The 135,511-nt window shown below is 49.3% G+C and overlaps 1 protein-coding gene and 1 pseudogene across 1 annotated transcript; both read right to left on the reverse strand.

Moving 5' to 3' along the window:
* Positions 1-4,078: 4,078 nt before the first annotated feature.
* On the reverse strand, positions 4,079-10,895 carry LOC116969571 (zinc finger protein 850-like; the record flags this gene model as incomplete). Its single annotated transcript, XM_033016410.1, has 5 exons — positions 4,079-4,531; positions 4,619-5,626; positions 7,455-7,572; positions 9,688-9,886; positions 10,475-10,895. Coding segments are annotated over 5 exons (2,199 nt in total), but the record flags the coding sequence as incomplete, so codon positions are not given.
* A 34,906-nt stretch (positions 10,896-45,801) lies between these two features.
* Positions 45,802-121,102, reverse strand: LOC116969572 (annotated as a pseudogene).
* Positions 121,103-135,511: the final 14,409 nt, after the last annotated feature.

Raw genomic sequence — 135,511 nt, forward strand, 5'->3', positions numbered from 1 at the left:
ATTGTAATCTTCCAATACTGGACCTTTTGGAACAAGAGGAATTAGGAGCTCAAATTACAATCAAAGAAATAGGTGAAACAATAAAATCGCTGAAAAATGGTAAGACACCGGGACCAGATGGTTTTAATAATGAATTTTATAAAAAATTTCAGGAGATAACAACCCCTTATTTATTTAATTTATACTCCCATGCTTTTAAAGAAAACAAACTACCTGAAACACTAACAGAATCAACTATTACACTTATTCCAAAAAAAGATAAAGATTTAGAAGATCCGGGCTCGTACAGAGCTATATCACTTTTAAATACAGATCAGAAAATTTTAGCAAAGATTTTATCAAGAAGATTAAGCAAATATATTAGTAAATTGATAAACCCTGATCAAACGGGGTTTATACCTAAAAGACACTCATTTAATAATCTGAGACGTCTGTTTAATATAATGTACTCGCATAAAGTAGAGGAAGAAGATATATCAATTATTTCTTTGGATGCAGAGAAAGCATTTGATCAGGTAGAGTGGCAATATTTATATAAAGTACTACAAAAATTTAATATGGGAGAGAATTTTATAAGATGGGTAAAATTATTATATGATAAACCGATGGCAAGAATTTTAACTAATAACATGTTATCTCAAAAATTTCAACTATCAAGGGGTAATAGGCAGGGATGTGCACTATCACCCCTGCTATTTGCCCTTATGATAGAACCCCTGGCTGAAAGTATAAGAATTCATCCGAATATTCAGGGCTATAATACCAGAGACTCAAAGAATAAAATCTCATTATATGCAGACGATATACTTTTATATATTACAAAGTCACAAACGAGCATACCAAATTTATTAAACTTAATAGAGGAATTTGGGTCTTTTTCTGGATATAGAATAAACTGGAATAAAAGTGAAATCATGACATTAAAACCTCAAGAACCTACACACTTACTGAAGTTCCCCTTTAAAATCGCAACAGAAAAATTTAAATATTTGGGTATTCAGATTACTAGAAAATATAAAGCATTATTCAATGCTAATTTCATGCCTTTATTAAATAAACTTAATACATTGATTAAATTTTGGAAAACACTTCCCTTATCATTATTAGGTAGAATAAATGCAATAAAAATGATCTTCCTACCACAATTATTATACCTATTTCAATCTATACCGGTATATATACCAAAATACTTTTAAAAAAAATTAGACTCTAATATTACTAATTATATTTGGGACTATAGATCACATAGAATCACAAAAAAACATTTATGTAAACCAAAAGAGGTCGGGGGACTTTCACTTCCGAATTTTATGTATTATTACTGGGCAGTGCATATTAAGAATATGATTTATTGGTTGGATAGTGCTACCCAACAGACAGAATGGATAAAAATGGAGAAGGAGGATTGCCATCCTAGTAATATAGGAACGATCCTCTTCTCCCCAAAAAAACTGAATAACACAATATATAAGAAGAACCCAATTATATATGGTACAATAAGAATTTGGAAACAAATAAAATTATCTTTAAAATTAAGAAATCTATCACTGTTAATGCCAATAGCGAATAACCCTTTATTTAAACCATCTCTTATTGATAAGACATATAACCAATGGGAAAGTCTCGGAATTAGAAGGATCGGGGATATGTATGAAATGGGAAACTTACTATCATTCCAACAATTACAATTAAAATTTAAATTGAAAAACAACCAATATTTTAAATATCTTCAGATTTGCGATTTCGTGAAAAAATATATACAAGGATATCAAAAAGTAACTCCTGACTTATTGGAAGAGGCAATGAATATTGAAGCTGACTCACAAAAATTAATATCATATTTATATAATAGTATTCTAAATATAGACCTACCATCGACAGAGGTACTTAGAGAAGAGTGGGAACGGGAACTAATGATAAAAATTACGAAGGTTAAATGGGAAAAATACCTGATATATATTCACAAATGTTCAATTAATGTAAGACATAATTTAATTCAATTTAAAATTGTACATAGATTATATTACTCAAAAACAAGATTGAACAAATTTTATCCAAATATATCCGCCACTTGTGATAAATGTCTAGCCCAAAAGGCAACTATAACACACTCCTTAGTCTCCTGCATAAAACTTTATAGATTCTGGAATGATATTTTTGAAATATTTACAAAATTATTCAAGACAAGAATGGAACCTAATACTGAAATGATTATATTTGGCGTAATGGAAGATGGGAATAAATTGAACACATCTCAAAATCTATTCCTTAACTATGGTTTAATAATAGCAAAAAAATTAATTCTTAAATTTTGGAAAGGTACATCAATACCAACGCTTAAAATGTGGATTGCAAGTATGTTGGACACCGCTCATCTTGAGGAAATGCGATTCCTCCTAATGGATAAATCAGACCAATTCATAACGAGTTGGTCTCCATTCGTCGTTTTTTTGGAATCATATGGTGCAACACAATTGTAAAAAATAACTGTTTCAGGACTGGACGAGGGTTGGTCAAGACTATAAATAATGATCTCCTCTTTTTTTTTTTTTTTCTTTTCTTCTCTCTATTCTCTCTCTCAACTTTTTTCATTTACTCGTTTTCTTTTTTCACACACTATATATTTCACATCTTTCTATCCTTTACTATCTAACTTCTTTTTCTTATTCTAATCTTTTTTCAGTGTAACAAAAAAAAAAAAAGAAGTTGTACATAAAATGTATTATGAAAATATATATTAGGCACTTTGGTGCCATATGACTGTACTTACTTCTAATAAAATAAAATATTAAAAAAAAAAAAGAGGGAGCCCAGCGTAGGTTCACCAGGTTAATTCCTGAGATGATGGCAGGACTGACATATGTTGAAAGAATGGGACGACTGGGTTTGTATTCACTGGAATTCAGAAGGATGAGCGGGTATCTTATAGAATCGTATACAATTAGTGAGGGATTGGACAGGGTAGATGCAGGAAACATGTTCCCCATGTTGGGGGAGTCCAGAACTGTTAAGGTACATTTCTTAAAATAGACAACTCACAATAAGTTAGATCAACCAACACAAGTTTTACTGATTATTTAGCCTGCGAGAGTGGCAGAGGATACAAATTCAAGTATGCAACACACACTTAACCCTCCTGGGCCATCACTCTAATGAACAAAGGCCCACAGCATCTTTTGTTACTATTTTGGAAACGTGAAGTAAGTGACAGAGGCGAGGGAAAATAAGGAGATAAAAGGATGTGAGATAAGGAGAGAGGAATGTATATGTGTAGCTTTAAGGGACATTGTTCAGGTAGCATTTGGAGTATTGCATAGTTAACCAGAATGGTTTAAAAACGAGGAACTGCAGATGCTGGTTTACAAAAATGGACACAAAACGCTGGAGTAACTCAGCGGGACAGGCAGCATCTCTGGACAGAACGACTGAGTGATATTTCGGGTCGAGACAGGAGGGTCTCGACCAGAAATGTTACCCATTCCTTCCAGTATTTTGTGTTTACCTAAACAGCGCCTATCTATCCACGTGGCGGTGTGCCAGCAGGCTGGAGGAGCGGGCAAAGGCCTTGCCACAGAGCGGGCAGGTGAAGGGGCGCTGGCCAGTGTGGATTTGCCGGTGCTCCAGCAGGTGGTCAAGACGGGTGTAGCCCTTATCACAGGACAGGCCGGGGAAGGGACGCTCACCGCTGTGGGTACGATATTGCTGCCACAGGCTGGACATGCGAGTGAAACCCTTGCCACACTCAGCGCACTCAAAGGGTCACTCTCCGGTGTGTATCCGCTGGTGCTCCCGCCGCCCCCGTGCTCTCTTGTCACAGTGGGAGCAGCTGCTCGCCGACGTGGGCCCGCTGGTGATGCCGTAACCCCCGCGAGCTGTCAAACGACTCACCGCAGTACGGGCAGTCGTAGGGCTGGCCACTGGTGTGTACGTGCTGGTGAGACAGGGCGTGGGAGTCCATGGCAGAGTGCTCTCCACACACCGGGCTGGGGGCGGGACTGTCACCGGCGTGAACCCGCTGGTGGGACAGCAGCCTGGTGGAGCAGATGAAGCCCTTGCCGCACTGGGCACAGGTGAAGGGGCGCTCGCCGGTGTGGGTGAGCTGGTGCCTCTGCAGGTGGCCGTTCTGGGTGAAGCCCTTGCCGCAAAGGGCGCAGGTGTAGGGGCGCTCGCCGGTGTGGGTGCGCTGGTGCACCAACAGCGTGGTGGAGCAGGTGAAGCCCTTGTCACACTCGGCGCAGGTGTAGGGGCGCTCGCCGGTGTGGGTAAGCTGGTGCTTCTGCAGATAGCCATATCGGATGAAGCCCTTGCCGCACTGGGCACAGGTGAAGGGGCGCTCGCCGGTGTGGGTGCTGCGCTGGTGATCCAGCAGGCTGTTCGACTGGGTGAAGCCCTTGCCGCACTGGGCGCAGGTGTATGGGCGCTCACCGGTGTGGGAGCGCTGGTGTATCAGCAGCCTGGTAGAGGTGGTGAAGCCCTTGCCGCACTGGGCGCAGGTGTAGGGGCGCTCGCCGGTGTGGGTGCGCTGGTGCTTCTGCAGGTTGGAGGAGCAGATGAAGCCCTTGCCGCACTGGGCACAGGTGAAGGGGCGCTCGCCGGTGTGGGTGCTGCGCTGGTGAACCAGCAGGCTGTTCGACTGGGTGAAGCCCTTGCCGCACTGGGCGCAGGTGTAGGGACGCTCGCCGGTGTGGATGCGCTGGTGTATCAGCAGCCTGGTAGAGGTGGTGAAGCCATTGCCGCACTGGGCGCAGGTGTAGGGGCGCTCGCCGGTGTGGGTGCTGCGCTGGTGAACCAGCAGGCTGCTGGAGTTGGTGAAGCCCTTGCTGCACTGGGCACAGGTGAAGGGGCGCTCGCCGGTGTGGGTGCTGCGCTGGTGAACCAGCAGGCTGTTGGACTGGGTGAAGCCCTTGCCGCACTGGGCGCAGGTGTATGGGCGTTCACCAGTGTGAATGCGCTGGTGTATCAGCAGCCTGGTGGAGTTGGTGAAGCCCTTGCCGCACTGGGCGCAGGTGTAGGGGCGCTCGCCGGTGTGGGTGCTGCGCTGGTGAACCAGCAGGCTGCTGGACTGGGTGAAGCCCTTGCCGCACTGGGCGCAGATGTAGGGGCGCTCGCCGGTGTGGGAGCGCTGGTGTATCAGCAGCCTGGTGGAGGTGGTGAAGCCCTTGCCGCACTGGGCGCAGGTGTAGGGGCGCTCGCCGGTGTGGGTGCGCTGGTGATTCTGCAGGCCGCTGTACCGGGTGAAGCCCTTGCCGCAGTAGCTACGGGTGTAGGGGCGTTCGCTGGTGTGCACGCGCCTGTGCACCTTCACGTCCGCGGACAACTTGAAGCCTTTGCCGCAGTCGGAGCACGTGAAGGGCCGCTCACTGCTGTGCACCCGCTGGTGCACCCACAGCGCTGACAAGAAGGCAAAGCTCTGGCCGCAGGTGGAGCAGACATGGGGCTTCTCGCCCGTGTGCAACCGCCGGTGCTGCCGTAGCCTAGACAACAAGGCAAAGTTCTCGCCACATGTGGAGCAGCCATAGGGCTTCTCGCCCGTGTGCAACCGCCGGTGGGTCTCCAGGACATCCGCCGTCTTGAAACTCTTGCCGCAGTCCGAGCAGTCGAAGGGCCGTTCTCCCGTGTGCACCCGCTGGTGGGCCTCCAGCTCGCTCGGGCTCCGGCAAGCCTTGCCACACACATCGCACTCATAACGCTTCTCCTTGTTGTGCCCCGTCATCTGGTCCTCCATCGAAGCTCAGACCCTCAAAGCTCAGCCCGCACACCGAGCAGATGGGGGGCTCGCCGTCACCCTGGCCGCCCTCAATGGCCGCTCACGTCCCCGTCTCTCCGTCCACAGCAACGGCTCCTATACCCTGCAGGAGGGGAACACAGAGGGTCAACATGCTGGCAAACAGGACATTACTAGCACATATTGAGTGTGTTTATGGCGGAGGAAACCGTTATATAATTCTGCGCGGCACAATGGAGCAGTGGTACAGTTGCTGCCTCACCGCCAGAGACCCGGGCTCGATCCTGACTACGGGTGCTGTCTGTGCGGAGTTTGTACGTTCTCCCTTTGACCTGCGTGGGTTTTCACTCCGGGTGCTCCTGTTTCCTCCAAAGACGTTCAGGGTTGTAGATGAATCGGCCTCCACAAAATTGCTGAATTGTCCCTAATGTGCGTGGGATAGTGCTAGTGTACGGGGTGATCGCTGGTCGGCACGGACTCCGTGGGCCGAAAGGCCTGTTGTTTCCGCGCTGCATCTCTAAACTAAACTAAACCAAAGAAGGGTGTCGACCCAAAACGCCACCCATTCCTACTCTCCACAGATGCTGCCTGACCCGCTGAGTTACTCCAGCACTTTGTGTCTATCTTCTCCACAGATGCTGCCTGACCCGCTGAGTTACTCCAGCACTTTGTGTCTATCTTCTCCACAGATGCTGCCTGACCCGCTGAGTTACTCCAGCACTTTGTCATAAAGTGATACAGCATTGGAAAGAGGCCCTTCGGCCCAACTCGTACCCGAATGGCCTCTACTCCTGCACCTATTGTCTGTTTCTATTAAAGCCACATTTGCAGATTCTACCTCCAGAACGGCCCATAATCGCTGATAAACAGCCACTGACAGCCAGCAGATCCAGTGAGCGCTAGCCAGTTGCTAACTAGCGTTTAACCCGCCTTAACTAGCGATAAATCCCATTTGTGTGAGTTTTCACCATTTTAGCACCAAACCGGCCCCAAATCGCTGCTAAACGGGTCAGCGACGGCCAACACGTCTAGTGAGCGGTAATCAGCCGCTAACCAGTGGTTAACCCGCCCTAACTAGCGATATTAGGCGATAAAAGCCACATTTGACTACATTTGACCACATTGGGAGTTTCAACCCCAGAACTGCCCCAAATCGCTGCTAAACTGGTCAGCGGCGGCCAACACGTGTGGTGAGCGTTAACCAGCCGTTAACCAAGTACTAACCAGTGGTTAACCCGCCCTAACTAGCGATAAAAGTCACATTTGACCACATTGGGAGATTAAACCCTAGAACGGCCCCAAATCGCCGTTAAACGGGCCAGGGAGGGTTAACACGTTTAGTGATCGTTAACCAGTTGCTAACCAGCGGTTAACCAGCCCTAACTAGCGATATTAGGCGATAAAAGCCACATTTGGCTGCATTTGACCACTTTGGGAGATTCAACCCCCAGAACGGCCCCAAATCGCGGCTAAACTGGTCAGCGACGGCCAACACGTGTGGTCAGCGCTAACCAGCGGTTAACCAGCGGTTAACAAGCCTTAAATAGCGTAAATCCGCCGAAAAAGGAGAAGAAAAGGTGAGACAGACTCAACTCCAGCAGAGAAGCGACAAGATGGCGGCGGCGGGAGGAGGAGGGAGCGGGGCCACGTCGCTGCGTCAGCGCGTCCCTGCACACAACGTCACCGCGTATGGGGCCCGACGTCAACGCGCGGAGGGGTAGAACGTCACCGGGCCCGGCCCCTTCTCATTGCCTTCAATGGAAGAAGTGCCCTGATCAAAGATGGCCGCCGCCTCTCCCTGGGCTTCAATGGAGATGACGGCCAGTATCAAAGATGGCCGCCACACACTGGGATTCATTCACATAGACCTCAATGGAGAAGACTGCCAGTAGCAAGGTGCCAAACCAGTGTTGTATTATGTGCTATAATGCACTATAATACAATGCATACTGCAATATAATGTTGTATTATGTTAGAAACATAGACAATAGGTGCAGGAGTAGAGGCCATTCGGCCCTTCGAGCCTGCACCATTCGCCATTCAATATGATCATGGCTGATCATCCAACTCAGTATCCTGTACCTGCCTTCTCTCCATACCCCCTGATCCCTTTAGCAACAAGGGCCACATCTAACTCCCTCTTAAATATAGCCAATGAACTGTGGCCTCAACTACCTTCTGTGGCAGAGAATTCCACAGATTCACCACTCTCTGTGTGGGAAAAAAAATGTTTTTCTCATCTCGGTCCTAAAAGATTTCCCCCTTATCCTTAAAACTTGATGATGGAGTTCACACTGTGACTGGCTACGCAGTCATGAGTATAGAGTGAGTACAGCAGGGGGCTGAGCACTCATTAGTATAGAGTGAGTACAGCAGGGGGCTGAGCACTCATTAGTATAGAGTGAGTACAGCAGGGGGCTGAGCACTCATTAGTATAGAGCGAGTACAGCAGGGGGCTGAGCCCCCTTGTCCTGGACTTCCCCAACAACGGGAACAATCTTCCTGCATCTAGCCTGTCCAACCCCTTAAGAATTTTGTAAGTTTCTATAAGATCCCCCCTCAATCTTGTAAATTCTAGCGAGTACAAGCCGAGTCTATCCAGTCTTTCTTCATATGAAAGTCCTGACATCCCAGTAATCAGTCTGGTGAACCTTCTCTGTACTCCCTCTATGGCAAGAATGTCTTTCCTCAGATTAGGAGACCAAAACTGTACGCAATACTCCAGGTGTGGTCTCACCGAGACCCTGTACAACTGCAGTAGAACCTCCCTGCTCCTAGACTCAAATCATAAGCTAATGGCATGTTGGCCTTCATAGAGAGGGATTGGGTTTAGGAGCAAGATGGACCTACTGCAGTTGTACAGGGCCCTGGTGACACCACACCTGGAGTATTGTGTGCAGTTTTGGTCTCCAAATTTGAGGAAGGATATTCTTGCTATTGAGGGAGCCCAGCGTAGGTTCACCAGGTTAATTCCTGAGATGATGGCGGGACTGACATATGTTGAAAGAATGGGACGACTGGGTTTGTATTCACTGGAATTCAGAAGGATGAGCGGGTATCTTATAGAATCGTATACAATTAGTGAGGGATTGGACAGGGTAGATGCAGGAAACATGTTCCCCATGTTGGGGGAGTCCAGAACTGTTAAGGTACATTTCTTAAAACAGACAACTCACAATAAGTTAGATCAACCAACACAAGCTTTACTGATTATTTAGCCTGCGAGAGTGGCAGGGGATACAAATTCAAGTATGCAACACACACTTAACCCTCCTGGGCCATCACTCTAATGAACAAAGGCCCACAGCATCTTTTGTTACTATTTTGGAAACGTGAAGTAAGTGACAGAGGCGAGGGAAAATAAGGAGATAAAAGGATGTGAGATAAGGAGAGAGGAATGTATATGTGTAGCTTTAAGGGACATTGTTCAGGTAGCATTTGGAGTATTGCACAGTTAACCAGAATAGTTTATAAACGAGGAACTGCAGATGCTGGTTTACAAAAATGGACACAAAACGCTGGAGTAACTCAGCGGGACAGGCAGCATCTCTGGACAGAAGGACTGAGTGACATTTCGGGTCGAGACTGAGGAGGGTCTCGACCAGAAATGTTACCCATTCCTTCCAGTATTTTGTGTTTACCTAAACAGCGCCTATCTATCCACGTGACGGTGTGCCAGCAGGCTGGAGGAGCGGGCAAAGGCCTTGCCACAGAGCGGGCAGGTGAAGGGGCGCTGGCCGGTGTGGATTTGCCGGTGCTCCAGCAGGTGGTCAAGGCGGGTGTAGCCCTTACCACAGGACAGGCCGGGGAAGGGACGCTCACCGCTGTGGGTACGATATTGCTGCCACAGGCTGGACATGCGGGTGAAACCCTTGCCACACTCACGCACACAAAGGGTCTCTCTCCGGTGTGTATCCGCTGGTGCTCCCGCCGCCCCCGTGCTCTCTTGTCACAGTGGGAGCAGCTGCTCGCCGACGTGGGCCCGCTGGTGATGCCGCAACCCCCGCGAGCTGTCAAACGACTCACCACAGTACGGGCAGTCGTAGGGCTGGCCACTGGTGTGTACGTGCTGGTGACACAGGGAGTGGGAGTCCATGGCAGAGTGCTCTCCACACACCGGGCTGGGGACGGGACTGTCACCGGTGTGAACCCGCTGGTGGGACAGCAGCCTGGTGGAGCAGATGAAGCCCTTGCTGCACTGGGCACAGGTGTAGGGGTGCTCGCCGGTGTGGGTGTGTTGGTGCTTCTGCAGGCTGCTGGAGCAGGTGAAGCCCTTGCCGCACTGGGCGCAGGTGTACGGGCGTTCGCCGGTGTGGGTGCGCTGGTGAACCAGCAGGTGAGTAGACTGGGTGAAGCCCTTGCCGCACTGGGCGCAGGTGAAGGGGCGCTCGCCGGTGTGGGTGCGCTGGTGCTTCAGCAGGTTGGAGGAGCAGGTGAAGCCCTTGCCGCACTGGGCACATGTGTAGGGGCGCTCGCCGGTGTGGGTGCGCTTGTGCTTCTGCAGGCTGCTGGAGCGGGTGAAGCCCTTGCCGCACTGGGCACATGTGTAGGGGCGCTCGCCGGTGTGGGTGCGCTGGTGCACTAGCAGGCTGCTGGACTGGGTGAAGCCCTTGCCGCACTGGGCGCAGGTGTAGGGGCGCTCACCGGTGTGGGTGCGCTGGTGCACCAGCAGGTGAATAGACTGGGTGAAGCCCTTGCCGCACTGGGCGCAGGTGAAGGGGCGCTCGCCGGTGTGGGTGCGCTGGTGCTTCAGCAGGTTGGAGGACTGGGTGAAGCCCTTGCCGCACTGGGCGCAGGTGTAGGGGCGCTCGCCGGTGTGGGTGAGCTGGTGCACCAGCAGCGTGGTGGAGCAGGTGAAGCCCTTGCCACACTGGGCGCAGGTGTAGGGGCGCTCGCCGGTGTGGGTGAGCTGGTGCTTCTGCAGATAGCCATATCGGATGAAGCCCTTGCCGCACTGTGCGCAGGTGAAGGGGCGTTCGCCAGTGTGGGTGAGCTGGTGCCTCTGCAGGGTGCCGTATTGGGTGAAGACTTTGCCGCACTGGGCGCAGGTGTAGGGGTGCTCGCGAGTGTGGGTGAGCTGGTGCCTCTGCAGGGTGCCGTACTGGGTGAAGCCTTTGCCGCACTGGGCGCAGATGTAGGGGCGCTCGCCGGTGTGGGTGCGCTGGTGAACCAGCAGGGCGCCAGAGTTGGTGAAGCCCTTGTCGCACTGGGCGCAGGTGTAGGGGCGCTCACCGGTGTGGGTGAGATGGTGCCTCTGCAGTGCGCCAGAGTTGGTGAAGCCCTTGCCGCACTGGGCGCAGGTGTAGGGGCGCTCGCCGGTGTGGGTGTGCTGGTGAACCAGCAGGCGGCTGGACTGGGCGAAGCCCTTGCCGCACTGGGCGCAGGTGTAGGGGCACTCGCCGGTGTGGGAGCGCTGGTGTATCAGCAGCCTGGTGGAGGTGGTGAAGCCCTTGCCGCACTGGGCGCAGGTGTAGGGGCGCTCGCTGGTGTGCACGTGCCCGTGCACCTTCAGTTCCTTGGACGACTTGAAGCCTTTGCCGCAGTCGGAGCAGGTGAAGGGCCGCTCACTGCTGTGCACCGGCCCGTGAGCCCGCAGCCCCGACAACAAGGCAAAGCTCTTGCCGCAGGTGGAGCAGACATGGGGCTTCTCGCCCGTGTGCACCCGCCGGTGGGTCTCCAGGTCATTCGCCGTCTTGAAACTCTTGCTGCAGTCCGAGCAGGCAAAGGGGCGTTCTCCCGTGTGCACCCGCCGGTGGGCCTCCAGCTCGCTCGGGCTCCGCCAGGCATTGCCACACACGTCGCACTCATAACGCTTCTCCTTGTTGTGCCCCGTCATCTGATCCTCCATCGAAGGTCAGACCCTCGAAGCTCAGCCCGCACACCGAGCAGATGGGGGGCTCGCCGGCACCCTGGCCGTCCTCAATGGCCGCTCACGTCCCCGTCTCTCCGTCCACAGCAACGGCTCCTATACCCTGCAGGAGGAGAACACAGAAGGTCAACATGCTGGCAAACAGGACATTACTAGCACATATTGAGTGTGTTTATGGCGGAGGAAACCGTTATATAATTCTGCGCGGCACAGTGGAGCAGCGGTACAGTTGCTGCCTCACCGCCAGAGACCCGGGCTCGATCCTGACTACGGGTGCTGTCTGTGCGGATTTGTACGTTCGCCCTTTGACCTGCGTGGGTTTTCAATACGGATGGGGGGGGGGAGATCTTATAGAAACTTACAAAATTCTTAAGGGGTTGGACAGGCTAGATGCAGGAAGATTTTCCCCGATGTTGGGGAAGTCCAGAACAATGGGCCACACACACAGTTTAAGGATAAGGGGGAAGTCGAGATGAGAAAAACATTTTTTTTCACACATAGAGAGTGGTGAATTTGTGGAATTCTCTGCCACAGAAGGTAGTTGAGGCCACACAGTTCATTGGCTATATTTAAGAGGGAGTTAGATGTGGCCCTTGTGGCTAAAGGGATCAGGGGGTATGGAGAGAAGGCAGGTACAGGATACTGAGTTGGATGATCAGCCATGATCGTATTGAATGGCGAATGGTGCAGGCTCGAAGGGGCCGAATGGCCTCTACTCCTGCACCTGTTGTCTATGTTTCTATGTAATATGCTCTAACTAGCAGTTAACCCGCTCTAAGTTGCCGCAGACTGCAACCCCTTTGTTTTTCCCCCACTTTAGCCTCCACGCTAACAGTTAGTGCCTGTCAGCCACCACTAGTCAGTGCTAACTAGTCCTTAACTAGCGCCCAGCTGGCAATCCCCCACCTCCGGGCGTTTTCCTAATTTAACCTACAGAACGGTCCCAAATCCCTGGTAAACCGGTCCAGTGACCGCTGGCCGCAGTCAGCGAGCGCTAACCAGGCGCTAACCAGTGGTTAATCCGCCCTAACTAGCGATAAATGTCAATTTAGTGCGTTTTGGTGACTAGACCTCCAGAATGGGCTCAGATCCCTGATAAACGGGTCAGTGACAGTTAACCACATCTAGACACGTGTAACCAGCCACTAACCAGCGGTTAACCAGCCCTAACTAGCGATATTAGGCGATAAAAGCCACATTTGACTACATTGGGAGATTCAACCCCAGAACTGCCCCAAATCGCTGCTAAACTGGTCAGCGGCGGCCAACACGTGTGGTGAGCGTTAACCAGACGTTAACCAACTACTAACCAGTGGTTAACCCGCCTTAACTAGCGATAAAAGTCACATTTGACCACATTGGGAGATTAAACCCTAGAACGGCCCCAAATCGCCGCTAAACGGGCCAGGGAGGGTTAACACGTTCAGTGATCGTTAACCAGTTGCTAACCAGCGGTTAACCAGCCCTAACTAGCGATATTAGGCGATAAAAGCCACATTTGGCTGTATTTTCCCACATTGGGAGATTCAACCCCCAGGACGGCCCCAGATCGCGGCTAAACTGGTCAGCGACGGCCAACACGTGTGGTCAGCGCTAACCAGCCGCTAACCAGCGGTTAACCAGCCCTAACTAGCGACCAATCCGCCGTTTGCCGCGTTTCCCGGGTTATTGGCGGCCGGAAGTGGCGGATCCCGCTCCCGCCGCCCCCTGCGGTCCCGCGCCGGTTCCCGGGGCCGTTTCCGGGCGGATAAAGGGGGGAATAAAGGAGAGAAAGACTCACTCCAGCAAAGAAGCGACATAATGGCGGCGGCAACGACAACAATGGCGGCGGCAACGAGCAGGAGGGGGGCGGGGCCACGTCGCTGCGTCACCGCGTCACCGCGTCCCTGCACAATACGTCACCGCGTATGGGGCAAGACGTCATCGCGTATGGGGCCGGACGTCATCGCGCGGAGGGGTAGCACGTCACCGGGCCCGGACCCTCCCCCCCCCTCAATGGCAGACGTGCCCTGATCAAAGATGGCCGCCGCCTCCTCATCCCTGGGCTTCAAAGGAAGACGTGCCCTGATCAAAGATGGCCACCGTCTCACTGGGCTTCACTGGAAGACGTGCCTTGACCAAAGATGGCCGCCGCCGTCTCCCTGGGCTTCAATGGGGAAGTGCCTTGACCAAAGATGGCCGCCGCCTCCCTGGGCTGCAATGGAAGACGTGCCCTGATCAAAGATGGCCGCCGCCTCCTCCCTGGGCTTCAATGGGGAAGTGCCTTGACCAAAGATGGCCGCCGTCTCACTGGGCTTCCTCGGTCAGGTGAGGTCAGGTGGCGGATCTCGACCTCATCGGGACGTCCGCGACCGATTGGTCGGGCCATGGAATTCTGGCCCGGCCAGAGCCAGCAGATCCGTTCCCATAGCCGACCTCTGAGACCGACTCCACGGGCCGAGGCGGAACGTTCCAGTAACGTTGAAGGCCGTGACCTCTGGAACCCAGGGCGCTGGGAAATCAGTGGTGGACCTGTGCATATCTGTCGTGGTGAACCTATCATCTGCCATTTGACCTTTGGCCACAAAGGATGAATTGTCAACTTCAATAGCCGGGTGATGGAGTGGGTTGGAAATCGCCCAATTTTAATCAACTTTAACTAGGTATGTTGCAAAGCCTACCTGAAGCGTCGTTGAAAATCTGCCGCTGAGGGTGTGCGCGATTTTGGCGCCGTTTAGAGGGGGGCGGGTTTAAAACGCGATTTTCTCTAAGCTGTTCAAATCGAAGATGTTCAGCCTAGTTAATTATTAACGAAAAATCGCTGGAAGACCCCGTCGCAAAAGCTATTATTAGGTTTAAAGGCCTCGTATAATAGTTATAGTAGTTTAAAAATCAATCTCTAAACCCGCGAGCGCCAGCAACCGCAGAGTCTCATAAAGAAAATAGCAGAAGGAAGGTTGTATATTTTTACATTAAAAAGGGCTTCTAAAGATCCCTTTATACAAAGTTTAATATTGCGAGTAGCTCAATTTGGGCCCATTATATCCCGCAGTATTTTTCTGGGCATTTGGGGCACAAATCTACCGCAATGTGAACGGTCTAAACCAGCGCGTTCACAGGATCCCACTGGAAAGCTGATTTAAATGGACATTTATTTACAGCAATTAAACACTAAATTCCTTCCATTTGGCCTATAAATTAATGTAAATGAGATTTAAAAATCTTGTTTTATTGTGAATTATTTGTGAATATTATTTGGGCATTTAGGCTATTTAAAAATGTTAATCATTTATTAAGAAATGGATAGATGTTTAGATCTAGTAATTGAAGTCTGAAATTAGCTACAATTAGGTAACTAACTAATTATATGCTTTAATTTCAGGTCATCCAAGTAAGATTATTTTATATTTGTTTCAGAATGCTTCAATCTATGATAACTGAAAATTTCATTCAGTTCTCTTAATTTTTAAGAAAGTTATGGGCTTTTGACTGTTCACGATCACAGCTTTTTTGTTATGTCCATAGAAAATCAATAGGGAACAAGATGCTCATTTCCCAGTATGAAAATGGCCATAACTTTTTAAATACTTGAGATATGAAAGTGAATTAGATGTCAAATTAAACTTATTTTTATGCTTTATCTGATGGGATAAATTACAGACTTGATTTTTAAAATCTCAAAATTTTGTAACATTGCTACTTTAACATCAACTTGGAGCAATCGCCTCCAGCTCTTCACCTCCCCCCCACTATCAGCCTGAAGAAGGGTTTACACCAAAGGTAGACACAATGTACTGGAGTAATTTGACGGATCTGGCAGCGTCTCAGTCCCAACTTGAAACATCACCCATCCTTTTCCTCCAGAGATGCTGCCTGACCCACTGAGTTACTCCAGCACCTTGTGTCCAACAGAGGGGGGAGAAGCTGTTCTTGAGCCAGGCAAACAGGATCCTGGAGCAAGTGTATCTGGAGGCTGTATATCCGGGTTCCAGCTGCTTTGTGGAAGCACTGTCCCAACATCCTCCCGATGCTCCTTTTCCATTATTTGACGATGATTCCTGATTTTCACAACAAATGTATTTCCATATGCCTCTAAGATATATTACACTTCTACTCCGAGTCCCTCTCCTTGCTTTTCCCCATGGCATCCCGGCAGAGCTACATCAATGTACATACACCACGGTGCTGGTTAATGTCTGCAAGACCTAGCAGAGTACAGCATAGGAACATTCCCCTTGGCCCATGGTGCCTGTGGTCACACACAATGCCAAATCGATGCCAAACTATCATTTATGCCAGCACGTTTTAGTTTAGTTTAGTTTATTGTCACGTGTACCTAGGTACAGTGACCCACTTTTTTTTGCGTGCTAACCAGTCAGCAGAAGAAGACTGTACATGATTACAATCGAGCCATCCACAGGATTTAGGGAATAACATTTAGTGCAAGATAAAGTCCAGTAAAGCCCGCTAAAAGATAGTTCGGGGGGTCTCCAATGAGGTAGATGGTTGCTCAGGACCACTCTCTAGTTGTTGGTCAGATGGTTCAGTTGCCTGATAGCAGCTGGGACCCATATCCCTCCATTCCACCATGTACCTATTTAAAAGCCTCTTCACACCACGATCGTATCTGCCTCCACCACCATCCCCTGCTACCATGTTCCAGAAAGCTGCAGGTCTCTGTGTTAAAAAAAAACTTGCACTGCAAACTCCCTCTCATCTCAGAGCTGTGCCTTACAGTAGTTGACATTCCACCCTGTGAGAAAGGTTCTGACTGTCTGCCCTATCCATGCCTTTCATAATTTAATAAACCTATCAGGCCTCCCCTCAACATCTGTGCTTCAGAGAAAACAATCTTAAATTGGTTCAGACTCTCCTTATAGCTAATACCCTTTAATCCAGGCAGCATCTTAGCAAAGTTAATTTACATCGGTGAGACCAAGCGTAGGTTGGGCGACCGTTTCGCCGAACACCTCCGCTCAGTCCGCCTTAACCTACATGACCTCCCGGTGGCTCAGCACTTCAACTCCCCCTCCCATTCCCAATCCGACCTCTCTGTCCTGGGTCTCCTCCATTGCCAGAGTGAGCAACAGCGGAAATTGGAGGAACAGCACCTCATATTCCGTCTGGGGTCCTTGCGCCCTTATGGCATCAACATTGAATTCCCCCAATTTGGCTAGCCTGTGCTGTCCCCTCCCCTTCCTTCACCCTCTAGCTGTCTCCTCCCACCCTCCCATCCGCCCGCCCTCGGGCTCCTCCTCCTCCCCTTTTTCCTTCTTTCTTTCCCCACCCCCCATCAGTCTGAAGAAGGGTTTCGGCCCGAAACGTCGCCTATTTCCTTCGCTCCATAGATGCTGCTGCACCCGCTGAGTTCCTCCAGCAATTTTGTGTACCTAGCATCTTAGCAAATCTTTTTTGCACCCTCGTCAAAGCCTCCACACCCTTCCTTGAAAGGGGCAACAGGTTTGGGCGGCATGGTGGCGCAGCGGTAAATTTGCTGCCATACAGCGCTAGAGATCCGGGTTGTAATCCCGATTACGGGTGCTGTCTGTACAGAGTTTGTATGTTCTCCCTGTGACCGCGTGGGTTTTCTCTGGGTGCTCCGGTTTCCTCCCACACTCCAAAGACATTCAGGTTTGTAGGTTAATTGGCTTCAGTAAAATTGTAAGTTGTCCCTAGTGTGTGTAGGATAGTGCAAGTGTACGGGGTGAACGCGGGTCGGTACGGACTCGGTGGGCCAATGTGCCTGCATCCGCACTGTGAGGAATGTATATTTATATTGCCTGTGGGGCACTGGGGGTGGAGAAACCACACTCGGATAGGGAGAGCACTGCTTGTCGAGTTAGTTTTATCATTCTGCTTTATATTGATTTAAAGGGCTGTTTTAGCCCCGGTTTCCGAGTTCCTCCTGCTTAAACCGATCTGAACTGGTGCCAACATCGTAAATCATCTTTTGCTGGCAAGAGAACAATGAAAATCAAATTGTGCTAAAACTTTGGTCAGGGTCGCTCTGTGTGGACCCAGGTCAAATTTACACCAACTGCAAGATTTATATTTCCCTTCTGCGGACGTGACAAAGAGTTCAAAGATTTAACGAGAAAAAAGGGATCTTCAATTTTACACCTCATCCCTGCCGTTAAACTCCCGATAAGAAAGATTGTTAACTTTAGCTTTCTACAACTGAACTGATCATGAATGTTTCCTGATGGTAGATTATCATCACTTCTTAAACCTTAGACCAGCTGGCCTGAATTTGGACCAACATTTCTGAACACACATCTCTGTCAATTTCAAGGCATGGTGGACAGTCAGATCCTTTTTCCCAAGATGGAAATATCAAAAACCAGAGGGCATGGCTTTAAGGTGAGAGGGACAAAGTTTAAAGGAGATGTGTGGGAGAATTTTTTTATACGGAGGGAGCCTGAAACACATTGTGGGGATGGTGGTGGAGGCAGATATGATAGTGGTATTTAAGTAACCTTTGGATGGGTACATGAATATGCAGGGAATGAAAGGATATGAATCACATGTAAGCAGAGAAGATTAGCTTGACTTTGCAACATGTTCTGTACAGACATGGTGGGCCGAAAAGCCTGTTTTTGTGATGTGCTATGTTATATATCCAGTATCTGCAATAGTAAATTATAATTTTACAAGCATGCTCACAGAGCATTAAAAATAGTCTCACTTCAGTGAAGATATCCAGGAAGTCCAGCACGTAACTCGAAACATAATGGGAAACTGAAAAAAAATAACAGGAACCACTTAGGCGGCATCTGTGGAAGGAGGGGCAACATTAATGGAGACACGAGACACTGGGATCTTGAGCAAAACGTAAAGATCTGAAGGAACTCAGCAGGTCAGGCAGCACCTGTGGATAGAATGGACAGACGGAGTTTTGGGTGTGGCCAACTTCTTCAAGAGTTAATGTTTCATATTTACGACTCTTTGCCAGAGCTGGGATTGATAAAATAACAAATTATTTTGTAAACCCATCAGCAGCTCGGCATCTCTCAAATGCAGCTGTCCAAGCTGTGATCTGGTCTGGTCTGGTCTGGTCAGCTGAGCCTAAGTCAAATGAAAAGAGAAAGGGTCCTAACCCGAAACGTCACCCACCCTTTTTCTCCAGAGATGCTGCCTGATCCGCTGCGTTACTCCAGCACTTTGTGTCTATCTTTGGTATAAACCAGCAGCTGCAGTTCTTTCCTCCACAAGTGATTGGGAACTCTTTCCTGAGGTGGAGTTTCACTGCTGGGCTCTATAATCATGGAGTTACAGAGCTGCACCACACGGAAACAGGCCCTTCAGCCCACCTTGTCCGTTCCGACCAAGCTGTCAAATCAGGCTTGTCGTATTTGCATGCATTTGGCCCATCTCTCCCTAAAGCCTTCCTGTCAGTTCTATAGTAGGTAGACAAAAATGCTGGAGAAACTCAGAGGGTGAGGCAGTATCTATGGAGCTAAGGAAATAGGCAACGTTTCGGGTCGAAACCCTTCTTCAGACTATATCAGACTGTCAGTTCTATATCTGGCTGTTGAATTGTACCATTATTGCTTTGAAATAGATTAACATTTTTATTGTATTCTAATGGCAGATAAATTCAGAAGTGTGGAAATGAACAATTGAATGTACATATCAAACTGAAAGTTCTTACATTTGCATGTATAAAAGCCATTATTATCTATTAAACTCTTTTCTAAAGCAGGGAAAAGCAGAGGTTAAATATATTTTCATTGTGTTTCACATAGTCAAATAAAATAGTCCTGAACATTAGGTTGTCAGTGTGCAAGGTAAAGACTCGGATCTGTGATCATATGTTCAACAAGGTCGGCAACATGAGTGGACTTTCTAAAAATCTTCTACTCTGACAGATCTAACTCCTATATCATCCATTGATACATTTTATATTGCCATTGCTATTAGTAGCAATGTTACAAAATTTTGAGATTTTAAAAATCAAGTCTGTAATTTATCCCATCAGATAAAGCATAAAAATAAGTTTAATTTGACACCTAATTCACTTTCATATCTCAAGTATTTAAAAAGTTATGGCCATTTTCATACTGGGAAATGAGCATCTTGTTCCCTATTGATTTTCTATGGACATAACAAAAAAGTTGTGATCGTGAACAGTCAAAAGCCCATAACTTTCTTAAAAATTAAGAGAACTGAATGAAATTTTCAGTTATCATAGATTGAAGCATTCTGAAACAAATATAAAATAATCTTACTTGGATGACCTGAAATTAAAGCATATAATTAGTTAGTTACCTAATTGTAGCTAATTTCAGACTTCAATTACTAGATCTAAACATCTATCCATTTCTTAATAAATGATTAACATTTTTAAATAGCCTAAATGTCCAAATAATATTCACAAATAATTCACAATAAAACATGATTTTAAAATCTCATTTACATTAATTTATAGACCAAATGGAAGGAATTTAGTGTTTAATTGCTGTAAATAAATGCCCATTTAAATCAGCTTTCCAGTGGGTCCCTGTGGAACGCGCTGGTTTAGAACGTTCACATTGCGGTAGATTTGTGCCTCAAATGCCCAGAAAAATACTGCGCGATATAATGGGCCCAAATTGAGCTACTCGCAATATTAAATTTTGTATAAAAGGATCTTTAGAAGCCCTTTTGAATGTAAAAATATACAACCTACCTTCTGCTATTTGCTTTATGAGACCCTGCGGTTGCTGACGGTCGCGGGTTTAAAGATTGATTTTTAAACTACTATAACTATTATACGAGGCCTTTAAACCTAATAATAGCTTTTGCGACGGGGTCTATCAGCGATTTTTCGTTAATAATTAACTAGGCTGAACATTTTCGATTGGAACAGCCTAGAGAAAATCGCGTTTTAAACCCGCCCCCCTCTAAACGGCGCCAAAATCGCGCACACCCGCAGCGGCAGATATTCAGCGACGCTTCAGGTAGGCTTTGCAACATACCTACTATTAGGTCTGAAAGTCTATCTGTACCAGTACAGTTTTGTTATAATGCTGGCTTTTCCAGCATTAGTCAAGAGTTATTAATTGTCATATGTACTGAAAACCAAACAATGAAATTCTTACTTACAGTAGCATAGCGGGTCTGTAAACATAGATAATATAATCAACAAAAAAAATAGTTTAATGGATGAATATTTCCTATTTCATCTTCCCCCTTTCACCTTAAACCTACACGCCCTGGTCCTTGATTCCCAGACTCTGTGCATTCACCCTATCTAATCCTCTCGTGATTTTATACACCTCTTTAAGATTACCCCTCAACCTCTTGTGTTCCAGGAAATAAAGTCCTCACCATCCCAACCTCTTCCTACATTTCAGGCCTTCGATTCCTGGAAACATCCTCGTAAACCTTCTCTCGTTGGAGGCCAGAGTTCGATCCTAACCTCGGATGCTGTCAGTGTGGAGTTTGCACGTTCTCCCTGTGACCGCGTGGTTCCTCCCACGTCCAAAACAAGTGTGTGTCGAGAGGTTTATTTGTCCCTGTAAATTGCACTGAGTATGTAGGGAGTTACTTGTAAAGTGGGATAACATAGAATCTACTGTGAACGGGTTCACACCAGTGATCAATGGACTGCGGGGACTCGGTGGGCCGAATGGCCTGTTTCCAAGCTGTATCTTTCAATCAATTAAATCAAAAGGCATGTTGATAATGGGAAAAGAACTAAAGTAACGAGATTAGTTTTAGTTTAGTTTAGAGATACAATAACACTATCGAACACACACTAGGAACAATTTACAATTTTACCAAGCCAATTAACCTACAAACCTGTACGTCTCTGGAGTGTGGGAGGAAACCGGAGCTCCTGGAGAAAACCCATGCAGGTCATGGGGAAACGTACAAACTCCATACAGACAGGACCCATAGTCAGAATCGAACCTGAGTCTCTGGCACTGTTCAGCAGCAACTCGACTGCTACGCCACTGTGCCGCCAAAACTATATAACCATATAACATATAACAATTACAGCACGGAAACAGGCCATCTCGACCCCTCTAGTCCGTGCCGAACACATAATCTCCCCTAGTCCCATATACCTGCGCTCAGACCATAACCCTCCATTCCTTTCCCATACATATAACTATCCAATTTATTTTTAAATGATAAAAACGAACCTGCCTCCACCACCTTCCCTGGAAGCTCATTCCACACAGCTACCACTCTCTGAGTAAAGAAGTTCCCCCTCATGTTACCCCTAAACTTCAGTCCCTTAATTCTCAAGTCATGTCCCCTTGTTTGAATCTTCCCTACTCTCAGTGGGAAAAGCTTATCCACGTCAACTCTGTCTATCCCTCTCATCATTTTAAAAACCTCTATCAAGTCCCCCCTTAACCTTCTGCGCTCCAAAGAATAAAGCCCTAACTTGTTCAACCTTTCTCTGTAACTTAGTTGCTGAAACCCACACAACATTCTAGTAAATCTCCTCTGTACTCTCTCTATTTTGTTGACATCCTTCCTATAATTAGGCGACCAAAATTGTACCCCATACTCCAGAATTGGCCTCACCAATGCCTTGTACAATTTTAACATTACATCCCAACTTCTATACTCAATGCTCTGATTTATAAAGGCCGGCACACCAAAAGCTTTCTTTACCACCCTATCTACATGAGATTCCACTTTCATGGAACTGTGCACAGTTATTCCCAGATCCCTCTGTTCACCTACATTCTTCAATTCCCTACCATTTACCATGTACGTCCTATTTTGATTTGTCCTGCCAAGATGTAGCACCTCACACTTATCAGCATTAAACTCCATCTGCCATCTTTCAGCCCACTCTTCCAACTGGCATAAATCTCTCTGTAGACTTTGAAACTCTTCTTCATTACCCGCAACCCCACCTATCTTAGTATCATCTGCATACTTACTAATCCAATTTACCACCCCATCATCCAGATCATTGATGTACATGACAAACAACAGTGGACCCAACACACAGATCCCTGTGGCACCCCACTCGTCACTGGCCTCCAACCCGACAAACAACCATCCACCATTACTCTCTGGCATCTCCCATTCAGCCACTGTTGAATCCATCTTGCTACTCCACCATTAATACCCAACCATTGAACCTTCTTAACCAACCTTCCATGAGGAACCTAGTTTACTACTTGTGATAAGTTCAGCTGTGTTTAGGATTTGTGTCTATCATTGATGTGACTTGATCAAAAGTGGCCCCGAAAACCTCTCGCACCTCATAAGCTGAAACAGTAGCTATATTGAATGCATGCAAAAACCGTCCCGTCTCTTCTCCTTGGCACGCAAGGCTGAGATCACTGCAGCACTCAGCAGGCATCCAGCCTCTGTGGGTATTCTCATCATCTATTCCTCTGCACATAGAATTCAACACTTTTAATTTACTTCAAAGTCTGATGCAATCCTTGGTTTGTGCAGCAAGTGATGCATCAGATTCCAGGACTGTGAACATATGCCTAAATATTCAGCATCAATACTTCTATGAATTCTATTTGATAAAGAAAATGATTTAAAGCTTTGCAGGTACAGAAAGCCTTCCTCCATTCTCACCCATTGTTTCTTTACATTAATAAATGCATGCACATGGTGTTGTGGAGTACAAAACTTTGAAACAATTGTTTGGTTTAGAGGGGCAAGGTGGTGCAGCGGTAGAGTTGCTGCCGTTTGGTGCCAGAGTTACGGAGTTTGTATGTTCTCCCAGAGACCACGTTGGTTTTCCCCGCGAGCTTGTAGGTTAATTGTAATTGTAAATAACCTGGCCCTGAACACCAGCAAAACCAAGGAACTGATTGTGGACTTTGGAAGGAGTAGGAGGGGGACCCACAGCCCCATTTATATCAACGGGTCGATGGTTGAAAGGGTCAAGAACTTCAAATTCCTGGGCGTGCACATCTCTGAAGATCTTTCCTGGTCCGAGAACACGAACGCAATTATCAAAAAAGCTCATCAGCGCCTCTACTTCCTGAGAAGATTACGGAGAGTCGGATTGTCAAGGAAGACTCTCTCTAACTTCTACAGGTGCACAGTCGAGAGCATGCTGACCGGTTGCATCGTGGCTTGGTTCGGAAATTTGAGCGCCCTGGAGAGGAAAAGACTACAAAAAGTAGTAAACACTGCCCAGTCCATCATCGGCACTGACCTTCCTTCCATCGAGGGGATTTATCGCAGTCGCTGCCTCAAAAAGGCTGGCAGTATCATCAAAGACCCACACCATCCTGGCCACACACTCATCTCCCTGCTACCTTCAGGTAGAAGGTACAGGAGCCTGAAGACTGCAACAACCAGGTTCAGGAATAGCTACTTCCCCTCAGCCATCAGGTTATTAAACCTGGCTCGGACAAAACTCTGATTACTAGCAACCACTTTCTGTTATTTGCACTACCAGTTTATTTATTCATGTGTGTATATAATTATATCATGGTATATGGACACATTTATCTGTTTTGTAGTAAATGCCTACTATTTTCTGTGTGCTTAAGCAAAGCAAGAATTTCATTGTCCTATACAGGGACACATGACAATAAACTCACTTGAACACTTGAACACTTGAAATTGTCCCTAGTGTGTGTAGAATACTGCGAGTGTGCGTGGATCGCTGGTCGGCACGGACATTGTGGGGCCGAACGGCCTGCTTCCGCACCGCATCTCGAATCTAAATTAAGCTAAAGATACAGCGGCGGAAACTGGTCCATCGGCCCACCGTGTCCACGTCAACCATCGATCGATCACCCATTCATACTAGTTCTGTTATCCCACCTAGTTATCCCCTCAAGAGGCAATTTACAGAAGCCAATTAACCTACAAACTCGTGCGTCTTTGGGATGTGGGAGGAGACCCACGCAGTCACAGGGAGAACGTGGAAACTCCATACAGACAGCACCTGAGGTCAGGATCAAACCCAGATCCTTGCCCCTGTGGCAACAGCTCTACTAGCTGGCCCACTGTGCAACCCTTCTATGTTTTAATTAGATCTAAAGATCTCGGCATAATTAAATTGTCCAATGATTTCTGATTATTTTTATATCAAATTGTTCTATTTAAAAAAATCTAAATCCTTGTTTCAGTAAAAGAGTGTTCTAAGTGTGGAACAAGAATCTAGAGCAAGTGGCAAATTATTCACCTGTAAGTGTGGAGACGCAAGAACTGCAGGCGCTGGAATCTTGGGCAAAACAAAGTGCTGGAAGAATTCAGCGGGTCAGGTGGGTCTGTGGAGGGAATGGACAGACAAAGGGGCGAAGGCAGATGAATGGGGAGAAGGAAGGGCAATGGGGCTGAGAGGGAAGATAGATCAGCCATGATTGAATTGCGAAGTAGACTTGATGGGCCGAATGGCCTAATTCTGCTCCTGTGGCTGATGAACTTATGATGTTTACGTCGGAAACAAGCCAGCAATGGCGGCAGTGCTTACCCAGAAGGCCACGCGCTGCAGAAAGTGCCCTGGACATAGCCAGACGCCGCTGAAACAGTTAATCCTCCCAGTGATCAAAAGGGAACTGCAGATGCTGGAATATCGAAGGTACACAAAATTGCTGGAGGAACTCAGCGGGTGCAGCAGCATCTATGGAGCGAAGGAAATAGGCGACGTTTCGGGCCGAAACCCTTCTTCAGACTGATGGGGGGTGGGGAAAGAAAGAAGGAAAAGGGGAGGAGGAGGAGGAGCCCGAGGGCGGGCGGATGGGAGGGTGGGAGGAGACAGCTAGAGGGTGAAGGAAGGGGAGGAGACAGCACAGGCTAGCCAAATTGGGGGAATTCAATGTTGATGCCATAAGGACGCAAGGACCCCAGACGGAATATGAGGTGCTGTTCCTCCAATTTCCGCTGTTGCTCACTCTGGCAATGGAGGAGACCCAGGACAGAGAGGTCGGATTGGGAATGGGAGGGGGAGTTGAAGTGCTGAGCCACCGGGAGGTCAGGTAGGTTATTGCGGACTGAGCGGAGGTGTTCGGCGAAACGGTCGCCCAACCTACGCTTGGTCTCACCGATGTAAATCAGCTGACATCTAGAGCAGCGGATGCAGTAGATGAGGTTGGAGGAGATACAGGTGAACCTTTGTCGCACCTGGAACGACTGCTTGGGACCTTGAATGGAGTCGAGGGGGGAGGTGAAGGGACAGGTGTTGCATTTCTTGCGGTTGCAACGGAAAGTGCCCGGGGAGGGGGTGGTGCGGGAGGGAAGGGAAGAATTGACGAGGGAGTTGCGGAGGGAGCGGTCTTTGCGGAAGGCAGACATGGGGGGAGATGGGAAGATGTGGCGAGTGGTGGGGTCACGTTGGAGGTGGCGGAAATGGCGGAGGATTATGTGTTGTTGTGTGAGGATTATGTGTCCTCCCAGTGAGTTATTTTGGGCAGGGAATGGGGGTGGTGATTCTGACTTGCGTAAAATCTGACTTACGTAGGCGTTTGTGGAAATTTACCCTTACCCAAGTCAGAGAGTGCCTGGATAGAGAATAATATTTCTTGTTGAAGAGTTAAAAATGTGTCCTTTCTTCAAGATTATGCCATTCGGACATCTGAGGGGGAGAATGCTTTCGAGTAAATAACTTAAGTAAACACATTATCTGTCCCTGCCTTTGCAATAATGATCGGTGAAAGCAGTAATTTCCATAATTAATTTTTACACAAGACTGCCGTGTGCATAAGGAGTGAGGCAGGTTTATTACATCTTTCACTTCTCACTCATCAAACTGAATTAAATTTGTGTCTTTATTGACTTGCATCCCCCTGCCTTCCCTGCATTGTTTCACTGATTATGTCTGGTGATAGATAGCAGGCACTACTGCAATGTTTTAACAGGGACTATCGCAACATTTAAGCTCATAAGGAATAGGAGTAGAATTAGGCCATTCGGCCCATCAAGTCTACTCCGCCATTCAATCATGGCTGATTTATCTCACCCTCCTAACCCCATTCTCCTGCCCAATAACCTCTGACACCTGTGCTAATCAAGAAACATTAAAAAAAACATTTAGAAACATTTTACATTTAAGAAACATTTAAACAGGTACATGGATAGAATAGGTTTTGTCAGATATGGGTCAAATGCAGGCAGATAGAACTTGTCTTGATGGGACATGTTGGTCAGTGAGAGCAAATTGGGCCGAAGGGTCTATTTCCATGTTGTATGACTCAATGACAGAGCTAAGTCACAGAAGGACACCCAAAATTTGCATTGCATTTTTTCAACATCCTTGAGTTTTTATTTCCCTGTGTCTAGCTGGTAATCTCTAGCCGTCTCTGAACCCATGTTATGGGAATCTACAGCCCAGCATGTGAGAGGTTTGACCTGCCCAATAGCTCTAACTGGATGTCATGGAGACATGAGGAACTGCAGTTGCTGGAATCTTGAGTAAAATGCAAAGTGCTGGAGTAACTCAGCAGGTCAGGCAGCATCTGTGGAGAGAATGGACAGGTTGTGTCTAATCTTGAGTAAATCCACAATATACAACCGGCAAGGTGTCGCAGCGGTAGAGTTGCTGCCTTACAGCGCTCGCAGCGCCGGAGACTCGGGTTCGATCCTGACTGCGGGTGCTGTCTGAACGGAGTTTGGACGTTCTCCCCGTGACCGCGTGGGTTTTCTCCGGGATCTTCGGTTTCCTCCCACACTCCAAAGTCGTACAGGTTGGTTGGTCAATTGGCTTGGTGTAAGTGTAAATTGTTATTAGTGTGTGTAGGATCGTGTTAATGTGCGGGGATCGCTGGTCGACGCAGACTTGGTGGGCCGAAGGGCCTGTTTCCACGCTGTATCTCTAAACTAAACTGAACTAAACAACCTTGTCCACTGTTTAATGCTCCTAGGAATTAATACTCACGGAATACTCGTTGTATATAGTGTAAAGATGTGTGGAAGCTTGGATATTAAGGGAGTCAAGAGATATGAGTCCACTACGACAAGGGGTTAGGACATAGACGATCAGCATTGATCGCAATGAATGTGGAACGTGTGGGGGAACTCAACATTCTGCCCCACATTCTATTTCTTACGTCTTCATTAAGTCTAACATCAAGAATCAATAGTATCTAATTGTCACATGTACCAACAACAGAACAATGAAAATCTTACTAGCAGTAACATAGCAGGCCAGTAAATGCTATAAACAGATAATATATAATAAACAAAAACTCAATAAATTAATAATCTCAATACTAGTGCAAAAAAGCCCGAAGTCCTTAGTGCAACCAACAACAATCTAGAGTTTACAGTTGCTGAGGTTAGTGTTGTGCAGTGTTCATGAGCCTGATGGTTGCTGGAAAGAAGCTGTGCTTCTAACCTGGAGGTCATTGTTTTTAGGCTCCTGTACCTTCTTCCCTAACCCTAAAGGGGCTGTCCCACTGCGGCGACCTAATCCACGAGTTCAGAAGAGTTTGCTATTGAATCATACTCGCAGCATGGTCGACACGAGGTCCTAGGAGGTCTTTGTTACTCTCCTTCATGTTCGAGAGTAGTCCCCGCGTACTCGAGGCCTCAGCTAGGTCGCGGCGTATTTTTACAACATGCTGAAAAATGCCCGCAAGTAAAAAAAGGTCGCCATCGAAAAAATAGATCTTTTTTTTACTCGTAGGTTTAGTTGAAGTAGGTCGTAGTAGGTTGGCATGTTATTCGTAGGTAGTCGAAGGTAATCAGAGGTAATCAAAGGTAGTCGTAGATAGTCTTCAACATAGTCGAAGGGAGGTGGAAGGAGATTGAAGGAGGTCGTCTTCACTCTCCACTATTCGGTGTCCAATTTTCCCGAAGCTAGTCGAAGCTAGTCTTCTACATAGTCGAAGGAGGTCTTCAACACGACAACTCTCCTAAACTATTCTAGTTAGGTCGCCACAGTGGGACAGGCCCTTTATGCATAATGAGTGATGATATCGGCTGCCTCTTTGAACACAGAACACAGAGGAGGAGGACAGCAGAAGAACAAGCCTGTCGGCCCACTGTGTCTGTGCCAAACATGTTGCCGAGATGCAGAAACAAGGAATTGCAGATGCTGGTTAATACACAACTTCTTTCGTGTGGTGTGCACAGCCTGAAGTTGTTGGACAACTTGTTCTGTTTGATCTTCCGTTTGTGCACGTCGAGTTGATTGCATTAGTCGAAACAGGGTGAAGGTTGCAATCTTCCACCACGTTAATACGCATGAGGACACAAAATGCTGGAGTAACTCATCAGGTCAGGCAGCACCTCTAGAGACTATGGATTGGTGACTTTTGGGTCAACAGCCTAGCTGAGACTATCTCTTCTCTATTTGAACATATCACTGCATTCCCCCCATGCCATGTGGTGTATAAGACTATCCCTTTGATATTATTTAAAATATATCTTTAAATATTATTTGATATGTGAAATACTGCATCTTCTTGCTCTTCGGTATATTTTATATATATATAGATATAAAAGAGCAAACTCTTAATATTTTTCAATGAAGGTGACATTTTGTTCTTGGCAATTTGTTATCTTTCATCTTCCTTACGGTGTTTTAAAATAATTTCATCGTCTTTATAAATTTAGTGAGACCAGATATCATAAAAAGAAAGCCACGTATTGGTATTCATTCAGTGTTAAAGTTCTTTAGCTGTTAGCTCACTGAGATGTTCAAAAGGGAACTGCAGATGCTGGAATATCGAAGGTACACAAAATTGCTGGAGGAACTCAGCGGGTGCAGCAGCATCTATGGAGCGAAGGAAATAGGCGACGTTTCGGGCCGAAACCCTTCTTCAGACTGAGGGGGGGTGGGGAAAGAAAGAAGGAAAAAGGGAGGAGGAGGAGCCCGAGGGCGGGCGGATGGGAGGGTGGGAGGAGACAGCTAGAGGGTGAAGGAAGGGGAGGGGACAGCACAGGCTAGCCAAATTGGGGGAATTCAATGTTGATGCCATAAGGGCGCAAGGACCCCAGACGGAATATGAGGTGCTGTTCCTCCAATTTCCGCTGTTGCTCACTCTGGCAATGGAGGAGACCCAGGACAGAGAGGTCGGATTGGGAATGGGAGGGGGAGTTGAAGTGCTGAGCCACCGGGAGGTCATGTAGGTTAAGGCGGACTGAGCGGAGGTGTTCGGCGAAACGGTCGCCCAACCTACGCTTGGTCTCACCGATGTAAATTAGCTGACATCTAGAGCAGCGGATGCAGTAGATGAGGTTGGAGGAGATACAGGTGAACCTTTGTCGCACCTGGAACGACTGCTTGGGACCTTGAATGGAGTCGAGGGGGGAGGTGAAGGGACAGGTGTTGCATTTCTTGCGGTTGCAACGGAAAGTGCCCGGGGAGGGGGTGGGGCGGGAGGGAAGGGAAGAATTGACGAGGGAGTTGCGGAGGGAGCGGTCTTTGCGGAAGGCAGACATGGGGGGAGATGGGAAGATGTGGCGAGTGGTGGGGTCACGTTGGAGGTGGCGGAAATGGCGGAGGATTATGTGTTGTGAGATATTCTCCATTCAGCATCAATGATGTGCTGCGGGAAACAGCTAATGGGTCTTGTTTAATCTAATGAAAGGAAGGAAATGGTTATTTGCCTGCATTATGAACAGATTACAATGGTCGTGTAATACTAGATCTTGTATCAGAATTAAATGAGCTGGGCAGAATAGTGAGGTCAAGTTTGACCTCTGAAAATAGGACGAGATTAGGACTTGTAACATAAATAATGAAACAGAAGACTCAAGTCTCAAGAAAATGATACAGTGCGTTTGACAGAATCGAAGGCTTGTTCCACCCCGGTCATTCCTTTTAGACTTTGGACTTTAGAGATACAGTGTTTAAACAGGCCCTCCGTCCCACCGAGACTGCGGCAACCAGCGATCACCCCCTACACTCGCACTATCCTACACACTCGGGACAATTTACAATTTTCACTGAAGCCAATTAACCGACAAACCTGCACGTCTTTGGAGTGTGAGAGGAAACCGGAGCACCAGAGAAAACGTACAAACTCCCTATGGACAGCACCCGTAGTCAGGATCGAGCCCGGGTCACTGGCGCTGTGAGGCAGCAACTCTACCACTGCTCCATTGTGCCACCTTTCTTCTCTCTACACACATCCAAGATGTGAGAGGATACAGAAGCTGGAAAGCGCACACTGCCAGACTCAGGAACAGCCTCTTGAATGATCTTTCCACAAGCCAGGCTACTGTCCGATTCACTTCTACCCCATTGAGGACATTGGAGTTTGTCTCTGCAACTTAAGAGCTACATTGCTGAAAACATATTCTGTATTTTCCCCTTTGATCCATCTATTGTACTTGAGTGTGACTTGATTGTATTTATATATAATATCTAATCTGTTTGGATGGCATGATTTTCACTGTACCTCGGTACATGTGGTAATAACAAATCTAATGTCACGTATCCATTTTCGCCATAGATGTTGCCTGACCCGCTGAGGTACTCCAACATTTTGTGTCTATCTATGGTATAAACCAGCATCTGCAGTTCATTTTTATTCCAATAACCTCTGATTAAGGTGAAGACATTGTCAGCATAAATTATCTCAGAAGATAAAAAGAATCGCAAGCAGTAACTGGGTCTCAGATATCGTAAACGATTCCGTGAGATTTTTTAACTTGCAGCTGGTGTAAACTGAGTGCCTGCCATATGACTGGGCTTTCATCAAACTGTCTCTGAGATTCAGAAATGGATTGATTCACAAAGTGGACGTGACTTCCAGTTCTCATTTGACAGTCTATAGAAAAGTACATTCAATTTGGCCTGAGATTTTCAGGATTCAAAAAAACCTCCAGTATGGCATGGATAATAATCTCTAAGTGGTGCAGCGGGTAGAGCTGCTGCCTCACAGCACCAGAGACGTGGCTTTGATCCTGAACTCGGTGCTGCCTGTGTCTGGAGTTTGCACGTTCTCCCTGTGAACGTGTGGGTTTCCTCCCATATCCCAAAGATGTGCGTTTTGTAGGTTAATTGGCCTCTATAAATTGCCCCTAGTGTGTAAGGAACAGTCGTGAATGGAACTCGTGTGAACAGAAGGTCGTTGGTCAGCGTGGATTTGATGGACCGAAGGGCTGTTTCCAATCTACTTCTCTCAACAAAACTAAAAGCAGTCTCCAATTGTAAGATAAAAGCCTAACCTGCAACATACAATGGACTAAAACTCTGGAGTAACTCAGTTGGTCAGGCAGCATCTGTAGATGGAATGGATAGGCAATCTTTCAGGTCAGGTCTTGGTGAGACCACACCTGGAGTATTGCGTACAGTTTTGGTCTCCAAATCTGAGGAAATACATTCTTGCCATAGAGGGAGTACAGAGAAGGTTCACCAGACTGATTCCTGGGATGTCAGGACTTTCATATGAAGAAAGACTGGATAGACTTGGCTTGTACTCACTAGAATTTAGAAGATTGAGGGGGGATCTTATAGAAACACACAAAATTCTTAAGGGGTTGGACAGGCTAGATGCAGGAAGATTGCTCCCGATGTTGGGGATGTCCAGGACAAGGGGGTCACAGTTTAAGGATAAAGGGGAAATCCTTTAGGACTGAGATGAGAAAAACATTTTTCACACTGAGAGTGGTGAATCTCTGGAACTCTGAAGGTAGTTGAGGCCAGTTCATTGGCTATATTTAAGAGGGAGTTAGATGTGGCCCTTGTGGCTAAAGGGATCAGGTGGTATGGAGAGAAGGCAGGTACAGGATACTGAGTTGGATGATCAGCCATGATCATATGAATGGCAGTGCAGGCTCGAAGGGCCGAATGGCCTCTACTCCTGCACCTATTTTCTATGTTTCTATGATGGGGTAAAAGGAGCGAATGAATAATATTACTATATCAAGAGGGGCAGTTAATGTGTGTGTGTGTGTGTGGGCGGTGGGTAGTGTGTGTGTGTGACGCTCCAGGCCACCCCTCCCCCCTCCGTAACCGCGCGTTGAGGGGACTGGACCCAACGGGTCCCATTTGGTCTAGTAACTATTAAAGGTCTGATCTTGGATGTGTGTGTGTTTGTTCGTGTGTGTGTGTGTGTTTGCTAGTGTATAATCACATCTTCTCGAAAAAAATAATGTGCTAAACGAAGCGGTAAAATTTTGACATATTCCGGTAGAGATTTTCCCCCTGTAGTCCAAAATAGCCTTATCTGAAAATTTTAATGAAAATCTTCAAAAATCTGCCAAGCTTTGAAGTCTGCGAGTGTCGACCCCCCCCCCCCCCCAACCCCTCCCTCCTCCTTTGTTTGATGCCCGCTGCCCGCTCCCCACTGCTCCCCCCCTCCCTCCTCCCCCCCCCTCCTACACCCCTCTCCTCCCCCCCCCCCCTCAAGCCTTGCCCTCAAGTTTCGCAGCGTGAGCTGCCCAGACTTGGAGAGTGAGCGTCCCGGCTCAGCAGTAGCGATCGCAGCAACAAGCCGCTCCGGGGGAAGAACAACCTCTGCCCTCTCGGTCATCGAGCGCAACGCCAGAGTCATCCAGTGGCTGTATGGTTGCAAGAGTGCCAAGGAGCCCAAAGGCAAGGCTTCCCCTGTCCTGGTGTAGAATTAAAAAATATTCTGCCCCAATTTTTTTTACTCTGGATTTTTTGGGGGAAAAGGGGGGTGCGACTGCACCCATCGCACCCCCCCCCCCCTTTGGATGGCCATGTACTCACTAGGGACAATTTTACCCACAAACCTGTATGTCTTTAGAGTGTGGGAGGAAACCGGATGACTTGGAGAAAACCCACGTGGTCACAGGGTGAATGTACTGTTCCAGAAGAGGATCTATGGTACTCATGTATGGTATTTGGCTGGATAGCATGCAGAACAAGCGTGTCACTGTATCTCTGTACACATGACAAAAAATAACTAACTAACATTGTTTGTGCTCTTGATAAGTCCATATTCTCACAGTCTTCGTTACTGAAACATCACCATCATGATGAATCTTTTGTTAAACTGCATATTCCCTAAGAATATTACTACCTGGAATAAAACCAAGATATTGCATGTTAGAGTTTTATTTTGTTTTACAAAGATACTGGCAAAAAAAATAAGTCTTACCCACTGCATGTACTTTATTTACTTCATCAGAAAGGAATAGAAAGAAAATGGTTGATTTAAAAAAAATTATATTCTCTGCAAACAAAATCTTCCTCGATTATAGACCAAAATAATAAAAATGTAACAATGGATTCTAAAACAAATAAAGAATAAAATCAAATATTGCAATATGTTGTTCCATCTTAACAGCAGGAGTTTTCTAGAAAGCTTTATACTGTTGTGAAGAATATATTTGGAGAAATTACTAATTGCAGATTAGCGGAGAGTCGGATTGTCAAGGAAGACTCTCTCTAACTTCTACAGGTGCACAGTCGAGAGCATGCTGACCGGTTGCATCGTGGCTTGGTTCGGCAATTTGAGCGCACTGGAAAGGAAAAGACTACAAAAAGTAGTAAACACTGCCCAGTCCATCATCGGCTCTGACCTTCCTTCCATCGAGGGGATCTATCGCAGTCGCTGCCTCAAAAAGGCTGGCAGTATCATCAAAGACCCACACCATCCTGGCCACACACTCATCTCCCTGCTACCTTCAGGTAGAAGGTACAGGAGCCTGAAGACTGCAACAACCAGGTTCAGGAATAGTTACTTCCCCTCAGCCATCAGGCTATTAAACCTGGCTCGGACAAAACTCTGATTATTACCAACCACTTTCTGTTATTTGCACTATCAGTTTATTTATTCATGTGTGTATATATTTATATCATGGTATATGGACACATTTATCTGTTTTGTAGTAAATGCCTACTATTTTCTGTGTGCTTAAGCAAAGCAAGAATTTCATTGTCCTATACAGGGACACATGACAATAAACTAACTTGAACTTGAACTTGAACTTGAACTTAAAGAAGGTATTTGGTGTCAGTAAAACTAAATAAATATAGTAAGTTGAAATGCCAACAGTAATTGCCACACCAGCCCTAGAAGATATTGAGATGAGCTACGTGAGCTGTCTAGAAAGACATCTGAATAATTAGCTCTATCACAACTGATTAAGGACATGGCGATAACAAGATAGATATAGATGAAGAACCCATTCAACCCATTGGAGCTCATCCATCTAGGCAGGCTTTACAGCCCCCACCTCATCCACAGAATTAATCTGACTATTAAACGAATCCAGCATCTTTGCCACTATTACTCTTTTAAGCGAGGAAAGGTTTAGCGAGAACAATCTTAATTTGCTATTCTTTTTCTTTAATTGCCTCTCAGCATGATTGAATGAGTTTGAGTCTACCAGATCATTCCTAATTTCACTCTTAGCCATGTGGCACCGTTTGCGGGAATCCCACTTACCTCTCCTCCTCTTCGCCAATTCATGACAATTTCACATTTTATAAATCCCATTCTCGATCTCCTGCCTCAAATCATGGAAGGTTGGTTAAGAAGGTTCAATGGTTGGGTATTAATGGTGGAGTAGCAAGATGGATTCAACAGTGGCTGAATGGGAGATGCCAGAGAGTAATGGTGAATGGCTGTTTGTCGGGTTGGAGGCCAGTGACGAGTGGGGTGCCACAGGGATCTGTGTTGGGTCCACTGTTGTTTGTCATGTACATCAATGATCTGGACGATGGTGTGGTAAATTGGATTAGTAAGTATGCAGATGATACTAAAATAGGTGGGGTTGCGGGTAATGAAGAAGAGTTTCAAAGTCTACAGAGAGATTTATGCCAGTTGGAAGAGTGGGCTGAAAGATGGCAGATGGAGTTTAATGCTGATAAGTGTGAGGTGCTACATCTTGGCAGGACAAATCAAAATAGGACGTACATGGTAAATGGTAGGGAATTGAAGAATGTAGGTGAACAGAGGGATCTGGGAATAACTGTGCACAGTTCCATGAAAGTGGAATCTCATGTAGATAGGGTGGTAAAGAAAGCTTTTGGTGTGCTGGCCTTTATAAATCAGAGCATTGAGTATAGAAGTTGGGATGTAATGTTAAAATTGTACAAGGCATTGGTGAGGCCAATTCTGGAGTATGGTGTACAATTTTGGTCGCCTAATTATAGGAAGGATGTCAACAAAATAGAGAGAGTACAGAGGAGATTTACTAGAATGTTGCCTGGGTTTCAGCAACTAAGTTACAGAGAAAGGTTGAACAAGTTAGGGCTTTATTCTTTGGAGCGCAGAAGGTTAAGGGGGGACTTGATAGAGGTTTTTAAAATGATGAGAGGGATAGACAGAGTTGACGTGGAAAAGCTTTTCCCACTGAGAGTAGGGAAGATTCAAACAAGGGGACATGACTTGAGAATTAAGGGACTGAAGTTTAGGGGTAACATGAGGGGGAACTTCTTTACTCAGAGAGTGGTGGCTGTGTGGAATGAGCTTCCAGTGGAAGGTGGTGGAGGCAGGTTCGTTTTTATCATTTAAAAATAAATTGGATAGTTATATGGATGGGAAAGGAATGGAGGGTTATGGTCTGAGCGCAGGTATATGGGACTAGGGGAGAATACGTGTTCGGCACGGACTAGAGGGGTCGAGATGGCCTGTTTCCGTGCTGTAATTGTTATATGGTTATATGGTTATGGTTATTATTGCCTGCAAGATAAGATGGGTTTGTTTTTAGATTTCAAATCCAAATTAAAGTAAGTGTAGAAATAGAGAACTGCAGATGCTGGTTTATAACCAACGATAGACACAAAGTTGTGGAGTAACTCAGCGGATCAGGCAGCATTGTTGGAGTAAAGGGATAAGTGGTGTTTCAGGTCGGAACCCTTCCTCAGACTGAAGAAGGGTCCCGACCCGAAACGTCACATCCATGTTCTCCAGAGATGCTGCCTGACCCACTGAGTTACTCCAGCACTCTGTCTCTATCTTTAAAATAAAAGTGTTTTAACAGTTATCTCTGAAACACCCCATGTGGCAACAAAGGATGAAAAAGACCAACAATAGACACAAAATGCTGGAGTAACTCAGCGGGTCAGGCAGCATCTGTGGGGAACATGGATAGGTGACGTTTCACAGAGTGCTGGAGTAACTCAGCGGGTCAGGCATCGTGGGAACATGGATAGGTGACGTTCACAGGCAGCAACTGTGTGGAGAACATGGATAGGTGACGTTTCACAGAGTGCTGGAGTAACTCAGCGGGTCAGGCAGCATCTGTGGAGAACATGGATAGGTGACGTTTCACAGAGTGCTGGAGTAACTCAGCGGATCAGGCAGCATCTGTGGAGAACATGGATAGGTGACGTTTCACAGAGTGCTGGAGTAACTCAGCGGGTCAGGCAGCATCTCTGGAGAACATGGATAGGTGACGTTTCACAGAGTGCTGGAGTAACTCAGCGGGTCAGGCAGCATCCCTGGAGAAAAAGAATAAGTGACGTTTCGGGTCGAGACCATTCTTCAGACTGAGAGTCGGGGAGAGGGAAACTAGAAGTATGAAAGGGTACAAAACAGATCAGAGCCAACTCTAACACGTAATTCTTACTACAACAAATGTAGTGTGAAATTCATAACTCAGCACGCTGTACAGCTTCCTCGGCCCACTTATAAACCAGAAACTCATTAAAGGGATGAGAGTAGTTCAGGCAGGATGTTGCCTTTCTAAAAGCAAACTGACTGCAGCTTATGAGTTTATAATCATACAGATAATCCCTGTATTTACTCTTGCTAATTGATTCCATTACTTTTCATGGGTTGATGTAAGCCTAATATATTTGCAATTGTCATCTGTTTTGAAAAAATGGAAAATACTTTCCTGTTGTTAATCTACTATAATCTCATGGTATTTAACATCTGAAGGAATGTCAACACATCCATGACTATATCCCTTTCTGTTTCTCCATTCTATATATCTGCCCAACATTTAAAAGATATTTGGGCAGATATATAGATAGGAAAGGTTCAGAGGTATATGGACCAAATGCAGGCCTGGGACTTGCTTAGATGTGGCATCTTGGCTGGCATGGATGAATTGGACCGAATGGGGCTGTATGACTATGATAAATATTAGGATTCAGTCATACTACTTCATTTTGAATCCTGTTAGCCGGTCTTTGATTTTTACTCAGACTTTTATCTGCAGGACCCCCACTTAAAAGATATAATTGTTTAGTTTAAGGCTATTTCATGTGTTTTTTCTCTCACAGGAACTATTTGGTATTTTACTATTTTCCAATGTTTTTTAAAAGCCCCCCCCCCTTAGGTTTGTGCTTTGAAAGGAGATTGCATTGGCTGCTGCCCTTCTGACGGCACATGTTCACTATTCATCCACTGCGTATCTATCTGCATCATTCTCACTGCGGGATCAATACTACTTCTCTCGCTCTTCCTCATTTCACTTCTGACTGATTTTAAACCATTTTAGGTCACAATTGGTGAACCTGCATTATTCTACACCCACACCAGGTGAGTATTTATTCTACAACCCAATAATCAATCACCTAAGTTTGGCCTTTACTGAACTCTTAACCCAGTCGGACATCTTAAGCTTTCCCTTCGAAGGAAACAAAGTGCTGGGGTAACTAGTAATAAATGGTGGCCGATTAGGAAAAGGGGAGATGCAGCGAGACCTGGGTGTCATGGTACACCAGTCATTGAAAGTAGGCATGCAGGTGCAGCAGGCAGTGAAGAAAGCCAATGGTATGTTAGCTTTCATAGCAAAAGGATTTGAGTATAGGAGCAGGGAGGTTCTACTGCAGTTGTACAGGGTCTTGGTGAGACCACACCTGGAGTATTGCGTACAGTTTTGGTCTCCAAATCTGAGGAAGGACATTATTGCCATAGAGGGAGTACAGAGAAGGTTCACCAGACTGATTCCTGGGATGTCAGGACTGTCTTATGAAGAAAGACTGGATAGACTTGGTTTATACTTGCTAGAATTTAGGAGATTGAGAGGGGATCTTATAGAAACTTACAAAATTCTTAAGGGGTTGGACAGGCTAGATGCAGGAAGATTGCTCCCGATGTTGGGGAAGTCCAGGACAAGGGGTCACAGCTTAAGGATAAGGGGGAAATCCTTTAAAACCGAGATGAGAAGAACTTTTTTCACACAGAGAGTGGTGAATCTCTGGAACTCCCTGCCACAGAGGGTAGTCGAGGCCAGTTCATTGGCTATATTTAAGAGGGAGTTAGATGTGGCCCTTGTGGCTAAGGGGATCAGAGGGTATGGAGAGAAGGCAGGTACGGGATACTGAGTTGGATGATCAGCCATGATCATATTGAATGGCGGTGCAGGCTCGAAGGGCCGAATGGCCTACTCCTGCACCTAATTTCTGTTTCTATGTTTCTATGTAACTCATTGGGTCAGGCAACATCTCTGAAGAACATGGGTTGGTGCCATTTTGAATCAGGACCCTCTTTCAGACCACCGGGTCACCCAAGCGGAATATAAGGTGTTGTTCCTTCAGTTTCAATGAGCCCTCAATCTGGCAATGGAGGATGCCCAGGAATATATATCTGCCTAGCGACCAATCTCCGTCTACAGATACTCTCCTCTGCCTAGCAACCGATCCCCGTATACAGATACTCTCCTCCGCCTAGCGGAGCTGGTCCTTACCCTTGATAACGTTTCGTTTGACTCCTCCCATTTCCTCCAAATACAAGGCGTAGCTATGGGCACGCGCATGGGGCCTAGCTACGCCTGCCTCGTTGTCGGGTACGTCGAACAATCCTTGTTCGAGGCGTACCAGGGCCCCATCCCCGGTCTCTACCTCCGCCACATCGACGACTGCATTGGTGCTACCTCCTGCACCCACACACAACTCACTGACTTCATCCATTTCACCACTAACTTCCATCCGGCACTCAAATACACCTGGACCATTTCTGACACTTCCCTACCATTTCTAGACCTCACTATCTCCATCGCAGGTGATAGACTTCTGACCGACATCCACTATAAACCCACTGATTCCCATGGCCATCTAGACTACATTTCTTCCCACCCTGCTTCCTGTAAGGACTCCATCCCCTACTCCCAAGGCTACGCCGCATCTGCTCCCAGGATGAGGTGTTCCACACCAGGGCATCAGAGATGTCCTCATTCTTCAGGGAACGGGGGTACCCCTCCCCTACTATAGATGAGGCTCTCACTAGGGTCTCTTCTATACCCTGTAACACTGCTCTCTCTCCCCATCCCCCCCACTCGCAACAAGGGCAGAGTCCCCCTAGTCCTCACCTTCCACCCTACTAGCCGTCACATACAACAAATACTCCTCCGTCATGTTCACCTCCAACGTGACCCCACCACTGGCCACATCTTCCCATCTCCTCCCCTGTCTGCTTGCCGCAAAGACTGCTCCCACCGTAACTCTCTGGTCAATTTGTCCCGTACCACCCCCTTCCCGGGCACTTTCCCTTGCAACCGCAAGAAATGATACACTTGTCGCTTTACCTTCCCCCCCTAGACTCCATTCAAGAACCCTGTTCCAGGTGCGACAGAGGTTCACCTGCACCTCTTCCAACCTCATCTATTGCATCCGCTGCTCTCGATGTCAGCTGATCTACATCGGTGAGACCAAGCCTAGGCTTGGCGATCTCTTCACTCGGTCCGCAATAACCAACCTGATCTCCTGGTGGCTCAGCACTTCAACTCCCCCTCCCATTCCGAATCCGACCTTTCTGTCCTGGGCCTCCTCCATGGCCAGAGTGAGGACCACCGGATTTGGAGGAGCAGCACCTCATATTTCACTTGGGCAGTTTATACCCCAGCGGCATGAACATTGACTTCTCTAATTTCAGGTAGCCCTTACTGTCTCCTCCCCTTCTCAGCCCTCTGGCTCCTCCTCTTCCTTTCTTCTCCCCCCCCCCCCCCCCCACATCAGCCTGAAGAAGGGTTTCGGCCCGAATCGTTGCCTATTTCCTTCGCTCCATAGATGCTGCCGCACCCACTGAGTTTCTCCAGCACTTTTGTCTGCCCAGGAATATATATTGAATTGCTTTGTGAGAATGATTTTTTCTGCCTTACGATTAAGATTTTCACAGCAAGTTTTAGTAGCATGTTGACGGGGAATCAACAGCATACCTGAAGGAAAGGTGTGACTTCTGATCATAATCAGGCGCTGTGAATGGATCTCTGCTGGGTGGTCTCATCCAATAACTAATATCAGCAGAAAGGATTCGTTCGAGGATGGAGTTAACTTCAGCCTGGTAGAGAGGTTCTAGGAGGGACAATCTAAAATAACAAATTACTGCAGGGCTAAAACATTACTTAAGAGTGTCAACGGAAGTGAAGATGATAAATGAGAGACAAGCTTTACCAAGGCCTAAAAGAAAGTGGGGTTAAGATTATTGCTTGCAAATTTGAAAGAAAGTGTATCTGATTGCACCTGCGCTGAACTAATTAGCAACGGACAATAGGAGCTCTTGTCCAACTAATTCATCATTATTGAAAGTCTGTCTTAAATTCATTTCTTAATTACTCGGTATTTGTGTACTTCATTACGGACTTATTTGTGTTACTATGTCATTAATTTAACTCCGAAAAATAATTGTTAAGAACTAGACAACCATACTCTAGCAATGTTACAAAATTTTGAGATTTTAAAAATCAAATCTGTAATTTATCCCATCAGATAAAGCATAAAAATAAGTTTAATTTGACACCTAATTCACTTTCATATCTCAAGTATTTAAAAAGTTATGGCCATTTTCATACTGGGAAATGAGCATCTTGTTCCCTATTGATTTTCTATGGACATAACAAAAAAGCTGTGATCGTGAACAGTCAAAAGCCCATAACTTTCTTAAAAATTAAGAGAACTGAATGAAATTTTCAGTTATCATAGATTGAAGCATTCTGAAACAAATATAAAATAATCTTACTTGGATGACCTGAAATTAAAGCATATAATTAGTTAGTTACCTAATTGTAGCTAATTTCAGACTTCAATTACTAGATCTAAACATCTATCCATTTCTTAATAAATGATTAACATTTTTAAATAGCCTAAATGTCCAAATAATATTCACAAATAATTCACAATAAAACATGATTTTTAAATCTCATTTACATTAATTTATAGGCCAAATGGAAGGAATTCAGTGTTTAATTGCTGTAAATAAATGCCCATTTAAATCAGCTTTCCAGTGGGTCCCTGTGGAACGCGCTGGTTTAGAACGTTCACATTGCGGTAGATTTGTGCCCCAAATGCCCAGAAAAATACGGCGCGATATAATGGGCCCAAAATGAGCTACTCGCAATATTAAACTTTGTATAAAGGGATCTTTAGAAGCCCTTTTTAATGTAAAAATATACAGCCTACCTTCAGCTGACTGCTTTATGAGACCCTGCGGTTGCTGACGGTCGCGGGTTTAGAGATTGATTTTTAAACTACTATAACTATTATTCAAGGCCTTTAAACCTAATAATAGCTTTTGCGACGGGGTCTTCCAGCGATTTTTCTTTAATAATTAACTAGGCTGAACATCTTCGATTTGAACAGCTTAGAGAAAATCGCGTTTTAAACCCGCCCCCCTCTAAACGGCGCCAAAATCGCGCACACCCTCAGCGGCAGATTTTCAAAGACGCTTCAGGCAGGCTTTGCAACATACCTACATACTCCTATATAAATTTTACATTGTGTTCAAAATTCTGCTTTAGCCCCTTTTGGGACAATAGATTTTTTTTGAAGTACCAAACTTAAGAATGAAAACTGAATAAAATATACCTATATTCTCTTAAACTGCAAAATTGTATATACATCTACTTCATCAGGCCACCCACTTACAACTTATTGATAAATCTCCACTGGATGGCAATGTGTACAGATCACAGATATACATATCCGTGGAAGGATTCGACAAATAAAGCTGCCTGTGGAAACACTGGCACGGTGGCGCAGCGGTAGAGTTGCTGCCTTACAGCGCCTAAGACCCGGGTTCGATCCTGACTACGGATGTTGTCTTTACGGAGTTTGTACGTTCTCCCTGTGACCTGCATGGGTTTTAATAATAATGGATGGGATTTATATGGCGCCTTTCTAATACTCAAGGCGCTTTACATCGCATTATTCATTCACTCCTCAGTCACACTCGGTGGTGGTTGAGCTACTTCTGTAGCCACAGCTGCCCTGGGGCAGACTGACGGAAGCGTGGCTGCCAATCTGCGCCTACGGCCCCTCCGACCACCACCAATCACTCACACACATTCACACACATATATATGTATGTGTTATAGTGTATTATATGTACTAGTGTGTTATAGTGTATTATATATTATATTATATATTAAAACGCCCCCAATATTAATAATAATAATAATAATAATAATGGATGGGATTTATATAGCATCTTTCTAATACTCAAGGCGCTTTACATCGCATTATTCATTCACTCCTCAGTCACACTCGGGGGTGGTAAGCTACTTCTGTAGCCACAGCTGCCCTGGGGCAGACTGACGGAAGCGTGGCTGCCAATCTGCGCCTACGGCCCCTCCGACCACCACCAATCACTCACACACATTCACACACACAGGCAAAGGTGGGTGAAGTGTCTTGCCCAAGGACACAACGACAGTATGCACTCCAAGCGGGATTCGAACCGGCTACCTTCCGGTTGCCAGCCGAACACTTAGCCCATTGTGCCATCTGTCGTCCCAGTTTTGTCCGGGTGCTCCGGTTTCCTCCACATTCCAAAGGCATGGGGGTTTGTAGGTTAATTGGTTTTGGTAAAATTGCCAAAATTGTCCCTAGTGTGTGAGTAGGATAGTGCTAGTGTGCGGGGATCGCTGGTCGGCACGGACTCGATGGGCCGATTGGCCTGTTTCTGCGCTGTATCTCAAAAATAAAATAAACTAAATCTGGATATGAACAGCACGATTGGGTAACATTTGCAGAATTACATCTCTAGGCTAGTCTTTAAATCTTTTAGGGTTGATGTACCTCAGATAACAGTTTTAATGGAATTGGGATTACAAGCAGAAGGGCAATTTGACCAGTCACTCCGTTTCTGTAAGGGCCCAACAAATACTTGCATGATTGAATAATCAAACAACTGCCTGATCAGATTTTAGTTTAAGTTTGCAGATTTGCACACAGCTCTGCAATGCTACAAGCTATGAATGTTGAGTGAATTCAGCGAAGTGCTGATTATTTTTACTGTAGTACAATTCATTCGCACTCATCTCCAGTAATTTGAAGAATTCTGTCTAGCAAAATGAATCTTCTTTCATTCAATCTAGGCAGCATGCACACACCATACATGATGTAGAACCAGCTAAGGGTGAAGCTGAACGGAATCTTGGAGACATACATCGTAAGAGACTTTTGATCATGGCAAAGGTATTTTATGGCTCGAAGTTAGACACAAAATGCTGGAGTAACTCAGTAAGTCAGGCAGCTTCTCTGGAGAAAAGTAATAGGTGATGTGTTGGGTTGAGACCCATCTTCCGACTCTGAACTTCAGGTAACCTCAGACGACTCTGAAGAAAGGTCTCGACTTGATACGTCATCTATTACTTTTCTCCTGAGATGCTCGCTAGAATTTAGAAGATTGAGGGGGGATCTTATAGAAACTTACAAAATTCTTAAAGGGTTGGACAGGCTAGATGCAGGAAGATTGTTCCCGATGTTGGGTAAGTCCAGAACAAGGGGTCACAGTTTAAGGATAAGGGGGAAATATACCTCAAGTGATAGGTGTGAGAGATAGTTTGAATTAGAAACATAGACAATAGACAATAGGTGGAGTAGAGGCCATTCAGCCCTTCGAGCCTGCACCTTTCGCCATTCAATATGATCATGGCTGATCATCCAACTCAGTATCCTGTACCTGCCTTCTCTCCATACCCCCTGATCCCTTTAGCCACAAGGGCCACATCTAACTCCCTCTTAAATATAGCCAATGAACTGTGTGGCCTCAACTACCCTCTGTGGCAGAGAATTCCACAGATTCACCACTCTCTGTGTGGGAAAAATGTTTTCCTCATCTCGGTCCTAAAAGATTTCCCCCTTATCCTCAAACTGTGACCCCTTGTTCCGGACTTCCCCAACATCGGGAACAATCTTCCTGCATCTAGCCTGTCCAAACCCCTTAAGAATTTTGTAAGTTTCTATAAGATCCCCCCTCAATCTTCTAAATTCTAGCGAGTACAAGCCGAGTCTATCCAGTCTTTCTTCGTATGAAAGTCCTGCCATCCCAGGAATCAGTCTGGTGAACCTTCTCTGTACTCCCTCTATGGCAAGAATGTCTTTCCTCAGATTAGGAGACCAAAACTGTACGCAATACTCCAGGTGTGGTCTCACCAAGACCCTGTACAACTGCAGTAGAACCTACCTGCTCCTATACTCAAATCATAAGCTAATGGCATGTTGGCCTTCATAGAGAGAGGGCTTGAGTGTAGGTGCAAGGTGGACCTACTGCAGTTGTACAGGGCCCTGGTGACACCACACCTGGAGTATTGTGTGCAGTTTTGGTCTCCAAATTTGAGGAAGGATATTCTTGCTATTGAGGGAGCCCAGCGTAGGTTCACCAGGTTAATTCCTGAGATGATGGCGGGACTGACATATGTTGAAAGAATGGGTCGACTGGGTTTGTATTAACTGGAATTCAGAAGGATGAGCGGGTATCTTATAGAATCGTATACAATTAGTGAGGGATTGGACAGGGTAGATGCAGGAAACATGTTCCCCATGTTGGGGGAGTCCAGAACTGTTAAGGTACATTTCGTAAAACAGACAACTCACAATAAGTTAGATCAACCAACACAAGCTTTACTGATTATTTAGCCGGCGAGAGTGGCAGGGGATACAAATTCAAGTATGCAACACACACTTAACCCTCCTGGGCCATCACTCTAATGAACAAAGGCACACAGCATCTTTTGTTACTATTTTGGAAACGTGAAGTAAGTGACAGAGGCGAGGGAAAATAAGGAGATAAAAGGATGTGAGATAAGGAGAGAGGAATGTATATGTGTAGCTTTAAGGGACATTGTTCAGGTAGCATTTGGAGTATTGCATAGTTAACCAGAATGGTTTAAAAACGAGGAACTGCAGGTGCTGGTTTACAAAAATGGACACAAAACGCTGGAGTAACTCAGCGGGACAGGCAGCATCTCTGGACAGAAGGACTGGGTGACATTTCGGGTCGAGACTGAGGAGGGTCTCGACCAGAAATGTTACCCATTCCTTCCAGTATTTTGTGTTTACCTAAACAGCGCCTATCTATCCACGTGGCGGTGTGCCAGCAGGCTGGAGGAGCGGGCAAAGGCCTTGCCACAGAGCGGGCAGGTGAAGGGGCGCTGGCCGGTGTGGATTCGCCGGTGCTCCAGCAGGTGGTCAAGGCGGGTGTAGCCCTTACCACAGGACAGGCCGGGGAAGGGACGCTCACCGCTGTGGGTACGATATTGCTGCCACAGGCTGGACATGCGAGTGAAACCCTTGCCACACTCAGCGCACACTAAGGGTCTCTCTCCGGTGTGTATCCGCTGGTGCTCCTGCCGCCCCCGTGCTCTCTTGTCACAGTGGAATCAGCTGCTCACCGACGTGGGCCCGCTGGTGATGCCGCAACCCCCGCGAGCTGTCAAACGACTCACCACAGTACGGGCAGTCGTAGGGCTGGCCACTGGTGTGTACGTGCTGGTGAGACAGGGCGTGGGAGTCCATGGCAGAGCGCTCTCCACACACCGGGCTGGGGACGGGACTGTCACCGGTGTGAACCCGCTGGTGGGACAGCAGCCTGGTGGAGCGGATGAAGCCCTTGCCGCACTGGGCACAGGTGAAGGGGCGCTCGCCGGTGTGGGTGCGCTGGTGCCTCTGCAGGTTGGAGGACTGGGTGAAGCCCTTGCCGCACTGGGCGCAGGTGTAGGGGCGTTCGCCGGTGTGGGTGCGCTGGTGCACCAGCAGCGTGGTGGAGCAGGTGAAGCCCTTGCCACACTCGGCGCAGGTGAAGGGGCGCTCGCCGGTGTGGGTAAGCTGGTGCTTCTGCAGATAGCCATATCGGATGAAGCCCTTGCCGCACTGGGCGCAGGTGAAGGGGCGCTCGCCGGTGTGGGTGCTGCGCTGGTGATCCAGCAGGCTGTTCGACTGGGTGAAGCCCTTGCCGCACTGGGCGCAGGTGTATGGGCGCTCACCGGTGTGGGAGCGCTGGTGTATCAGCAGCCTGGTAGAGGTGGTGAAGCCCTTGCCGCACTGGGCGCAGGTGTAGGGGCGCTCACCGGTGTGGGTGCGCTGGTGCTTCTGCAGGTTGGAGGAGTTGGTGAAGCCCTTGCCGCACTGGGCACAGGTGTAAGGGTGCTCGCCAGTGTGGGTGCTCTGGTGATTCTGCAGGATGGAGGACTGGGTGAAGCCCTTGCCGCACTGGGCGCAGGTGTAGGGGCGCTCGCCGGTGTGGATGCGCTGGTGTATCAGCAGCGTGGTGGAGTTGGTGAAGCCCTTGCCGCACTGGGCGCAGGTGTAGGGGCGCTCGCCGGTGTGGGTGCTGCGCTGGTGATTCTGCAGGCTGCTGGAGTTGGTGAAGCCCTTGCCGCACTGGGCACAGGTGTAGGGGCGCTCGCCGGTGTGGGTGCTGCGCTGGTGAACCAGCAGGCTGTTGGACTGGGTGAAGCCCTTGCCGCACTGGGCGCAGGTGTATGGGCGTTCACCGGTGTGAATGCGCTGGTGTATCAGCAGCCTGGTGGAGTTGGTGAAGCCCTTGCCGCACTGGGCGCAGGTGTAGGGGCGCTCGCCGGTGTGGGTGCTGCGCTGGTGAACCAGCAGGCTGCTGGACTGGGTGAAGCCCTTGCCGCACTGGTCGCAGGTGTAGGGGCGCTCGCCGGTGTGGGTGCGCTGGTGATCCAGCAGGCCGCTGTACCGGGTGAAGCCCTTGCCGCAGTCGCTACAGGTGTAGGGGCGCTCGCTGGTGTGCACGCGCCTGTGCACCTTCAGTTCCCTGGACGACTTGAAGCCTTTGCCACAGTCGGGGCAGGTGAAGTGCCGCTCACTGCTGTGCACCCGCCGGTGATTCCACAGCCCCGACAAGAAGGCAAAGCTCTTGCCGCAGGTGGAGCAGACATGGGGCTTCTTGCCCGTGTGCAACCGCCGGTGGGTCTCCAGGTCACTCGCCGTCTTGAAACTCTTGCTGCAGTCCGAGCAGGCAAAAGGGCCGTTCTCCCGTGTGCACCCGCCGGTGGGCCTCCAGCTCGCTCGGGCTCTGCCAGGCCTTGCCACACACGTCGCAATCATAAGGCCTCTCCTTGTTGTGCCCCGTCATCTGGTCCTCCATCGAAGCTCAGACCCTCAAAGCTCAGCCCGCACACCGAGCAGATGGTGGGCTCGCCGGCACCCTGGCCGCCCTCAATGGCCGCTCACGTCCCCGTCTCTCCGTCCACAGCAACGGCTCCTAAACCCTGCAGGAGGGGAACACAGAGGGTCAACAAGCTGGCAAACAGGACATTACTAGCACATATTGAGTGTGTTTATGGCGGAGGAAACCGTTATATAATTCTGCACAGCACAGTGGAGCAGCGGTACAGTTGCTGCCTCAAAACGCCACCCATTCCTACTCTCCACAGATGCTGCCTGACCCGCTGAGTTACTCCAGCACTTTGTGTCTATCTTCTCCACAGATGCTGCCTGACCCGCTGAGTTACTCCAGCACTTTGTGTCTATCTTCTCCACAGATGCTGCCTGACCCGCTGAGTTACTCCAGCACTTTGTCATAAAGTGATACAGCATTGGAAAGAGGCCATTCGGCCCAACTCGTACCCGAATGGCCTCTACTCCTGCACCTATTGTCTATGTTTCTATTAAAGCCACATTTGCAGATTCTACCTCCAGAACGGCCCAAAATCGCTGATAAACAGCCACTGACAGCCAGCACATCCAGTGAGCGCTAACCAGTTGCAAACTAGCGGTTAACCCGCCTCAACTAGCGATAAATCCCATTTGTGTGTGTTTTCACCATTTTAGCACCAAACCGGCCCCAAATCGCTGCTAAACGGGTCAGCGACGGCCAACACGTCTTGTGAGCGGTAACCAGCCGCTAACCAGCGGTTAACCAGCCCTAACTAGCGATATTAGGCGATAAAAGCCACATTTGACTACATTGGGAGATTCAACCCCAGAACTGCCCCAAATCGCTGCTAAACTGGTCAGCGGCGGCCAACACATGTGGTGAGCGTTAACCAGCCGTTAACCAACTACTAACCAGTGGTTAACCCGCCCTAACTAGCGATAAACGTCACATTTGAACACATTGGGAGATTAAACCCTAGAACGGCCCCAAATCGCCGCTAAACGGGCCAGGGAGGGTTAACACGTTCAGTGATCGTTAACCAGTTGCTAACCAGCGGTTAACCAGCCCTAACTAGCGATATTAGGCGATAAAAGCCACATTTGGCTGCATTTGACCACATTGGGAGATTCAACCCCCAGAACGGCCCCAAATCGCGGCTAAACTGGTCAGCGACGGCCAACACGTGTGGTCAGCGCTAACCAGCGGAAAAGGGGATGAAAAAGGAGAGAAAAAGGAGAAGAAAAGGAGAGAAAGACTCAACTCCAGCAGAGAAGCGACAAGATGGCGGCGGCGGGAGGAGCAGGAGGGGGCGGGGCCACGTCGCTGCGTCAGCGCGTCCCTGCACACAACGTCACCGCGTATGGGGCCCGACGTCATCGCGCGGAGGGGTAGAACGTCACCGGGCCCGGCCCCTCCCCCTCCCTTCTCATTGCCTTCAATGGAAGAAGTGCCCTGATCAAAGATGGCCGCCGCCTCTCCCTGGGCTCCAATGGAGATGTCTGCCAGTATCAAAGATGGCCCTTAGGAGCAAGGTGGACCTACTGCAGTTGTCAATAGACACAGAGTGCTGGAGTAACTCAGCGGGTCAGGCAGCATCTGTGGAGAACATGGATAGGTGACGTTTCACAGAGTGCTGGAGTAACTCAGCGGGTCAGGCAGCATCTGTGGAGAACATGGATAGGTGACGTTTCACAGAGTGCTGGAGTAACTCAGCGGGTCAGGCAGCATCTGTGGAGAACATGGATAGGTGACGTTTCACAGAGTGCTGGAGTAACTCAGCGGGTCAGGCAGCATCTGTGGAGAACAACCATATAACCATATAACAATTACAGCACGGAAACAGGCCATCTCGGCCCTACAAGTCCGTGCCGAACACGTATTCTCCCCTAGTCCCACCTGCCTGCACTCATACCATAACCCTCCATTCCCTTCTCATCCATATACCTATCCAATTTATTTTTGAATGATACCAACGAACCTGCCTCCACCACTTCCACTGGAAGCTCATTCCACACAGCTACCACTCTCTGAGTAAAGAAGTTCCCCCTCATGTTACCCCTAAACTTCTGTCCCTTAATTCTCAAGTCATGTCCCCTATTTGAATCTTCCCTACTCTCAGTGGGAAAAGCTTGTCCACGTCAACTCTGTCTATCCCTCTCATCATTTTAAAGACCTCTATCAAGTCCCCCCCTTAACCTTCTGCGCTCCAGAGAATAAAGACCTAACTTGTTCAACCTTTCTCTGTAACTTAGTTGTTGAAACCCAGGCAACATTCTAGTAAATCTCCTCTGTACTCTCTCTATTTTGTTGACATCCTTCCTATAATTGGGCGACCAAAATTGTACACCATACTCCAGATTTGGTCTCACCAATGCCTTGTACAATTTTAACATTACATCCCAGCTTCTATACTCAATGCTCTGATTTATAAAGGCTAGCATACCAAAAGCTTTCTTTACCACCCTATCTATATGAGATTCCACCTTCAAGGAACTATGCACGGTTATTCCCAGATCCCTCTGTTCAACTGTATTCTTCAATTCCCTACCATTTATCATGTACGTCCTATTTTGATTTGTCCTGCCAAGGTGTAACACCTCACTGTGCATCTGTGGAGAACATGGATAGGTGACGATAGGTGACGTTTCACAGGGTGCTGGAGTAACTCAGCGGGTCAGGCAGCATCTGTGGAGAACATGGATAGGTGACGTTTCACAGACTGCTGGAGTAACTCAGCGGGTCAGGTAGCATCTGTGTGGAGAACATGGATAGGTGACGTTTCACAGAGTGCTGGAGTAACTCAGCGGGTCAGGCAGCATCTGTGTGGAGAACATGGATAGGTGACGTTTCACAGAGTGCTGGAGTAACTCAGCGGGTCAGGCAGCATCCCTGGAGTGAAGGAACCTTCTTCAGACTGAGAGGGAGGCACAGAGATAAGGAAGTGTAAGGTGTTACTCCAGCACTGTTTATACGAATAGTGTCAGGTTAGGATAATGTGAAGTACAACGAGATCTGTGTGTCCTGTTACATCAGTCACTGAAAGTAAGGATGCAGGTACAGCAGGCAGTGAAGAAAGCTAATGGCATAGAAACATAGACAATAGGTGCAGGAGTAGAGGCCATTCGGCCCTTCGAGCCTGCACCGCCATTCAATATGATCATGGCTGATCATCCAACTCAGTATCCCGTACCTGCCTTCTCTCCATACCCCCTGATCCCTTTAGCCACAAGGGTCACATCCAACTCCCTCTTAAATATAGCCAACGAACTGTGGCCTCAACTACCTTCTGTGGCAGAGAATTCCAGAGATTCACCACTCTCTGTGAAAAATGTTTTCCTCATCTCGGTCCTAAAAGATTTCCCCCTTATCCTTAAACTGTGTGTGACCCCTTGTTCTGGACTTCCCCAACATCGGAAACAATCTTCCTGCATCTAGCATGTCCAACCCCTTAAGAATTTTGTAAGTTTCTATAAGATTCCCCCTCAATCTTCTAAATTCTAGCGAGTACAAGCCGAGTCTATCCAGTCTTTCTTCATAAGACAGTCCTGACATCCCAGGAATCAGTCTGGTGAACCTTCTCTGTACTCCCTCTACGGCAATAGAATAGAATAGAATAGAATAGAATATGTTTATTGTCATTGCACAAAACTGAGCAACGAAATTCCATTTGCTTCTCCTCCGTTAAAAGAAATACAACACAACAACCAATACACATATGTACAGTTAATAGTAAAATAATAGATACATTTTTAAAAGAGTTTAAAAGAATTTAGCGGTATTCCTCGAAGTTACTTCTTGCTTCCCAGTGTTCACTATTGGAGTTAAGCTCTTTTACCGCACATGGGTAGAAACTATTTTTTAGTCTACCGGTGCGAGCCTGCAGAGGCCTGAGTCGCCTCCCCGAGGGTAGCAGAGTAAAAAGGTGGTTGGCAGGGTGGGATGTGTCCTTCTTGATATTTATGGCCCTGCGCAAGCATCGGGCCTTGTATATGTCATCCAAGGAGGGCAGGTTAGCGTTTGTAATGCTCTGCGCAGTTTTTATAATTCCCTGCAGCGCCCTCCTCTCAGCCACAGTACAGCTAGCAAACCACACCAGGATTCCATAGGAGAGGATACTCTCCACGGCTCATCGGTAGAAGGACAGCAGCAGCGGCTGTGAGACGTTTGCTCTCCGCAGAGCTCAGGAAATACAGCCGCTGATGAGACTTCTTCACGAAAGTGACGGTGTTCATTTGCCATTTGAGGTCCTGGGAGATGTTTATTCCCAGGAACCTAAAGTCGTTGACTCTCTCCACCATGTCTCCTTTGATGTATAAGGGAGCAGGTTCCTCTCTCCTCTTCCTCCTGAAGTCAACGACCAGTTCTTTTGTCTTTGATGGGTTGAGTACCAGGTTGTTTTTGGTACACCAGACGGTCAGTTTTTGGACTTCATCCCTGTAGGCAGACTCGTCGTTGTTGTTTATCAGTCCCACCACAGTCGTGTCGTCCGTAAACTTGATGATCCTGTTTGTACTGTGTGTTGGTATACAGTCGTAAGTGTATATTGTATACAAGATGGGACTCAGCACACATCCTTGTGGAGCTCCTGTGCTGAGCGTCAGGACTGGGGAGTAATTGGACCCCATCCTGACAGTCTGTGGGCGATCTGTTAGAAAGTCCTTAATCCGTCCGCATGTGTTTGCATTAACACCTAGATCAGACAGTTTGTCCACCATTCTGCTGGGGATGATAATATTAAATGCAGAACTAAAATCTACAAATAACATCCTCACATATGAGCCAGGACGCTCCAGATGTGTCAGTGCAGAATGTAGAGCTATGTTGATGGCATCCTCCGTTGACCTATTAGCTCTATACGCAAATTGATGCTGATCCAGGGTGGATGGGAGTGAGGACTTAATGTGGGCCAGGACCAGCCGTTCAAAACACTTCATTACCGTTGAAGTGAGAGCAACAGGTCTATAGTCATTCAAGCTGGTAATGGATGTTTTTTTGGGTACAGGCACGATGGTAGCAGTCTTAAAGCATTTAGGGACAGTGCACGTTGACAGAGAGGTTAAAGATGTCGCTAAAAACCTCCGCCAACTGGTCTGCACAGTCCCGCTATACTCTCCCTGGGATGCCATCTGGTCCAGCAGCCTTCCTGGGGTTGACCCTGCGGAGTGCTCCTCTGACGTCCTCCGTACTCACAGCGAGTGGCGGGTTGTCAGTGCTGGATGCGGCTGCAGGTGCAGGCTCTGCCTCATTCAGCTCAAACCGGGCGAAAAAGTGGTTGAGCTCCTCAGCTAGCGAGTTGTTACTGCTGCAGATGATCGGCCCCCCCCCTTGCCCTTATAGTTTGTGAGTTGCTGAATGCCCTGCCAGACACGCCGAGGGTCCCTCTCGTGGAAATACCCCTCTATCCTTCTTCCATAGGCTGTCTTTGCCTCTTTAATGGCTCTCTTTAGTTTAGATCTGGCAGTGCTGTACAATTCATCACTGCCAGATCTAAAGGCTGAGTTCCACTTCTCTCAGCTGGTTCCTGACATCCCTGGTCATCCATGGTTTATTGTTTGGGTAGCACCTGACCTCCCTGTTGACAGTGACGTTGTCAATACAGTTCTGTATATAGAACACGACTGTGGATGTATATTCATGTATGTCCTGGTTTGCAAACAAGTCCCACTCGGTGCGCTCAAAACAGTCCTGAAGTTGGGCGGCAGCGCCCTCGGGCCAAGTCTTTATGCTTCTCACACTGGGCTTGGTTCTCATAATGAGAGGTCTGTATGCCGGGGTGAGAAAGAGTGATAGATGGTCAGACTGGCCGAGATGAGGGAGAGAGGAGGCTTTGTATCCATCCCTAATGTTGCTGTACACGTGATCCAGTGTATTTTGACCTCTCGTCGGACACGTGATATGCTGGTGGAATTTAGGGAGGACAGTTTTTAGATTAGCCTGGTTGAAGTCTCCAGCCACGATGAAAATCCCATCAGGGTGCGCAGTCTGTAATTTGTTGATTAATGCTAGCAGGGTGTTCAGTGCTAGCTTGATGTTGGCACTTGGTGGAATATAAACAGCCAGAATAACAACAGCTGTGAACAGCAGGTAGAAGGGTCGACATTTATTTTAAAACATTTTTTTTTTATAATTTATTTTTATTAGAAGTACGGTAAATTACAATAACACACAACACATATATCTTAATACATTTTTTGTACCGCTTCATTTTTTTTTTTAAGCTTTAAGAAAAAGATAGAAGTAAGGAAAGTAAAGAAAGTGCGCAAGAGTCGTGAAGTGCAAGAGAGTGTTGGGAAAAGAAAGCCCCTTAGAAAAGAAGTTAGAGAAGGAAGTAAAGTAAGAAAGTAGACCCTAGAAAAGAAAGAAAAAGAAAGTAAGGACAATCGCTCTATTATAACATTAAACTCCGCAGAAAGACTACCAACCAAGTCTGTTTTTGTTGTTTTACCTCCCATTGCCAGGTCCTGATACCATTTATTTATTTATTTATTTTTAAATTACTATTGCACCTCATGCTTGTAATATGTCCATAAACGTAGACCACGTCTTTTGGAATTGGTTTGCTTTACCTGCTAAGAGGAATCTCATCTCTTCCAGATGTAATGTTTCAAACATATTTGATGTCCACATTTTTATTGTTGGTGTTGGCGCATTTTTCCAGAATTTAAGTATGAGCTTTTTTCCCATTATTAGCCCGTAATTGAGTAAATTCTTCTGATACACGTTTAATTCAGGGATACCTTCCGATATCCCAAAAATGATCCATTCTGGTTTTGGTACCAGTTTTATTTTAGTTAATTTTGAAAAAATATCAAATATTCCATGCCAGAATTTTTGGATTTTTGTACAAAAAACAAAAGAATGCGCTATTTCAATGTCGACATTTCAATGTAATAAACTCCATGTCTGGTGAACAATGTCTCTCGACAACGTTTACATTCGTACACCACTTGTCATAGGAGTAAATACATAGCCCCCCCCCCTCTGCTCTTAGCAGTCAGTGCCTTGATCAAAGATGGCCGCTCCACCCCCTCATAGACTTCAATGGAAGATGTGCCAGTAGCAAAGATGGCCGCCGCCTCTCTGTGCATCACCATCCCCTCTCAATGACTTCAATGGGTAAGTGCCTTTAACAAAGATGGCCGCCGCCGCCCTGGGCTTCACCTCCCATTGACTTCAATGAAGTGCCTTGATCAAAGATGGCCACCTCCCCCTGGGCTTCACTCCCATTGACTTCAATGGAGTGCCTTGATCAAAGATGGCCACCTCCCCCTGGGCTTCACTCCCATTGACTTCAATGGAGACCAAAGATTCAATTCAATTCAACTTCAGATTCAACTTTAATTGTCATTGTCAGTGTACGGTACAGAGACAACGAAATGCAGTTAGCAACGGAGAGACCTGTAGCGCCGGTGGCGGGGGGGGGGGGGGGGGGGGGGGGGGGGGGGGGGGGGAGGAGACAGAGAGAAGGGGGAGAGAGAGGGTTTGGATTAGAAACATAGACAACAGGTGCAGGAGTAGAGGCCATTCGGCCCTTCGAGCCTGCACCATTCGCCATTCAATATGATCATGGCTGATCATCCAACTCAGTATCCTGTACCTGCCTTCTCTCCATACCCCCTGATCCCTTTAGCCACAAGGGCCACATCTAACTCCCTCTTAAATATAGCCAATGAACTGTGTGGCCTCAACTACCTTCTGTGGCAGAGAATTCCACAGATTCACCACTCTCTGTGGGAAAACAAATGTTTTCCTCATCTCGGCCCTAAAAGATTTCCCCCTTATCCTTAAACTGTGACCCCTTGTCCTGGACTTCCCCAACATCGGGAACAATCTTCCTGCATCTAGCCTGTCCAACCCCTTAAGAATTTTGTAAGTTTCTATAAGATCCCCCCTCAATCTTCTAAATTCTAGCGAGTACAAGCCGAGTCTATCCAGTCTTTCTTCATATGAAAGTCCTGACATCCCAGGAATCAGTCTGGTGAACCTTCTCTGTACTCCCTCTACGGCAAGAATGTCTTTCCTCGGATTAGGAGACCAAAACTGTACGCAATACTCCAGGTGTGGTCTCACCAAGACCCTGTACAACTGCAGTAGAACCTCCCTGCTCCTAGACTCAAATCATAAGCTAATGGCATGTTGGCCTTCATAGAGAGAGGGATTGAGTGTAGGAGCAAGGTGGACCTACTGCAGTTGTACAGGGCCCTGGTGACACCACACCTGGCGTATTGTGTGCAGTTTTGGTCTCCAAATTTGAGGAAGGATATTCTTGCTATTGAGGGAGCCCAGCGTAGGTTCACCAGGTTAATTCCTGAGATGATGGCAGGACTGACATATGTTGAAAGAATGGGACGACTGGGTTTGTATTCACTGGAATTCAGAAGGATGAGCGGGTATCTTATAGAATCGTATACAATTAGTGAGGGATTGGACAGGGTAGATGCAGGAAACATGTTCCCCATGTTGGGGGAGTCCAGAACTGTTAAGGTACATTTCTTAAAACAGACAACTCACAATAAGTTAGATCAACCAACACAAGCTTTACTGATTATTTAGCCGGCGAGAGTGGCAGGGGATACAAATTCAAGTATGCAACACACACTTAACCCTCCTGGGCCATCACTCTAATGAACAAAGGCACACAGCATCTTTTGTTACTATTTTGGAAACGTGAAGTAAGTGACAGAGGCGAGGGAAAATAAGGAGATAAAAGGATGTGAGATAAGGAGAGAGGAATGTATATGTGTAGCTTTAAGGGACATTGTTCAGGTAGCATTTGGAGTATTGCATAGTTAACCAGAATGGTTTAAAAACGAGGAACTTCAGATGCTGGTTTACAAAAATGGACACAAAACGCTGGAGTAACTCAGCGGGACAGGCAGCATCTCTGGACAGAAGGACTGACTGACATTTCGGGTCGAGACTGAGGAGGGTCTCGACCAGAAATGTTACCCATTCCTTCCAGTATTTTGTGTTTACCTAAACAGCGCCTATCTATCCACGTGGCGGTGTGCCAGCAGGCTGGAGGAGCGGGCAAAGGCCTTGCCACAGAGCGGGCAGGTGAAGGGGCGCTGGCCAGTGTGGATTCGCCGGTGCTCCAGCAGGTGGTCAAGGCGGGTGTAGCCCTTACCACAGGACAGGCCGGGGAAGGGACGCTCACCGCTGTGGGTACAATATTGCTGCCACAGGCTGGACATGCGAGTGAAACCCTTGCCACACTCAGCGCACACTAAGGGTCTCTCTCCGGTGTGTATCCGCTGGTGCTCCCGCAGCCCCCGTGCTCTCTTGTCACAGTGGGATCAGCTGCTCGCCGACGTGGGCCCGCCGGTGATGCCGCAACCCCCGCGAGCTGTCAAACGACTCACCACAGTACGGGCAGTCGTAGGGCTGGCCACTGGTGTGCACGTGCTGGTGAGACAGGGCGTGGGAGTCCATGGCAGAGCGCTCTCCACACACCGGGCTGGGGACGGGACTGTCACCGGTGTGAACCCGCTGGTGGGACAGCAGCCTGGTGGAGCAGATGAAGCCCTTGCCGCACTAGGCACAGGTGTAGGGGCGCTAGCCGGTGTGGGTGCGTTGGTGCTTCTGCAGGCTGCTGGAGCGGGTGAAGCCCTTGCCGCACTGGGCGCAGGTATAGGGGTGCTCACCGGTGTGGGTGCGCTGGTGAACCAGCAGGTGGCTGGAGGAGGTGAAGCCCTTGCCGCACTGGGCGCAGGTGTAGGGGCGCTCGCCGGTGTGGGTGCGCTGGTGCTTCAGCAGGATGGAGGACTGGGTGAAGCCCTTGCCGCACTGGGCGCAGGTGTAGGGGCGTTCGCCGGTGTGGGTGCGCTGGTGCACCAGCAGCGTGGAGCAGCAGGCGAAGCCCTTGTCGCACTGGGCGCAGGTGTAGGGGTGCTCGCCGGTGTGGGTGAGCTGGTGCTTCTGCAGGTGGCTGGAGCGGGTGAAGCCCTTGCCGCACTGGGCGCAGGTGTAGGGGCGCTCGCCGGTGTGCGTGCGTTGGTGAACCAGCAGGTCGCTAGAGTTGGTGAAGCCCTTGTTGCACTGGGTGCAGGTGTAGGGGCGCTCACCGATGTGGGTGCGCTGGTGAACCAGCAGGTCGCTAGAGTTGGTGAAGCCCTTGTTGCACTGGGCGCAGGTGTAGGGGCGCTCGCCGGTGTGCGTGAGCTGGTGCCTCTGCAGGTGGCTGGAGCGGGTGAAGCCCTTGCCGCACTGGGCACAGGTGAAGGGGCGCTCGCCGGTGTGGGTGCGCTGGTGAACCAGCAGGTGACTAGACTGGGTGAAGCCCTTGCCGCACTGGGCGCAGGTGTATGGGCGCTCACCGGTGTGGGTGCGCTGGTGCTTCTGCAGCCTGGTGGAGGTGGTGAAGCCCTTGCCGCACTGGGCGCAGGTGTAGGGGCGCTCGCCGGTGTGGGTGCGCTGGTGATTCTGCAGGCCGCTGTACTGGGTGAAGCCCTTGCCGCAGTCGCTACAGGTGTAGGGGCGCTCGCCGGTGTGCACGCGCCTGTGCACCTTCACGTCCGCGGACAACTTGAAGCTTTTGCCGCAGTCGGGGCAGGTGAAGGGCCGCTCACTGCTGTGCACCCGCCGGTGATTCCACAGCCCCGACAAGAAGGCAAAGCTCTGGCCGCAGGTGGAGCAGACATGGGGCTTCTTGCCCGTGTGCACCCGCCGGTGGGTCTCCAGGTCACTCGCCGTCTTGAAACTCTTGCTGCAGTCCGAGCAGGCAAAGGGGCGTTCTCCCGTGTGCACCCGCCGGTGGGTCTCCAGCTCGCTCGGGCTCCGGCAGGCCTTGCCACACACGTCGCACTCATAACGCTTCTCCTTGTTGTGCCCCGTCACGTGGTCCTCCATCGAAGCTCAGACCCTCGAAGCTCAGCCCGCACACCGAGCAGATGGGGGGCTCGCAGGCACCCTGGCCGCCCTCAATGGCCGCTCACGTCCCCGTCTCTCCGTCCACAGCAACGGCTCCTAAACCCTGCAGGAGGGGAACACAGAGGGTCAACAAGCTGGCAAACAGGACATTACTAGCACATATTGAGTGTGTTTATGGCGGAGGAAACCGTTATATAATTCTGCGCGGCACAGTGGAGCAGCGGTACAGTTGCTGCCTCAAAACGCCACCCATTCCTACTCTCCACAGATGCTGCCTGACCCGCTGAGTTACTCCAGCACTTTGTGTCTATCTTCTCCACAGATGCTGCCTGACCCGCTGAGTTACTCCAGCACTTTGTGTCTATCTTCTCCACAGATGCTGCCTGACCCGCTGAGTTACTCCAGCACTTTGTCATAAAGTGATACAGCATTGGAAAGAGGCCCTTCGGCCCAACTCGTACCCGAATGGCCTCTACTCCTGCACCTATTGTCTATGTTTCTATTAAAGCCACATTTGCAGATTCTACCTCCAGAACGGCCCAAAATCGCTGATAAACAGCCACTGACAGCCAGCACATCCAGTGAGCGCTAACCAGTTGCTAACTAGCGGTTAACCCGCCTCAACTAGCGATAAATCCCATTTGTGTGTGTTTTCACCATTTTAGCACCAAACCGGCCCCAAATCGCTGCTAAACGGGTCAGCGACGGCCAACACGTCTAGTGAGCGGTAACCAGCCGCTAACCAGCGGTTAACCAGCCCTAACTAGCGATATTAGGCGATAAAAGCCACATTTGACCACATTGGAGATTCAACCCCAGAACTGCCCCAAATCGCTGCTAAACTGGTCAGCGGCGGCCAACACATGTGGTGAGCGTTAACCAGCCGTTAACCAACTACTAACCAGTGGTTAACCCGCCCTAACTAGCGATAAAAGTCACATTTGACCACATTGGGAGATTAAACCCTAGAACGGCCCCAAATCGCCGCTAAACGGGCCAGGGAGGGTTAACACGTTCAGTGATCGTTAACCAGTTGCTAACCAGCGGTTAACCAGCCCTAACTAGCGATATTAGGCGATAAAAGCCACATTTGGCTGCATTTTCCCACATTTGGAGATTCAACCCCCAGAACGGCCCCAAATCGCGGCTAAACTGGTCAGCGACGGCCAACACGTGTGGTCAGCGCCAACCAGCCGCTAACTAGCGGTTAACCAGCCTTAACTAGCAATAAATCCGGGAGAGAAAAAGGAGAGAAAGACTCAACTACAGCAGAGAAGCGACAAGATGGCGGCGGCGGGAGGAGGAGGAGGGGGCGGGGCCACGTCCCTGCGTCAGCGCGTATGGGGCTCGACGTCATCGCGCGGAGGGGTAGAACGTCACCGGCCCCGGCCCCTCCCCCCCCCTTCTCATTGACTTCAATGGAAGAAGTGCCCTGATCAAAGATGGCCGCCGCCTCCCCCGGGCTTCAATGGGGTTGAACTGCCAGTATCAAAGATGGCCGCCGCCTCTCCCTGGGCTTCAATGGAGACCAGTATCAGTATATCTTTATTGTCATTTTCCTGAGTCCTCACATACCCAGAGGAAACAAAAAAAACGTTGCTCAACCAGTGTCCATTCAGTGTGCAGTAAAAAATAACAACAAATAACTAGAAATAAAAAACATATATCATGAACAAATTAAATGAAACACTCTACTCTCTACTAGACATCAACAGGCGTTCCGATCGACAGCTGCTGCAGTGTGTCCAGGTTGATGGTTGGTGCGCGATACTTTGGCAGGGGGGCTAAGTCCGTTTATCAGTCTTATAGCCTGCGGGAAGAAGCTGAGGAGCATCCTGCTGGTTTTGCAGCTAATGCTCCTGTACCTCTTCCCAGATGGCAGGATGGAGAATATGTGATGCGATGGGTGGTAGGGGTCTTTGATGATGGAGATGGCTCTGCTGATACATCTCTGTATCAACAGAGTTGTATCAACAGGACTGGCCAAATTTTGTGTTGCAGTTTTATTGTGGTTGTGTGTTCTTTATTATTGTATCGCTGCAGACAACCCAAATTTCCACCAGCCTGGCTGTGTGGCAATAAATTATATCTAATCTAAATCTAATCTTCCTGTATATGTCCAGCAAGAAAGGGAGTGGAGCACCAATAATCCTGCTGGCGGTCTTCACAATCCTGTCTAGTTGGTGCCGTTCGTACGCCTTGCAGCTCCCGAACCAGGAAGTGATGCCGTTGGTTAATGTGCTCTCGATTGTCCCCCTATAAAAAGTTCGTAGGTGTGTAGTGGGGAGACCTGCTTTCCGTAGTCTTCGGAGAGGGTGTAGTCGCTGCTGGGCTCTCTTGACCAGTGCTGTGGTGTTGGTTGTGGACATCAGGTCATCTGACAGGTGGAGTCCTAGGAACTACACGCTGCTGACCCTTTCCACATCAGCTCCATCGATGTGCAGAGGTGTATGGTGTTGTTTTCCCGCCCTCCTGAAGTCAACCACCATCTCCTTAGTTTTTCCCACGTTGAGAATGAGGTTGTGGGATTTGCACCATCCTGTGAGCAGCTCCACCTCCATCCTGTACGCCGACTCATCATTGTCACTGATGAGACCCACCACTGTTGTGTCATCAGCGAACTTGTTGATGAAGTTGTTGTTGAGTCTAGCAGTACAGTCGTGTGTAAGCAGACTAAACAGCAGGGGGCTTAGGACACAGCCTTGGGGGCGAGCCAGTGCTCACGGCTATGGGTTTTGATGTCCTACTGCCCACCCTGACTGTCTGCTGCCGTTGTGATAGAAAGTTCAGGACCCAGTTACATGTGCCAGCATCAACCCCCAATAGCTCCAACTTCTCCACCAGCTGCTGCGGAATGATTGTGTTAAAAGCAGAGCTGAAATCTATGAAGAGGATCCTGGCATAAGTATTTTTCCGATCAAGGTGTGACAGTACGAGGTTCAGCGTTGTTGAGACTGCGTCCTCTGTGGATCGGTTGGCTCTGTAGGCGAACTGCAGTGGGTCTAGGTCGGCAGGTAGACTCTTTTTGATGTGCTGCATAACCAGTCGCTCAAAACACTTCATTGCTATGGGTGTTAGAGCCACTGGTCGAAAGTCATTATGGCAGGCTGGGTTTGGTTTCTTCGGGACAGGGACGATGGTGGCACTCTTAAGACAGTTGGGCGCTACTGCCTGGCTGAGTGAGATGTTAAAAATGTCTGTGAAGACATCTTTCAGTTGCTCGGCGCAGTCTCTTAAAACGCATCCAGGAATGTTGTCCGGCCCTGCAGCTTTGCGTGGATTGATGCTGGCAAAGGCCTTTTTAACTCCGGCTGCGGACAGCCTGAGCGACTGGTCACTGGGAGATGGCAGTAGTGCACGTGTCTGGGTGCTGTTTTTAACCTCAAACCGTGCGTAGAACTCGTTCAGTTCATCTGGTAGAGAGGGGTCGTTTTGGCATATCCGCAGCGGGGGTGGGGGCTTGTAGTCAGTGATGGTATGAAATCCCTGCCACAAGCGACAAAGTGTGTCTTTGTCATTTGCGAAGTGGCTATTAAGTTTTTGCCCATACAGCCTCTTCGCTTCCCTGATCCCCCGGGATAGGTTACTCCTTGCCAGTTTGAGATGACTGCCAGTATCAAAGATGGCCGCCACACACTGGGATTCATTCACATAGACCTCAATGGAGAAGACTGCCTTTACCAAAGATGGCCGCCGCCACCCCCCTGGGATTCATTCCCATTGACTTCAATGGAGCGACTGCCAGTAGCAAACATGGCCGCCGCCCCCGGGCCTCAATCCCCTCTCATTGACTTCAATGGGGGAAGTGCCTTGATCAAAGATGGCCGCTGCACCCCCTCATAGACTTCAATGGAAGATGTGCCAGTAGCAAAGATGGCCGCCGCCTCCCTGTGCATCACCATCCCCTCAATGACTTCAATGGGTAAGTGCCTTTAACAAAGATGGCCGCCGCCTCCCTGGGCTTCACTCCCATTTTCAATGAAGTGCCTTGATCAAAGATGGCCACATCCATGGGATTCATTCCCATTGACTTCAATGGAGTGGTGAAGTGCCTTGATCAAAGATGGCCACGTCCCCCCTGGGCTTCATTCCCATTGACTTCAAGGGGTTTTCGAAGAAGGGTTCGGCCCGAAACGTCGCCTATTTTTCCTTCGCTCCATAGATGCTGCTGCACCCGCTGAGTTTCCCCAGCAATTTTGTGTGACTTCAATGGAGTGCCTTGATCAAAGATGGCCACCTCCCCCTGGGCTTCACTCCCATTGACTTCAATGAAGTGCCTTGATCAAAGATGGCCACCTCCCCCTGGGCTTCACTCCCATTGACTTCAATGAAGTGCCTTGATCAAAGATGGCCACATCCCCCTGGGCTTCACTCCCATTGACTTCAATGGAGACCAAAGATTCAATTCAATTCAACTTCAGATTCAACTTTAATTGTCATTGTCAGTGTACGGCACAGAGACAACGAAATGCAGTTAGCAACGGAGAGACCTGTAGCGCCGGTGGCGGGGAGTGGGGAGGGGGAGGGGGAGAGAGAGAGTTTGGATTAGAAACATAGACAATAGGTGCAGGAGTAGAGGCCATTCGGCCCTTCGAGCCTGCACCATTCGCCATTCAATATGATCATGGCTGATCATCCAACTCAGTATCCTGTACCTGCCTTCTCTCCATACCCCCTGATCCCTTTAGCCACAAGGGCCACATCTAACTCCCTCTTAAATATAGCCAATGAACTGTGTGGCCTCAACTACCTTCTGTGGCAGAGAATTCCACAGATTCACCACTCTCTGTGTGTGTGGGAAAAAAATGTTTTCCTCATCTCGGTCCTAAAAGACTTCCCCCTTATCCTTAAACTGTGGCCCCTTGTTCTGGACTTCCCCAACATCGGAAACAATCTTCCTGCATCTAGCCTGTCCAACCCCTTAAGAATTTTGTAAGTTTCTATAAGATCCCCCCTCAATCTTCTAAATTCTAGCGAGTACAAGCCGAGTCTATCCAGTCTTTCTTCATATGAAAGTCCTGACATCCCAGGAATCAGTCTGGTGAACCTTCTCTGTACTCCCTCTATGGCAAGAATGTCTTTCCTCAGATTAGGAGACCAAAACTGTACGCAATACTCCAGGTGTGGTCTCACCAAGACCCTGTACAACTGCAGTAGAACCTCCCTGCTCCTATACTCAAATCATAAGCTAATGGCATGTTGGCCTTCATAGAGAGAGGGATTGAGTGTAGGTGCAAGGTGGACCTACTGCAGTTGTACAGGGCCCTGGTGACACCACACCTGGAGTATTGTGTGCAGTTTTGGTCTCCAAATTTGAGGAAGGATATTCTTGCTATTGAGGGAGCCCAGCGTAGGTTCACCAGGTTAATTCCTGAGATGATGGCAGGACTGACATATGTTGAAAGAATGGGACGACTGGGTTTGTATTCACTGGAATTCAGAAGGATGAGCGGGTATCTTATAGAATCGTATACAATTAGTGAGGGATTGGACAGGGTAGATGCAGGAAACATGTTCCCCATGTTGGGGGAGTCCAGAACTGTTAAGGTACATTTCTTAAAACAGACAACTCACAATAAGTTAGATCAACCAACACAAGCTTTACTGATTATTTAGCCGGCGAGAGTGGCAGGGGATACAAATTCAAGTATGCAACACACACTTAACCCTCCTGGGCCATCACTCTAATGAACAAAGGCCCACAGCATCTTTTGTTACTATTTTGGAAACGTGAAGTAAGTGACAGAGGCGAGGGAAAATAAGGAGATAAAAGGATGTGAGATAAGGAGAGAGGAATGTATATGTGTAGCTTTAAGGGACATTGTTCAGGTAGCATTTGGAGTATTGCATAGTTAACCAGAATGGTATAAAAACGAGGAACTGCAGATGCTGGTTTACAAAAATGGACACAAAACGCTGGAGTAACTCAGCGGGACAGGCAGCATCTCTGGACAGAAGGACTGAGTGACATTTCGGGTCGAGACTGAGGAGGGTCTCGACCAGAAATGTTACCCATTCCTTCCAGTATTTTGTGTTTACCTAAACAGCGCCTATCTATCCACGTGGCGGTGTGCCAGCAGGCTGGAGGAGCGGGCAAAGGCCTTGCCACAGAGCGGGCAGGTGAAGGGGCGCTGGCCAGTGTGGATTCGCCGGTGCTCCAGCAGGTGGTCAAGGCGGGTGTAGCCCTTACCACAGGACAGGCCGGGGAAGGGACGCTCACCGCTGTGGGTACGATATTGCTGCCACAGGCTGGACATGCGAGTGAAACCCTTGCCACACTCAGCGCACACTAAGGGTCTCTCTCCGGTGTGTATCCGCTGGTGCTCCCGCAGCCCCCGTGCTCTCTTGTCACAGTGGGAGCAGCTGCTCGCCGACGTGGGCCCGCCGGTGATGCCGCAACCCCCGCGAGCTGTCAAACGACTCACCACAGTACGGGCAGTCGTAGGGCTGGCCACTGGTGTGCACGTGCTGGTGAGACAGGGCGTGGGAGTCCATGGCAGAGTGCTCTCCACACACCGGGCTGGGGACGGGACTGTCACCGGTGTGAACCCGCTGGTGGGACAGCAGCCTGGTGGAGCAGATGAAGCCCTTGCCGCACTAGGCACAGGTGTAGGGGCGCTAGCCGGTGTGGGTGCGTTGGTGCCTCTGCAGGCTGCTGGAGCGGGTGAAGCCCTTGCCGCACTGGGCGCAGGTGTAGGGGCGCTCACCGGTGTGGGTGCGCTGGTGAAGCAGCAGGTTGGAGGACTGGGTGAAGCCCTTGCCGCACTGGGCGCAGGTGTAGGGGCGCTCGCCGGTGTGGGTGCGCTGGTGCTTCTGCAGGCTGCTGGACTGGGTGAAGCCCTTGCCGCACTGGGCGCAGGTGTAGGGGCGCTCGCCGGTGTGGGTGCGCTGGTGCTTCTGCAGGTGGCCGGAGTGGGTGAAGCCCTTGCCGCACTGGGCACAGGTGTAGGGACGCTCGCCGGTGTGGGTGCTGCGCTGGTGAACCAGCAGGCTGCTGGAATTGGTGAAGCCCTTGCCGCACTGGGCACAGGTGAAGGGGCGCTCGCCGGTGTGGGTGCTGCGCTGGTGAACCAGCAGGCTGTTGGACTGGGTGAAGCCCTTGCCGCACTGGGCGCAGGTGTATGGGCGTTCACCGGTGTGAATGCGCTGGTGTATCAGCAGCCTGGTGGAGTTGGTGAAGCCCTTGCCGCACTGGGCGCAGGTGTAGGGGCGCTCGCCGGTGTGGGTGCTGCGCTGGTGCTCCAGCAGGGCGCTGGACTGGGTGAAGCCCTTGCCGCACTGGGCACAGGAGAAGGGGCGTTCGCCAGTGTGGGAGCGCTGGTGCCTCTGCAGGCTGCTGGAGAGGGTGAAGCCCTTGCCGCAGTGGGCGCAGGTGTAGGGGCGCTCGCCGGTGTGGGTGCGCTGGTGATTCTGCAGGCTGGTGGAGTGGGTGAAGCCCTTGCCGCACTGGGCGCAGGTGTAGGGGCGCTCGCCGGTGTGGGTGCACTGGTGATTCTGCAGGCCGCTGTACCGGGTGAAGCCCTTGCCGCAGTAGCTACAGGTGTAGGGGCGCTCGCCGGTGTGCACGCGCCTGTGCACCTTCACGTCCGCGGACAACTTGAAGCTTTTGCCGCAGTCGGGGCAGGTGAAGGGCCGCTCACTGCTGTGCACCCGCCGGTGCGCCCACAGCGCCGATAACCGGGCAAAGCTCTTGCCGCAGGTGGAGCAGACATGGGGCTTCTCGCCCGTGTGCAACCGCCGGTGGGTCTCCAGGTCACTCGCCGTCTTGAAACTCTTGCTGCAGTCCGAGCAGTCGAAGGGGCGTTCTCCCGTGTGCACCCGCAGGTGGGTCTCCAGCTCGCTCGGGCTCCGCCAGGCCTTGCCACACACGTCGCACTCATAACGCTTCTCCTTGTTGTGCCCCGTCATCTGGTCCTCCATCGAAGCTCAGACCCTCGAAGCTCAGCCCGCACACCGAGCAGATGGGGGGCTCGCCGGCACCCTGGCCGCCCTCAATGGCCGCTCACGTCCCCGTCTCTCCGTCCACAGCAACGGCTCCTATACCCTGCAGGAGGGGAACACAGAGGGTCAACATGCTGGCAAACAGGACATTACTAGCACATATTGAGTGTGTTTATGGCGGAGGAAACCGTTATATAATTCTGCGCGGCACAGTGGAGCAGCGGTACAGTTGCTGCCTCACCGCCAGAGACCCGGGCTCGATCCTGACTACGGGTGCTGTCTGTGCGGAGTTTGTACGTTCTCCCTTTGACCTGCGTGGGTTTTCACTCCGGGTGCTCCTGTTTCCTCCAAAGACGTTCAGGGTTGTAGATGAATCGGCCTCCACAAAATTGCTGAATTGTCCCTAATGTGCGTGGGATAGTGCTAGTGTACGGGGTGATCGCTGGTCGGCACGGACTCCGTGGGCCAAAAGGCCTGTTGTTTCCGCGCTGCATCTCTAAACTAAACTAAACCAAAGAAGGGTGTCGACCCAAAACGCCACCCATTCCTACTCTCCACAGATGCTGCCTGACCCGCTGAGTTACTCCAGCACTTTGTGTCTATCTTCTCCACAGATGCTGCCTGACCCGCTGAGTTACTCCAGCACTTTGTCATAAAGTGATACAGCATTGGAAAGAGGCCCTTCGGCCCAATTCGTACCCGAATGGCCTCTACTCCTGCACCTATTGTCTATGTTTCTATTAAAGCCACATTTGCAGATTCTACCTCCAGAACGGCCCAAAATCGCTGATAAACAGCCACTGACAGCCAGCAGATCCAGTGAGCGCTAACCAGTTGCTAACTAGCGGTTAACCCGCCTTAACTAGCGATAAATCCCATTTGTATGTGTTTTCACCATTTTAGCACCAAACCGGCCCCAAATCGCTGCTAAACGGGTCAGCGACGGCCAACACGTCTAGTGAGCGGTAATCAGCCGCTAACCAGCGGTTAACCAGCCCTAACTAGCGATATTAGGCGATAAAAGCCACATTTGACTACATTTGACCACATTGGGAGTTTCAACCCCAGAACTGCCCCAAATCGCTGCTAAACTGGTCAGCAGCGGGCAACACGTGTGGTGAGCGTTAACCAGCCGTTAACCAAGTACTAACCAGTGGTTAACCCGCCCTAACTAGCGATAAAAGTCACATTTGACCACATTGGGAGATTAAACCCTAGAACGGCCCCAAATCGCCGTTAAACGGGCCAGGGAGGGTTAACACGTTTAGTGATCGTTAACCAGTTGCTAACCAGCGGTTAACCAGCCCTAACTAGCGATATTAGGCGATAAAAGCCACATTTGGCTGCATTTGACCACATTGGGAGATTCAACCCCCAGAACGGCCCCAAATCGCGGCTAAACTGGTCAGCGACGGCCAACACGTGTGGTCAGCGCTAACCAGCCGCTAACTAGCGGTTAACCCGCCTTAAATAGCGTAAATCCGCCGAAAAAGGAGAAGAAAAGGTGAGACTCAACTCCAGCAGAGAAGCGACAAGATGGCGGCGGCGGGAGGAGGAGGAGGGGGCGGGGCCACGTCACTGCGTCACCGCGTATGTGGCCCGACGTCATCGCGCGGAGGGGTAGAACGTCACCGGGCCCGGCCCCTCCCTTCTCATTGCCTTCAATGGAAGAAGTGCCCTGATCAAAGATGGCCGCCGCCTCTCCCTAGGCTTCAATGGAGATGACGGCCAGTATCAAAGATGGCCGCCACACACTGGGATTCATTCACATAGACCTCAATGGAGAAGACTGCCAGTAGCAAGGTGCCAAACCAGTGTTGTATTATGTGCTATAATGCACTATAATACAATGCATACTGCAATATAATGTTGTATTATGTTAGAAACATAGACAACAGGTGCAGGAGTAGAGGCCATTCGGCCCCTTCGAGCCTGCACCATTCGCCATTCAATATGATCATGGCTGATCATCCAACTCAGTATCCTGTACCTGCCTTCTCTCCATACCCCCTGATCCCTTTAGCCACAAGGGCCACATCTAACTCCCTCTTAAATATAGCCAATGAACTGTGGCCTCAACTACCTTCTGTGGCAGAGAATTCCAGAGATTCACCACTCTCTCTGTGAAAAATGTTTTCCTCATCTCGGTCCTAAAAGATTTCCCCCTTATCCTTAAACTGTGTGTGTGACCCCTTGTCCTGGACTTCCCCAACATCGGGAACAATCTTCCTGCATCCAGCCTGTCCAACCCCTTAAGAATGTTGTAAGTTTCTATAAGATCCCCCCTCAATCTTCTAAATTCTAGCGAGTACAAGCCGAGTCTATCCAGTCTTTCTTCATATGAAAGTCCTGCCATCCCAGGAATCAGTCTGGTGAACCTTCTCTGTACTCCCTCTACGGCAAGAATGTCTTTCCTCAGATTAGGAGACCAAAACTGTACCCAATACTCCAGGTGTGGTCTCACCAAGACCCTGTACAACTGCAGTAGAACCTCCCTGCTCTTATACTCAAATCCTTTTGCTATGAATGCTAACATACCATTGGCTTTCTTCACTGCCTGCTGCACCTGCATGCCTACTTTCAATGACTGGTGTACCATGACACCCAGGTCTCGTTGCATCTCCCCTTTTCCTAATCGGCCACCATTCAGATAATAGTCTACTTTCCTGTTCCAATGCCACCATATAACAATGACAGCACGGAAACAGGCCATCTCGGCCCTTCTAGTCCGTGCCGAACACGTATTCTCCCCTAGTCCCATCTACCTGCGCTCAGACCATAACCCTCCATTCCTTTCCCGTCCATATGCCGATCCAATTTATTTTTAAATGATAAAATCGAACCTGCCAGCCTCCACCACTTCCACTGGAAGCTCATTCCACACCGCTACCACTCTCTGAGTAACGTTCCCCCTCGTGTTACCCCTAAACTTCTGTCCCTTATTCTCAAGTCATGTCCCCTTGTTTGAATCTTCCCTACTCTCAGTGGGAAAAGCTTATCCACATCAACTCTGTCTATCCCTCTCATCATTTTAAAGACCTCTAACAAGTCCCCCCTTAACCTTCTGCGCTCCAAGGAATAAAGACCTAACTTGTTCAATCTTTCTCTGTAACTTAGTTGCTGAAACCCAGGCAACATTCTAGTAAATCTCCTCTGTACTCTCTCTATTTTGTTGACATCCTTCCTATAATTTGGTGACCAAAATTGTACACCATACTCCAGAATTGGCCTCACCAATGCCTTGTACAATTTTAACATTACATCCCAACTTCTATGCTCGACGTTTCACAGAGTGCTGGAGTAACGCAGCGGGTCAGGCAGCATCTGTGGAGAACATGGATAGGTGACGTTTCACAGAATGCTGGAATAACTCAGCGGGTCAGGCAGCATCTGTGGAGAACATGGATAGGTGACGTTTCACAGAGTGCTGGAGTAACTCAGCGGGTCAGGCAGCATCTGTGTGGAGAACATGGATAGGTGACGTTTCACAGAGTGCTGGAGTAACTCAGCGGGTCAGGCAGCATCTGTGTGGAGAACATGGATAGGTGACGTTTCACAGAGTGCTGGAGTAACTCAGCGGGTCAGGCAGCATCTGTGTGGAGAACATGGATAGGTGACGTTTCACAGAGTGCTGGAGTAACTCAGCGGGTCAGGCAGCATCCCTGGAGTGAAGGAACCTTCTTCAGACTGAGAGTCACAGGAGAGGGAGGTACAGAGATAAGGAAGTGTAAGGTGTTACTCCAGCACTCTGTATTATACAAATAGTGTCAGGTTAGGATAATGTGAAGTACAACGAGATCTGTGTGTCCTGGTACATCAGTCACTGAAAGTAAGCATGCAGGTACAGCAGGCAGTGAAGAAAGCTAATGGCATAGAAACATAGAAAATAGGTGCAGGAGTAGGCAGCCCTTCGAGCCTGCACCGCCATTCAATATGATCATGGCTGATCATCCAACTCAGTATCCTGTACCTGCCTTCTCTCCATACCCCCTGATCCCTTTAGCCACAAGGGTCACATCTAACTCCCTCTTAAATATAGCCAACGAACTGTGGCCTCAACTACCTTCTGTGGCAGAGAATTCCAGAGATTCACCACTCTCTGTGAAAAATGTTTTCCTCATCTCGGTCCTAAAAGATTTCCCCCTTATCCTTAAACTGTGTGTGACCCCTTGTTCTGGACTTCCCCAACATCGGAAACAATCTTCCTGCATCTAGCCTGTCCAACCCCTTAAGAATTTTGTAAGTTTCTATAAGATCCCCCCCTCAATCTTCTAAATTCTAGCGAGTACAAGCCGAGTCTATCCAGTCTTTCTTCATATGAAAGTCCTGCCATCCCAGGAATCAGTCTGGTGAACCTTCTCTGTACTCCCTCTACGGCAAGAATGTCTTTCCTCAGATTAGGAGACCAAAACTGTACGCAATACTCCAGGTGTGGTCTCACCAAGACCCTGTACAACTGCAGTAGAACCTCCCTGCTCTTATACTCAAATCATTTTGCTATGAATGCTAACATACCATTGGCTTTCTTCACTGCCTGCTGTACCTGCATGCCTACTTTCCATGACTGGTGTACCATGACACCCAGGTCTCGCTGCATCTCCCCTTTTCCTAATCGGCCACCATTCAGATAATAGTCTACTTTCCTGTTCTTGCCACCATATAACAATGACAGCACGGAAACAGGCCATCTCGGCCCTTCTAGTCCGTGCCGAACACGTATTCTCCCCTAGTCCCATCTACCTGCGCTCAGACCATAACCCTCCATTCCTTTCCCGTCCATATGCCGATCCAATTTATTTTTAAATGATAAAATCGAACCTGCCTCCACCACTTCCACTGGAAGCTCATTCCACACAGCTACCACTCTCTGAGTAACGTTCCCCCTCATGTTACCCCTAAACTTCTGTCCCTTAATTCTCAAGTCATGTCCTCTTGTTTGAATCTTCCCTACTCTCAGTGGGAAAAGCTTATCCACATCAACTCTGTCTATCCCTCTCATCATTTTAAAGACCTCTATCAAGTCCCCCCTTAACCTTCTGCGCTCCAAGGAATAAAGCCCTAACTTGTTCAATCTTTCTCTGTAACTTAGTTGCTGAAACCCAGGCAACATTCTCGTAAATCTCCTCTGTACTCTCTCTATTTTGTTGACATCCTTCCTATAATTTAGTGACCAAAATTGTACACCGTACTCCAGAATTGGCCTCACCAATGCCTTGTACAATTTTAACATTACATCCCAACTTCTATGCTCGACGTTTCACGAAGTGCTGGAGTAACGCAGCGGGTCAGGCAGCATCTGTGGAGAACATGGATAGGTGACGTTTCACAGAGTGCTGGAATAACTCAGCGGGTCAGGCAGCATCTGTGGAGAACATGGATAGGTGACGTTTCACAGAGTGCTGGAGTAACTCAGCGGGTCAGGCAGCATCTGTGTGGAGAACATGGATAGGTGACGTTTCACAGAGTGCTGGAGTAACTCAGCGGGTCAGGCAGCATCTGTGGAGAACATGGATAGGTGACGTTTCACAGAGTGCTGGAGTAACTCAGCGGGTCAGGCAGCATCTGTGTGGAGAACATGGATAGGTGACGTTTCACAGAGTGCTGGAGTAACTCAGCGGGTCAGGCAGCATCTGTGGAGAACATGGATAGGTGACGTTTCACAGAGTGCTGGAGTAACTCAGCGGGTCAGGCAGCATCCCTGGAGTGAAGGAACCTTCTTCAGACTGAGAGTCACCGGAGAGGGAGGCACAGAGATAAGGAAGTGTAAGGTGTTACTCCACCACTCTGTATTAAAGGAATAGTGTCAGGTTAGGAAAATGTGAAGTACAACGAGATCTGTGTGTCCTGTTACATCAGTCACTGAAAGTAAGCATGCAGGTACAGCAGGCAGTGAAGAAAGCTAATGGCATAGAAACATAGACAATAGGTGCAGGAGAAGAGGCCATTCGGTCCTTCGAGCCTGCACCGCCATTAAATATGATCATGGCTGATCATCCAACTCAGTATCCTGTACCTGCCTTCTCTCCATACCCCCTGATCCCTTTAGCCACAAGGGTCACATCTAACTCCCTCTTAAATATAGCCAATGAACTGTGGCCTCAACTACCTTCTGTGGCAGAGAATTCCAGAGATTCACCACACTCTGTGTGAAAAATGTTTTCCTCATCTCGGTCCTAAAAGATTTCCCCCTTATCCTTAAACTGTGTGTGTGACCCCTTGTTCTGGACTTCCCCAACATCGGAAACAATCTTCCTGCATCTAGCCTATCCAACCCCTTAAGAATTTTGTAAGTTGCTATAAGATCCCCCCTCAATCTTCTAAATTCTAGCGAGTATAAGCCGAGTCTATCCAGTCTTTCTTCATATGAAAGTCCTGCCATCCCAGGAATCAGTCTGGTGAACCTTCTCTGTACTCCCTCTACGGCAAGAATGTCCTTCCTCAGATTAGGAGACCAAAACTGTACCCAATACTCCAGGTGTGGTCTCACCAAGACCCTGTACAACTGCAGTAGAACCTCCCTGCTCTTATACTCAAATCCTTTTGCTATGAATGCTAACATACCATTGGCTTTCTTCACTGCCTGCTGCACCTGCATGCCTACTTTCAATGACTGGTGTACCATGACACCCAGGTCTCGTTGCATCTCCCCTTTTCCTAATCGGCCACCATTCAGATAATAGTCTACTTTCCTGTTCTTGCCACCATATAACAATGACAGCACGGAAACAGGCCATCTCGGCCCTTCTAGTCCGTGCCGAACACGTATTCTCCCCTAGTCCCATCTACCTGCGCTCAGACCATAACCCTCCATTCCTTTCCCGTCCATATGCCGATCCAATTTATTTTTAAATGATAAAATCGAACCTGCCTCCACCACTTCCACTGGAAGCTCATTCCACACAGCTACCACTCTCTGAGTAACGTTCCCCCTCATGTTACCCCTAAACTTCTGTCCCTTAATTCTCAAGTCATGTCCCCTTGTTTGAATCTTCCCTACTCTCAGTGGGAAAAGCTTATCCACATCAACTCTGTCTATCCCTCTCATCATTTTAAAGACCTCTATCAAGTCCCCCCTTAACCTTCTGCGCTCCAAGGAATAAAGACCTAACTTGTTCAATCTTTCTCTGTAACTTAGTTGCTGAAACCCAGGCAACATTCTAGTAAATCTCCTCTGTACTCTCTCTATTTTGTTGACATCCTTCCTATAATTTGGTGACCAAAATTGTACCCCATACTCCAGAATTGGTCTCACCAATGCCTTGTACAATTTTAACATTACATCCCAACTTCTATGCTCGACATTTCACAGAGTGCTGGAGTAACGCAGCGGGTCAGGCAGCATCTGTGGAGAACATGGATAGGTGACGTTTCACAGAGTGCTGGAATAACTCAGCGGGTCAGGCAGCATCTGTGGAGAACATGGATAGGTGACGTTTCACTGAGTGCTGGAGTAACTCAGCGGGTCAGGCAGCATCCCTGGAGTGAAGGAACCTTCTTCAGACTGAGAGTCACAGGAGAGGGAGGCACAGAGATAAGGAAGTGTAAGGTGTTACTCCAGCACTCTGTATTATACAAATAGTGTCAGGTTAGGATAATGTGAAGTACAACGAGATCTGTGTGTCCTGTTACATCAGTCACTGAAAGTAAGCATGCAGGTACAGCAGGCAGTGAAGAAAGCTAATGGCATAGAAACATAGACAATAGGTGCAGGAGTAGAGGCCATTCGGCCCTTCGAGCCTGCACCATTCGCCATTCAATATGATCATGGCTGATCATCCAACTCAGTATCCTGTACCTGCCTTCTCTCCATACCCCCTGATCCCTTTAGCCACAAGGGTCACATCCAACTCCCTCTTAAATATAGCCAACGAACTGTGGCCTCAACTACCTTCTGTGGCAGAGAATTCCAGAGATTCACCACTCTCTGTGAAAAATGTTTTCCTCATCTCGGTCCTAAAATATTTCCCCCTTATCCTTAAACTGTGTGTGTGACCCCTTGTTCTGGACTTCCCCAACATCGGGAACAATCTTCCTGCATCTAGCCTATCCAACCCCTTAAGAATTTTGTAAGTTTCTATAAGACCCCCCCCCTCAATCTTCTAAATTCTAGCGAGTACAAGCCCAGTCTATCCAGTCTTTCTTCATATGAAAATCCTGCCATCCCAGGAATCAGTCTGGTGAACCTTCTCTGTACTCCCTCTATGGCAAGAATGTCTTTCCTCAGATTAGGAGACCAAAACTGTACGCAATACTCCAGGTGTGGTCTCACCAAGACCCTGTACAACTGCAGTAGAACCTCCCTGCTCTTATACTCAAATCCTTTTGCTATGAATGCTAACATACCATTGGCTTTCTTCGCTGCCTGCTGCACCTGCATGCCTACTTTCAATGACTGGTGTACCATGACACCCAGGTCTCGTTGCATCTCCCCTTTTCCTAATCGGCCACCATTCAGATAATAGTCTACTTTCCTGTTCTTGCCACCATATAACAATGACAGCACGGAAACAGGCCACCTCGGCCCTTCTAGTCCGTGCCGAACACGTATTCTCCCCTAGTCCCATCTACCTGCGCTCAGACCATAACCCTCCATTCCTTTCCCGTCCATATGCCGATCCAATTTATTTTTAACTGATAAAATCGAACCTGCCTCCACCACTTCCACTGGAAGCTCATTCCACACAGCTACCACTCTCTGAGTAACATTCCCCCTCATGTTACCCCTAAACTTCTGTCCCTTAATTCTCAAGTCATGTCTGAACCTCTTGTTTGAATCTTCCCTACTCTCAGTGGGAAAAGCTTATCCACATCAACTCTGTCTATCCCTCTCATCATTTTAAAGACCTCTATCAAGTCCCCCCTTAACCTTCTGCGCTCCAAGGAATAAAGACCTAACTTGTTCAACCTTTCTCTGTAACTTAGTTGCTGAAACCCAGGCAACATTCTCGTAAATCCCCTCTGTACTCTCTCTATTTTGTTGACATCCTTCCTATAATTTGGTGACCAAAATTGTACACCATACTCCAGAATTGGTCTCACCAATGCCTTGTACAATTTTAACATTACATCCCAACTTCTATGCTCGACATTTCACAGAGTGCTGGAGTAACGCAGCGGGTCAGGCAGCATCTGTGGAGAACATGGATAGGTGACGTTTCACAGAGTGCTGGAGTAACTCAGCGGGTCAGGCAGCATCTGTGTGGGGAACATGGATAGGTGACGTTTCACAGAGTGCTGGAGTAACTCAGCGGGTCAGGCAGCATCTGTGTGGAGAACATGGATAGGTGACGTTTCACAGAGTGCTGGAGTAACTCAGCGGGTCAGGCAGCATCTGTGGAGAACATGGATAGGTGACGTTTCACAGAGTGCTGGAGTAACTCAGCGGGTCAGGCAGCATCTGTGGAGAACATGGATAGGTGACGTTTCACAGAGTGCTGGAGTAACTCAGCGGGTCAGGCAGCATCCCTGGAGTGAAGGAACCTTCTTCAGACTGAGAGTCACAGGAGAGGGAGGCACAGAGATAAGGAAGTGTAAGGTGTTACTCCAGCACTGTTTATACAAATAGTGTCAGGTTAGGATAATGTGAAGTACAACGAGATCTGTGTGTCCTGTTACATCAGTCACTGAAAGTAAGCATGCAGGTACAGCAGGCAGTGAAGAAAGCTAATGGCATAGAAACATAGACAATAGGTGCAGGAGAAGAGGCCATTCGGCCCTTCGAGCCTGCACCGCCATTCAATATGATCATGGCTGATCATCCAACTCAGTATCCTGTACCTGCCTTCTCTCCATACCCCCTGATCCCTTTAGCCACAAGGGCCACATCTAACTCCCTCTTAAATATAGCCAACGAACTGTGGCCTCAACTACCTTCTGTGGCAGAGAATTCCAGAGATTCACCACTCTCTCTGTGAAAAATGTTTTCCTCATCTCGGTCCTAAAAGATTTCCCCCTTATCCTTAAACTGTGACCCCTTGTTCTGGACTTCCCCAACATCGGAAACAATCTTCGTGCATCCAGCCTGTCCAACCCCTTAAGAATGTTGTAAGTTTCTATAAGATCCCCCCCTCAATCTTCTAAATTCTAGCGAGTACAAGCCGAGTCTATCCAGTCTTTCTTCATATGAAAGTCCTGACATCCCAGGAATCAGTCTGGTGAACCTTCTCTGTACTCCCTCTATGGCAAGAATGTCTTTCCTCAGATTAGGAGACCAAAACTGTACGCAATACTCCAGGTGTGGTCTCACCAAGACCCTGTACAACTGCAGTAGAACCTCCCTGCTCCTAGACTCAAATCATAAGCTAATGGCATGTTGGCCTTCATAGAGAGAGGGATTGAGTGTAGGTGCAAGGTGGACCTACTGCAGTTGTACAGGGCCCTGGTGACACCACACCTGGAGTATTGTGTGCAGTTTTGGTCTCCAAATTTGAGGAAGGATATTCTTGCTATTGAGGGAGCCCAGCGTAGGTTCACCAGGTTAATTCCTGAGATGATGGCAGGACTGACATATGTTGAAAGAATGGGACGACTGGGTTTGTATACACTGGAATTCAGAAGGATGAGCGGGTATCTTATAGAATCGTATACAATTAGTGAGGGATTGGACAGGGTAGATGCAGGAAACATGTTCCCATGTTGGGGGAGTCCAGAACTGTTAAGGTACATTTCTTAAAACAGACAACTCACAATAAGTTAGATCAACCAACACAAGCTTTACTGATTATTTAGCCTGCGAGAGTGGCAGGGGATACAAATTCAAGTATGCAACACACACTTAACCCTCCTGGGCCATCACTCTAATGAACAAAGGCCCACAGCATCTTTTGTTACTATTTTGGAAACGTGAAGTAAGTGACAGAGGCGAGGGAAAATAAGGAGATAAAAGGATGTGAGATAAGGAGAGAGGAATGTATATGTGTAGCTTTAAGGGACAATGTTCAGGTAGCATTTGGAGTATTGCATAGTTAACCAGAATGGTTTAAAAACGAGGAACTGCAGATGCTGGTTTACAAAAATGGACACAAAACGCTGGAGTAACTCAGCGGGACAGGCAGCATCTCTGGACAGAAGGACTGAGTGACATTTCGGGTCGAGACTGAGGAGGGTCTCGACCAGAAACGTTACCCATTCCTTCCAGTATTTTGTGTTTACCTAAACAGCGCCTATCTATCCACGTGGCGGTGTGCCAGCAGGCTGGAGGAGCGGGCAAAGGCCTTGCCACAGAGCGGGCAGGTGAAGGGGCGCTGGCCAGTGTGGATTCGCCGGTGCTCCAGCAGGTGGTCAAGGCGGGTGTAGCCCTTACCACAGGACAGGCCGGGGAAGGGACGCTCACCGCTGTGGGTACGATATTGCTGCCACAGGCTGGACATAACCATATAACCATATAACAATGACAGCACGGAAACAGGCCATCTCGACCCTTCTAGTCCGTGCCGAACACATAATCTCCCCCAGTCCCATCTACCTGCGCTCAGACCATAACCCTCCATTCCTTTCTCATCCATATAACTATCCAATTTATTTTTAAATGATAAAAACGAACCTGCCTCCACCACCTTCACTGGAAGCTCATTCCACACAGCTACCACTCTCTGAGTAAAGAAGTCCCCCCTCATGTTACCCCTAAACTTCAGTCCCTTAATTCTCAAGTCATGTCCCCTTGTTTGAATCTTCCCTACTCTCAGTGGGAAAAGCTTTTCCACGTCAACTCTGTCTATCCCTCTCATCATTTAAAAAACCTCTATCAAGTCCCCCCTTAACTTTCTGCGCTCCAAAGAATAAAGCCCTAACTTGTTCAACCTTTCTCTGTAACTTAGTTGCTGAAACCCAGGCAACATTCTAGTAAATCTCCTCTGTACTCTCTCTATTTTGTTGACATCCTTCCTATAATTAGGCGACCAAAATTGTACCCCATACTCCAGAATTGGCCTAACCAATGCCTTGTACAATTTTAACATTACATCCCAACTTCTATACTCAATGCTCTGATTTATAAAGGCCAGCACACCAAAAGCTTTCTTTACCACCCTATCTACATGAGATTCCACTTTCAGGGAACTGTGCACAGTTATTCCCAGATCCCTCTGTTCACCTACATTCTTCAATTCCCTACCATTTACCATGTACGTCCTATTTTGATTTGTCCTGCCAAGATGTAGCACCTCACACTTATCAGCATTAAACTCCATCTGCCATCTTTCAGCCCACTCTTCCAACTGGCATAAATCTCTCTGTACACTTTGAAACTCTACTTCATTACCCGCAACCCCACCTATCTTAGTATCATCTGCATACTTACTAATCCAATTTACCACACCATCGTCCAGATCATTGATGTACATGACAAACAACAGTGGACCCAACACAGATCCCTGTGGCACCCCACTCGTCACTGGCCTCCAACCTGACAAACAACCATCCACCATTACTCTCTGGCATCTCCCATTCAGCCACTGTTGAATCCACCTTGCTACTCCACCATTAATACCCAACCATTGAACCTTCTTAACCAACCTTCCATGAGGAACCTTGTCAAAGGCCTTTCTGAAGTCCATATGCGACATGCGAGTGAAACCCTTGCCAGACTCAGCGCACTCAAAGGGTCTCTCTCCGGTGTGTATCCGCTGGTGCTCCCGCCGCCCCCGTGCTCTCTTGTCACAGTGGGAGCAGCTGCTCGCCGACGTGGGTCCGCTGGTGATGCCGCAACCCCCGCGAGCTGTCAAACGACTCACCGCAGTACGGGCAGTCGTAGGGCGGGACACTGGTGTGCACGTGCTGGTGACACAGGGAGTGGGAGTCCATGGCAGAGTGCTCTCCACACACTGGGCTGGGGACTGGACGGTCACCGGTGTGAACCCGCTGGTGGGACAGCAGCCTGATGGAGCAGGTGAAGCCCTTGCCACACTGGGCGCAGGTGTAGGGGCGTTCGCCGGTGTGGGTGCGCTGGTGCACCAGCAGCGTGGCGGAGATGGTGAAGCCCATTCCACACTGGGCGCAGGTGAAGGGGCGTTCGCCAGTGTGGGTGCGCTGGTGCTCCAGCAGGTTGGAGGACTGGGTGAAGCCCTTGCCGCACTGGGCGCAGGTGTAGGGGCGCTCCCCGGTGTGGGTGCGCTGGTGCCTCTGCAGGGAGCCAGAGTTGGTGAAGCCCTTGCCGCACTGGGCGCAGGTGTAGGGGCGCTCACCGGTGTGGGTGCGCTGGTGACTCTGCAGGGAGCCAGAGTTGGTGAAGCCCTTGCCGCACTGGGCGCAGGTGAAGGGGCGTTCGCCAGTGTGGGAGCGCTGGTGATTCAGCAGCCTGGTGGAGCTGGGGAAGCCCTTGCCGCATTGAGCGCAGGTGTAGGGGTGCTTGCCGGTGTGGGTGCGTTGGTGCCTATACAGGTTGGAGGGCTGGGTGAAGCCCTTGCCACACTGGGCGCAGGTGTAGGGGCGTTCGCCGGTGTGGGTGCGCTGGTGCACCAGCAGCGTGGCGGAGAGGGTGAAGCCCTTTCCACACTGGGCGCAGGTGAAGGGGCGTTCGTCAGTGTGGGTGAGCTGGTGCCTCTGCAGGCTGCCATACTGGGTGAAGCCCTTGCCGCACTGGGCGCAGGTGTAGGGGCGCTCACCGGTGTGGGTGCGCTGGTGACTCTGCAGGGAGCCAGAGTTGGTGAAGCCCTTGCCGCACTGGGCGCAGGTGAAGGGGCGTTCGCCAGTGTGGGAGCGCTGGTGATTCAGCAGCCTGGTGGAGCTGGGGAAGCCCTTGCCGCATTGAGCGCAGGTGTAGGGGTGCTTGCCGGTGTGGGTGCGTTGGTGCCTATACAGGTTGGAGGGCTGGGTGAAGCCCTTGCCACACTGGGCGCAGGTGTAGGGGCGTTCGCCGGTGTGGGTGCGCTGGTGCACCAGCAGCGTGGCGGAGAGGGTGAAGCCCTTTCCACACTGGGCGCAGGTGAAGGGGCGTTCGTCAGTGTGGGTGAGCTGGTGCCTCTGCAGGCTGCCATACTGGGTGAAGCCCTTGCCGCACTGGGCGCAGGTGTAGGGGCGCTCACCGGTGTGGGTGCGCTGGTGACTCTGCAGGGAGCCAGAGTTGGTGAAGCCCTTGCCGCACTGGGCGCAGGTGAAGGGGCGTTCGCCAGTGTGGGAGCGCTGGTGATTCAGCAGCCTGGTGGAGCTGGGGAAGCCCTTGCCGCATTGAGCGCAGGTGTAGGGGTGCTTGCCGGTGTGGGTGCGTTGGTGCCTATACAGGTTGGAGGGCTGGGTGAAGCCCTTGCCACACTGGGCGCAGGTGTAGGGGCGTTCGCCGGTGTGGGTGCGCTGGTGCACCAGCAGCGTGGCGGAGAGGGTGAAGCCCTTTCCACACTGGGCGCAGGTGAAGGGGCGCTCGCCAGTGTGGGTGAGCTGGTGCCTCTGCAGGCTGCCATACTGGGTGAAGCCCTTGCCGCACTGGGCGCAGGTGTAGGGGCGCTCACCGGTGTGGGTGCGCTGGTGCCTCTGCAGGGAGCCAGAGTTGGTGAAGCCCTTGCCGCACTGGGCGCAGGTGTAGGGGCGCTCGCCAGTGTGGGTGCGCTGGTGATTCTGCAGGCTGGAGAACTGGCTGAAGCCCTTGCCGCACTGGGCGCAGGTGAAGGGGCGCTCGCCGGTGTGGGTGAGCTGGTGAACCAGCAGCCTGGTGGAGGTTGGGAAGCCCTTGCCGCATTGGGCGCAGGTGTAGGGGCGCTCGCCGGTGTGGGTGCGCTGGTGATCCAGCAGGCCGCTGTACTGGGTGAAGCCCTTGCCGCAGTCGCTACAGGTGTAAGGGCGCTCGCTGGTGTGCACGTGCCTGTGCACCTTCAGTTCCCTGGACGACTTGAAGCCTTTGCCACAGTCGGAGCAGGTGAAGGGCCACTCACTGCTGTGCACCCGCTGGTGCACCCACAGCGCCGACACCCGGGCAAAGCTCTTGCCGCAGGTGGAGCAGACATGGGGCTTCTCGCCCGTGTGCAACTGCCGGTGCTGCCGTAGCCCAGACAACAAGGCAAAGTTCTTGCCACATGTGGAGCAGCCATAGGGCTTCTCGCCCGTGTGCAACCGCCGGTGGGTCTCCAGGACATCCGCCGTCTTGAAACTCTTGCCGCAGTCCGAGCAGTCGAAGGGCCGTTCTCCCGTGTGCACCCGCCGGTGGGCCTCCAGCTCGCTCGGGCTCCGGCAGGCCTTGCCACACACGTCACACTCATAACGCTTCTCCTTGTTGTGCCCCGTCATCTGGTCCTCCATCGAAGCTCAGACCCTCAAAGCTCAGCCCGCACACCGAGCAGATGGGGGGCTCGCCGGCACCCTGGCCGCCCTCAATGGCCGCTCACGTACCCGTCTCTCCGTCCACAGCAACGGCTCCTAAACCCTGCAGGAGGGGAACACAGAGGGTCAACAAGCTGGCAAACAGGACATTACTAGCACATATTGAGTGTGTTTATGGCGGAGGAAACCGTTATATAATTCTGCGCGGCACAGTGGAGCAGCGGTACAGTTGCTGCCTCACCGCCAGAGACCCGGGCTCGATCCTGACTACGGGTGCTGTCTGTGCGGAGTTTGTACGTTCTCCCTTTGACCTGCGTGGGTTTTCACTCCGAGTGCTCCTGTTTCCTCCAAAGACGTTCAGGGTTGTAGATGAATCGGCCTCCACAAAATTGCTGAATTGTCCCTAATGTGCGTGGGATAGTGCTAGTGTACGGGGTGATCGCTGGTCGGCACGGACTCCGTGGGCCGAAAGGCCTGTTGTTTCCGCGCTGCATCTCTAAACTAAACTAAACCAAAGAAGGGTGTCGACCCAAAACGCCACCCATTCCTACTCTCCACAGATGCTGCCTGACCCGCTGAGTTACTCCAGCACTTTGTGTCTATCTTCTCCACAGATGCTGCCTGACCCGCTGAGTTACTCCAGCACTTTGTGTCTATCTTCTCCACAGATGCTGCCTGACCCGCTGAGTTACTCCAGCACTTTGTCATAAAGTGATACAGCATTGGAAAGAACTCCGGCATTCGGCCCAACTCGTACCCGAATGGCCTCTACTCCTGCACCTATTGTCTATGTTTCTATTAAAGCCACATTTGCAGATTCTACCTCCAGAACGGCCCAAAATCGCTGATGAACAGCCACTGACTGCCAGCACATCCAGTGAGTGCTAACCAGTTGCTAACTAGCGGTTAACCCGCCTTAACTAGCTTTTTAGCACCAAACCGGCCCCAAATCGCTGCTAAACGGGTCAGCGACGGCCAACACGTCTAGTGAGCGGTAACCAGCGGTTAACCAGCCCTAACTAGCGATATTAGGCGATAAAAGCCACATTTGACCACATTGGGAGATTCAACCCCAGAACTGCCCCAAATCGCTGCTAAACTGGTCAGCGGCGGCCAACACATGTGGTGAGCGTTAACCAGCCGTTAACCAACTACTAACCAGTGGTTAACCGCCGTAACTAGCGATAAAAGTCACATTTGACCACATTGGGAGATTAAACCCTAGAACGGCCCCAAATCGCCGCTAAACGGGCCAGGGAGGGTTAACACGTTTAGTGATCGTTAACCAGTTGCTAACCAGCGGTTAACCAGCCCTAACTAGCGATATTAGGCGATAAAAGCCACATTTGGCTGCATTTTTCCACTTTTGGAGATTCAACCCCCAGAACGGCCCCAAATCGCGGCTAAACTGGTCAGCGACGGCCAACACGTGTGGTCAGCGCTAACCAGCCGCTAACCAGCGGTTAACCCGCCCTAACTAGCGATAAATCCGCCGTTTCCCGGGTTATTGGCGGCCGGAAGTTGCGGATTCCGCTCCCGCCGCCCCCTGGGGTTCCGCGCGGGGCCGTTTCCGGGCGGAAAAGGGATGAAAAAGAGAGAAAAGGGAGAAAGACTCAACTCCAGCAGAGAAGCGACAAGATGGCGGCGGCGAGAGGGCGGGGCCACGTCCCTGCCCTGAACGTCACCGCGTAAGGGGCCTCGACGTCATCGCGCGGAGGGGTAGAACGTCACCGGCCCGGCCCCTCAATGGAAGAAGTGCCCTGATCAAAGATGGCCGCCGCCCCCTCGGTTTCACTCCCACTGGCTTCAATGGAGATGACTGCCAGTATCAAAGATGGCCGCCCACACACACGACTCAATGGGGAAGACTGCCTTGATGAAAGATGGCCGCTGCCCCATTTCATACATTGAAGTCTGAAGAAGGGTTTCGGCCCGAAACGTCGCCTATTTCCTTCGCTCTATAGATGCTGCTGCACCCGCTGAGTTCCTCCAGCAAGTTTGTGTACCTCCCATTTCATACACTTCAATGGAAGACGTGACTTTACCAAAGATGGCCGCCCCCCCGGGATTCATTCCCATTGACTCCAATGGAGACGACTGCCAGTAGCAAAAATGGCCGTCACCCCTGGGCCCCATTGACTTCAATGGGGGAAGTGCCTTGATCAAAGATGGCCGCTGCACTCCCTTCATAGACTTCAATGGAAGCTGTGCCAGTAGCAAAGGTGGCCGCCGCCTCCCTGTGCATCACCACCCCCTCTCAATGACTACAATGGGGAAGTGCCTTTAACAAAGATGGCCGCCCCCGCCCCACTGGGCTTCACCTACCATTGACTTCAATGAAGTGCCGTGATCAAAGATGGCCACCTTCCTGGGACTCACTCCCATTGAGTGGATAAGTGCCTTGATCAAAGATGGCCACCTTCCTGGGATTCATCCCCATTGAGTGGAGAAGTGCCTTGATCAAAGATGGCCACCCCAGCTTCATTCCCATTGACTTTAATGGAGATATGACTTGGTCAAAGATGGCCACCCCCACTGACTTCAATGGAGTGGGGAAGTGCCTTGATCAAAGATGGCCACCTCCCTCTGGGCTTCACTCCCTTTGACTTCAATGGAGACCAAAGATTCAATTCAATTCAACTTCAGATTTAACTTTAATTGTCATTGTCAGTGTACGGTACAGAGACAACGAAATGCATTTAGCAACGGAGAGACCTGTAGCGCCTCCTGGATGGTAGGAGCTCCCGGATGGTAGGCCTCATCAGCAACAAGGATGAGTCGGCCTACAGGGAGGAGGTCCAGCTCCTAGCAGCATGGTGCGCTGACAACAACCTGGCCCTTAACGCCAAGAAGACCAAGGAGCTCATTGTAGACTTCAGGAAGTCTAGGGGCGGCACGCACACCCCCATCCCCATTAACGGGACGGAGGTGGAACGTGTTTCTAGCTTCTGGTTCCTGGGGGTCAACATCTCCGATGACTTCTCTTGGACCCACAATACCTCAACTCTGATCAAGAAGGCTCACCAGCGTCTCTTCTTCCTGAGGAGACTGAAGAAGGTCCATCTGTCTCCTCAGATCCTGGTGAACTTCTACCGCTGCACCATCGAGAGCATCCTTACCAACTGCATCACAGTATGGTATGGCAACTGCTCTGTCTCCGACCGGAAGGCATTGCAGAGGGTGGTGAAAATTGCCCAACGCATCACCGGTTCCTCGCTCGCTCCCCTCCATTGAGTCTGTCCAAAGCAAGCGTTGTCTGCGGAGGGCGCTCAGCATCGCCAAGGACTGCTCTCACCCCAACCACGGACTGTTTACCCACCTACCATCCGGGAGGCGCTACAGGTCTCTCCGTTGTTGCCGGACCAGCAGGTCCAGGAACAGCTTCTTCCCTGCGGCTGTCACTCTACTCAACAACGTACCTCGGTGACTGCCAATCACCCCCCCGGACACTCCTCCCACAGGAAAAACACTGTCTGTATATATGCTAATGTAAATATTTATTCAAATCATATGCTATGTCGCTCTTCCAGGGAGATGCTAAATGCATTTCGTTGTCTCTGTACTGTACACGGACAATGACAATTAAAGTTGAATCTGAATGTGAATCTGAGGAGGGTAAACAGTCCATGGTTGGGGTGAGAGCAAGTCCTTGGCGATGCTGAGCGCCCTCCGCAGACAACGCTTGCTTTGGACAGATTCGATGGAGGGGAGCGAGCAAGGAACCGGCGATGCGTTGGGCAATTTTAACCACCTTCCGGTCGGAGACAGAGAAGTTGCCGTAGCATACTGTGATACAGTTGGTAAGGATGCTCTCGATGGTGCAGCGGTAGAAGTTCACCAGGATCTGAGGAGACAGATGGACCTTCTTCAGTCTCCTCAGGAAGAAGAGACGCTGGTGAGCCTTCTTGATCATATTGAATGGCGGTGCAGGCTCGAAGGGCCGAATGGCCTACTCCTGCACCTATTTTCTATGTTTCTATGTTAATGATAACTACCCTAAGCAAAGCATGAAAGACTTTCAGGTGAAAGGAAGCTGTGTGTGATGTGTAGAGTGGTCATTCATTGAACTTTGGACTGGACCGATAGTTGTACATGGATGCTCTTGCTCAATAGACACAGAGTGCTGGAGTAACTCAGCGGGTCAGGCAGCATCTGTGTGGAGAACATGGATAGGTGACGTTTCACAGAGTGCTGGAGTAACTCAGCGGGTCAGGCAGCATCTGTGGAGAACATGGATAGGTGACGTTTCACAGAGTGCTGGAGTAACTCAGCGGGTCAGGCAGCATCTGTGTGGAGAACATGGATAGGTGACGTTTCACAGAGTGCTGGAGTAACTCAGCGGGTCAGGCAGCATCTGTGTGGAGAACATGGATAGGTGACGTTTCACAGAGTGCTGGAGTAACTCAGCGGATCAGGCAGCATCCCTGGAGTGAAGGAACCTTCTTCAGACTGAGAGTCACAGGAGAGGGAGGCACAGAGATAAGGAAGTGTAAGGTGTTACTCCAGCACTCTGTATTAGACGAATAGTGTCAGGTTAGGATAATGTGAAGTACAACGAGATCTGTGTGTCCTGGTACATCAGTCACTGAAAGTAAGCATGCAGGTACAGCAGGCAGTGAAGAAAGCTAATGGCATAGAAACATAGAAAATAGGTGCAGGAGTAGGCCATTCGGTCCTTCGAGCCTGCACCATTCGCCATTAAATATGATCATGGCTGATCATCCAACTCAGTATCCCGTACCTGCCTTCTCTCCATATCCCCTGATCCCTTTAGCCACAAGGGTCACATCCAACTCCCTCTTAAATATAGCCAACGAACTGTGGCCTCAACTACCTTCTGTGGCAGAGAATTCCAGAGATTCACCACTCTCTGTGAAAAATGTTTTCCTCATCTCGGTCCTAAAAGATTTCCCCCTTATCCTTAAACTGTGACCCCTTGTTCTGGACTTCCCCAACATCGGGAACAATCTCCCTGCATCTAGCCTATCCAACCCCTTAAGAATTTTGTAAGTTTCTATAAGATCACCCCTCAATCTTCTAAATTCTAGCGAGTACAAGCCCAGTCTATCCAGTCTTTCTTCATATGAAAGTCCTGACATCCCAGGAATCAGTCTGGTGAACCTTCTCTGTACTCCCTCTATGGCAAGAATGTCTTTCCTCAGATTAGGAGACCAAAACTGTACGCAATACTCCAGGTGTGGTCTCACCAAGACCCTGTACAACTGCAGTAGAACCTCCCTGCTCTTATACTCAAATCCTTTTGCTATGAATGCTAACATACCATTGGCTTTCTTCACTGCCTGCTGCACCTGCATGCCTACTTTCAATGACTGGTGTACCATGACACCCAGGTCTCGTTGCATCTCCCCTTTTCCTAATCGGCCACCATTCAGATAATAGTCTACTTTCCTGTTCTTGCCACCATATAACAATTCCAGCATGGAAACAGGCCATCTCGGCCCTTCTAGTCCGTGCCGAACACGTATTCTCCCCTAGTCCCATCTACCTGCGCTCAGACCATAACCCTCCATTCCTTTCCCGTCCATATGCCGATCCAATTTATTTTTAAATGATAAAATCGAACCTGCCAGCCTCCACCACTTCCACTGGAAGCTCATTCCACACAGCTACCACTCTCTGAGTAACGTTCCCCCTCATGTTACCCCTAAACTTCTGTCCCTTAATTCTCAAGTCATGTCCCCTTGTTTGAGTCTTCCCTACTCTCAGTGGGAAAAGCTTATCCACATCAACTCTGTCTATCCCTCTCATCATTTTAAAGACCTCTAACAAGTCCCCCCTTAACCTTCTGCGCTCCAGGGAATAAAGACCTAACTTGTTCAATCTTTCTCTGTAACTTAGTTGCTGAAACCCAGGCAACATTCTAGTAAATCTCCTCTGTACTCTCTCTATTTTGTTGACATCCTTCCTATAATTTGGTGACCAAAATTGTACACCATACTCCAGAATTGGTCTCACCAATGCCTTGTACAATTTTAACATTACATCCCAACTTCTATGCTCGACGTTTCACAGAGTGCTGGAGTAACTCAGCGAGTCAGGCAGCATCTGTGGAGAACATGGATAGGTGACGTTTCACAGAGTGCTGGAGTAACTCAGCGAGTCAGGCAGCATCTGTGTGGAGAACATGGATAGGTGACATTTCACAGAGTGCTGGAGTAACTCAGCGGGTCAGGCAGCATCTGTGGAGAACATGGATAGGTGACGTTTCACAGAGTGCTGGAGTAGCTCAGCGGATCAGGCAGCATCTGTGGAGAACATGGATAGGTGACGTTTCACAGAGTGCTGGAGTAACTCAGCGGGTCAGGCAGCATCTGTGGAGAACATGGATAGGTGACGTTTCACAGAGTGCTGGAGTAACTCAGCGGGTCAGGCAGCATCCCTGGAGTGAAGGAACCTTCTTCAGACTGAGAGTCACAGGAGAGGGAGGCACAGAGATAAGGAAGTGTAAGGTGTTACTCCAGCACTGTTTATACAAATAGTGTCAGGTTAGGATAATGTGAAGTACAACGAGATCTGTGTGTCCTGGTACATCAGTCACTGAAAGTAAGCATGCAGGTACAGCAGGCAGTGAAGAAAGCTAATGGCATAGAAACATAGAAAATAGGTGCAGGAGTAGGCCATTCGGCCCTTCGAGCCTGCACCGCCATTAAATATGATCATGGCTGATCATCCAACTCAGTATCCTGTACCTGCCTTCTCTCCATACCCCCTGATCCCTTTAGCCACAAGGGTCACATCTAACTCCCTCTTAAATATAGCCAATGAACTGTGGCCTCAACTACCTTCTGTGGCAGAGAATTCCATAGATTCACCACTCTCTGTGTGGGGAAAATGTTTTCCTCATCTCGGTCCTAAAAAATTTCCCCCTTATCCTTAAAACTTGATGATGGAGTTCACACTGTGGCTGGCTACACAGTCATGAGTATAGAGTGAGTACAGCAGGGGGCTGAGCACTCATTAGTATAGAGTGAGTACAGCAGGGGGCTGAGCACTCGTTAGTATAGAGTGAGTACAGCAGGGGGCTGAGCACTCATTGGTATAGAGTGAGTACAGCAGGGGGCTGAGCCCCCTTGTTCTGGACTTCCCCAACATCGGGAACAATCTTCCTGCATCTAGCCTGTCCAACCCCTTAAGAATTTTGTAAGTTTTGTAATATAGCCAATGAACTGTGTGGCCTCGACTACCTTCTGTGGCAGAGAATTCCAGAGATTCACCGCTCTCTGTGTGGGAAAAATGTTTTCCTCATCTCGGTCCTAAAAGATTTCCCCCTTATCCTTAAACTGTGACCCCTTGTTGCGGACTTCCCCAACATTGGGAACAATCTTCCTGCATCTAGCCTGTCCAACCCCTTAAGAATTTTGTAAGTTTCTATAAGATCCCCCCTCAATCTTCTAAATTCTAGCGAGTACAAGCCGAGTCTATCCAGTCTTTCTTCATAAGACAGTCCTGACATCCCAGGAATCAGTCTGGTGAACCTTCTCTGCACTCCCTCTATGGCAATAATGTCCTTCCTCAGATTAGGAGACCAAAACTGTACGCAATACTCCAGGTGTGGTCTCACCAAGACCCTGTACAACTGCAGTAGAACCTCCCTGCTCCTAGACTCAAATCCTTTTGCTATGAAAGCTAACATACCATTCGCTTTCTTCACTGTCTGCTGCACCTGCATGCCCACTTTCAATGACTGGTGTACCATGACACCCAGGTCTCGCTGCATCTCCCCTTTTCCTAGTCGGCCACCATTTAGATAATAGTCTGCTTTCCTGTTTTTGCCACCAAAATGGATAACCTCACATTTATCCACATTATACTGCATCAGCCAAACATTTGCCCACTCATCCAGCCTATCCAAGTCACCTTGCAGTCTCCTAGCATCCTCCTCACAGCTAACCCTGCCCCCCAGCTTAGTGTCATCCGCAAACTTGGAGATATTGCCTTCAATTCCCTCATCCAGATCATTAATATATATTGTAAATAGCTGGGGTCCCAGCACTGAGCCTTGCGGTACCCCACTAGTCACTGCCTGCCATTGTGAAAAGGACCCGTTTACTCCTACTCTTTGCTTCCTGTTTGCCAGCCAGTTCTCTATCCACATCAATACTGAACCCCCAATGCCGTGTGCTTTAAGTTTGTAAACTAATCTCTTATGTGGGACCTTGTCGAAAGCCTTCTGGAAGTCCAGATACACCACATCCACTGGTTCTCCCCTATCCACGCTACTAGTTACATCCTCAAAAAATTCTATAAGATTCGTCAGACATGATTTACCTTTTGTAAATCCATGCTGACTTTGTCCAATGATTTCACCACTTTCCAAATGTGCTGCTATCCCATCTTTAATAACTGACTCTAGCAGTTTCCCCACTACCGACGTTAGACTAACTGGTCTGTAATTCCCCGTTTTCTCTCTCCCTCCCTTCTTAAAAAGTGGGGTTACGTTTGCTACCCGCCAATCCTCAGGAACTACTCCAGAATCTAAAGAGTTTTGAAAGATTATTACTAATGCATCCACTATTTCTGGAGCTACTTCCTTAAGTACTCTGGGATGCAGCCTATCTGGCCCTGGGGATTTATCGGCCTTTAATCCATTCAATTTACCCAACACCACTTCCCGGCTAACCTGGATTTCACTCAATTCCTCCAACTCCTTTGACCCACGGTCCCCTGCTATTTCCGGCAGATTATTTATGTCTTCCTTAGTGAAGACGGAACCAAAGTAGTTATTCAATTGATCCGCCATATCCTTGTTTCCCATGATCAACTCACCTGTTTCTGACTGCAAGGGACCTACATTTGTTTTAACTAATCTCTTTCTTTTCACATATCAGTATGCTGCTTTTTCTGGCTAATTTGTACGCATCATCCTTCGCTTTGATACTATCCCTGATTTCCCTTGTTATCCACGGATGCACTATCTTCCCTGAAGACGTGCCTTTTCCAAAGATGGCCGCCCCCCCCGGGATTCATTCCCATTGACTTCAATGGAGACGACTGCCAGTAGCAAATATGGCCGCCACTGCCCCCCCCCCCCCCCCCCCCCCCCGGGCCTCAATCCCCTCATTGACTTCAATGGGGGAAGTGCCTTGATCAAAGATGGCCGCTGCACCCCCTCATAGACTTCAATGGAAGATGTGCCAGTAGCAAAGATGGCCGCCGCCTCTCTGTGCACCACCATCCCCTCAATGACTTCAATGGGTAAGTGCCTTTAACAAAGATGGCCACCGCCTCCCCTGGGCTTCACTCCCATTGACTGCAATGAAGTGCCTTGATCAAAGATGGCCACCTCCCCCCTGGGCTTCACTCCCATTGACTTCAATGGAGACCAAAGATTCAATTCAATTCAACTTCAGATTCAACTTTAATTGTCATTGTCAGTGTACGGTACAGAGACAACGAAATGCAGTTAGCAATGGAGAGACCTGTAGCGCCGGTGGCGGGGGGAGGGGAGGGGGGTGGGGAGGGGGACAGAGAGAAGGGGGAGAGATAGTTTGGATTAGAAACATAGACAACAGGTGCAGGAGTAGAGGCCATTCGGCCCTTCGAGCCTGCACCATTCGCCATTCAATATGATCATGGCTGATCATCCAACTCAGTATCCTGTACCTGCCTTCTCTCCATACCCCCTGATCCCTTTAACCACAAGGGCCACATCTAACTCCCTCTTAAATATAGCCAATGAACTGTGGCCTCAACTACCTTCTGTGGCAGAGAATTCCACAGATTCACCACTCTCTGTGTGTGGGGAAAAAAATGTTTTCCTCATCTCGGTCCTAAAAGATTTCCCCCTTATCCTTAAACTGTGACCCCTTGTCCTGGACTTCCCCAACATCGGGAACAATCTTCCTGCATCTAGCCTGTCCAACCCCTTAAGAATTTTGTAAGTTTCTATAAGATCCCCCCCTCAATCTTCTAAATTCTAGCGAGTACAAGCCGAGTCTATCCAGTCTTTCTTCATATGAAAGTCCTGACATCCCAGGAATCAGTCTGGTGAACCTTCTCTGTACTCCCTCTATGGCAATAGAATAGAATAGAATAGAATATGTTTATTGTCATTGCACAAAACTGAGCAACGAAATTCCATTTGCTTCTCCTCCGTTAAAAGAAATACAACACAACAACCAATACACATATGTACAGTTAATAGTAAAATAATAGATACATTTTTAAAAAGTTTAAAAGAATTTAGCGGTATTCCTCGAAGTTACTTCTTGCTTCCCAGTGTTCACTATTGGAGTTAAGCTCTTTTACCGCACATGGGTAGAAACTATTTTTTAGTCTACCGGTGCGAGCCTGTAGAGGCCTGAGTCGCCTCCCCGAGGGTAGCAGAGTAAAAAGGTGGTTGGCAGGGTGGGATGTGTCCTTCTTGATATTTATGGCCCTGCGCAAGCATCGGGCCTTGTATATATCATCCAAGGAGGGCAGGTTAGCGTTTGTAATGCTCTGCGCAGTTTTTATAATTCCCTGCAGCGCCCTCCTCTCAGCCACAGTACAGCTGGCAAACCACACCAGGATTCCATAGGAGAGGATACTCTCCACGGCTCATCGATAGAAGGACAGCAGCAGCGGCTGTGAGACGTTTGCTCTCCGCAGAGACCTCAGGAAATACAGCCGCTGATGAGACTTCTTCACGAGAGTGACGGTGTTCATTTGCCATTTGAGGTCCTGGGAGATGTTTATTCCCAGGAACCTAAAGTCGTTGACTCTCTCCACCATGTCTCCTTTGATGTATAAGGGAGCAGGTTCCTCTCTCCTCTTCCTCCTGAAGTCAACGACAAGTTTGGTGGCAAAAACAGGAAAGCAGACTATTATCTAAATGGTGGCCGACTAGGAAAAGGGGAGATGCAGCGAGACCTGGGTGTCATGGTACACCAGTCATTGAAAGTGGGCATGCAGGTGCAGCAGGCAGTGAAGAAAGCCAATGGTATGTTAGCTTTCATAGCAAAAGGATTTGAGTATAGGAGCAGGGAGGTTCTACTGCAGTTGTACAGGGTCTTGGTGAGACCACACCTGGAGTATTGCGTACAGTTTTGGTCTCCAAATCTGAGGAAGAACATTATTGCCATAGAGGGAGTGCAGAGAAGGTTCACCAGACTGATTCCTGGGATGACAGGACTGTCTTATGAAGAAAGATTGGATAGACTTGGTTTATACTCTCTAGAATTGAGGAGATTGAGAGGGGATCTTATAGAAACTTACAAAATTCTTAAGGGGTTGGACAGGCTAGATGCAGGAAGATTGCTCCCGATGTTGTGGAAGTCCAGGACAAGGGGTCACAGCTTAAGGATAAGGGGGAAATCCTTTAAAACCGAGATGAGAAGAACTTTTTTCACACAGAGAGTGGTGAATCTCTGGAACTCCCTGCCACAGAGGGTAGTCGAGGCCAGTTCATTGGCTATATTTAAGAGGGAGTTAGATGTGGCCCTTGTGGCTAAGGGGATCAGGGGGTATGGAGAGAAGGCAGGTACGGGATACTGAGTTGGATGATCAGCCATGATCATATTGAATGGCGGTGCAGGCTCGAAGGGCCGAATGGCCTCTACTCCTGCACCTAATTTCTATGTTTCTATGTTTCTATGTTTTGTCTTTGATGGGTTGAGTACCAGGTTGTTTTTGGTACACCAGACAGTCAGTTTTTGGACTTCATCCCTGTAGGCAGACTCGTCGTTGTTGTTTATCAGTCCCACCACAGTCGTGTCGTCCGCAAACTTGATGATCCTGTTTGTACTGTGTGTTGGTATACAGTCGTAAGTGTATATTGTATACAAGATGGGACTCAGCACACAACCTTGTGGCGCTCCTGTGCTGAGCGTCAGGACTGGGGAGTAATTGGACCCCATCCTGACAGTCTGTGGGCGGTCTGTTAAAAAGTCCTTAATCCATCCGCATGTGTTTGCATTAACACCCAGATCAGACAGTTTGTCCACCATTCTGCTGGGGATGATTGGATTAAATGCAGAACTAAAATCTACAAATAACGTCCTCACATATGAGCCAGGACGCTCCAGATGTGTCAGTGCAGAATGTAGAGCCATGTTGATGGCATCCTCCGTTGACCTATTAGCTCTATATGCAAACTGATGCTGATCCAGGGTGGATGGGAGTGAGGACTTAATGTGGGCCAGGACCAGCCGTTCAAAACACTTCATCACCGTTGAAGTGAGAGCAACAGGTCTATAGTCATTCAAGCTGGTAATGGATGTTTTTTTGGGTACAGGCACGATGGTAGCAGTCTTAAAGCATTTAGGGACAGTGCACGTTGACAGAGAGAGGTTAAAGATTTTGCTAAAAACCTCCGCCAACTGGTCTGCACAGTCCCGCAATACTCTCCCTGGGATGCCATCTGGGCCAGCAGCCTTCCTGGGGTTGACCCTGCGGAGTGTTCTTCTGATGTCCTCCGTACTCACAGTGAGTGGCGGGTTGTCAGTGCTGGGTGCGGCTGCAGGTGCAGGCTCTGCCTCATTCAGCTCAAACCGGGCGAAAAAATGGTTGAGCTCCTCAGCTAGCGAGTTGTTACTGCTGCAGATGATCGGCCCCCCTTGCCCTTGTAGTTTGTGAGTTGCTGAATGCCCTGCCAGACACGCCGAGGGTCCCTCTCGTTGAAACACCCCTCTATCCTTCTTCCATAGGCTGTCTTTGCCTCTTTAATGGCTCTCTTTAGTTTAGATCTGGCAGTGCTGTACAATTCATCACTGCCAGATCTAAAGGCTGAGTTCCGTTCCCTCAGCAGTTTCCTGACATCCCTGGTCATCCATGGTTTGTTGTTTGGGTAGCACCTGACCTCCCTGTTGACAGTGACGTAGTCAATACAGTTCTGTATATAGAACATGACTGTGGATGTATATTCATGCATGTCCTGGTTTGCAAACAAGTCCCACTCGGTGCGCTCAAAACAGTCCTGAAGTTGGGCGGCAGCGCCCTCGGGCCAAGTCTTTATGCTTCTCACACTGGGCTTGGTTCTCATAATGAGAGGTCTGTATGCCGGGGTGAGAAAGAGTGATAGATGGTCAGACTGGCCGAGATGAGGGAGAGAGGAGGCTTTGTATCCATCCCTAATGTTGCTGTACACGTGATCCAGTGTATTTTGACCTCTCGTTGGACACGTGACATACTGGTGGAATTTAGGGAGGACAGTTTTTAGATTAGCCTGGTTGAAATCTCCAGCCACGATGAAAATCCCATCAGGATGCGCAGTCTGTAATTTGTTGATTGATGCTAGCAGGGTGTTCAGTGCTAGCTTGATGGTGGCACTTGGTGGAATATAAACAGCCAGAATAACAACAGCTGTGAACTCCCGCGGCAGGTAGAAGGGTCGACATTTCAGTGTAATAAACTCCATTTCTGGTGAACAATGTCTCTCGACAACGTTTACATTCGTACACCACTTCTCATAGGAGTAAATACATAGCCCCCTCTGCTCTTACCAGTCAGTGCCTTGATCAAAGATGGCCGCTCCACCCCCTCATAGACTTCAATGGAAGATGTGCCAGTAGCAAAGATGGCCGCCGCCTCTCTGTGCATCACCATCCCCTCTCAATGACTTCAATGGTAAGTGCCTTTAACAAAGATGGCCGCCGCCGCCCTGGGCTTCATCTCCCATTGACTTCAATGAAGTGCCTTGATCAAAGATGGCCACCTCCCCCTGGGCTTCACTCCCATTGACTTCAATGGGGACTAAAGATTCAATTCAATTCAACTTCAGATTCAACTTTAATTGTCATTGTCAGTGTACGGTACAGAGACAACGAAATGTAGTTAGCAACGGAGAGACCTGTAGCGCCAGTGGCGGGGGGAGGGGAGGGGAGGGGGGGAGGAGACAGAGAGAAGGGGGAGATAGTTTGGATTAGAAACATAGACAATAGGTGCAGGAGTAGAGGCCATTCGGCCCTTCGAGCCTGCACCATTCGCCATTCAATATGATCATGGCTGATCATCCAACTCAGTATCCTGTACCTGCCTTCTCTCCATACCCCCTGATCCCTTTAGCCACAAGGGCCACATCTAACTCCCTCTTAAATATAGCCAATGAACTGTGTGGCCTCAACTACCTTCTGTGGCAGAGAATTCCACAGATTCACCACTCTCTGTGTGGGAAAAAAATGTTTTCCTCATCTCGGTCCTAAAAGATTTCCCCCTTATCCTTAAACTGTGACCCCTTGTTCCGGACTTCCCCAACATCGGGAACAATCTTCCTGCATCTAGCCTGTCCAACCCCTTAAGAATTTTGTAAGTTTCTATAAGATCCCCCCTCAATCTTCCAAATTCTAGCGAGTACAAACCGAGTCCATCCAATCTTTCTTCATATGAAAGTCCTGCCATCCCAGGAATCAGTCTGGTGAACCTTCTCTGTACTCCCTCTACGGCAAGAATGTCTTTCCTCAGATTAGGAGACCAAAACTGTACGCAATACTCCAGGTGTGGTCTCACCAAGACCCTGTACAACTGCAGTAGAACCTCCCTGCTCCTATACTCAAGTCATAAGCTAATGGCATGTTGGCCTTCATAGAGAGAGGGATTGAGTGTAGGTGCAAGGTGGACCTACTGCAGTTGTGCAGGGCCCTGGTGACACCACACCTGGAGTATTGTGTGCAGTTTTGGTCTCCAAATTTGAGGAAGGATATTCTTGCTATTGAGGGAGCCCAGCGTAGGTTCACCAGGTTAATTCCTGAGATGATGGCGGGACTGACATATGTTGAAAGAATGGGACGACTGGGTTTGTATTCACTGGAATTCAGAAGGATGAGCGGGTATCTTATAGAATCGTATACAATTAGTGAGGGATTGGACAGGGTAGATGCAGGAAACATGTTCCCCATGTTGGGGGAGTCCAGAACTGTTAAGGTACATTATTATCTAAATGGTGGCCGACTAGGAAAAGGGGAGATGCAGCGAGACCTGGGTGTCATGGTACACCAGTCATTGAAAGTGGGCATGCAGGTGCAGCAGGCAGTGAAGAAAGCGAATGGTATGTGAGCTTTCATAGCAAAAGGATTTGAGTATAGGAGCATGGAGGTTCTACTGCAGTTGTACAGGGTCTTGGTGAGACCACACCTGGAGTATTGCGTACAGTTTTGGTCTCCAAATCTGAGGAAGGACATTATTGCCATAGAGGGAGTGCAGAGAAGGTTCACCAGACTGATTCCTGGGATGTCAGGACTGTCTTATGAAGAAAGACTGGATAGACTTGGTTTATACTCTCTAGAATTTAGGAGATTGAGAGGGGATCTTATAGAAACTTACAAAATTCTTAAGGGGTTGGACAGGCTAGATGCAGGAAGATTGCTCCCGATGTTGGGGAAGTCCAGGACAAGGGGTCACAGCTTAGGGATAAGGGGGAAATCCTTTAGGACCTAGATGAGAAGAACTTTTTTCACACAGAGAGTGGTGAATCTCTGGAAATCCCTGCCACAGAGGGTAGTCGAGGCCAGTTCATTGGCTATATTTAAGAGGGAGTTAGATGTGGCCCTTGTGGCTAAGGGGATCAGAGGGTATGGAGAGAAGGCAGGTACGGGATACTGAGTTGGATGATCAGCCATGATCATATTGAATGGCGGTGCAGGCTCGAAGGGCCGAATGCCCTACTCCTGCACCTATTGTCTATGTTTCTATGTCTCTCTCCGGTGTATATCCGCTGGTGCTCCCGCCGCCCCCGTGCTCTCTTGTCACAGTGGGAGCAGCGGCTCGCCGACATGGGCCCGCCGGTGCTGCCGCAACCCCCACGCGCTGTCAAACGACTCACCGCAGTACGGGCAGTCGTAGGGCGGGACACTGGTGTGCACGTGTTGGTGAGACAGGGCGTGGGAGTCCATGGCAGAGCGCTCTCCACACACCGGGCTGGGGACTGGACGGTCACCGGTGTGAACCCGCTGGTGGGACAGCAGCCTGGTGGAGCAGATGAAGCCCTTGCCGCACTGGGCACAGGTGTAGGGGTGCTCGCCGGTGTGGGTGCGTTGGTGCCTATACAGGTTGGAGGACTGGGTGAAGCCCTTGCCACACTGGGCACAGGTGTAGGGGCGCTCGCTGGTGTGTGTGCGCTGGTGCTTCTGCAGGCCGCTGGACTTGGTGAAGCCCTTGCCGCACTGGGCGCAGGTGTACTCGCCGGTGTGGGTGCGCTGGTGCTTCAGCAGGTTGGAGGACTGGGTGAAGCCCTTGCCACACTGGGCGCAGGTGTAGGGGCGTTCGCCGGTGTGGGTGTGCTGGTGCACCAGCAGCGTGGCGGAGAGGGTGAAGCCCTTTCCACACTGGGCGCAGGTGAAGGGGCGTTCGCCAGTGTGGGTGAGCTGGTGCCTCTGCAGGCTGCCATACTGGGTGAAGCCCTTGCCGCACTGGGCGCAGGTGTAGGGGCGCTCGCCGGTGTGGGTGCGCTGGTGAACCAGCAGGGCGCCAGAGTTGGTGAAGCCCTTGCCGCACTGGGCGCAGGTGTAGGGGCGCTCGCCGGTGTGGGTGCGCTGGTGATTTTGCAGGCCGCTGTACTGGGTGAAGCCCTTGCCGCAGTCGCTACAGGTGTAGGGGCGCTCGCCGGTGTGCACGTGCCTGTGCACCTTCAGTTCCCTGGACGACTTGAAGCCTTTGCCACAGTCGGAGCAGGTGAAGGGCCGCTCACTGCTGTGCACCCGCTGGTGCACCCACAGCGCCGACACTCGGGCAAAGCTCTTGCCGCAGGTGGGGCAGACATGGGGCTTCTCGCCCGTGTGCAACTGCCGGTGCTGCCGTAGCCTAGACAACAAGGCAAAGTTCTTGCCACATGTGGAGCAGCCATAGTCCTTCTCGCCCATGTGCAACCGCCGGTGGGTCTCCAGGACATCCGCCGTCTTGAAACTCTTGCCGCAGTCCGAGCAGTCGAAGGGCCGTTCTCCCGTGTGCACCCGCCGGTGGGCCTCCAGCTCGCTCGGGCTCCGGCAGGCCTTGCCACACACGTCACACTCATAACGCTTCTCCTTGTTGTGCCCCGTCATCTGGTCCTCCATCGAAGCTCAGACCCTCGAAGCTCAGCCCGCACACCGAGCAGATGGGGGGCTCACCGGCACCCTGGCCGCCCTCAATGGCCGCTCACGTCCCCGACTCTCCGTCCACAGCAACGGCTCCTAAACCCTGCAGGAGGGGAACACAGAGGGTCAACATGCTGGCAAACAGGACATTACTAGCACATATTGAGTGTGTTTATGGCGGAGGAAACCGTTATATAATTCTGTGCGGCACAGTGGAGCAGCGGTACAGTTGCTGCCTCACCGCCAGAGACCCGGGCTCGATCCTGACTACGGGTGCTGTCTGTGTGGAGTTTGTACGTTCTCCCTTTGACCTGCGTGGGTTTTCATTCTGGGTGTTCCGATTTCCTCCAACATTTCAAAGACGTTCAGGGTTGTAGATGAATCGGCCTCCACAAAATTGCTGAATTGTCCCTAATGTGCGTGGGATAGTGCTAGTGTACAGGGTGATCGCTGGTCGGCACGGACTCCGTGGGCCGAAAGGCCTGTTGTTTCCGCGCTGCATCTCTAAACTAAACTAAACCAAAGAAGGGTGTCGACCCAAAACGCCACCCATTCCTACTCTCCACAGATGCTGCCTGACCCGCTGAGTTACTCCAGCACTTTGTGTCTATCTTCTCCACAGATGCTGCCTGACCCGCTGAGTTACTCCAGCACTTTGTGTCTATCTTCTCCACAGATGCTGCCTGACCCGCTGAGTTACTCCAGCACTTTGTCATAAAGTGATACAGCATTGGAAAGAGGCCCTTCGGCCCAACTCGTACCCGAATGGCCTCTACTCCTGCACCTATTGTCTATATTTCTATTAAAGCCACATTTGCAGATTCTACCTCCAGAACGGCCCAAAATCGCTGATAAACAGCCACTGACAGCCAGCACATCCAGTGAGAGCTAACTAGTTGCTAACTAGCGGTTAACCCGCCTTAACTAGCGATAAATCCCATTTGTGTGTGTTTTCACCATTTTAGCACCAAACCGGCCCCAAATCGCTGCTAAACGGGTCAGCGACGGCCAACACGTCTAGTGAGCGTTAACCAGCCGCTAACCAGTGGTTAATCAGCCACAACTAGCGATATTAGGCGATAAAAGCCACATTTGACTACATTTGACCACATTGGGAGTTTCAACCCCAGAACTGCCCCAAATCGCTGCTAAACTGGTCAGCGGTGGCCAACACATGTGTTGAGCGTTAACCAGCCGTTAACCAACTACTAACCAGTGGTTAACCCGCCCTAACTAGCGATAAATGTCACATTTGACCACATTGGGAGATTCAACCCTAGAACGGCCCCAAATCGCCGCTAAACGGGCCAGGGGGGGTTAACACGTTTAGTGAACGTTAACCAGTTGCTAACCAGCGGTTAACCAGCCCTAACTAGCGATATTAGGCGATAAAAGCCACATTTGGCTGCATTTTTCCACATTGGGAGATTCAACCCCCAGAACGGCCCCAAATCGCGGCTAAACTGGTCAGCGACGGCCAACACGTGTGGTCAGCGCTAACCAGCCGCTAACCAGCGGTTAACCCGCCTTAAATAGCGTAAATCCGCCGAAAAAGGAGAAGAAAAGGAGAGAAAGACTCAACTCCAGCAGAGAAGCGACAAGATGGCGGCGGCGGGAGCAGGAGGAGGGGGCGGGGCCACGTCACAAACGTCAGCGCGTCCCTGCCCACAACGTCACCGCGTATGGGGCACGACGTCATCGCGCGGAGGGGTAGAACGTCACCGGGCCCGGCCCCTCCCCCCCCCCTTCTCATTGACTTCAATGGGAAGAAGTGCCCTGATCAAAGATGGCCGCCGCCTCTCCCCCTGGGCTTCAATGGGGTTGAACTGCCAGTATCAAAGATGGCCGCCGCCTCTCCCTGGGCTTCAATGGAGACCAGTATCAGTATATCTTTATTGTCATTTTCCTGAGTCCTCACATACCCAGAGGAAACAACAAAACCGTTGCTCAACCCAGTGTCCATTCAGTGTGCAGTAAAAAATAACAACAAATAACTAGAAATAAAAAACATATATCATGAACAAATTAAATGAAACACTCTACTCTCTACTAGACATCAACAGGCGTTCCGATCGGCAGCCGCTGCAGTGTGTCCAGGTTGATGGTTGGTGCGCGATACTTTGGCAGGGGGCTAAGTCCGTTTATCAGTCTTATAGCCTGCGGGAAGAAGCTGAGGAGCATCCTGCTGGTTTTGCAGCTAATGCTCCTGTACCTCTTCCCAGATGGCAGGATGGAGAATATGTGATGCGATGGGTGGTAGGTGACTTTGATGATGGAGATGGCTCTGCTGATACATCTCTGTATCAACAGAGTTGTATCAACAGGACTGGCCAAATTTTGTGCCCTCCACTACAGTGATGAATTCTGTGGTGGATGTTTGTGTTACAGTTTTATTGTGGTTGTGTGTTCTTTATTATTGTATCGCTGCAGACAACCCAAATTTCCACCAGCCTGGCTGTGTGGCAATAAATTATATCTAATCTAAATCTAATCTTCCTGTATATGTCCAGCAAGAAAGGGAGTGGAGCACCAATAATCCTGCTGGCGGTCTTCACAATCCTGTCTAGTTGGTGCCGTTCGTACGCCTTGCAGCTCCCGAACCAGGAAGTGATGCCGTTGGTTAATGTGCTCTCGATTGTCCCCCTATAAAAAGTTCGTAGATGTGTAGTGGGGAGACCTGCTTTCCGTAGTCTTCGGAGAGGGTGTAGTCGCTGCTGGGCTCTCTTGACCAGTGCTGTGGTGTTGGTTGTGGACATCAGGTCATCTGACAGGTGGAGTCCTAGGAACTTCACGCTGCTGACCCTTTCCACATCAGCTCCATCGATGTGCAGAGGTGTATGGTGTTGTTTTCCCGCCCTCCTGAAGTCAACCACCATCTCCTTAGTTTTTCCCACGTTGAGAATGAGGTTGTGGGATTTGCACCATCCTGTGAGCAGCTCCACCTCCATCCTGTACGCCGACTCATCATTGTCACTGATGAGACCCACAACTGTTGTGTCATAGGCGAACCTGTTGATGAAGTTGTTATTGAGTCTAGCAGTACAGTCGTGTGTAAGCAGACTAAACAGCAGGGGGCTTAGGACACAGCCTTGGGGCGAGCCAGTGCTCACGGCTATGGTTTTTGATGTCCTACTGCCGACCCTGACTGTCTGCTGCCGTTGTGATAGAAAGTTCAGGACCCAGTTACATGTGCCAGCATCAACACCCAATAGCTCCAACTTCTCCACCAGCTGCTGCGGAATGATTGTGTTAAAAGCAGAGCTGAAATCTATGAAGAGGATCCTGGCATAAGTATTTTTCCGATCAAGGTGTGACAGTACGAGGTTCAGTGTTGTTGAGACTGTGTCCTCTGTGGATCGGTTGGCTCTGTAGGCGAACTGCAGTGGGTCTAGGTCAGCAGGTAGACTCTTTTTGATGTGCTGCATAACCAGTCGCTCAAAACACTTCATTGCTATGGGTGTTAGAGCCACTGGTCGAAAGTCATTATGGCAGGCTGGGTTTGGTTTCTTCGGGACAGGGACGATGGTGGCACTCTTAAGACAGTTGGGCACTACTGCCTGGCTGAGTGAGATGTTAAAAATGTCTGTGAAGACATCTTTCAGTTGCTCGGCGCAGTCTCTTAAAACGCATCCAGGAATGTTGTCCGGCCCTGCAGCTTTGCGTGGATTGATGCTGGCAAAGGCTTTTTTAACTCCGGCTGCGGACAGCCTGAGCGACTGGTCACTGGGAGATGGCAGTAGTGCACGTGTCTGGGTGCTGTTTTTAACCTCAAACCGTGCGTAGAACTCGTTCAGTTCATCTGGTAGAGAGGGGTCGTTTTGGCATATCCGCAGCGGGGGTGGGGGCTTGTAGTCAGTGATGGTATGAAATCCCTGCCACAAGCGACGTGTGTCTTTGTCATTTGCGAAGTGGCTATTAAGTTTTTGCCCATACAGCCTCTTCGCTTCCCTGATCCCCCGGGATAGGCTACTCCTTGCCAGTTTGAGATGACTGCCAGTATCAAAGATGGCCGCCACACACTGGGATTCATTCATAGACCTCAATGGAGAAGACTGCCTTTACCAAAGATGGCCGCCGCCTCCCCTGGGATTCATTCACATTGACTTCAATGGAGCGACTGCCAGTAGCAAACATGGCCGCCGCCCCCGGGCCTCAATCCCCCCTCATTGACTTCAATGGGGGAAGTGCCTTGATCAAAGATGGCCGCTGCACACCCTCATAGACTTCAATGGAAGATGTGCCAGTAGCAAAGATGGCCACCGCCTCCCTGTGCATCACCATCCCCTCAATGACTTCAATGGGTAAGTGCCTTGATCAAAGATGGCCACCTCCCCCTGGGCTTCACTCCCATTGACTTCAATGGAGACCAAAGATTCAATTCAATTCAACTTCAGATTCAACTTTAATTGTCATTGTCAGTGTACGGTACAGAGACAACGAAATGCAGTTAGCAACGGAGAGACCTGTAGCGCCGGTGGCGGGGAGTGGGGAGGGGGGGGGGGGAGACAGAGAGAAGGGGGAGAGAGAAGGGGGAGAGATAGTTTGGATTAGAAACATAGAAACATAGACAATAGGTGCAGGAGTAGAGGCCATTCGGCCCTTCGAGCCTGCACCATTCGCCATTCAATATGATCATGGCTGATCATCCAACTCAGTATCCTGTACCTGCCTTCTCTCCATACCCCCTGATCCCTTTAGCCACAAGGGCCACATCTAACTCCCTCTTAAATATAGCCAATGAACTGTGTGGCCTCAACTACCTTCTGCTGCAGAGAATTCCACAGATTCACCGCTCTCTGTGTGTGTGAAAAAAAATGTTTTTCTCATCTCGGTCCTAAAAGATTTCCCCCTTATCCTTAAAACTTGATGATGGAGTTCACACTGTGACTGGCTACGCAGTCATGAGTATAGAGTGAGTACAGCAGGGGGCTGAGCACTCATTAGTATAGAGTGAATACAGCAGGGGGCTGAGCACGCATTAGTATAGAGTGAGTACAGCAGGGGGCTGAGCACTCATTAGTATAGAGTGAGTACAGCAGGGGGCTGAGCACTCATTAGTATAGAGTGAGTACAGCAGGAGGCTGAGCACTCATTAGAAACATAGAAACATAGAAATTAGGTGCAGGAGTAGGCCATTCGGCCCTTCGAGCCTGCACCGCCATTCAATATGATCATGGCTGATCATCCAACTCAGTATCCCGTACCTGCCTTCTCTCCATACCCTCTGATCCCCTTAGCCACAAGGGCCACATCTAACTCCCTCTTAAATATAGCCAATGAACTGGCCTCGACTACCCTCTGTGGCAGGGAGTTCCAGAGATTCACCACTCTCTGTGTGAAAAAAGTTCTTCTCATCTCGGTTTTAAAGGATTTCCCCCTTATCCTTAAGCTGTGACCCCTTGTCCTGGACTTCCCCAACATCGGGAGCAATCTTCCTGCATCTAGCCTGTCCAACCCCTTAAGAATTTTGTAAGTTTCTATAAGATCCCCTCTCAATCTCCTAAATTCTAGAGAGTATAAACCAAGTCTATCCAGTCTTTCTTCATAAGACAGTCCTGACATCCCAGGAATCAGTCTGGTGAACCTTCTCTGCACTCCCTCTATGGCAATAATGTCCTTCCTCAGATTTGGAGACCAAAACTGTACGCAATACTCCAGGTGTGGTCTCACCAAGACCCTGTACAACTGCAGTAGAACCTCCCTGCTCCTAGACTCAAATCCTTTTGCTATGAAAGCTAACATACCATTCGCTTTCTTCACTGCCTGCTGCACCTGCATGCCCACTTTCAATGACTGGTGTACCATGACACCCAGGTCTCGCTGCATCTCCCCTTTTCCTAGTCGGCCACCATTTAGATAATAGTCTGCTTTCCTGTTTTTGCCACCAAAATGGATAACCTCACATTTATCCACATCATACTGCATCTGCCAAACATTTGCCCACTCACCCAGCCTATCCAAGTCACCTTGCAGTCTCCTAGCATCCTCCTCACAGCTAACACTGCCCCCCAGCTAAGTGTCATCCGCAAACTTGGAGATATTGCCTTCAATTCCCTCATCCAGATAATTAATATATATTGTAAATAGCTGGGGTCCCAGCACTGAGCCTTGCGGTACCCCACTAGTCACTGCCTGCCATTGTGAAAAGGACCCGTTTACTCCTACTCTTTGCTTCCTGTTTGCCAGCCAGTTCTCTATCCACATCAATACTGAACCCCCAATGCCGTGTGCTTTATGTTTGTAAACTAATCTCTTATGTGGGACCTTGTCGAAAGCCTTCTGAAAGTCCAGATACAACACATCCACTGGTTCTCCCCTATCCACGCTACTAGTTACATCCTCGAAAAATTCTATAAGATTCGTCAGACATGATTTACCTTTTGTAAATCCATGCTGACTTTGTCCAATGATTTCACCACTTTCCAAATGTGCTGCTATCCCATCTTTAATAACTGACTCTAGCAGTTTCCCCACTACCGATGTTAGACTAACTGGTCTGTAATTCCCCGTTTTCTCTCTCCCTCCCTTCTTAAAAAGTGGGGTTACATTTGCTACCCGCCAATCCTCAGGAACTACTCCAGAATCTAAAGAGTTTTGAAAGATTATTACTAATGCATCCCCTATTTCTGGAGCTACTTCCTTAAGTACTCTGGGATGCAGCCTATCTGGCCCTGGGGATTTATCGGCCTTTAATCCATTCAATTTACCCAACACCACTTCCCGGCTAACCTGGATTTCACTCAATTCCTCCAACTCCTTTGACCCGCGGTCCCCTGCTATTTCCGGCAGATTATTTATGTCTTCCTTAGTGAAGACGGAACCAAAGTAGTTATTCAATTGGTCCGCAATATCCTTGTTCCCCATGATCAACTCACCTGTTTCTGACTGCAAGGGACCTACATTTGTTTTAACTAATCTCTTTATTTTCACATATCTATAAAAACGTTTGCAGTCAGTTTTTATGTTCCCTGCCAGTTTTCTTTCATAATCTATTTTTCCTTTCCTAATTAAGCCCTTTGTCCTCCTCTGCTGGTCTCTGAATTTCTCCCAGTCCTCCGGTATGCTGCTTTTTCTGGCTAATTTGTACGCATCATCCTTCGCTTTGATATTTTCCCTGATTTCCCTTGTTATATAGACAATAATAATCAAATGTGTATTACATATATCTATTTACAATATATATTAATGATATATTTAATAATATATTGATACATATAAGTATATATACAATAATAATGAAATATACATTAAATATATCTATTTACAATATCTATTAATGATAGATTTAATAATATATACATATATATATATGTATTAAAATATATCTATTTACAATATAAATATATCATTCATATATATACACACAATAATAAGATATGTATTAAATATATCCATTTACAATATATATTAATGATATATTTATACATATAAGTATATCTACAATAATAATGAAATATACATTAAATATTTCCATTTACAATATATATATTGTAAGCAGTATAGAAGTTGGGATGTAATGTTAAAATTGTACAAGGCATTGGTGAGACCAAATCTGGAGTATGGTGTACAATTTTGGTCGCCCAATTATAAGAAGGATGTCAACAAAATAGAGAGAGTACAGAGGAGATTTACTAGAATGTTGCCTGGGTTTCAACAACTAAGTTACAGAGAAAGGTTGAATGGAAAGATGGATTCAACAGTGGCTGAATGGGAGACGCCAGAGGGTAATGGTGGATGGCTGTTTGTCGGGTTGGAGGCAGGTGACTAGTGGGGTGCCTCAGGGATCTGTGTTGGGTCCTTTGTTGTTTGTCATGTACATCAATGATCTGGACGATGGTGTGGTAAATTGGATTAGTAAGTATGCAGATGATACTAAGATAGGTGGTGTTGTGGATAATGAAGAGGATTTCCAAAGTCTACAGAGTGATTTATGCCAGTTGGAAGAGCGGGCTGAAAGATGGCAGATGGAGTTTAATGCTGATAAATGTGAGGTGCTACACCTTGGCAGGACAAATCAATATAGGAAGTACATGGTAAATGGTAGGGAATTGAAGAATGCAGTTGAACAGAGGGATCTGGGAATAACTGTGCACAGTTCCTTGAAGGTGGAATCTCATATAGATAGGGTGGTAAAGAAAGTTTTTGGTATGCTAGCCTTTATAAATCAGAGCATTGAGTATAGAAGCTGGGATGAAATGTTCAAATTGTACAAGGCATTGGTGAGACCAAATCAGGAGTATGGTGTACAATTTTGGTCGCCCAATTATAGGAAGGATGTCAACAAAATAGAGAGAGTACAGAGGAGATTTACTAGAATGTTGCCTGGGTTTCAACAACTAAGTTACAGAGAAAGGTTGAACAAGTTAGGTCTTTATTCTTTGGAGCGCAGAAGGTTAAGGGGGGACTTGATAGAGGTCTTTAAAATGATGAGAGGGATAGACAGAGTTGACGTGGATAAGCTTTTCCCACTGAGAGTTGGGAAGATTCAAACAAGGAGGTTCAGACATGACTTCAGAATGAAGGGACAGAAGTTTAGGGGTAACATGAGGGGGAACGTCTTTACTCAGAGAGTGGTAGCGGTGTGGAATGGGCTTCCAGTGGAAGTGGTGGAGGCAGGTTCGTTGGGATCATTTAAAAATAAATTGAATAGGCATATGGATGAGAAGGGAATGGAGGGTTATGGTATGAGGGCAGGCAGGTGGGACTAAGGGAAAATACGTGTTCGGCACGGACTTGTAGGGCCGAGATGGCCTGTTTCCGTGCTGTAATTGTTATATGGTTGTATTAATGATAGATTTAATAATAATATACATATATATATATCAAATGATAAGATATGTATGAAAATATCTCTATTTACAATATAAATATATCATTCATATCAAGTACAAGTGAGTTTATTGTCCTGTGTCCCTTTACAGGACAATGACATTCTTGCTTTGCTTCAGCACAACAGAACGTAGTCGGCATTGACTACAGAACAGATCAGTGTGTCCATAGAATAATAATACTACCAATAACTTTATTTATAGAGCACTATAAAACAACCCCTGTTGCAACAAAGTGCTGTACATGGACAGAACAGATCAGTGTGTCCATAGAATAATAATACTACCAATAACTTTATTTATAGAGCACTATAAAACAACCCCTGTTGCAACTAAGTGCTGTACATGGACAAGAAATTATTACACGACACGCCTGTTCTCACGGTGCAACCTGAAGCAAGACTTAACAAGAGTTTAACATCGTGGGAACCTCCTGCGATAGCAGTACGGCATTCGTGGACCACCGAGGACCTCCGTGGCGCTAACGGCAGGTAGTCGTGTAACTTGTTAAGGTCGGGGAGAAAATTCAAACATTTTTGAATTTCTCCAAGAGTGACTTGAGCAGCGTTGCAACATTGTATGAAGGCAGATGCCAGTGCGATATCCGTGAGATGTCCGTAATGACTCTTGCGGGTACCGTGGGAACTCCTGCGAACGGTCATATGGGTTGAGCACAACACCGGCTGAAAGGAGGCCATCGAGAAGCAGATGTACGGCTTTGAAAATGTTTTGGCATTGGCTTTTTTAAATGTTTGATGTAATTTATGTTTTTATGTGTCTTGAGTTCTATGTGCAAATCCTTTCCAGTTCCAGGTATCAGAGCGTTGGAAGCAGGATGCCAGAGGCCACTCAGCCACTCTAGCCTGCCCCCCCCCCCCCCCCCCACCCCACCCACACACACTTACCGGGCGCAGGTGGGCATTGGGGAGTCTGAAGACATCTGCCATGGTGCAAGCCATCTGGAACTTGGTCATCTGCTCATTGCCAGACCAGTGGAAAACCCCACTGACCCACTAGTCACTGCTGGTCCCCGCACCGGGCCTTGCGCTGCCCCACTAGTCACTGCTGGTCCCCGCACCGGGCCTTGCGCTGCCCCACTAGTCACTGCTGGTCCCCGCACCGGGCCTTGCGCTGCCCCACTAGTCACTGCTGGTCCCCGCACCGGGCCTTGCGCTGCCCCACTAGTCACTGCTGGTCCCCGCACCGGGCCTTGCGCTGCCCCACTAGTCACTGCTGGTCCCCGCACCGGGCCTTGCGCTGCCCCACTAGTCACTGCTGGTCCCCGCACCGGGCCTTGCGCTGCCCCACTAGTCACTGCTGGTCCCCGCACCGGGCCTTGCGCTGCCCCACTAGTCACTGCTGGTCCCCGCACCGGGCCTTGCGCTGCCCCACTAGTCACTGCTGGTCCCCGCACCGGGCCTTGCGCTGCCCCACTAGTCACTGCTGGTCCCCGCACCGGGCCTTGCGCTGCCCCACTAGTCACTGCTGGTCCCCGCACCGGGCCTTGCGCTGCCCCACTAGTCACTGCTGGTCCCCGCACCGGGCCTTGCGCTGCCCCACTAGTCACTGCTGGTCCCCGCACCGGGCCTTGCGCTGCCCCACTAGTCACTGCCTGCCATTGTGAAAAGGACCCGTTTACTCCTACTCTTTGCTTCCTGTTTGCCAGCCAGTTCTCTATCCATGTGGCTGTGCAAGCTCCATATATTAATGATACCATAATAAGATATGTATTAAATATATATCTATCTACAGTAAATATGAATGATTTATTTAATAATATATACGCAAATATCTCGTTCAGTTTTAATCAGCAAATCCTAGTTATTGAGGGAGTTGAGTCTAGGAGCAGGGAGGTCCTTCTGCAGTTGTACAGGGTCTTGGTGAGACCACACCTGGAGTATTGCGTACAGTTTTGGTCTGGGTGGCAGTGTGAACTGTGAGGAAGATGCAGGGTGACTTGGACAGGTTGGGGGAGCGGGCAGAAGCGTGGCAGATGCAGTTTAATGCGTCAAGTTGGGAAAAGGGGATCTGGGCGTCCTTGTTCGTCAGTCTATGATGAACCTTCACCATTGAAACTGACCACCAGCCGCTGGTCTCTATCTTAAACAAGCCTATCCATGCGGCCTCTTCACGTTTGCAGCGAATGATGCTGCAGCTCCAACGATTCACATTCGAAATTGTGTACCGCAAGGGCAAGGAAATGTTCGTGGCCGACACATTGTCCCGTGCGCCGCTCCCTTCCGTTGCCCGCCATCCATACGAATCGTCTGACCTGATGGTACTGAACGTTAACATTGTTCCCTCTTGGCAGATGCAGTCCCTGGTCGAACACACTGCCGCTGATCCTGCCCTGCAACAGCTTGCGGGCGTCATCCGCCGTGGCTGGCCTGACCGACGCTCTTCTCTACCGGCCGGTGCCGTGCCCTACTTCCTGGTTCGGGACGAGTTGGTGCTGCACAACGGCGTGGTGGTGAAGGGCCACAAGGTCGTGGTGCCGGACGCTCTGCGGGATCACTACTACCAAACCGCACACAACGGCCACCCCGGGGTGGAGGCCACTTTGTCCCGGGCCCAAGCCCAGTTTTACTGGCCGGGCATGGTTCAGGACATCCGGGACAGGGTCTCCGCCTGTGCTGCCTGCAACAGCCTACTGCCTCATCAACAACGCCAACCTCTCATGCAGCAGCCGGCTCCCGAGTTGCCGTGGATGGCTGTCGCCACTGACATCTTCGAATGGCGTGGCAAACACTTCCTGGTCCTGGTGGACTCCTACTCCAGCTGGTTCGAGGTGGACCAGCTGCCTTCCCTCACGTCTGCTGCCGTCATCGGGAAGCTTCGCCGCCACTTTTCGACCTTTGGTTCCCCGGTGACTCTCCAATCCGACAACGGCGGCCAGTTTACCAGCGCGGAGTTCGCCGCCTTCGCCGCCCGATGGAACATTCGCCACATCACCAGCAGCCCCGAGTACCCGCAAAGCAATGGCCTTGCAGAGCGCGCTGTCCGCAGCGCCAAGGAGCTGCTGGAACATTGTCGGCTTGCTCATTCGGACTTCTACCTTGCCCTCCTCAACCTCCGCAACATTTCCCGGGACCCCGCACTCGGTTCGCCTGCCCAGCGCCTCATGTCCCGCACCACTCGACCCCCTCTCCCGGTCTCTCAGCAATCCCTAAAGCCCGCGGTCCGCAGCCCTGCCGCTGTCAAGGAGCGCATCATCGAGAAGCAGGTCATCCAGAAGCGCTCCTTTGACAAATCATCCCGTCTGCTTCCCCGTCTGTTCCCAGGCCAGGTTGTCCGGATGAAGTCCACCTCCGGTCACCACCGGCTGGCCGTTGTCGTTGGCAATGCTGACTCTCCCCGGTCATACCTGGTTGACTACGAGGGCACCGTGTACCGTCGGACACGCCAGCACCTGCTGCTTGTCAACGAGCCTGCTCCGCCTCCCGCAGACCCGTTTTCGCCGCCTGTCCCTTCCCCACTGCCCGAAACTCCTCCTGCCCCTGTCACTCCTCGCATGCCCCGGACACTGCCCTCTCAGCTCTCTGTGCCCCGCACACGCCAGCCTCCTTCTCCTGCCTCGCCTGCAGGTGTACCTGTTTTGCCCCCCCCCGTCTCCTCCTTCCCCTGGGCGCTCTTCACCCGGGTCTCCCATCTCTGTCCCTGCCCCCTTACCTGCAGCTCCTGCGGTTGAAGGGGAAGGCGGGTTCCGCACCCGCTCTGGGCGGTTGGTCAAGCCGCCTGTCCGGTACGGAGTGTGCGAGTAGTCTATATCATGATATATTCTAACTGTTCCCTGCTTATGGTCTGATTCTAGCGTATGAGCCGTGGTCGCTTTTGTTTCCAAGAGGAAGGATGTGGATCAGTGCATGCTCCTTTAACATAGTGACCTCACCACTACTAACCACTCCCCATTGTCTCTTGTATAATTGTAGCTTCCCCACCTCCAGCTCGCTCTCTAGTTCCAGTGATGACCACGGACAGCTAGGGCATAGTGTGTGTAGTGCATATAATACAGTTATGTAGTAAAATACTTTGTGTGTCAAGCAAGTCCTTTTTACAATAACCTCACATTTATCCACATTATATTGCATCTGCCATGCTTCAGCCCGCTCACCCAGCCTATCCAAGTCACCTTGCAGTCTCCTAGCATCCTGCTCACAGCTAACACGGCCCCCAAGCTTTGAGGAGAGGAGAGGAGAGGAGAGGAGAGGAGAGGAGAGGAGAGGAGAGGAGAGGAGAGGAGAGGAGAGTGGATAACCTCACATTTATCCGCATTAAACTGCATCTGCCACGCATCTGCCCGCTCCCCCAACCTGTCCAAGTCACCCTGCATTCTCATAGCATCCTCCTCACAGCTCACACTGACACCCAGCTTTGAGGAGAGGAGAGGGCAGGAGAGGAGAGCAGAGGAGAGGAGAGGAGAGGGGGAGAGAGAGAGAGAGAGAGAGGGAGGGGAGGCGATGAATAATGGTAGATGGACACACTGATCTGTTCTGCATTAACACCTACGTTGCTTTGTTCTAAAAAACTTATTCCCCAAGTCTCATCGCCAAGGCCCTGTACGTTCCTCCAGCACTTTTTGTCCACCTTCGATTGTTCCAGCATCTGCACTTCCTTCTCTCCAACGTTGACAACAGGAATCCATCGGACATCGAAGGTTCGGGCATTTTCACTCCGTGACTCTGTGACTTCTCTGCAGGTCGGGCTACGCTGAATCGATGGAGACTGAGATCAGGAACCATCTCCGATCTGTCCTGATGGGCGTGGACTTCGACACCGTCACCTCGAAACAGGTTGGGGACTCAGCCTCCTGCTGTACTCACTCTATACTAATGAGTGCTCAGCCCCCTGCTGTACTCACTCTACACTAATGAGTGCTCAGCCCCCTGCTGTACTCACTCTATACTAATGAGTGCTCAGCCCCCTGCTGTACTCACTCTATACTAATGAGTGCTCAGCCCCTGCTGTACTCACTCTATACTAATGAGTGCTCAGCCCCCTGCTGTACTCACTCTATACTAATGAGTGCTCAGCCCCCTGCTGTACTCACTCTATACTAATGAGTGCTCAGCCCCCTGCTGTACTCACTCTATACTAATGAGTGCTCAGCCCCCTGCTGTACTCACTCTATACTAATGAGTGCTCAGCCCCCTGCTGTACTCACTCTATACTAATGAGTGCTCAGCCCCCTGCTGTACTCACTCTATACTAATGAGTGCTCAGCCCCCTGCTGTACTCACTCTATACTAATGAGTGCTCAGCCCCCTGCAGTTCTCACTCTATACCAATGAGTGCTCAGCCCCCTGCTGTACTCACTCTATACTAATGAGTGCTCAGCCCCCTGCTGTACTCACTCTATACTAATGAGTGCTAAGCCCTTCCCGTTCCCCAGTTCTCATCGGCAAATCCTAGCTACTGAGGGAGTCGAGTCTAGGAGCAAAGAGGTCCTTCTGCAGTTGTACAGGGTCTTGGTGAGACCACACCTGGAGTGTTGCGTGCAGTTTTGGTCTGGGTGGCAGTGTGAGCTGTGAGGAGGATGCTATGAGGATGCAGAGTGACTTGGACAGGTTGGGGGAGCGGGCAGAAGCGTGGCAGATGCAGTTTAATGCGTCAAGTTGGGAAAAGGGGATCTGGGGGTCCTTGTTCATCAGTCTATGAAAGTAAGCATGCAGGTACAGCAGGCAGTGAAGAAAGCCAATGGCCTGTTGGCCTTTATAACAAGAGGAGTTGAGTCTAGGAGTAAAGAGGTCATTCTGCAGTTGTCCTCCCCTCTCCTCTCCTCTCATCCCTTCTGCCCTCTCCTCTCCCCTCCTCTCCCCTCCTCTCCCCTCCTCTCCCCTCCACTCCCTTCCACTCCACTCCCCTCCTCTCCCCTCTCCTCTCTCCTCTCCTCAAAGCTGGGTGTCAGTGTGAACTGTGAGGAGGACGCTATGAGAATGCAGGGTGACTTGGACAGGTTGGGTGAGCGGGCATAAGCATGGCAGATGCAGTTTAATGCGGATAAATGTGAGGTTATCCACTTCCCTCTCCTCCCCTCTCCTCCCCTCTCCTCCACTCCTCTCCTCCTCCCCTCCCCTCTCATCCCTTCACCTCTCCTCCCCTCTCCTCCCCTCCCCTCTCATCCCCTCCCCTCTCCTCCCCTCTCATCCCCTCCCCTCTCCTCCCCTCCCCTCCCCTCTCCTCCCCTCTCCTCTCCCCTCTCCTCTCCCCTCTCCTCTCCCCTCTCCTCTCCCCTCTCCTCTCCCCTCTCCTCTCCCCTCTCCTCTCCCCTCTCCTCTCCCCCTCTCCTCTCCCCTCTCCTCCCCTCTCCTCTCCCTCCCCTCTCCTCTCCTCTCCCTCTCCTCCCCTCTCCTCTCCTCTCCCTCTCCCTCTCTCCCCTCCCTCTCCCCTCCCCTCCCCTCCCCTCCCCTCCCCTCCCCTCCCCTCCCCTCCCCTCCCCTCTCCCTCTCTCCCCCTCTCCTCAAAGCTGGGTGTCAGTGTGAACTGTGAGGAGGATGCTATGAGAATGCAGGGTGACTTGGACAGGTTGTGGGAGCGGGCAGAAGCGTGGCAGATGCAGTTTAATGCGGATAAATGTGAGGTTATCCACTTTGGTGGCAAGAACAGGAAGGCAGATTATTATCTGAATGGTGTCAAGTTGGGAAAAGGGGATCTGGGGGTCCTTGTTCATCAGTCTATGAAAGTAAGCATGCAGGTACAGCAGGCAGTGAAGAAAGCCAATGGCCTGTTGGCCTTTATAACAAGAGGAGTTGAGTCTAGGAGCAAATAGGTCCTTCTGCAGTTGTACAGGGCCCTGGTGAGAACACACCTGGAGTATTGTGTACAGTTTTGGTCCCCTAATCTGAGGAAAGACATTCTTGCCATAGAGGGAGTACATAGAAGGTTCACCAAACTGATTCCTGGGATGTCAGGACTTTCATATGAAGAAAGACTGGATAGACTCAGCTTCTACTCGCTAGAATTTAGAAGATTGAGGGGGATCTTATAGAAACTTACACAATTCTTAAGGGGTTGGACAGGCTAGATGCAGGAAGATTGTTCCCGATGTTGGGGAAGTCCAGGACAGGGGGACTCAGCCCCCTGCTGTACTCACTCTATACTAATGAATGCTCAGCCCCCTGCGGTACTCACTCTATACTAATGAGTGCTCAGCCCCCTGCGGTTTAGTGAATGTCCTTGTGAATTATTCCAGATCAGGTCGTGTGTGGAGCAGAGGATGGGACAGGATTTGAAGGAATTCCGGGGATTTTGAGACAATGAGATGCTCCTGATATTGGCTCAAATGGACAAACCCAGCCCGATATTCGACTATCTTTATCTGGTGAGTATCTCTCTCTCCCCCCACTCTCTCCCCCCTCTCTCCCCCCCCCCTCTCTCTCCCCCTTCTCTCTCCCCCGCTTCTCTCTCTCCCCCTTCTCTCTCTCCCCTATTGTCATTTTCCTGAGTCCTCACATACCCAGAGGAAACAAAAAAACGTTGCTCAACCAGTGTCCATTCAGTGTGCAGTAAAAAATAACAACAAATAACTAGAAATAACAAACATATATCATGAACAAATTAAATGAAACACTCTACTCTCTACTAGACATCAACAGGGGTTCCGATCGACAGCCGCTGCAGTGTGTCCAGGTTGATGGTTGGTGCGCGATACTTTGGCAGGGGGCTAAGTCCGTTTATCAGTCTTATAGCCTGCGGGAAGAAGCTGAGGAGCATCCTGCTGGTTTTGCAGCTAATGCTCCTGTACCTCTTCCCAGATGGCAGGATGGAGAATATGTGATGCGATGGGTGGTAGGGGTCTTTGATGATGGAGATGGCTCTGCTGATACATCTCTGTATCAACAGAGTTGTATCAACAGGACTGGCCAAATTTTGTGCCCTCCACTACAGTGATGAATTCTGTGGTGGATGTTTGTGTTACAGTTTTATTGTGGTTGTGTGTTCTTTATTATTGTATCGCTGCAGACAACCCAAATTTCCACCAGCCTGGCTGTGTGGCAATAAATTATATCTAATCTAAATCTAATCTTCCTGTATATGTCCAGCAAGAAAGGGAGTGGAGCACCAATAATCCTGCTGGCGGTCTTCACAATCCTGTCTAGTTGGTGCCGTTCGTACGCCTTGCAGCTCCCGAACCAGGAAGTGATGCCGTTGGTTAATGTGCTCTCGATTGTCCCCCTATAAAAAGTTCGTAGATGTGTAGTGGGGAGACCTGCTTTCCGTAGTCTTCGGAGAGGGTGTAGTCGCTGCTGGGCTCTCTTGACCAGTGCTGTGGTGTTGGTTGTGGACATCAGGTCATCTGACAGGTGGAGTCCTAGGAACTTCACGCTGCTGACCCTTTCCACATCAGCTCCATCGATGTGCAGAGGTGTATGGTGTTGTTTTCCCGCCCTCCTGAAGTCAACCACCATCTCCTTAGTTTTTCCCACGTTGAGAATGAGGTTGTGGGATTTGCACCATCCTGTGAGCAGCTCCACCTCCATCCTGTACGCCGACTCATCATTGTCACTGATGAGACCCACCACTGTTGTGTCATAGGCGAACCTGTTGATGAAGTTGTTGTTGAGTCTAGCAGTACAGTCGTGTGTAAGCAGACTAAACAGCAGGGGGCTTAGGACACAGCCTTGGGGCGAGCCAGTGCTCACGGCTATGGTTTTTGATGTCCTACTGCCCACCCTGACTGTCTGCTGCCGTTGTGATAGAAAGTTCAGGACCCAGTTACATGTGCCAGCATCAACCCCCAATAGCTCCAACTTCTCCACCAGCTGCTGCGGAATGATTGTGTTAAACGCAGAGCTGAAGTCTATGAAGAGGATCCTGGCATAAGTATTTTTCCGATCAAGGTGTGACAGTACGAGGTTCAGTGTTGTTGAGACTGCGTCCTCTGTGGATCGGTTGGCTCTGTAGGCGAACTGCAGTGGGTCTAGGTCGGCAGGTAGACTCTTTTTGATGTGCTGCATAACCAGTCGCTCAAAACACTTCATTGCTATGGGTGTTAGAGCCACTGGTCGAAAGTCATTATGGCAGGCTGGGTTTGGTTTCTTCGGGACAGGGACGATGGTGGCACTCTTAAGACAGTTGGGCACTACTGCCTGGCTGAGTGAGATGTTAAAAATGTCTGTGAAGACATCTTTCAGTTGCTCGGCGCAGTCTCTTAAAACGCATCCAGGAATGTTGTCCGGCCCTGCAGCTTTGCGTGGATTGATGCTGGCAAAGGCCTTTTTAACTCCGGCTGCGGACAGCCTGAGCGACTGGTCATTGGGAGATGGCAGTAGTGCACGTGTCTGGGTGCTGTTTTTAACCTCAAACCGTGCGTAGAACTCGTTCAGTTCATCTGGTAGAGAGGGGTCGTTTTGGCATATCCGCAGCGGGGGTGGGGGCTTGTAGTCAGTGATGGTATGAAATCCCTGCCACAAGCGACAAAGTGTGTCTTTGTCATTTTCGAAGTGGCTATTAAGTTTTTGCCCATACAGCCTCTTCGCTTCCCTGATCCCCCGGGATAGGTTACTCCTTGCCAGTTTGAGATGACTGCCAGTATCAAAGATGGCCGCCACACACTGGGATTCATTCACATAGACCTCAATGGAGAAGACTGCCTTTACCAAAGATGGCCGCCCCCCCCTGGGATTCATTCACATTGACTTCAATGGAGCGACTGCCAGTAGCAAACATGGCCGCCGCCCCCTGGGCCTCAATCCCCTCTCATTGACTTCAATGGGGGAAGTGCCTTGATCAAAGATGGCCGCGGCACCCCTCATAGACTTCAATGGAAGATGTGCCAGTAGCAAAGATGGCCGCCGCCTCTCTGTGCATCACCATCCCCTCAATGGGTAAGTGCCTTTAACAAAGATGGCCGCCGCCTCCCTGGGCTTCATTCCCATTTTCAATGAAGTGCCTTGATCAAAGATGGCCGCCTCCCCCTGGGCTTCACTCCCATTGTCTTCAATGAAGTGCCTTGATCAAAGATGGCCACATCCTTGGGATTCATTCCCATTGACTTCAATGGAGTGGTGAAGTGCCTTGATCAAAGATGGCCACGTCCCCCCTGGGCTTCATTCCCATGACTTCAATGGGTACGTGCCTTTAACATAAGATGGCCGCCGCCGCCCTGGGCTTCACCTCCCATTGACTTCAATGAAGTGCCTTGATCAAAGATGGCCACCTCCCCCTGGGCTTCCCTCACATTTACTTCAATGGAGTGAGGAAGTGCCTTGATCAAAGATGGCCACCTCCCCCTGGGCTTCACTCCCATTCACTTCAATGGAGACCAAAGATTCAATTCAATTCAACTTCAGATTCAACTTTAATTGTCATTGTCAGTGTACGGTACAGAGACAACGAAATGCAGTTAGCAACGGAGAGACCTGTAGCGCCGGTGGCGGGGGGGAGTGGAGGGGGGGGGGGAGACAGAGAGAAGGGGGAGAGAAAGTTTGGATTAGAAACATAGACAATAGGTGCAGGAGTAGAGGCCATTCGGCCCTTCGAGCCTGCACCATTCGCCATTCAATATGATCATGGCTGATCATCCAACTCAGTATCCTGTACCTGCCTTCTCTCCATACCCCCCTGATCCCTTTAGCCACAAGGGCCACATCTAACTCCCTCTTAAATATAGCCAATGAACTGTGGCCTCAACTACCTTCTGTGGCAGAGAATTCCACAGATTCACCACTCTCTGTGTGGGGAAAAAAATGTTTTCCTCATCTCGGTCCTAAAAGATTTCTTCCCCCTTATCCTTAAACTCTGTGTGTGGCCCCTTGTTCTGGACTTCCCCAACATCGGGAACAATCTTCCTGCATCTAGCCTGTCCAACCCCTTAAGAATTTTGTAAGTTTCTATAAGATCCCCCTCAATCTTCTAAATTCTAGCGAGTACAAGCCGAGTCTATCCAGTCTTTCTTCATATGAAAGTCCTGACATCCCAGGAATCAGTCTGGTGAACCTTCTCTGTACTCCCTCTATGGCAAGAATGTCTTTCCTCAGATTAGGAGACCAAAACTGTACGCAATACTCCAGGTGTGGTCTCACCAAGACCCTGTACAACTGCAGTAGAACCTCCCTGCTCCTATACTCAAATCATAAGCTAATGGCATGTTGGCCTTCATAGAGAGAGGGATTGAGTGTAGGTGCAAGGTGGACCTACTGCAGTTGTACAGGGCCCTGGTGACACCACACCTGGAGTATTGTGTGCAGTTTTGGTCTCCAAATTTGAGGAAGGATATTCTTGCTATTGAGGGAGCCCAGCGTAGGTTCACCAGGTTAATTCCTGAGATGATGGCAGGACTGACATATGTTGAAAGAATGGGACGACTGGGTTTGTATTCACTGGAATTCAGAAGGATGAGCGGGTATCTTATAGAATCGTATACAATTAGTGAGGGATTGGACAGGGTAGATGCAGGAAACATGTTCCCCATGTTGGGGGAGTCCAGAACTGTTAAGGTACATTTCTTAAAACAGACAACTCACAATAAGTTAGATCAACCAACACAAGCTTTACTGATTATTTAGCCGGCGAGAGTGGCAGGGGATACAAATTCAAGTATGCAACACACACTTAACCCTCCTGGGCCATCACTCTAATGAACAAAGGCCCACAGCATCTTTTGTTACTATTTTGGAAACGTGAAGTAAGTGACAGAGGCGAGGGAAAATAAGGAGATAAAAGGATGTGAGATAAGGAGAGAGGAATGTATATGTGTAGCTTTAAGGGACATTGTTCAGGTAGCATTTGGAGTATTGCATAGTTAACCAGAATGGTTTAAAAACGAGGAACTGCAGATGCTGGTTTACAAAAATGGACACAAAACGCTGGAGTAACTCAGCGGGACAGGCAGCATCTCTGGACAGAAGGACTGAGTGACATTTCGGGTCGAGACTGAGGAGGGTCTCGACCAGAAATGTTACCCATTCCTTCCAGTATTTTGTGTTTACCTAAACAGCGCCTATCTATCCACGTGGCGGTGTGCCAGCAGGCTGGAGGAGCGGGCAAAGGCCTTGCCACAGAGCGGGCAGGTGAAGGGGCGCTGGCCAGTGTGGATTTGCCGGTGCTCCAGCAGGTGGTCAAGGCGGGTGTAGCCCTTACCACAGGACAGGCCGGGGAAGGGACGCTCACCGCTGTGGGTACGATATTGCTGCCACAGGCTGGACATGCGAGTGAAACCCTTGCCACACTCAGCGCACACAAAGGGTCTCTCTCCGGTGTGTATCCGCTGGTGCTCCCGCCGCCCCCGTGCTCTCTTGTCACAGTGGTATCAGCTGCTCGCCGACGTGGGCCCGCCGGTGATGCCGCAACCCCCGCGAGCTGTCAAACGACTCACCACAGTACGGGCAGTCGTAGGGCTGGCCACTGGTGTGCACGTGCTGGTGAGACAGGGCGTGGGAGTCCATGGCAGAGCGCTCTCCACACACCGGGCTGGGGACGGGACTGTCACCGGTGTGAACCCGCTGGTGGGACAGCAGCCTGGTGGAGCAGATGAAGCCCTTTCCGCACTGGGCACAGGTGTAGGGGCGCTCGCCGGTGTGGGTGTGTTGGTGCTTCTGCAGGCTGCTGGAGTAGGTGAAGCCCTTGCCGCACTAAGCACAGGTGTAGGGACGCTCGCCGGTGTGGGTGCGTTGGTGCTTCTGCAGGTGGCCGGAGTTGGTGAAGCCCTTGCCGCACTGGGCACAGGTGAAGGGGCGCTCGCCGGTGTGGGTGCTGCGCTGGTGAACCAGCAGGCTGTTCGACTGGGTGAAGCCCTTGCTGCACTGGGCGCAGGTGTATGGGCGCTCACCGGTGTGGGAGCGCTGGTGCTTCTGCAGGTTGGAGGAGCAGATGAAGCCCTTGCCGCACTGGGCACAGGTGTAAGGGTGCTCGCCAGTGTGGGTGCTCTGGTGATTCTGCAGGATGGAGGACTGGGTGAAGCCCTTGCCGCACTGGGCGCAGGTGTAGGGGCGCTCGCCGGTGTGGGTGTGCTGGTGAACCAGCAGGCGGCTGGACTGGGCGAAGCCCTTGCCGCACTGGGCGCAGGTGTAGGGGCGCTCGCCGGTGTGGGAGCGCTGGTGTATCAGCAGCCTGGTGGAGGTGGTGAAGCCCTTGCCGCACTGGGCGCAGGTGTAGGGGCGCTCGCCGGTGTGGGTGCGCTGGTGATTCTGCAGGCCGCTGTACTGGGTGAAGCCCTTGCCGCAGTCGCTACAGGTGTAGGGGCGCTCGCTGGTGTGCACGTGCCTGTGCACCTTCAGTTCCCTGGACGACTTGAAGCCTTTGCCGCAGTCGGAGCAGGTGAAGGGCCGCTCACTGCTGTGCACCCGCCCGTGAGCCCGCAGCCCCGACAACAAGGCAAAGCTCTTGCCGCAGGTGGAGCAGACATGGGGCTTCTCGCCCGTGTGCAACCGCCGGTGGGTCTCCAGGTCACTCGCCGTCTTGAAACTCTTGCTGCAGTCCGAGCAGGCAAAGGGCCGTTCTCCCGTGTGCACCCGCCGGTGGGTCTCCAGCTCGCTCGGGCTCCGGCAGGCCTTGCCACACACGTCGCACTCATAACGCTTCTCCTTGTTGTGCCCCGTCATCTGGTCCTCCATCGAAGCTCAGACCCTCGAAGCTCAGCCCGCACACCGAGCAGATGGGGGGCTCGCCGGCACCCTGGCCGCCCTCAATGGCCGCTCACGTCCCCGTCTCTCCGTCCACAGCAACGGCTCCTAAACCCTGCAGGAGGGGAACACAGAGGGTCAACATGCTGGCAAACAGGACATTACTAGCACTTATTGAGTGTGTTTATGGCGGAGGAAACCGTTATATAATTCTGCGCGGCACAGTGGAGCAGCGGTACAGTTGCTGCCTCAAAACGCCACCCATTCCTACTCTCCACAGATGCTGCCTGACCCGCTGAGTTACTCCAGCACTTTGTGTCTATCTTCTCCACAGATGCTGCCTGACCCGCTGAGTTACTCCAGCACTTTGTGTCTATCTTCTCCACAGATGCTGCCTGACCCGCTGAGTTACTCCAGCACTTTATCATAAAGTGATTGGAAAGAGGCCCTTCGGCCCAACTCGTACCCGAATGACCTCTACTCCTGCATCTATTGTCTATGTTTCTATTAAAGCCACATTTGCAGATTCTATTTCCAGAACGGCCCACAATCGCTGATAAACAGCCACTGACAGCCAGCACATCCAGTGAGCGCTAACCAGTTGCTAACTAGCGGTTAACCCGCCTTAACTAGCGATAAATCCCATTTGTGTGAGTTTTCATCATTTAAGCACCAAACCGGCCCCAAATCGCTGCTAAACGGGTCAGCGACGGCCAACACGTCTAGTGTGCGGTAACCAGCCGCTAACCAGCGGTTACCCAGCCCTAACTTGCGATATTAGGCGATAAAAGCCACATTTGACCACATTGGAGTTTCAACCCCAGAACTGCCCCAAATCGCTGCTAAATTGGTCAGCGGCGGCCAACACATGTGGTGAGCGTTAACCAGCCGTTAACCAACTACTAACCAGTGGTTAACCCGCCCTAACTAGCGATAAAAGTCACATTTGACCACATTGGGAGATTAAACCCTAGAACGGCCCCAAATCGCCGCTAAACGGGCCAGGGAGGGTTAACACGTTTAGTGATCGTTAACCAGTTGCTAACCAGCGGTTAACCAGCCCTAACTAGCGATATTAGGCGATAAAAGCCACATTTGGCTGCATTTGACCACATTGGGAGATTCAACCCCCAGAACGGCCCCAAATCGCGGCTAAACTGGTCAGCGACGGCCAACACGTGTGGTCAGCGCTAACCAGCCGCTAACTAGCGGTTAACCAGCCCTAACTAGCGATAAATCCGCCGTTTCCCGGGTTATTGGCGGCCGGAAGTTGCGGATCCCGCTCCCGCCGCCCCCTGGGGTTCCGCGCGGGGTTGGTTCCCGGGGCGGGAGGAGGGGGCGGGGCCACGTCGCTGCGTCGGCGCGTCCCTGCCCACAACGTCACAGCGTATGGGGCCCGACGTCATCGCGCGGAGGGGTAGAACGTCACCGGGCCCCCACCCTTCTCATTGACTTCAATGGAAGAAGTGCCCTGATCAAAGATGGCCGCCGCCTCTCCCTGGGCTTCAATGGGGTTGAACTGCCAATATCAAAGATGGCCGCCACACACTGGGATTCATTCAAGTTCAAGTTCAAGTGAGTTTATTGTCATGTGTCCCTGTATAGGACAATAAAATTCTTGCTTTGCTTAAGCACACAGAAAATAGACGGCATTGATTACAAAACAGATCAGTGTGTCCATATACCATGATATAAATATATACACACATGAATAAATAAACTGGTAGTGCAAATAACAGAAAGTGGTTGCTAATAATCAGAGTTTTGTCCGAGCCAGGTTTAATAGCCTGATGGCTGAGGGGAAGTAGCTATTCCTGAACCTGGTTGTTGCAGTCTTCAGGCTCCTGTACCTTCTACCTGAAGGTAGCAGGGAGATGAGTGTGTGACCAGGATGGTGTGGGTCCTTGATGATACTGCCAGCCTTTTTGAGGCAGCGACTGCGATAAATCCCCTCGATGGAAGGAAGGTCAGAGCCGATGATGGACTGGGCAGTGTTTACTACTTTTTGTAGTCTCTTCCTCTCCAGGGCGCTCAAATTGCCGAACCAAGCCACGATGCAACCGGTCAGCATGCTCTCTACTGTGCACCTGTAGAAGTTAGAGAGAGTCTTCCTTGACAATCCGACTCTCCGTAATCTTCTCAGGAAGTAGAGGCGCTGATGAGCTTTTTTGATAATTGCGTTAGTGTTCTCGGACCAGGAAAGATCTTCAGAGATGTGCACCCCCAGGAATTTGAAGTTCTTGACCCTTTCAACCATCGACCCGTTGATATAAACGGGACTGTGGGTCCCCCTCCTACTCCTTCCAAAGTCCACAATCAGTTCCTTGGTTTTGCTGGTGTTCAGGGCCAGGTTATTGCGCTGGCACCATATGGACAGTTGCTCGATCTCTCTTCTAAACTCTGACTCATCCCCATCAGTGATACGCCCCACAATAGTGGTGTCGTCAGCGAACTTGATGATGGAGTTCGCACTGTGGTTCGCTACGCAGTCATGGGTATAGAGTGAGTACAGCAGGGGGCTGAGCACGCAGCTTTGAGGTGCTCCCGTGCTGATTGTTATTGAGGCTGACACATTTCCACCAATACGAACAGACTGTGGTCTGTGGACGAGGAAGTCGAGGATCCAGTTGCAGAGGGATGCGCAGAGACCCAGTTCTGCGAGTTTGGTAACCAGTTTGGAGGGGATGATTGTGTTAAATGCCGAGCTGTAATCAATGAATAACAGCCTGACATATGAGTTTTTGTTTTCCAAGTGGTCCAGTGCGGAGTGGAGGGCCAGCGAGATCGCATCCACCGTTGATCTGTTGTGGCGGTACGCGAACTGCAGTGGGTCCAGGTTTTTGTCGAGGGAGGAGTTGATTTGCTCCATGATCAACCTCTCAAAGCACTTCATCACCACCGTCGTTAGTGCCACTGGTCGATAGTCATTGAGGCATGTCACCTTACTCTTCTTGGGCACCGGTATAATTGATGCCCTTTTAAAGCAGGTGGGGACCTCAGACCTCAGAAGTGAGAGGTTGAAAATGTCCGTAAATTCATAGACCTCAATGGAGAAGACCGCCTTGATCAAAGATGGCCGCTGCCCTCCCTCATAGACTTCAATGGAAGCTGTGCCAGTAGCAAAGATGGCCGCCGCCTCACTGTGCATCACCATCCCCTCAATAAACCAAGCCCAGCAAAAACGGTCTCCAGTGTGTTCCACCTCCATAATGCAGAAGCCACAAGAGAACCAAACATCTACCTGAGCAGGACCAAACTGAAGTATGTCCCCACTCCAACCTACCTCGGAGTGACCCTTGACAGGACCCTATCCTTCAAGGAACATCTCAAAAGAACAGCAGCTAAGGTGAAGTCCAGAAACAATCTCCTCAGTAAGCTTGCTGGCTCAAAGTGGGGGGGTGGGGGGGGGGGGCAGCAGCCCCCAGACTGTGCATTTCAGCACTAGCCCTTGCATTTTCTTCAGCCGAATATTGTGCCCCTGTTTGGTCCAGGTCGTCCCACACACACCATGTGGACACCCAATTGAACTCAACAATGAGGATCATCACAGGAACAATCCGCTCAACACCACTCCCCTGGCTCCCTGTCCTATCCAACATAGCCCCTCCACACATCCTCCGCTCAACACCACTCCCCTGGCTCCCTGTCCTATCCAACATAGCCCCTCCACACATCCTCCGCTCAACACCACTCCCCTGGCTCCCTGTCCTATCCAACATAGCCCCTCCACACATCCTCCGCTCAACACCACTCCCCTGGCTCCCTGTCCTATCCAACATAGCCCCTCCACACATCCTCCGCTCAACACCACTCCCCTGGCTCCCTGTCCTATCCAACATAGCCCCTCCACACATCCGGCGAGTAGTCCTCACTCAAAGGATGCTCCAAAAGACCAAACACTCCCCTCACCTGCCAATTCACATGGACATCTTCAACCCACCCACTGCTCGACTTCCATCTAGACCACCAATTTGGAAGAACCCACCACCAGCTGATTTCACCATCCAATCAGCTTGGAAAAAGGAATGGGAGTCCAAGGACGTCCCAAATAAACATCTGGTGTCAGACCCCACCCTACCGGTCCCTGGCAACAACCTCCCAAGGAAGCAGTGGACGACGCTGAATAGATTCAGGACTGGACATGGCCCCTGCTTGGCCAGCCTTCACAAATGGGGCAGCAGTCCAACCCCACGGTGTGCTTGTGGAGAGCAGCAAACAATGCAACACATCATTGAAGCATGCCCTCAACAAAGACTCAAAGGAGGACTTGTCACCCTTCATACAGCAGATCAAGAGGCAACTGCTTGGCTAAAGGACTTTGCATTCGCTAAATAAAATAAATGATCCAGAAACTTGCATCCCTGCCCTCTGCACCAGTCCTTTGGCCACGCATTAAAATGAATGAATGAATGAATGAAAACTTTATTGTCATTCAGATATACACCTAGACACAGTGCACCTTGAACGAAATTTTGTTGCATTTGACTCTCCAAATCAGGTAAATAGTAAAAGTAAAAGTGCTAGGTGCGTCCATAAAAATGCCTCATGTGGATGGTTCTGTAAAATAAATATATATAAAAAGTTTTTTAAAAAAGTGTCGATATTTAAAAAGTTCTAGCCTCGGTTTTGTTGATTGTTCAGTAATCTTATGGCCTGGGGGATGAAGCTGTTGCAGAACCTGGTTGTCCCGCTCTTCATGCTGCGGTACCTCCTCCCAGAGTTAAGCAGTATAAACAGTCCGAATTGTGGGTGTGTGGGGGCTCTGGTAATGCCCTTAGCTCTAATCAGACAGCGCTTGTACCCCATGTCCATGATGGAAGGAAGAGAAGTCCCATACAAGCTATTGCACCAATGCCGTCTTAGCCTAGAAGTGAATCTGATTCTGATTCTGATAATGAATACATATATAATACACTATAACACATATATATATATACATATACATATATATATATACACATACCTAGGTCATGTCATACCCGATGACTGAACGGATGACAAAGACCTCTACCGACAGCGCTGTAAAATTTATCTTCAAGCCAACATGCTTATAAGGAAGTTTTCTATGTGCTCTGATTCTGTGAAGTGTTCCCTGTTCAGGACCTACATCACACCGTTATATACTGCTCAATTGTGGTCTAATTATAAGAAAAAGAGTATGCAGAGGCTCAAGGTAGCATACAATGATGCAATGAGGTTGCTGCTTCGTGTCCCTAGGTGGCATAGTGCCAGTCAATTGTTTGTGTCCACTAGAGTGCCAACCTGTGAGGCACTCTTAACACAGCTGATGTTTAGTTTTATGTGTCGACTGGACAAGTCAGAGAACCACATAATTGAAGCCCTAGTCAGCCCTCTGTAAAGCTGCTATAGATTCACTTCTAGGCTAAGACGGCATTGGTGCAATAGCTTGTATATCTTATAGGCTAATATGCAATTTTTAATGTATCTTTGTATCTCCTTATACTGTTTGATGTGTTATTTTATTTAATTTTATTTATTTAACCTTTATTTAACCAGGAGAAGTCTCATTGAGATTAAAAATCTCTTTTACAAGAGAGTCCTGGCCAAGACAGGCAGCAGCACAGTTCCACAGTTACAGACAATAATTTAAAATCAACAGAGAACATATAAATAGAGTCACAGTCAGAACATCATCAAACAAAGCATGTACAGACAGAAGAGCCCGCTTCAACATCATTAAGAAGGGATTTAAATCTGTTTATAGAAACCAGCTCCTTAAGTTTCAGTTCATTCTGCAGCTGGTTCCATGCGAAGGGAGCAGCATTACTAAATGCCCTTTTCCCCCAGTTCAGTACGGACTTTAGGTACAGTTAGTAAGAACAAGTCCTCAGAGCGGAGCTGATAAGTTCCTGTGCTTTTTCGAATGACATACTTCTGCAGTTATATGGACCTGTGTCTGAAATAAAGCTTTATTATTAATATATATAATACACTATAACACATATATATGTATACATATATAATACACTATGACACATATATATGTACATATATAATACACTGTAACACATATATAAACATATATAATACACTATAACATATATATATACATATATAATACACTATAACACATATATATACACATATAATACACTATAACACATATATATACATATATAATACACTATAACATATATATATACATATATAATACACTATAACACATATATATATACATATAATACACTATAACACATATATATAAATATTTGTGAAACATGTGAAACATATAAATAATATAAATATATAAAACACTAGAAAACATTGATACATTTATGTACCCAATAGAACCGGAAGTGGAGGAGCCTGGCTGGGGTGGAAGTGTCCTCAGTGCGGGGCAGGGAGATGGGGGGGGGGGGGGGCTGGGGGTGGAAGTGGGTCACTATATATACACATATAATACACTATAACACATATATATACACATATAATACACTATAACACATATATATACATATATAACACACTATAACACATATATATACATATATAATACACTATAACACATATATACTAAACTTGAACCTATTCTCATGACATTAAACCAACACTACAAGATTGTAAAAGAACTTGAGGAACTTGCTGAGACAAGCACCGCAACTACAAAACAACTCATCACTGAGAACCAACGCCTATCAAAGTTATTGCATCAAATAACTGAAAAATGTACAGACTTGGAGGGACGACAGAGGCGTCAGAACTTAAGAATCGTGGGCATCCAGGAAGGCAGAGAGGGGACTCGTGACCCCCGTGAATTTGCTGCAGAAGTACTGAAAACAATTTTGAACCTGGATCAGGCGCCATTACTTGCCCGAGCGCACAGAGTGGGTCGCCCAAAGGTGGGCGACCGACCAAGAATAATGATAGTAAAGGTCCAATATGACCATGTATTGGATGACATGATGAGGAAAATTGGCAAAAGCAGAAATCTTGTATATGAAGGAGACAAGATTAGTGTATTCAGAGATTACCCCGTGGAAGTTGCTAAGAAAAGAGCGTTGTTCACAGAAACAAGAAGAATACTGAAGAACATAAAGAATCTGAGATATGGACTGTTATACCCCGCAACACTAAGAGTCAGTTACGAGAAGAAGGAATACTTCTTCAACAAGCACACGGAAGCATTTGAATTTGCCAAGAACATCGAGGACAAGATCAAAGATTGAAAAATATTCAACTCTTAACACCTACTCGGACACTGCTATCTCGCAGAGAAGATATGGAACTCTAAACTTTAAACTATTATATTTAAGAGTTGCCTAAAATTTGCAATAAGAATTGGGTATATTTCCTGCAACGGATATATATAAAACTAACATTCTAGTACTAACCTCTAACAACTATTAATAATCAAGAATATTAACTAACACTAACTAATGATAATAAGATTATTTAGATTATTTAAGAATTAATTAAAAGTATGAAATATAAGTAAAGTATGATTCAGGTATTTTATAATGAGAAATGTTTGATGGCCCTCTCTCTGATGTTTTCGTTTTTGATTATTCTTTGATAAATGTTTATATTATACAAAACTAATATTTCAATTTGAGACTACTAATTATACCATTAATGGAATATAATCAATATTTCTTTCCCCCCCCACAAATTGTATGCATTGAATTGGAAACTTTCCTTTCAAGGAAAGTGTCAGGTCTCGCGTTTGATCTAGTTTCTGTTTCTTATTGGTTTTTAGTATTAGAGTTTGCATTCTTGTTTTATTTTGGTGTCTCACATCTCCTCTTGTATCAGGTCCCATTTCCTGTCAGGTCGTTTACCCTCATGTGATTGTTGGCCACGCCCTGATGTGTTTCACCTGTGTCTCGTTATCCCCTGCTAGTCTGTATTTAAGCCTTTTGTGTTTTAGTTCCCATTGCCAGTTCGTGGTGTATGCTACTTGGTATCGCCTCGTTCCAGCTCTCGAAATCTTGTGACCTTGTGATCTCGACCTTTGCCTGTATTTTCGACCACTGGTTCTTGCCTGCTCCTATATGGTACTGTTGCCTCTGTTTTGCCTACCTGTGTACTGACTTGGACCGATTAAACGCCGAAGACTGATCTGCCCTGTGTCTGAGCCTGCATTTGTGTCCTCCTCCTCGTTCAGCTCTGACATTACGAACTGGCCAACAATGGACTCAGCGGGCTCTGATCCTTTTCGTGCAGCGCTCCAGAAGCAAGAGGAGCGCATCTCGCATTACGAGGGTCAACTCTCCTCGATCGTCGCCGGGTTCCGGGATCTCGGCGAGCGTCAGCAGGGGTTCCAGGCAGACATCGGTTCACAGGTGAACACTTTAAGTTCTCGGTTTGAAGACCTGGTTACTCGGCTGAATTCTTTGTTTCCTGCTGCGGCTCCCGTGCCTGCCGAGTCTGTTTCCTTGTCTGTGTCTCCAGGAGCTCCGATGGCCGCGGCTGCTGCAGCATCTCCATTCGTCCACCTGGCAAGACCGGAACACTTTTCGGGGGAATCGGAGAAATGTAGACCTTTTTTGATTCAGTGTGGACTGCATTTCGAACTTCAAGCGGCTTCCTTTTCATCAGAACGCTCAAGGGTAGCCTTTATCATCACGCACCTGTCGGGTAGGGCGGAGGCTTGGGCCACGGCGGAGTGGTCTCGGAATTCTCCTGTTTGCCAGACATCGGTCCTGTTCATGGAAGCTCTGTCCCGCACGTTTGATCACTCCAATCCTGGCCGAGAGGCTTCACAGAACCTGGTCTCCATGAAACAAGGTAATCGCTCTGTTATGGATTTTGCTATTGACTTTCGAACTGTTGCTGCTAAGGGTGGATGGAATGAGGCTGCTTTGTTGGATGCTTTTCGCAATGGATTGTCTGAAGCTATCAAAGATCAATTGGCTCCTCTAACCCTGCCTTCCAGGTCGAGTCTATGATTTCCCTGGCTATCCAAATTGACGCTAGGCTCAGAGAAAGAGATCGAGAGAGGAGATCGGCTGCAGTTCGGTCCTCCTCCCAGCAGTGGCGGCAGCGTCGCCCTTCACCTTCCAGTCGGGACTTCTTCCCTCTCGGCCGGTCCAGTCAGCCTACAGCGCCACCTGCATCTTCGGAGGAGCCCATGCAGGTGGGACGAGCCAAACTCAGTCCGGAGGAACGGCAGCGCCGCCTAAGGGAAATGAGGTGTTTTTACTGTGGTGAACTGGGACATTTGTTGAACAGCTGTTCAGTAAAAGACAAAGCTCACCAATGAAAGAGAGGACATTGGTGAGTTGTACCACTCCTATGAGCCGTTCCTCTCGTCCATTGTCGACGGTACAATTGTTGGTGCATTCCCAGTGGCACTCCCTGCAGGCTTTGGTTGATTCTGGGGCAGATGAGAACTTCATGGACATTCGCTTGGCTGATGAATTGAAGCTGGAACGTGAACAGCTTCAAGATCCTATGGAGGCTAGTGCACTGGATGGGCGCCTACTGTACAGGGTAATTCACCGAACTCAACCTGTTCAACTCATCGTGGCAGGTAATCACCTTGAGACCATCAGTTTTCATCTCCTCGACTGTCCTCTTCATCTTCTGGTTTTGGGGCTCCCTTGGCTGTCTTACCATAATCCTCACATGAACTGGGGTACTGGGGAAGTAATTTCTTGGGGGAATAACTGTAAACTCATCTATCTGCATGATTCTTCTCCTGAGTCTATGAAGGATCCGTCAAGGAGCAGTTTGCTGGGATCTTCCAGGACCACCCTCCGGCAGCCTCCCCGTTCAAGGGAGGAGGATTTTCCAGATCTCACCAAGGTTCCCTCATATTATCTAGACCTAAAGGAGGTGTTCAACAAGGCCAAGGCCACATCTCTTCCGCCGCATAGACCGTACGACTGCTGCATCGACCTTCTGCCAGGTACAGCGCCTCCTAAGGGCCATCTCTACTCCTTGTCTTCACCTGAGCGGCTCGCCATGGAAAAGTACATTGACGATGCCCTTGCTGCTGGGATCATCAGACCTTCTTCTTCACCTGCAGGAGCTGGATTCTTCTTTGTGGATAAGAAGGATGGAACACTTCGGCCCTGCATTGACTACAGAGGACTCAATGACATTACTGTTAAGAACAGATACCCTCTTCCTCTTATCTCCTCTGCATTTGAACTGTTAAAAGACGCTGCAGTATTTACTAAGTTAGATCTTAGAAATGCGTATCATCTGGTGAGGATAAGGGACGGGGATGAATGGAAAACTGCGTTTAACACACCCAGTGGTCATTATGAATATCTGGTCATGCCGTTTGATCTTACTAATGCTCCAGCAGTTTTTCAAGGCATGGTTAATGATGTATTACGGGACATGCTGAACCGATTTGTGTTTGTGTACCTTGATGACATTTTGATTTTTTCTCCAGACGAGACTTCCCATGTGCAGCATGTACACCAGGTGCTAGAACGTTTGCTCCTGAATGATCTGTTTGTGAAAGCTGAGAAATGTGAATTTCATGTTAACACTGTTCAATTCCTTGGTTATGTTGTATCACCTGCTGGTATACAGATGGACCCGAGCAAGGTCAGTGCTGTGGCCACCTGGCCTACACCCTCCAGTCGTAAGCGACTTCAGGGGTTCCTTGGGTTTGCTAATTTTTATAGGAAGTTTATCCGGAACTTTAGTGTCACTGCTGCACCACTCCATGCTCTTACCTCACCCCACGTGCCTTTCTCTTGGTCCTCTCAAGCAGAAACTGCATTTATGAGACTCAAGAGGAGCTTCTCCTCAGCCCCCATCCTGGTTCACCCTGACCCGTCACTCCAGTTCGTGGTTGAGGTGGACGCCTCGGGTGTGGGCATCGGGGCTGTACTCTCACAGAAATCCCCCACAGATGGTCGATTACATCCCTGCGCTTTCCTCTCAAAGAAGCTTTCTCCTGCTGAGAGAAATTACGATGTGGGTAACCGTGAACTGTTAGCGGTTAAAACAGCCTTGGAGGAATGGAGACATTGGTTGGAGGGTACCAAGCAGCCGTTTCTAGTTTGGACAGACCACAAAAACCTGGAATACATCAGGTCAGCCAAACGCCTCAACTCGCGCCAAGCAAGGTGGGCTCTCTTCTTTAATCGATTTGATTTTGTACTGTCTTACCGCCCTGGTGCCAAGAATGGCAAACCTGATGCTCTCTCCAGACAGTTTGATCCTGACCCATCCCCTAAGGTTTCAACTCCCATTCTGCCTGCTTCCTGTTTTGTTGGGGCGGTTACTTGGGAGATTGAGAAGAGAGTTTCCGAGGCAACTGCTGGTGTTCAGTCTCCGCTAGGGTGTCCTTCTAATCGTCTGTTTGTTCCCGAGTCTCTTCGTTCACAGGTGATTCACTGGGCTCATACGTCTCGGATCTCCTGTCATCCTGGTGTCCGCCGAACCCTGTTTGTGGCCAAACAGCGGTTTTGGTGGCCTTCCATGGAGAGGGGGATTAAGGAGTACGTCGCCGCCTGCAGTATTTGTGCTCAGAACAAGACCTCCCGTCGGGCCGCCTTTGGCCTCCTGAATCCGCTGCCTGTCCCCTCACGCCCCTGGTCAGACATCTCCATGGACTTTGTCACGGGCTTGCCCTCTTCTGAAGGTAACACCTCAGTCATGACTGTAGTGGACAGATTTTCTAAGATGGTCCATTTCATTGCGTTGCACAAGCTTCCCTCCGCCAAGAAGACGGCAGAGGTCATGCTGTCTCATGTTTTTCGCATTCATGGATTTCCCAGAGACATTGTGTCTGACCGGGGGCCTCAGTTCGTGTCCAGGTTTTGGAAGGAGTTTTGTTCTCTGTTGGACGCCACGGTCAGCCTTACATCTGGTTATCACCCGGAATCCAATGGACAGACTGAACGCCTTAACCAGGAATTGGAGACAGGACTGCGGTGCTTGGTGGCACAGAACCCTTCAACTTGGAGCAAACACCTTATTTGGGTGGAGTATGCACACAACACACTTCCTTGCTCATCCTCTGGTCTCTCTCCATTCCAGTGTGCCTATGGTTATCAACCGCCATTGTTCCCTGCTGTGGAGAAGGAGTCCAGTGTGCCCTCCGCTCAGGCTCTCGTCCGTCGCTGTCGCAAGGTTTGGAATGGGGCTCGTCAGATGCTGTTGCGCAGTTCGGCGCGTTACAAGAGGATGGCTGACCGTGGAAGAACGCCGGCTCCAGTATACTCGCCTGGTCAAAGGGTGTGGCTCTCCACTCGAGACTTACCGCTGAGGGTGGAATCCCGGAAGCTGGCTCCTCGTTTTGTTGGTCCTTTCCCCATATCGAAGGTCATCAATCCTGTGGCGGTTCGTCTCAAACTCCCCCGTGCCATGAGGGTCCACCCTACTTTCCATGTCTCCCGTCTGAAGCCATTTAAGGAGAGTCCTCTGGTCCCTGCCTCCACACCCCCTCCGCCCCCCCGGTTCCTTGATGGGGGTCCAGTGTTTACGGTCAGCCGGTTGCTGGGGATGCGCCGGCGTGGTCGTGGTTGTCAGTATCTTGTGGATTGGGAGGGGTATGGACCTGAGGAGCGGTCTTGGGTGCCAGCTCGCAACATATGCGACCCGGAACTTATCAGGGACTATCGGCGCCAACATCCTGAAGATCCTGGGCCGTCAGGAGCCGGCCGTGGAGGGGGGGGGGGGGTACTGTCAGGTCTCGCGTTTGATCTAGTTTCTGTTTCTTATTGGTTTTTAGTATTAGAGTTTGCATTCTTGTTTTATTTTGGTGTCTCACATCTCCTCTTGTTTCAGGTCCCATTTCCTGTCAGGTCGTTTACCCTCATGTGATTGTTGGCCACGCCCTGATGTGTTTCACCTGTGTCTCGTTATCCCCTGCTAGTCTGTATTTAAGCCTTTTGTGTTTTAGTTCCCATTGCCAGTTCGTGGTGTATGCTACTTGGTATCACCTCGTTCCAGCTCTCGAAATCTTGTGACCTTGTGATCTCGACCTTTGCCTGTATTTTCGACCACTGGTTCTTGCCTGCTCCTATATGGTACTGTTGCCTCTGTTTTGCCTACCTGTGTACTGACTTGGACCGATTAAACGCCGAAGACTGATCTGCCCTGTGTCTGAGCCTGCATTTGTGTCCTCCTCCTCGTTCAGTTCTGACAGGAGAGACCTGTAGCGCCGGTGGCCGGTGGGGGGGGGAGGGGGGGGGGGGGGAGGAGGAGACAGAGGGACGGGGGGGAGAGTTTGGATTAGAAACATAGACAACAGGTGCAGGAGTAGAGGCCATTCGGCCCTTCGAGCCTGCACCATTCGCCATTCAATATGATCATGGCTGATCATCCAACTCGGTATCCCATCCCTGCCTTCTCTCCATACCCCCTGATCCCTTTAGCCACAAGGGCCACATCTAACTCCCTCTTAAATATAGCCAATGAACTGTGTGGCCTCAACTACCTTCTGTGGCAGAGAATTCCACAGATTCACCACTCTCTGTGTGGGGAAAAAAATGTTTTTCTCATTTCGGTCCCAAAAGATTTCCCCCTTATCCTTAAACCTTGATTATGGAGTTCACACCGTGACTGGCTACGCAGTCATGAGTATAGAGTGAGTACAGCAGGGGGCTGAGCACTCATTAGTATAGAGTGAGTACAGCAGGGGGCTGAGCACTCATTAGTATAGAGTGAGTACAGCAGGGGGCTGAGCACTCATTAGTATAGAGTGAGTACAGCAGGGGGCTGAGCACTCATTAGTATAGAGTGAGTACAGCAGGGGGCTGAGCCCCCTTGTCCTGGACTTCCCCAACATCGGGAACAATCTTCCTACATCTAGCCTGTCCAACCCCTTAAGAGTTTTGTAAGTTTCTATAAGATCCCCCCTCAATCTTCTAAATTCTAGCGAGTACAAGCCGAGTCTATCCAGTCTTTCTTCATATGAAAGTCCTGCCATCCCAGGAATCAGTCTGGTGAACCTTCTCTGTACTCCCTCTATGGCAAGAATGTCTTTCCTCAGATTAGGAGACCAAAACAGTACGCAATACTCCAGGTGTGGTCTCACCAAGACCCTGTACAACTGCAGTAGAACCTCCCTGCTCCTAGACTCAAATCCTTTTGCTATGAATGCTAACATACCATTGGCTTTCTTCACTGCCTGCTGCACCTGCATGCCCACTTTCAATGACTGGTGTACCATGACACCCAGGTCTCGTTGCATCTCCACTTTTCCTAATCGGCCACCATTCAGATAATAGTCTACTTTCCTGTTCTTGCCACCAAAGTGGATAACCTCACGTTTATCCACATTATACTGCATCTGCCACGCTTCTGCCCACTCACCCAACCTATCCAAGTCACCCTGCAGCCTCCTAGCATCCTCCTCACAGCTAACACTGCCCCCCAGCTTCGTGTCACCCTCTCCTCTCCTCTCCTCTCCTCTCCTCTCCTCTCCTCTCCTCTCCTCTCCTCTCCTCTCCTCTCCTCTCCTCTCCT

This window comes from Amblyraja radiata, unplaced genomic scaffold, assembly GCF_010909765.2.
Source record: "Amblyraja radiata isolate CabotCenter1 unplaced genomic scaffold, sAmbRad1.1.pri S88, whole genome shotgun sequence".
NCBI classification, from domain to species: Eukaryota; Metazoa; Chordata; class Chondrichthyes; order Rajiformes; family Rajidae; genus Amblyraja; species Amblyraja radiata.